This window comes from Lepisma saccharinum, chromosome 26 (genome assembly GCF_977018435.1).
Source record: "Lepisma saccharinum chromosome 26, izLepSacc3.1, whole genome shotgun sequence".
Taxonomy (NCBI): domain Eukaryota; kingdom Metazoa; phylum Arthropoda; class Insecta; order Zygentoma; family Lepismatidae; genus Lepisma; species Lepisma saccharinum.
In genome coordinates this window covers 52,294,112-52,438,290 of record NC_139254.1, presented here as the reverse complement: position 1 = coordinate 52,438,290, position 144,179 = coordinate 52,294,112, and the positions used below count along the sequence as shown (strand labels likewise).

General features: G+C 37.8%; 2 protein-coding genes across 7 annotated transcripts; one reads left to right on the top strand and one right to left on the bottom strand.

Annotated features, from left to right (window-relative positions):
- The first annotated feature begins 32,348 nt into the window (after positions 1–32,348).
- Positions 32,349–59,227, top strand: Arr1 (arrestin 1). Its single transcript, XM_083112728.1, has 8 exons — positions 32,349–32,459; positions 38,866–39,053; positions 40,326–40,504; positions 46,226–46,361; positions 49,663–49,820; positions 50,715–50,858; positions 52,246–52,375; positions 58,422–59,227. The coding sequence occupies exons 1-8, from the start codon at positions 32,351–32,353 to the stop codon at positions 58,551–58,553; spliced, it is 1,176 nt and encodes a 391-aa protein (XP_082968854.1). The 5' UTR covers positions 32,349–32,350; the 3' UTR covers positions 58,554–59,227.
- Positions 59,228–74,657: 15,430 nt separating this feature from the next.
- Positions 74,658–124,115, bottom strand: dock (SH2/SH3 adaptor protein dock). Of its 6 annotated transcripts, XM_083112291.1 has the most exons (6): positions 123,997–124,111; positions 108,412–108,522; positions 103,376–103,516; positions 90,575–90,782; positions 86,636–87,410; positions 74,658–76,612 (listed from the first exon to the last, which is right to left on the bottom strand). In XM_083112291.1, the coding sequence occupies exons 3-6, from the start codon at positions 103,383–103,385 to the stop codon at positions 76,400–76,402; spliced, it is 1,206 nt and encodes a 401-aa protein (XP_082968417.1). In that variant the 5' UTR covers positions 103,386–103,516; positions 108,412–108,522; positions 123,997–124,111; the 3' UTR covers positions 74,658–76,399. The 6 variants fall into 6 exon arrangements, with proteins under 6 accessions (XP_082968417.1, XP_082968415.1, XP_082968419.1 ...); XM_083112289.1 differs by lacking the exon at positions 103,376–103,516; XM_083112293.1 differs by lacking the exon at positions 108,412–108,522 and having other exon boundaries at positions 103,376–103,531; positions 123,997–124,079.
- Positions 124,116–144,179: the final 20,064 nt, after the last annotated feature.

The window sequence follows — 144,179 nt, the reverse complement described above, 5'->3', positions numbered from 1 at the left end:
TATACCAGTCACGGGTATACATATCTGTAAATTGAGTAGTGATGCCAAAGAGAAATACGAGATGAAGATTGTCGATCGTAATGTCTCGTGTTCTCGACATGGAATAATACTCGGTCCACGTTACGTTCCATTATTTAATGTTGTTTGGGAATGAACCTGACGGACTAGGTTTATATTTTCAATCCTTGCATTACAGTAAATTCCATATTTTACAATTATATTAATGCTTTGAACGAAAATAATGCCCAGAAAAACATCGAACACACGTTCACACCATTCTTCTCACGCACATGCACGTGAAAACAAACACACAAAGCTAAGTTTTAACTTCCAAGTGAATGTCCAAATAACAGTAAATGGAGAAGCACGATGTGCGAAACATGGGATTTTTCACAGAAAGAATGCGTCTATTTGTGACATACGTGGTTTCTATTAATAGACAATGAAACAATTATGAGAGAAATTAACATGCATTTTCGTCTTCAGGTGCTGAGGAAGGAAACAGACTGACTGGAAAAAAGAAAGCATGGTGCTATTGATAGGCTGTTGGTTAGCGTACAGAGCTTTCGTCAGTGAGGTCTAGGTTCGATCCCCACCAAGGACATTTATTTTTATTCTTTTCTATTAGTGAAGAAGTATGTAATATTGTTTTCTAGGCATTTTGACGAAAGGATACGCATCAAATTTGTTCGTTTAATCTGTATTTTCATTCTTCTAATAAGTTCTTTATCGCAATGGGATAAAGAGATTCTCTATCTAGGCGATGGATATCTTCTCAATGGTTACGTAGCTGCGATTCTCCAGTCCCTTACACCCACTTGTCTTATTTATTTACTTCATTTCATATCTAACGAAAACACACAGATATAGTTAGAACAAGAAACACACCTCGCGTCGAAGGTTCCAGACTCGAATTCTGTCTTTTTTTTGCGAGGGTGATTATTCCTGTGTGTGTTTATCATCTTTGTCAAAAAAATATTCCTCATTATTGTCGTGATTAACCTAGGGAGAGACCAAAGCGACTGAAATAACAAAAGTACAGAAAATGCAAGACACATCTGCCTAGGCATGTTATACCTTGGGAATTAGCAATCTGAAAATTAACTTGCGTTTCAGTCAACTACATGCGAAAGAGTTTCGTGTTGTCTCGTTTGGAGTGTTGGTTATCGTGTCGGACTAACATGCGGGCAACCCGAGTTCGAGCCCAGTGGAAAGCAAGTTTTTTTTTTTTTTTTGTCTAATTTCATCCAACCTTATTTATAAAACTGAGGTTTCTGCAAAACCTTTTGAATTGCATGCCACTTCGTATGTTGGTAATCTGAAAGCATCATAGATGAAAATTTGATGTTTCGAAGCGACGATGTATTTGTGTATCTGTTGAAAAAACGCAGTTATTTATTAACGAAAAACATGCAGCCACGTGATCATTGAGAACGCTTCCTAGTTGTCAGTGCTAATATGGCAGTAACTACAGTCTGTCAACACACACCAACTTTCACGTTTCCCGTAAAATGATTACCTTTCAACGTTTCAAAATCATGAGTGCTGTCTAAAGCAATACTTTGATACTTGCGTTTGCATGTTCGAATCTAAAGAAAAACGAAACTTTTTTCCCAACAAATGACATTCAAACCATTAATAACTGTTTGAAATGTGATACTGATATCATATATAGAAAGAATAAAAATGGAGAATTTCGCTTAATACAACTTATAAATAGGGAACGGAAGTTGATGAAATGTCATCTTTTTTCTGACATCTCGGACACGATGCCCATTAAATATACACAATATTACACTTCATCTAGAACCCAAAAAAGGTAATTTTAAAGTGCATTTTTTAAAATTTGTTGCCATTTGTCAGGTTTTAGTTCATTTTCACGGATTTTCGGCATTTACCCGTCATTTTTCGCAATATTCGGTATATTGTTTCATCATATTTTGTCACTTCTTTAATTTTGGTAATATTCTTGAATCTTTTCACCAAGGTATATATATCTTGCAGGATTGCAATTTACGAGCAAAAGAAATGCTGAACTGGTGACAGCCTTTGTTGTGCCGGGAGAAACCACCAGGTGCCCGTCTGGGGCAAACTCAGATTTAAGATCAGATAAGGAGAGGCTTGAAATACCATAGCTAGACCGCGTTTGCACTGAAAATCCTCGTTGCATATTTTAATTGAATGTGCATGTGCTATCATTTGGTGCCCTTTTTTTTAAAGAAAGATTGCATTTTGTTTAATTTCATTTTCATTTCAATTTTTAAACTGAAACTAACAAATTTGATGGTCATTTCTTGCATTTTACGTCATTGTTTCCCATTTTTTAGGATATTCTATAGGTCATATACCTATATTTTTTAGGTCATCAACTTCCGCTCCCTACTTATAAATATATTAAATTATGTGGATACCTGATGTGAAACGTACGATGCACGATCAGAGAGCCTGAATGTTGCATTGAAAACTGCAGAGAACAATGACTGACTTATGAACAGTGAAAGGTTTTTCCATGCTCCAATGGGATTTTATTTATAACTATAAATAAACAAGGGAGAAGGTCACAGGTGGGTATGATGAACTAAATTGTAATCTAAAAGTTTTAATTGAAGAAACAAAGTACGTTCGCGGTTAAAAATAGGGCATTCAATTTCAGGCACATTACACTAACTGAAATACTATTTTCAAAATTAATAATATTTGGATAACCGGCAAATCCAAACTTGATGTTAACCACGTAATGCACTTGATAATCAAAGAAACATAATTTTTCTTGAGCATGCCTTTTATTTTGTGTCTTGATTGTTGAAATAATACGTTGAAACGAACAGTAGTATGTTTTAGAGTGTGTTTAGAATCTCTTGTGTACTGCATGTAAATACTGAAGTCATTTTAGTATCCTAATCAAATAACAATTATTCAGTGTAATCCTTTAAAAGGAAAGCCTTTGTTTCTTTGCAGCTGTTCATGACAGAAATTCAATTGCAAGACAAGTTACCAAATTAGCAATAGTTCTCTTACATATTTGTGGTATGTGCTTGTCTGCCTTATACCGGATGATGAAGGAAGCAGATATAAAAGATAGACAATTACTGTAGCTCGTTCTGCTTTTGTCAGAAAACCTGATCAGCATTGTGAACCAAGCCATCACACGAGATACGACTTCAATAATATAATCCCGTTTCTGTGGCCAAATACCTCCAAAAAAAGGCAATAAAATTGTCAGTGTGAGGAGACGGAGAAATAATTTCCTTTTATCTTACATTATACTCTGTCTGTATGCCTAGTGTGGTTTATCTGTCAAGCTGAAGACAAACCTCTGTCTGTTGTAACGCGTGGCATGTTTTCTTCCAGTTTACAAATCACGTAAAATACCTTCGTTCACTTCAGTGTGCTGGTTCTGCAGGCTCAAGGTCATGTCGACTGATAACGAGATAGACCACGTGACTCCGGGGCCAACTGTCAGCACCGAAGACAAGCTTCAGTAACTTTTGCGAGGTTCCTTTAGTCCTTGACAGAGCGCATGCTCCGTAATTATGTGTATAAAACCCATGTTTTCTGTGTATAAAATTTACGTATGTTTGGATTGGGTGCTCAAATGTTGCAGTAAACATAACTCCGTGACACACAACAACAATTACAAGCGCTTCAAAAATTAGAAACTTAGCAAGCATTACTCATAAGACGATTAGATTGTCCGACTGACAGAAGACCAGGTGGTGGGTTGGTAGCGTGTAAGTTTGGCACGCAGGAGATACTGGGTTCGATTCCCCTTTGATTGCCTCCAATTTTTTTTCTTAACTCGAGCGACTATATATTTGAATTTATTTATTGCGAACATTCTTATTTTATTTGCTGTGCGAATTGTTGAATTTTGTTTTCCAAACGATTACGATAATTTCTTGTGAATAGTATTATATGTATTTCTGGATCATTTTCTCGAAATAAATGTATACTTTTCGCCAGGCATAACATTTTTTTGAGTATGTTTGTAAAATGATGAGATATGTGGAAAAAACTATCGTAAAAAATAATTTTCACAAATAAAATTTAAAACTGTAAAGATTTCCACCCAAAAATAAAGTAAAAATGTATTTAACTTTTACTCCAATAAATTATTAAATAAAATGCAATAATTAGTTGCTCGAGTTATTTAAAAAAATAGGGCAATAGAACGGAAAGCGAACTCAAAGCCTTCTTTACGTGAAACTTATCCGCTACAACGGGGCCACTTGACCACTTAAAAATCATGTAATAGCTTCGCCTCATCAAGGCACTTGGAACTCATCGAAACCTTCAAGCACTTTACGCACAGTAAGAAAACTGGATCTATAGTTTAAAGTGGGATTCCAACCATTTGTGCCTAAACCGCGTATCAAACTTTTCCTCGGGAATTGTTGGCTAGCGTGCGATATTACCAATACTCGGTTCGGGCATGGATGTGGGTGTTTGTCCCAATGAGAATACAAAGAATATAGAGGAAATTGACATGTGTCACAACTGAGAAAAAGGTGAAGAACGAGGATACTATTAATTATGAAATTACTCTTTCAGTTAGTGCAATGTGCCTGAAATTGAATGCCCTATTTTTAACCGCGAACGTGTTTTGTTTCTTCAATTAAAACTTTTAGATTACAATTTAGTTCATCATACCCACCTGTGTCCTTCTCCCTTGTTTATTTATAGTTATAAATAAAATCCCATTGGAGCATGGAAAAACCTTTCACTGTTCATAAGTCAGTCATTGTTCTCTGCAGTTTTCAATGCAACATTCAGGCTCTCTGATCGTGCATCGTACGTTTCACATCAGGTATCCACATAATTTAATATATTTATAAGTAGGGAGCGGAAGTTGATGACCTAAAAAATATAGGTATATGACCTATAGAATATCCTAAAAAATGGGAAACAATGACGTAAAATGCAAGAAATGACCATCAAATTTGTTAGTTTCAGTTTAAAAATTGAAATGAAAATGAAATTAAACAAAATGCAATCTTTCTTTAAAAAAAAGGGCACCAAATGATAGCACATGCACATTCAATTAAAATATGCAACGAGGATTTTCAGTGCAAACGCGGTCTAGCTATGGTATTTCAAGCCTCTCCTTATCTGATCTTAAATCTGAGTTTGCCCCAGACGGGCACCTGGTGGTTTCTCCCGGCACAACAAAGGCTGTCACCAGTTCAGCATTTCTTTTGCTCGTAAATTGCAATCCTGCAAGATATATATACCTTGGTGAAAAGATTCAAGAATATTACCAAAATTAAAGAAGTGACAAAATATGATGAAACAATATACCGAATATTGCGAAAAATGACGGGTAAATGCCGAAAATCCGTGAAAATGAACTAAAACCTGACAAATGGCAACAAATTAAAAAAAAATGCACTTTAAAATTACCTTTTTTGGGTTCTAGATGAAGTTTAATATTGTGTATATTTAATGGGCATCGTGTCCGAGATGTCAGAAAAAAGATGACATTTCATCAACTTCCGCTCCCTATTTATAAGTTGTATTAAGCGAAATTCTCCATTTATATTCTTTCCATATATGATATCAGTATCACACTTCAAACAGTTATTAATGGTTTGAATGTCATTTGTTGGGAAAAAAGTTTCGTTTTACTTTAGATTCGAACATGCAAACGCAAGTATCAAAGTATTGCTTTAGACAGCACTCATGATTTTGAAACGTGGAAAGGTAATCATTTTACGGGAAACGTGAAAGTTGGACAGACTGTAGTTACTGCCATATTAGCACTGACAACTAGGAAGCGTTCTCAATGATCACGTGGCTGCATGTTTTTCGTTAATAAATAACTGCGTTTTTTCAACACATACACAAATACATCGTCGCTTCGAAACATCAAATTTTCATCTTTGATGCTTTCAGATTACCAACATACGAAGTGGCATGCAATTCAAAAGGTTTTGCAGAAACTTCAGTTTTATAAATAAGGTTGGAAGAAATTAGACAAAAAAAAAAAAAAAAAACTTGCTTTCCACTGGGCTCGAACTCGTGTTGCCCGCATGCTAGTCCGACACGATAACCAACACTCCAAACGAGACAACACGAAACTCTTTCGCATGTAGTTGACTGAAACGCAAGTTAATTTTCAGATTGCTAATTCCCAAGGTATAACATGCCTAGGCAGATGTGTCTTGCATTTTCTGTACTTTTGTTATTTCAGTCGCTTTGGTCTCTCCCTAGGTTAATCACGGCAATAATGAGGAATATTTTTTTGACAAAGATGATAAACACACACACAAGAATAATCACCCTCGCAAAAAAAAGCCAGAACTCGAGTCTGGAACCTTCGACGCGAGGTGTGTTTCTTGTTCTAACTATATCTGTGTGTTTTCGTTAGATATGAAATGAAGTAAATAAATAAGACAAGTGGGTGTAAGGGACTGGAGAATCGCAGCTACGTAACCATTGAGAAGATATCCATCGCCTAGATAGAGAATCTCTTTATCCCATTGCGATAAAGAACTTATTAGAAGAATGAAAATACAGATTAAACGAACAAATTTGATGCGTATCCTTTCGTCAAAATGCCTAGAAAACAATATTACATACTTCTTCACTAATAGAAAAGAATAAAAATAAATGTCCTTGGTGGGGATCGAACCTAGACCTCACTGACGAAAGCTCTGTACGCTAACCAACAGCCTATCAATAGCACCATGCTTTCTTTTTTCCAGTCAGTCTGTTTCCTTCCTCAGCACCTGAAGACGAAAATGCATGTTAATTTCTCTCATAATTGTTTCATTGTCTATTAATAGAAACCACGTATGTCACAAATAGACGCATTCTTTCTGTGAAAAATCCCATGTTTCGCACATCGTGCTTCTCCATTTACTGTTATTTGGACATTCACTTGGAAGTTAAAACTTAGCTTTGTGTGTTTGTTTTCACGTGCACGTGTGTGAGAAGAATGGTGTGAACGTGTGTTCGATGTTTTTCTGGGCATTATTTTCGTTCAAAGCATTAATATAATTGTAAAATATGGAATTTACTGTAATGCAAGGATTGAAAATATAAACCTAGTCCGTCAGGTTCATTCCCAAACAACATTAAATAATGGAACGTAACGTGGACCGAGTATTATTCCATGTCGAGAACACGAGACATTACGATCGACAATCTTCATCTCGTATTTCTCTTTGGCATCACTACTAAATTTACAGAGGTGTATACCCGTGACTGGTATACAAGCCGCAAAATTGAAATGTTGTTTGGGTTGTCTAGTCACAAGGCGCTTGGTGGCCAGACATGGATGGCTTGCTTCACTGCTTCTTCAATAGGGTCGTTACAAGCCAGCTGTGTCCAAGACTGTACCTCCCAAAATTTTTGAAGGGAGGTACTGTACCCCCCTAAACCCGTAAATCGAGTTGTACCCCCTGTACCCCCTTTGGTAATTTGACAACAGACGCAAGGTACTACTGTTAAAATAACCTACTTTAAATTTGCCCAATAAAAAAGTGAATATTTTTTATAACTGATAAGCATTATCTTTACCACAGAAATTCAAACCATTGTATTGTAAACTGATTCTACTACATTGCTCTTGATACTAGTTAGTTCATTGACCTATGTTCTTGGATACCTCTTTAAGGAGACGAAAATTGTTTAAAATGTTTGTGGAACGATGGAATCAGATTTGCTCTCAGACAATCACGCTGCATACGAATGCTCCTTTGCGTATGGGGGGTACACTTTTCTAAAGAAGTGGTCACGTCGATTCGAAGATGAAATACAAATCTTCATCAGAAGAGTGTATGACTGACCCCATTTTCTTTTGAATATTTAAAATGGAATTTTCCTAAACGAAATACTTACAGAACGAGACGAGGCACGACAGACCAACTTAACTAACTAACTAACTCTCTAGCCTTCTTAAACCCGAAGGTTCATGGCTGCAGCAACACAGGCCTTCCATCTGTCCCTATCTTGAGCAAGATCTATATACTCTTTTCCATCCCTACCGATTTCCCTTAGGTCCATCTCAACGTTGTCCCTCCATCTTCGTCTTGGCCTTCCTACAGGTCTCTTACCATCAGGCTTCCCAACAAGAATCCTGTAAACTCCTCTTTCCTCTCCCATTCGTGCCACATGGCCTGCCCACCTAAGTCTTCTTGATTTAATTATTCTAATAATATCTGGACATGAATACAAATTATGTAGTTCTAAATTATGTAACCTTCTCCACTCACCTGTCTCCTCATCCCTTTTAGGTCCAAAGATTTTCCTAAGGATTTTATTTTCAAATACTCGTAATTTATGTTCCTCTTTCAATGTAAGGGACCAAGTTTCACACCCATATAACACTACAGGCAAAATTACTGTTTTGTATATTTTAACTTTAAGTTTCTTAGATATTAAACGAGAAGACAAAAGTTTATGAAGAGAGAAGTAACATGCATTTCCTGAATTAAGCCTACTTTTTATTTCCTCTTTAATATAATTTTCATTTGTTAATATTACTCCTAAGTATTTGAATTTGGAAACTGTTTCAAACGAGTTGTTATCAATAATTAGATTTTGATTATTACCTAACACTTGGTTTCGGCCTGTAAGCATATATTTAGTTTTCTCTTTGTTAACTTCCAAACCTATCTCTTTAGCAGTTTTGAAAAATATTTTAGCATTATTCTTAATTGTGTTCACATCATCCCCCAGTAAGTCTACATCATCTGCATATGCTACCAACTGAGTCACACCATTTAATTTCTTCTTTATTTTCTTTTACCTTCCTAACAGCATATTCTAAGGCAAAATTAAAGAGCAATGGAGATAATGCATCTCCTTGTTTTAACCCATCATGAATTGTAAATTTGTCAGACATATTAATACCCACACGAATTTTACTTTCTGTTTCACTGGTGCATATTTTTATCATACTAACAAGCTTCTTAGGTATTCCAAACTCTACTAATATATTATATAATTTATCTCTTTTGACAGAATCATATGCTTTTTTGAAATCAATGAATAGCTGATGGACATTTTGATTATATTCCCACTTTTTTTCAAGTGTCTGTCTGATGTGAAAAATTTGATCTGTAGTTGATCTGTTGCGTTTAAATCCACATTGATAATCACCTATAATTTCATTAGCATATGGGGTTAGTCTTGTTAAAAGAATGTTAGATAATATTTTATATGTTGTCGAGAGTAGAGAAATTCCACGGTAATTATTGCAGTTCATTTTATCACCTTTTTTAAACACAGGAACAATTATGGATTCTCAACATATATATGTTTCACGACAGACCAACTTGGGGGGTACAATACACTCCTGTACCTCACCCATATTTTTCATAACTTTGTAAGGGGGTGTTCGGAAAACTATACTTAAACTTATGTATTAAGAGATTTTTTTTGCAAAATAGAGTCCAGACTAGCGTACCTGAGCATGAAGTGAATCTAGAATATGTTCTAACAACTTCAGATTGGAATCCGAAACAAAAATAAGCACAAACAAGAATGAGAAGGACTTCACCACACAGGAGACGATATGAAGATGTATGAATACATGTATCTTGGTTCGCAATTTTCACATTTCGAACTCCTGATTTTCCGTTCCGTTAAATCCAAATAACCCCAGAACGAAGTCCAGAGCTTTATATGTTTCACAATTGTTATCAGGTTTTAAAATCTGTTAAAAAAATCTAAGAAAAACAAAGAAAAATATATTTATCTGGTACCTAGGTATCAAGGACGTATTTGGAGGGGGTCCAAGAGGTCCGGACCCACCCCCGAAAGACTTACCATGTAGTAAAAGTAAATAATCAAAATATAATTGTGTAGCATTAAATATATAATCGATGGCTATTTCCGCTCAACTTATTGGAAGGCAAGGAATTTCGCTGATACGGCTTTGAAGGGTTCCAAATATTTATGCACAATACTAATGATGATATCCATAAAATATTGATCAGCAACTTTACTTTTCGTTAATTGGATCTAACTCCTTTTTTGTTATTCAATAAATATTCAATTCTTTTTCTATTTGACATTAAATGCTTACCAAGGCAGTTATTTTTATGCAAATCTTGGCGATCTTAACTACACGAAAGCTAGATAATGAGTACGTGCTGTTATACATCTATTCTTTTACTATCTTTTACCTATTCATGTAATAATAATTAACATTAATTAATTTACATATTTAATTAATATTTTAAATTAATTATTCTAATTATGTATTATTATTGCGACACTTGGTTGGACCCCCAAAATGTATTTCTACATACGTGCAGGAGTGTGTGTGTGTGTGTGTGTGTGTGTGTGTGTGTGTGTGTGTGTGTGTGTGTGTGTGTGTGTGTGTGTGTGTGTGTATATATTTATATATATGGGAGACTGAATTTTGTACCACCCTAAATGAAAAACGTTCCTGCGCCACTGCACACATATGATGAAAATAAATCAAATCACACATCATGAATGCAGGGAAAGTTACTTGAAGGAGAGCGGAGGGGGAAGGGGGTTATTGTGCCATTGAAATGAGTCTGACTGATGACAAATATTAGCAAAAAGGTATGACCATAGAAAAGTTAGGGAATAGAAGTGGAAGCTACATTTAAACCTCGCTGCGCTTTGAAATTGCATTTCCATCGGTGGCCAGTAGATGGCGCGGCCGTCTTCTTTTGCTGTTTCCAGCACAAATTGGGGGGAGAGCTCTTTCGGTCACAGTCACGTGGGTTTCAAACGTCCTTATTGGTCAGATCTCTTGTATCCCAGTAAGGCTGTTACCAATGGCAAGGGCTTTCTTTTTCGCTGGTTCCCTTCCAAGCACCGCTGTTAGGGGTGGAGTGAAGAGATGGGATGGGTGATGCGTTTCCGCCACCGCAAAGTTCTTCGGAATCTTTTACTCGAAAGTAAGGTTGCCTTTCCTATGCAATTAACAGATCCTTTGAGTGTTTATTTGAAGGCGAAATTGGGAATGTAAAATGTAGGCATTTTCAACTGGCGCCTGAATTTTCAAATTCAGTTCTCAAAAAACTTTTTTTAAAAAAATATTTCAACTTTGATTGTGGAAATTTCCATCACCACTTTTGAAATAACGAGTACAGTGTGTGGGCCTCCCCGATGGCGCAGTGGTAGCGTCGTCGCCTTGTAATCAAGGGGTTCCGAGTTCGATACCCGGTGGAGCTACAAGTGGTTCGGATCCCACTTTAAACTGTAGGTCTAGTCCCGATTGGCCTGAGCAAAAAGAAAAAAATAATAACTCATAACTGAAGTACAAACTGGGGGCGGCGAATTCCATGCACCGGCGCAACAATCATTTCTTGACTGCAACAATCTTTACTCGACCTCGCTGCACAAGAAATGAAAATGAACTGAATAACGTGAAATTCAAATAATTTTTGTTTCACTTTGCTCGAAATAAAATCGTTTCTTTAAGGTAGGGTGACCATTCGTCTCGTTTTGACCGGGAGAGTCCCGTTTCATAGGCGTGTCCCAGTTGTCCCGTCGATATTATACAAGAAACACTATTTGTCCCGTTTTTTAAAAGTCTAGGAATTAGCTTGAAAACCAAGTCTAAATTTGAGAGATTCTTAAAAAGAATGACTTTCTGTGTCTTGGCGGAAATTCAAATGTCAAATCCCTCGTTTTGTGTTAGATATTAATATGTGATGCAACTTTTTCGGGGAGCTTTATTAACGGTTAGTAAAGAATAAAGTTGTTCTCAAGAAGATTGGTCCTTCTGCAAAATACTTCTGGCATAGTAGTCATACCGAGATTATAAAAATTAATAGCTCTTGACAACGAGAGATCATATTTTACATAGATATTGTTCATGATGTATCATTTATGTGATCCATACTATAATAAATAATAAAAAAGGTAAAGTGCTCCCCTGTGCTTTCCACCACGCCATGAAGGCGTATCTCGGCCGAAGCTTGAAGTGATGTGATCAGCACCACGCCCCTGGCCGCATTTACCTCCCAGAGTTTCCTCCAGGTATCCACTTTATACAACACTGGGCGAGCGCCGGAGCCGCATAAACAGGTGGAAAAAGTCCCGGTTCTCTCAGCCGGGATCGAACCCGGGCCTCTCGCATGGTAGTCAGACGCCATACCGACTTTTTTATATATAAAATAAAGAAATACCCCTATTCGGTGGTATCCCCCGTCATTCACACACATTTTCTCATCATTCGTACATATCAGTTTTTCTCTATATTCTCGGTTTTCTAAATTTACGGACAACACAAACATCCAAGTCCTAGCCGGGATTCGAACCCGGGACCACTATGCTAACCACTCCTCCACGGAGGCCGACCACCGACTGAGCTACAGCGGTTACTATAAATAATAATAATAATACGTTAATGACAATAATTTTATAGCTAATTAGGCCTAACCAATTTTTCAGGAGGGAGTAAAGTGACCTTTGGGTCAAAATATTATGATCACCCTACTTTAAGAGCAACATCAAATCGTACTTGACCATGTTTTTATGTTTACATTTTTGCAGCTTTTAAAAATTAAGATATACTATTGATGAAATCCTACGAGCAATATTTGTATTTTCCTCAACCACTACAAATTTTTAATTCACCATGCTCCAAAAAAATTGTAAAATTATTGCTTTTTTATTTTTTTTGAAGAGTGACAATTATCAATTCAACTTGTATGTGGAGTGAGTTGACGATATGTTCGGGGTCAGTTGACAATACTTGTAATTCTACCTTTGAAATGGTTTGGAATATTTTATTTCAAAGAATATGCTGCCTTAAAATTACAGATTACAAAAATGTGATTTAATGAACAGCATAATATGTAACATAAATGTTCCAAACCAGGGTGCGGAATCCCGGGGGGACGGGGGGAATTCCTCCCACCAACGATCTTGTCTTGAAATTCCCCCCTCCCCCCACAAAATTCTTCCAACGGGGGAAGAGTTTTTGTTTTAATAACAAATAAAACAATTAGTTTGAGATTCGAATATACATGACTGGAATAATATCGAGAACATACAAAAAGAACGGACAACAAAGAGGCTCACCTCTAAGGACACTAAACCCAGCAATCCCCAGAACACAGAAATTAGACCGACTTGTTACTTCTTCTCCATTTCTCATCGTCTTTCGTTAGCAACCACGAAGTACATAGATATATTAATAAAACACGTAATAGCATTTATATGTGAATTTTATACATGAAACTATTATCATCTTAATATATCTTATTTTTTATCCCTCCTCCCTTATGCACATCATTGTTCATCTATTTGCAATTATACATTTTGAATGAAAGACAATCGATATAATATATTGTATATTTTATAACATTAAGTAGCAAAAGAGTAGTTTGCAGAGCCGCTGGAAAGGATGGTAGAACGAAGTTACATTAAACTGTAAATCCAGTCCCAATTAGCCTATCTGTGCATAAAATAATAATAAAAAAACCAACTCAAAACTCAATGAGACACGTTCTTTCCTAATAATTAATCCCAGATTTAGTTAAAATCAAATGGTACATTCGAATGCCGGTCGACCCATGAGTGTCCCTTCATCAATTTCATCATATTACTCACCCTCGTCTTCGCGATTAGCCAAAAGTGGCAGAAAAGCGAAGTAAAATAAACTAAATCAATCAATATTACAGAACGGAAATCATGTCACCCTAAACTTTGGCTTCCTAGGAGAGAGGGACCACTTTCTTACGCATGAGAAAGAGAGAGAGCGAGAGCGAGAGAGAGAGAGAGAGAGCAGGAGCTCATTACGCCGTCGATCGTAGTTTCGCCATCTTGAATCACGTGTTCTCTCGTTGCGGGTTGTACACGCCCACATTTTGTTACGCATCATATGATTGGCCAGGCTTCTTCTTCTTCTTTTGAGTTCCTAGCGGAAAAAGAACGTGGCAGCAGACACTGCCAAAATGTAAACATAAACATTAGCGAGGTCTTGCCCGGTCCCCCCGGAACTTCCGGTTTAGGCCAGTTCCCGTTGTTGCCAGTGCAGATTCACCAAATGGGCCAGCGATGCCAACCCTAGCATAATGGTGCTAAACCTAGCATAATTTAACCTTCTTTGGCACTTAGCACCCTGTGTTTGGCATAACAGCCAAATCTAGCATAATTTGCAACCGTCGGTAAATATTTAACTCAAAGGAAAGTGCTCTGAAGAAGTAAAAACAAAAGTAACTGCAGATGTTTCCAACAAAAGAGAGTAAACCGGCCCAGGGACCCCATCCCCCACCAACCTCCTCCGCATCTTCCTGCCATAAAATCGAAGAGGGGGGGTTGGGACGGCCCACCCTCAAAAGTTTGTCCTTTCTCAGCACCGACACAAGGGGTCAGCCATTTGCGGCGCCAGCATTTTCGCGAGGAATGTTTAGTAGAAAGTTGGATTGACAAATAAAGCTCATGTGCCGCCCTCCTTTGTCGGCAAATTTTGACCATCTTTGTCTTCAGCTTGTGTTCGGTTCGGTGGGCCGGCATCTTACAATTTACTCCCAGCGAAAAAAGCGTTGTTCGTGTGTCTGATTTGAATTCTTCGTTCGTGCGTCTTTCAGTGTACTTTTGAGCGTGTGTTTGAGTGTATCTGCGAGTGTTTCTTTCCTGCTTTTTTGTTTGTAAAATATATTGGGAATTGATTTCGATTGATTTCCCGATTTGGGGACATTCATTGGCCAATTGGGAACAATTTCGAAAAATGAGTAGGAGCAAAATAAGTAACTGTGAAACTCCCGAAAGGAAAAAAAGAAGACCGTGAGGATTTAAACCAGAAATGGGAGCCGTATGCTCAGAAATATAAAAGGAATATGAAAGAGTAGTTTTTTTTCGTTCGTTTGGTGAGTACCTTTTTTTCCTTTCTTCTTTTTATTTGGAAATGTTGTTAGTTTACATAGAAAGCATTGTATGAGCATTTGAAAGTTGTAAAAAACTAGCACAAAAGTATGTGTGTGTGTGTCTTGCGGGGTGTTGTTGGGGGTGGAAATGGGTTAATACGTTCTTCCATGTAACCAGGGACGTCGTTAGGGGGGGCCTGGGGGGGCTTTGGCCCCGGCAGTTGTAACTCTGGCCCCCGCAAACAAAATTTTGATCGATTAAAAATTATCCTAAATTAATACTACATATTATTTTCTGGTAAATTTGTAGCAGAGTTGGAAACACTGTTCCGAAGAAAATCTTCGGAAGCAAATGTAGGACAGCAAAATTCCACCCTTTCCTTGCTTACCAGATTATAACCAAGGTCATAAAATCTGCCTGCTTCGATGTTATTACCCTTGCCCTAAGTTCCTGGAAACCAGAGATCCGACCCTTTTGTTGCAAATGACCCTTCCAATACAGATGGAATCAAAGACTCCGCCGTGGCCGAGCGGTCAACAGTAGGTGGTCGAGCGACATAGGCTATGGAGAGAGTTCTCCAGTACTGACATTGTTCTGAGATTTAAAATTGCTGTATGCTTCAGCTTCAGAGCCACAGATTAGCTTTGTGTTCTTGCTTGCGAGGAAGGTCTGCTATCGGGTTCCTACGGTCACTGTGTATTTGTTCGTGTGTGGGAAGAGTTCTAGCTTTGTTGTGCATTTCCATCTTGAATGGATAAATTTATCAAAACCGGATATTTTAAAACTATCTCAAAACATGTGGAAGATGACGGCAATGAAGAGGGTGTTGGTCCAAGTTCTGACTTTCCAAAGTTAGACAAAACAAGTGAATGTACTAATGTGAAAACAATTACTGATCTTGGGGTAGATAATCCTAGGCAACCACTTTTGCAAAACTATCCAAATACTACGTTCGGAAAGCGAAAGCGGTCATTTCAAAAACACTGGTTTGCATCTGCGCCGTGGCTAGAATATAGTGTGGAACTTGACACATGCTTTTGTTTTCCATGCCGTAAATTTGGCACAGATTCAAGATATGCAGAATCAAGTTTCAGTAAAATAGGGATTCGCAACTGGAAGAAACCATGTGAAAAAATTAAGGAAAACGAGGAACGTCCTATCATCTAAAATACATGGAACTGTGGGCGAATTACAAAGTGAGTACCAATCAGTTTTGTAAAACAATTATATGTGTGTGTGTGTGTGTGTGTGTTCGTAGTTCAACTTAAATAATGAAATATGTATATGTCTGTATATCGAGTGTTCAAATTGAAAAAATGCCGAGGAGAAAAGTCATATCAGCTTCCCTTTTCAAATTTTGAGATTTGTACCTAAAACATACGGACTGGTGGTTCAAAGTAAATAACACAAATTTTCCAATTAGTGTACAAGAGTTCAGTAATCACAGATGTCGTCTCAGTGGACTTTTATTTCATATCAGAATTATTTTTCTTAGAGGAAGGCAAATTAATCAGGAAATATTTTCTCATCAAATACATATTGTAATTTGCAAACAACAGTATTAATTTTAATGTAAAATTCAGTACAGAAACTGACAATTTATATGCTGATATTAATGTAATATTTACTTGAAGTTGAAAGAAATGATTACGTCAAATTCTTAGCAATAGCAAAATATGATCGAGAATATTTAACCTTCTAGCGGGCGCGTTCATAATTGCGTCACCAGCGGGCGCGTGACGCATTTTTTACGTCATTTAGTATCATTCATTATGAGCAAGGATTTTTATAATTTAAACGTAAATTTTTTTGGGTCTACATTTATTTATATCATATCTGAGGTTAATATAAATGAGACATATTGAAATACAAGTTAGAATGCTGAAACAAATAAAAAAATACAGCACGTAACTTATTACATATTTATAGCGCACCACGCTTTTCATGAGCAGGTGCGTGTCGTACTTTTACGACAGATATTCCTGCTGAAAACCTAAATGTTACAAGTGCTTTTTTTTCAGCATTCTAACTTGTATTTCAATATGTTTCATTTATATTAACATCAGATATGATATAAATAAATGTAGACCCAAAAAAATTACGTTAATATTATAAAAATCCTTGCTCATAATGAATGATACTAAATGATTCACTGTCATATCGATTGACTTCTATATATTCGTCACTTAAGTCACTATCACTGTCCAATTCATGTGATGGCCTCCCCTATGGCGCAGTGGTAGCGTCATTGCCTTGTAATCAAGGGGTCCCGGGTTCGATACCCGGTGGAGGCACAAGTGGTTCGGATCCCACTTTAAAACTGTAGGTCCAGTCCTGATTAGCCTTACTGTGCATAAAGTGGACTTAAAACACCAACTCCAACACCAACTCCAATTCATGTGATCCCTCTTCATCAGAAGAAAATTGAAGGATACGCTGAATTTCGCTCGCGTCTAGGTTTTGTCGACTCATTTTCAACAATGAGCTGACGAAAAAATTACAGAACAGGAGCAGGCGCGCAGCGCAAACTTTACGACACGGTGTTCTGATCTGAAATAAACAACAATTGACAGAGTATAACATATGGATTAGTAACAATGACTGCTAATATGCAACACAAAATACCTCTTTGAGGAATACATAAAAAGCGTAGGTCGACGAATTCAAAGGAAACACAAGAAAATTAAAGAAAATTACTTTTGGCGTAAATTTTGCGCAGGCGCGCCCGCTCGAAGGTTAAGAGGAAAATTCTTTACCTGGTCAGGAGTTAAATTAAAAATTTCAATTTGAACACTGGATGTACTTTGATTTTCGTTTCCTGATTTTACATTACTTTACTGACACTTCTGGCTAATGTCAAAGATTTGCAACGGTGATACAATAAATTAATGCATGGACAGTAACAAAAAAAGCGCCTGCCTCTCCAGGCGAGGACATCGCGTAGCGGTAATGTCGTCACCATATAATTAAGAGGTCCTGGCCTGGGTTCGATATCTAGTGGACGCACATAGTGGTTTGAATCCAACTTTAAACTGTACGTCCAGTCCCGATTGGCCTATCTGTGCATGAAGAGGACTTAATACAAAAACTCACGGACTCGAACTTAGATCAATTTGGGACAAAATCGTAATTCGGTAGCTAACGTGCTCAGCCACTGAGGCGGATAGAATTCAATAGGTTTTCATTTTGGCTATTTTACCTTTTTTCCTACCTCGTAGGTTAATTTTTACAAGTCGATGTGGATGGATGAATGATGGACGGATGGAAAGGTGATGGGAGCATAGACAAACAGAATGAGTCACCAATGGCTGGTGGAGGTTTGAACATGGGATCTCTGATTCCGTAGCCCTTTACGCTTACCACTCCGCCACGAACACTGGAATAAATGAAATAAGTTATGCCATTGTTTAGAATGGATGTCGGGGAGAGTGGAAGCCTAGCTAATAACAATGTACACTAATAATGCATTGTTGACATTGCTAGCAGATGTTAACGGTCTACTGATACCTCACACAACGGAGAAATAATATTTACCTATATTTGCATTGTTTTAAAAAATATATATGGCACTGACGAACGAAGGAACAAAGCTAATCTTTATGGTGTAGAGCAGGAATTTCCAAACTTTTTCGTTTCGCCGCGCCATTAGTGTTTCAAGATTTTTTCACGGCGTCCAAATCAGAATGTAGGCCTATCTAATACTTGCTTTGATTGATTGATTGATTGATTGAATTGATGTTTTAAGTCCATTTCATGCACAATAAGGCTAATCGGAACTGGACCTACAGTTTAAAGTGGGATCCGAACCACTATGTGCCTGCATCGGGTAACGAACCCGTGACCCCTTTATTACAAGGTGGTGACTCTAACACTACGCCACCGGGGAGGCCCTATCTAACACTTGTAACGCTCTGTTAGTGTGCATAGGTTGCTTTCCTTAAGTTAAAAAATAAACATATGAATGGCTTATTGCAGAAAGGGACCTGAGTCACATTTTTGAGGTATCGGAGTTAATTTTTTCATCTCCACTGTGTCTAGCAGCATACTGCAGGGGGGTGCATTGAGGGTTGCAAAATTAACTATTCATTATGTTGAATATTTGAGCCAACAACGGCACATTTCTTTCTTACACTATTAATATTATACGATTTTTCATTGTTTTTCTCAGAATTGTGCAAAAGTGACTCAGGTCCCTTTCTGCAATAAGCCATTCATATATTTCAAATTCCAAAACATTTTTTATGTAAAATGTTCTAAATAAGAACATGTATTTGGAACAATCATATCAATGACTGAATTTCAATGAAAATATTGGAACATCTTGCGGCGGCCCCGTACGACTACCAGGGCGCCCCAGGGCACACTTTGGGAACCACTGCTCTAGAGATTACAATTTCTGTAAAACTGAGTCCGAGGTTTGAATCCTGAAGGAGATATTATTTTCTTTCACTGTTACAATAACTGATCCCATTGTCGTCGTAATCAAAAATAGTTTAAAGTCCATTTTATGCTCAAATTGATTAATTGGAACTGGATTTATAATTTAAATTTGACTCCGACCCATTGTGCAATGCGTCTCCATCGGGACTTGAACCTGGCACTCTTTGGTTACAAGGCAACGTGGTAAACCACACCGAGGAGGACCGCCGTGGTAAACGTGACGTTATAATAAATATGCAATATAAAGCAAAAACATGAATTTATTCTTAAGAATGTTAAAAAACAACAACAAGAAACAGAACACTTGAGTCGCCAATAATATTCTGCATATTACATATCATAATTGTGATGGCGATTTGTGAGTTTTCCTTCATTAATTGCCATTCATGATCGTCAACATTGCGATTAACTAAAAGTAACAGAAAAGCGACACAACATTTAAAAAAATATAATATACGTAGAATAAAAAAAATAGGTGTGAAACTGAAAAAGAAAGGTAATAACAAGTTGATATTTACTACCTATTTTTTGTGCTTTTTGAAGTTGTCAAATTTTGTCATTTTTGGCGTCAATTTACCTGTCTATTTAGCATGCTTTGTGGCTATTATAAACCCGCTCCCTACTGATAACACGAACTCAAGACAGAAATAAACAAGTGTGAAAACACCTACTTCAGTGTCTTTGTGCATGATACTTGCACAAACCATCAACGTCGTTTTGGGAGAATGCAGGGTGCAAGTTAAGAGGTGCACAATTTTCGAAATTGCCGCAAAAAAAGTGGCACGCATCTATTTTTCCTACTACATCTCGAGGCACTGGTGTACACATGGGGGAGCTGATGCGGCTATAACTCCCCGAAATTTCTGTCTTTGAGCAACTTTTAAAAGGAAGCTTAAAAGTGGTTAATTATGAAATATGTTATACTGTCTCTCCCCCTCCCCTCTGAAAAAAAACCTGCACACGTTAGTGTCTAGAGGAGTTACAAATCACTCGCATAATTTAAAGTGCTGTTTGCGCTGGAATACTACTAAATGTGCTAGAATTTAAATTTGACAATAATTTCAATGTTAAAAGCGTCATTATCATTATTATTATTATTAATGTTTTTATAACGTCCTATTATTGTTATAATTACGTCCCTGCCTAAATTCACAGCCAGAAATAAGATTGATTGATTGATTGATTGAGTTGTTTTAAGTCCACTTTGTGCACAGTAAGGTTAATCGGGACTGGACCTACAGTTTCAAGTGGGATCCGAACCACTATGTGCCTCCACCTGCTATCGAACCCGGGACCCCTTAATTACAAGGGAACGACGGTACCACTGCGCCATCGGGAAGGCCCAGAAATTAGAATAAAACGCGATCTTCTTTCTTCAGGAAAGCAACATCTTGACAGGCGGCCCTAAGACCAGCACAAAGCTTGAATGGAGACAATACAACAAGCTTGTTCAACAAATGTTGGCGAGATGGTTGCGGACAACCAAAGGCGGCACTGCGTCCCAAATACTCTCTGAACTGCCCGTCATAAAATGTTCCTGCGAGACCTATTTCTAATCTGTGGTCGTCACTGTATGACTAGACCCCTTTGTGTCGAACCTGACAATGCAGGGAGCGGTCTTTCTTGCTTTAAGGGATTAAGGGAAGGAAATGGCATTCAAATGGCAGGGAAGACTTATCTCTGGGTTGAGTTATTGTACCCCTGCTGTTTCAGTGCACCGTTTCTGTAAGGCAATACGCAAATACGGTTAAATTTTCCCTTTCCCAGTAAACCTTTGTTTTCGATTCATTTTGTTCATTCTGGTAGATTTTGCTTCTATCCAGGGTGCCAAGTACCAGAACAGTCCAATGACCTCGCTGCCTTCGAGCAAGCAATAACTTTAGTGAGGAGGTAGGAGGGCTTGGGGGAGAGATGAGGGGCAGATGCAAGAGGACGAAGAAAATGTAGCAGTTTACTTACATGATGACTCGTGAAAGTATTTGTTATTGCCTGTTTGAAAGAATGAAAGGTATGAAATTAGTAATATTTCTCTTGTTCGCTTCGCTTTCAATATAAGCGTTTCTAATAAGTAACAAGTTATAATGGTTACCCCAAAAAACTGTGTATATGTGTGCGTGTGCGTGTATGTAATATGATTTGTTAATGATGACGTACTGGATACCAAATAATGAAAAAAGTAATGTGCTCCCCTGTGCTTTTCGCTATGCCATGAAAGCGTATAGGGGTGTGTAGTTAGGGCTCCACACTTTATTGATCACGGCCGAAGGTGGAGGTGATGTGATCAATCAGCACCACGTCCCTGGCCTTGTTTACCTGCCAGAGTTTTCTCCATGTACCCACTTCATACGTACGACGCTGGGTGGGCACCGGAGCCGCTCGAACAGGTGAAAAAAAATCCCGGTATCCTCCAGAATGAATAGGAAAGATCCTACACAGAATAATTTATCAGTTTAGCACTTCCACAGAGGATATAGTTTCGATAAAAAAGAAGAGGTTGTCATTGAGACAAGCAGAAAGTAAAATACATTAAGGAAAACTGTAAAGTAATAGTTTAATAGTAATTACATAAATTGATTTGCTTACTGAAAATTGCTGAACTCTAATTTTTATTTGACCTCCAGTATTCACATATACGTATATTATATACACTTCTTAGTAGTTTAATATACCAATGCACTATATATGTAGCAATATTATAATGTAATATAATATATATATATATATATATATATATATATATATATGTGTGTGTGTGTGTGTGTGTGTGGTGTGTATGTGTGTGTGTGTGTGTGTGTGTACATTACACACACAGAGCTTTTTACCTTTACTGTCTGGAAATATTTACATAGGAACAAATTTCAGATTTGGCCCCCCCGAACTGATCAACCTAGCTACGTCCCTGCATGTAACGCAAATAAATGCAGTAGTAGTATATGAAAGATATTTGTGAATTATACACCCCCCCCCCCCGACAGTAATTGAAAGGTAACGACGCTTAACTGTGTCATGTCATCTTCCCTCTCCCCATCTGCTAGGAAAAATATGTGAAGTATTTTTACAAATTTACTGACCCACATGCCCTAGTTCGACCCTTGGTAAGGTATGGACATGTAATTATGTTCTTTCTATCCCATAGTCCATAGACCATTTCATGAGTTCTTCACTCACCCTCATTGTCGTACTTACTCAGAGACCCTAAGGCAAAAAGAACGACTTACAATAAATAGATCTTAGGGTGGAATACAATATAACATCTGAAAATAGTAATAAAATATATTGTTAATAATAATAATAATGATGATGATGATGATGATAATACAGGGTCATCCGTTTGGGATGTCAGAAAAGTAAAACGCTATTAACTAGAAACTATGAACATTTATTGGTTGTAAACGGTACAGACATGTGTAGGAGAGTCGGGAGTTTATGTCACAGCACATTAGCACTCAACATGTCCACCATCGCGCATGCGGCACAAATCATACCGGGAATCCATAGCGCGCCACGTGGCACGCAGCATTTCTGGAGTGATTTGCTGAAAGGTAGCTGTAATCATCCTCCGTAGGTCAGCAAGATTCTGTGGTCTTTGTGCATACACGATTGACTTGAAGTAGCCCCATACAAAAAAATCTGGAGGGGTTAGGTCAGGGCTATTGGGAGGTCATGGGATAGGTCCACCACGGCCTCTATACATGCCATCTGCTGATTGCACTATGAACTACTGCTGCGTCGTCTCGCGGAAGTCATTGTTGCAAACTCCCATCTTTGCCATGTACATTACCGCAAATTGCATCGATACATATACATTAACATAAAAGCTACAGCGTTATACTTTTCTGACATCCCAAACGGATGACCCTGTAATACTGCCCTAGCACAATTGGATGGCATTCTAGCATAATTTCACAGTTCGAACAGCACTTTTCGTAGCTGTGGGGTTGGCAACGCTGAAATGGGCGCTTGTTTTCATTAGTTGTGCGACGATAGTCAAGAAAGGTATTTGTTAAAGTTCTACTATGAAGGAGTGGACGTCTAGAATCCGTCGGATGATCAACTGGATTATTAAAATATGACGTGTCTTTGTGGCCGCCAGTTGTGTAGCATACTACATACAAGTATCTCATGTACAGTGGAATCCACTAGTATTGTTTGGCAAATTGTCAATGACTATTTTCATATTTTTTCTCTTACATCCTGTGTGTTTTTTAAGCGATGGATTTTTATGTATGCGGGTGCAGAAGTTGTCAACAGCTTGTTTTGAGTTTTCTTTTAATTCATGAAGCTTTTATTGGGTCAAATAAAGTGTACAAATATGGTGATGGACAATTTGCACGGTAATACTCATGGATCCCACTGTACACGCACGACGAACTCAAAACGTACGAAAGTTTAGATATTTTCAATTATTTTGTAAATGGAAGTGAGGGAAAGAGAATTCTATAGACGATGTTAAAGGCGGAGCTACTGCGGAGCATGCGCACTCGTCTGGTCCCTCTCGAACATCCAGTTACGCTTAGGATGCTATGGACGTTAATATGAAAGGGCAAAGTGGAGATTCTTCTACAAGGAAATTGGGGGTCACCTGTGTAGCATATGGTTGCACAGTTCGATCGGGAACAAATTTATTGAGTCAAGTGTCACTTCGTAGGTTTCTGAAGGACGTAGAGAGACGAAACCTGTTGATACAAGCAGAACGAGAAAGGACTGGTACCCGGAAAGGATTTTTACGACTTACATTTTGTTAAAAACATGTTGATCGTTTATCTGCGTATTGTGTTGTGGTGAAAAGCACGCCTCTTAGTGAGGTTTCAAACCGAAGCGACACGCGACGGCAGTGGTTCGTACCGAAGTGACAAGCGACACAGGGCCATTTAGTCTATAAATAAGCATTTACCGTTCATGGGAAATCAAGTCTCAGGCGGCACAATACACGCCATTGGGAATCCGAGCGACACGTGCAGCTTGTCGTGTAGCTTCGGTCCGAAAAATTTCATTGATCACTGAGGATTCACTTTATTTTAAGTGGCACGGAGATTACACACCGAAGCGACAAGCAACAGCCCCTTTACTCTAATGGAAACAATTCACCTTGCATAGGAGTACAACCTCGAGAATAAACAATAAACAATGTCTTTACTTTTCACAATATTTCGCCAAAATATTTCCACAATAAGTAATGTATTTGCGTCCGTAACACGGCGAACTCCTTTGCTGAGAAGGAGAAACCGCGAGTTGGCCGGTCTGGTGCAGTTCCTCAGTTGTGAAACCCAACAAAACAGCTCGTGCCAGGGGTGCCCACGGCGAGCATTCATGACGCGCCTGCGTCATGGGAATTTTTGGGGGGCACAAAATTCTACAGTTAAGCTACCAGTTCTATATATCTTCACACAAATATGGAAGGGGAATCGTTTCGTTTGATTAATTTGTTATTGATTTTTAATTATGTTCATTATGTACAGTGGGATCCATGAGTATTACCGTGCAAATTGTCCATGACCATTTTCATTAATTTTTCTCGTACATCCTGTGTTTTTAAGCAATGGATTTTTATGTGTCCTGGTGCAGAACTTTTCAACAGCTTGTTTTGAGTTTTCTTTTAATTCTTGAAGCTCTTATTGGGTCAAATAAAGTGCACGAACATGGTGATGGACAATTTGCAAGGTAATACTCATGGATCCCACTATACAGTGATTTTACCAACCTGTAGGTGATGGCGAATGGCGTTGAAATGAGACATCATCTCTTATGCCTTTAGAATCGGTTTGGAAGGGCGGGGACTTACTGCGCAAAACATAATTCATTTTGAATCCGATATTTTAAAAGTGGTGCAAAATGACGAAAGTAACAATAAGTTTGCTGCAACAACTTTGCAAAGTCAGAAGTTATTATCATTTACGTAAAGTGTTTTTTTTCAATCAATGTCAAACATACATGTGAATGTCCATATTGTAAACAATACCTAAACTGACCATATATTGTTTAAATACCTATGCATTATATCGTTCTGACCAAAATAATTGAAGAATATCATTCGGCATAAAGGGAGGCGGGGGGGAATGTTCTACCTTTGGGGGGGAGTGCGTGATAGACCTTGAGGGGGATGGGCACCCCACATGGGACGACCCCCATGGAAAATGAATGTCAACCAAAATTTTATATTACACGCATATAATTTAATTTCAGTCACAGTATTTTATGGTAATTATTATAAAAGCGTTGCAGTAACTTCAGACTGAACGAGTATTTTGCCCCTCCTGGAAACAATTATCTTCCTTGCCCCTACTTGAGGACGTCCATGATTTTCCAATAAACCCCTACTTTTTTAATAAAGACACAATATTATAGTTTCAGCCCTAAATTTGTTCGCACACCCCTACTATGAAACCTTATATCTACTCCCAGATGAAAAAAAAAAACGGACAAACCTTATAATCCTTCCCCCATCCTTTTGTTTGGCGAAGGAAGTCTATTTGCGGAAACTGAATATGTGTCGCATGGCTTCAGTGAACCCCCAGGTAAATAATGCACAAACCGCGCCTGGTGTAATGCTCTGCGTAAATGAAAATTCATGAATTTTGAAGTCTTTCTTTCATGTTCTTCCTCCTCCTGCAAAGTTAAACGTCTCAAGTTACGCTGCTGTGTTTGGGTATGCTACCAACACGGCGACAATCTTGAAATCAACACTTCTTTTTTTTAACCGATACGTGGTCAAACTGACATATCACAATGGATTAGAATTTAACGAGAATCACAATGCTGTTTCAATCACAAATCAAAGTGGCTTGAATGATAATGACGTAATCATGCAACGAACAGGATCATTTCGCCACCATTAAAATTGCTTTCCTGTGCGACTTATTCATACAAACCAGAAAAGTTTACAGTTTCATTATTTATATGTAGGTTAAATATGTGCTATTTACTGTAGATTGATTTGCTTTATGTTACTTCGGTTTGTACCACTTTTGGCTAATTTGCGAAATGAGGATGAGTGATGATATGATGAAATTGATGAATGGACACTCACAAGCATCCATGCCCCCGCCGAGATTCGAACCCGGGACCCTTGGCGTCGTAGCGCGATGTGCTAACCACTCCGCAACGGGAACCGGTACTGTTTAGCGTAGAAAAACTTATGTAAGTTTGTTTTTAAGTTTGATTGATTTGTTGTTTGAAGTCCACATTATGCACAGATAGGCTAATCGGGACTGGACCTACAGTTCAAAGTGAGATCTGAACCAGTGTGCAATGTGCCTCCACAGGTATCGAACCCGGTACCCCTTAATTACAAGGCGGCTACGTTACCGCTACGCCATCGGCGAGGCTCTCTTAATAAGTTTGTTGAATACTTTTGTATTCTTTTGTATACTTTAAGGCCCCAGATGAGACCGAAACTGTTATTTGTAGCTCTAAATTTTCAACTTAAGGTCCTTCTCTTCGGCAGCTGCTGATCACTGTTGCCAGCTTCGCTCTTTTGGAGTGCTCTTTCGTGCACTCGTTTGGCTGTGAACTATGGGACCCGCCCCTGGCCCCACTATGATGCCATCACTGGTTCCGGCTTACATAGACCACTTCTGTCATAAGTATACATTTTGCACGTGACGTAATATTGTTATATTGGCTACGTCGCCCAGGAACGGTGCCAGAAATTTTCGACCGGGTGGGCAGAAGCTCCTTATTGATAGATTAGGGTGGGCAGTACAAATGTAAGACCATATATGGTATATACGTGTATGTAAGACGTATGTATCCCCCTCTCTCTCTTACACTCCCGATTTTCTTCTTACTTCTTTTCCCCCGTTCCTTTTCTTGTTTTCCTCTTTATTCTTTTCTAATCTATCCTCCGATCTTGTTCCATTTCCTTTCGCTTTGTCTCTGATGGACACAATTATTTCAAGGAAGTGTTTACCATGTGCAGCCATACGTTCTAATCACATTCTTTCATGCATGTTAATACAGTGAAATAAATGTGAATTAGGTTTAAGCTTGTGTTGCAAATACAAGGCACATACTTGATTTTATGTATTCGGCGACAGTAATAGATTGATTTAATTGATTTATTGATTTGCTTTATTTTACTTTGCTTTTTGTGCCACTTTTGGCTACTTTGCGAATATGGGGATGAGTGATGACATGATGAAATTGATGAATAAACACTCACAAACATACATGCCCAGGCCGGGATTCGAACCCAGGACCCCTGGCGTCGTAGTGCGATGTGCTATAGAAAGTGCGATGGTAGACAATCGTGAAGTTCATGACATGTTCCTGAGCATAGCCTATTTTCATCGTATGAGTTTTTGACAGAGTTTTCTTACTCCTTGGGGGTCACTTTTCTTAGCTTACAAGGTTTGTACAACTGAGAAATCTATCTGAATGTTTGTAGTAGCGGCGATAGGGTGCCAACATTTGAGGGTCAAGGACAATATACTTTTTCTTGGTAGAAAAGGCTTAGCATAAAGAGGCCATAGTGCGGGGGTAAAAAGTGGCAAAATGTGTAGGGGGAACTGCATCACCCACTTCCCACTCCTCCTAATCGCCACCACTGCATGTTTGGATTTAAATTGTCCATGAAGTATTCCTAGGCTCATGAAAGGCTATTTTGACAAAATATCACTCATATGTAATAAACAAGTAAGATTGAAAAATCTGTTCAGAATTGAATATATTATTAGCTAAGTTGCTATTCGTTTTCTGAACTGTCATGTTACTAATGCGGGAGAAGCACACACGTATGATTACATGGACATAATTTTTGAGGTAACAAAATGATTTAGGACACAAGGAATTCATCGAAGTTGATTACCGTACCAGTAATAATTCCTCTATTTTTTATAGATGACTTGGGTTGTATGGCGTGACGATTTCGAATACATTAGAATGTCAACCTGTGCAGCTTACCCTGGAAACTTTATTCTTTCAGGGTAACGAGTCCCTGGCGCCTGGAACCACTGTCAAAGTAATAATTTATTAGGGTTTGTATTTTGAGTGTCAGCGTGTGTTTGCTTTCGCCCCTTCGTTACTTTCATCTAATCACAATTGAACCTTATCGTCGCCATTATCAAAATTAGCAGAAAAATGACTTCAAATCAAACAAATCAACCACGACGTACTCTTCCAAAAATGAAGTTTCATTAGCTCGTACCTCTTAGAAAGTTGAGGTGGTAGTTTCAATTGCACAGCGTTTCATTAGTGGATCAAGGCAGCTAATTCCGTGAAAATTGACGTTGTATTCCGAAAGTCTCAATTTGTCTCAGGCAATCACCATCTTAAAATGGACGCATCTTCTGTGATGATAAAATGACACGTTTGGTGCGAGTTCTTTCTGTATATTTTTTTTCCCCCAATGACATAACGCTGTCGCATTATAATGAAGAGGTCATGTGTTGGACTCCCCCCTTCTCTGGTGGAAGCACAATGCACACTGGTTCGGACTACACGTTAAACTGTAGGTATAGTCCCGATTAGCTCATCTGAGCATAAAAGTGGGCTTAGAAGCAAACTAACAAAATCGTATTCTGGATACTTCGTGACGTAACTTTTTCTTTCTTTACTTCAGCTGCATCTACAGATTCTGACGACATTTTCGGCTGATTCGTGTGGCAAAATTTATGTCGAATGAGGATTTCTAAATATGATAAGCCAGTCATTAGCAATTGAATAATTCTGTAGCTTTTTCCATACATAACTGGTTTATTAAAATTTACTCACCTCGGTATTGTAGTGATTATTGAGATTCGTACTTACTAGTAGAACGAATATAAAGTTGATATTTCGCATACCATATTGATATTTGAAGATGGCTGGTATATAAAACTTGTAATGAAATAAAAAAAAGAACACTTCTGGAATTTCAATGCAGAGCTAATTAAAACTATACTATACTTAAACCCGAAGGTTTATGGCTGCAGCAACACAAGCCTTCCATCTGTCCCTCTCCGGGGCAAGATCAATCCAATCTTTCCCATCCTTACCGATTTATTTTAGGTTCATCTCAACGTTATCCCTCCATCTTCGTCTTGGCCTTCCTATTGGTCTCTTACCATCAGGTTTCCCAACAAGAATCCTGTAAACTATTCTTTCCTCTGCCATTCGTGTCACGTGGCCTGCCCATCTGTCTTCTTGATTTAATTATTCTAATAATAATTATTATTATTATTATTATAATAATTAAAAAGTCGAAATAATTTATTGTGTTGCTGGAGGAAGTAACGCTAAGATGATGTTTTTATTTCTTTATTTGGAGATTATTTTAACCTTTCCCAGGCCGGGATTTACATTGTACATATACGTATGTGGAGGCACGAAGACCTCACTCCAATCCCCTCTACCCAGTTTCAGTTCTTTCAGTTATAACTTCTCGCCAAGTTATATGGCGTGGTTTGTTATTATATTTTTTACCACATCCGAAGTACCTAATTTTTTCATTATGTGGTACTTTTCAAAGCAGTCTTTCCCAGTGAAGGCCTGAAGTGCAGTCCTCAAGTTCACCGTAAATTCTGATCTAATCTTGATCATACCCTGCATAATTTTGAGCCTCCTAAGCCTACTAGCTGCTTCTAATCATGGAAGTATTCATTTGATCACAGTTTTTGTTTCAATAGCTCTAGCAATTACTTTCACTTTCTAATGACAAAATTGGCTTTATATGGGAATATGTGAACATTTCTAGCATAGATAATATTCACAAGTAAAATGTACATGTTATGAACGCCAGAATACACTTATTTACTGAATCATTCATATATCCCCAAGTATATGTACTTATTGAATTTGATTGGGTGGGCAATCGGGTGGGCACAGACCAGTAGCGTACGCAGGATTTCATCAAGGGGGGTGTTATTTCGAAAACTTTCTACAAATTCACATTACCATTGTTTTATTATACTTTAATTAATTAATTATTAATAATAATAATTAATTAATAATTCTTATGATTAATTAATTAATTAGTTTAATTACTACTAATAATTACTAGTAATGCAGCTGCTATTTATGAAAGAAATAGAACAAAATTACATTTCTTTTGTTTCTTTGTTACAAAATAATTGTCTAGTCAACGGTTATTTGTATATGATAAGTGAGACATTTTAAGTGTGAAGAAAATCCATAAAAACAAGCAAATATATTGGATTTATTGAAATAATCGAAATATGAAACTCATTCAAGGAGCCGCGCTGGTCTAGTCTGACATCTTCGTGGGATATCAGGGTTCGATTCCCGGAATTGGTTGGAATTTATCCAGCCTTGTCTCCGCACCCAGCTTCATAGCAATGGGTACCTGAGAGCAACCCTGGGGGATGAAGGCTGCCGGAGCATGGTGCTGATCACATCACCTGCAAAATAGTTCGAGATCGAGAATCTTTGGGGCCCACCACACCACTATGTGTGCTTTAATGGCACGGTGCTATATGCACGGGGAAATTTACATTTATGGAACTCCCCCAGGATGATGATGAAGCGCGAGAATACGTGTTGCTAAATTCCACTGAGTATATGTTTTCGTTGAAAAGTAAGTTTATATACATTCCAACACATTTATCACTTCTAGGTGATTCACAAAGCACTTCTTCAACATTATTTAATGATGTGGATGTAGACTCAGCATCACTTGACAGTTCACAAGGGGATGTGAAATCAGTACCGGGAAGAACGTTTGCAATAAGGTCGGCACACTGCGACGAAGCAAGGTATTTTTACAATTCTCGCGAGAGTCACTGCGCGACTTTGCAAAAAAATTGCAAAATTGAACTTTGCGTCCGCTTATATTGTGTTTCGAATGTTGTGTTTTTCTTCATGCTGCATGGGAATAATAATTCAAATTATTATTATTATTACTGTCGCAGATCTTTGACTGTGATAAATTAGCCATTTTTAATTTTTTTCTACAACATTTTCCATAATATTTCAAAAGCTCAAGGGGGGGGGGGGTTTAAACCCGGTAACCCCCCCTTGCGTACGCCACTGGCACAGACATTTTTGGGTGGGCGCTTGCCCACCCGTGCCCACCCCTGTCGCCGTCCCTGACGTCGCCCCACCGCCTCTTACATCCCCAGCTACTTTTTGTTTATAGCGCCTTGGCTGACGTGAAGAGGAGTAATATTGTTATCCGGGAATAATTTATTTTCGATTTCATACGACCATCGGTGGATTATTGAAATGGGTGATGCCGCCGGATCTAGACGGTGAAAACTAAGAATAAATTGCCATCACTTTAGAGCTAACGGTAATAACAGCGCCCCCTCACCCACACCCCACTCATTTGACACCTAAAATTACCCCAGGAGGCACTTTATCCAGTTTCATAAATCAAGCTCCTTCAAAGTTTTTACTCCGTTTACGCTGAAATTTAGCTCTTTTATGTGCATCAGGTTTGGCAACACTGCCAGGATGGCCGTAGGAGGCAAGGAGAAATACATTGCTCTTATGGAAGTTTTATTCTCTTTGGAATATCAAACTTCCGCTGGCATAGAAAAATATATCAACGGAAAAAGGACAGACTGAAGTAGTAATTGACAGACGGAAATGTAGAAACTTCCATTTGATTAGCCGTAACTTTAAGTTGAAGTTGATTCCCCATAAGGAATACATGGGTTTCTGAAAATTCTATTCATCATATTTTTCAAACATCGTATCTAACTTAATAATCAACTTTTAAAAAAAAGATTTCACTTGCAGCATGTGGATAAATTCATACTCTATTGAACACCAACTTTATTCGTCAGTAGCATTGCCCATTCGGACGATATTGAAATAAATGTACAAATGGTGCGAAATTGTCCCTCATCCCCTTAAGGCGAGACCGAGACAACTATTTCATATACGAGATGAGTCTCGTCTCGTCTCATCTCGTCCTGTACTATATCTGATCGCATTGGCAACATGACATTTCCAAGATGTTGAATTACAGTCGAGTAGGATGACATTCACAAAACGAGGTCACGTTTCTTCCCCGTGTCCCTTGCGACACAGTTCATTATTGGATTAACTTTCTGTTATCCCATTATGGCTACGTTTTCCAAGTCACCCCAGAAGCCTTTGCGGTGCAACAGTACGGTTATAAGAAGAAAGGCACTCGATCCACTGTTCGCAGTACGGTAGAAAGATGGTTGTTAACTTTAAGGTGTTCAAGAAGTCTTCTCCCAATGGCAAAATCACCCTCTATCTCGGGAGGAGGGATTTCGTGGATCACATAAGTGGAGTGGACCCAGTTGGTAAGTGGGATAAAGTTGTATCATCACAGAATCTTTAACAGAGGATTCGAAATACCAGTACAGTCAAAAATAAACCGAACTTTTACAGTAACCTTTATTACACATACAATACACCCTTTTGCAGAACACCACTCTCAAAGTAATGACCTTGCGCAGTGACGCACTTCTGCCAGCTTTCATACCATTTGCCACATTCTGCCAGCTTTCGTACCATTTGCCACAACAGCACTGGAGACTGGAGGATATCTTTGGTCACCTCCTTCAGAGCGCGCGTCGCATACGTCGTGACTTCGTCAGCTGAAACGAATCTCCGCCCTTTGAGCAACTGTTTCGATTGATCGATTGATTGATTGATTTGTTGCTTTAAGTCCACTTTATGCATAGTAAGGCTAATCGGGACTGGACCTACAGTTTAAAGTGGGATCCGAACCACTATGTGCCTCCACCTGGAATCGAACCCAGCACCCCTTGATTACAAGGCGACGACGCTACCACTGCGCCATCGGGAAGGCCCACGAGCAACTGTTTCATCTTCTGAAAGAGGTAGTACAGCTGGGGCCAGATCCGGGCAATATGAAGGCTGCTGAAGCATAGGAATGTTGCGCTTTCTGAGGTATTCGTTCACCTTGAGCGACCGGTGTGCGGGGGCATTGTCGTCGTGGAGGACCCAGTTCTTGCTTTGCCACAAATGAAGCTTTTTCCGACGTACTGCATCTCGAAGACGACGAGGAATAGCAACATACGTATCCCGATTGACGGTTCGACCTTTAGGAATGAATTCTAAATGTACCAATCCTTGGATATCAAAGGAAACTTCTAGCATAATCTTTTCCTTGGCTCTGTCTGCACGAAATCTTTCTTGTCGGGGTGAGGAGGATGATTTCCATGTCGACGCCTTCCGTTTGGATTCTGGATCGTACAGGAAACGCCATGTCTCCTGTACGTTCAACTCCGTGGTGGCCAAAGTTCGGTTATTTTTGTTTGTACTGGTACATCATTAGCCATTTTACATTGGAATGTACTAACAAGAGAAAATAAGAACATAAACTAAACGTGCATGAGGTACTTAGCTGCGCGTTATTACACAACTGCCTTCTAAAACGTGCCTGATTTTCAAAAATGTCTACCTACAGTCCGGCAGAATTAACTTGAGAGAAATGGCCGCTCTGTGAGTGATGCAACTGCGCTCGAATTGGCTAGAGCGGGGGACTTCCCGCTGTAACGGGCCAACGGAAACTCTGTGAGTCCTTTCAACAGTTCCCGTTACAGCGGGAAGTCCCCCGCTCTAGGCAATTCGAGCGCAGTTGCATCACTCACAGAGCGGCCATTTCTCTAAAGTTAATTCTGCCAGACTGTAGTTCTCTAAGTTTTTGTATTGGCTGGGTAGTAGCCTATGTGAAACAAGGAACGCTGGATAAGGCAATTTATTTCTGTCGTGAGGAACGTGGATAGTTAATATTTTCAGAAGGATGGGCTTTGTAGGTATTTTCTATGTGGTGACAAACAATTGCCAAGAAGAAATTTAGAATGGTATTTAATGTATCTTAATTTGAGGGGAACGCCATGAACCAGATCGGAGAGCAGTATTCAATTTAAAGCGAGACGAAAGATTTGTAAAAAGAATTAAAAGTGCTGAGAGCAGACAAGTTGTTCACTTCGGAAAATGATAGAGTAAACCCAGCAGACGCTTAGTGAAGAGCAAGACGAGTTTGACATACGACATACGTAGTTTTAATACTGAACTACCATGTAGATGACAGTACTCAGAACGCATGTAACGTGATTTATATTTAATGTTATGATTGGTCAAGAATCAACAATGAATGATTTGATTAATTTTACTTTGCGTTTCTGCCACTGTGGCTAATTGCGAAGATGAGGTTTGTGTAAATATTATTTGCCAATATATTTAATGCATTTAAATTATTATTTCCTTTTCGTGCATTTGCATAGTTTGCGTGAGTTTGGTGCTGTCAGCTGGAGGACAAGGTGAACGGACATTTGACTGCAGTGTCGCATTAATTAATTAATGGTTCCGCGTCTTATAGCTTTAGGTGCTATTCGACGTGGACAGTAGCTCCGCAATCCCCAATATTAATAAATTTGTATTAAGAAACTCTTTAAAAATTCAGCGATATTGACTGCTTATGTAATATAAACAAACTATAATTTATTAGAAAACATTAACAAGGAGTACATCACTTATTTTCAAACGGCACGAGCTTGATAAATTGTGATGAGATGAAATGAAGGAAGGGATGATCACAAACACAAATGGATAGCATACAACACTACTGGTCATTGTTATAGACGTCAGAGCTTCGTTAGTGTGCAAAATGCAGTTCAGGGTGTGGAAGTGAGGTTGGCATTTTGGAGTCTCTTACTCTCTATTGAGTGCGAGAAAATTTGGATTTCAATAAAAATGTCTATATATTACGAGCACGCTAATTACTCATTTTATTTTGCGATCGCAATAGATTTATTGATTGATTGATTTGCTTTACTTTAGTTCTCTTTTTGTGCCACTTTTGGCTAATTTGCGAAGATGGGGATGAGTGATGATATTGATGAATAGACACTCACAAACATCCATGCCCAGGCCTGGATTCGAACCCAGGACCTCTGGCGTCATAGGGCGATGTGCTAACCACTCCGCCACGGGGTCCGGCTCGATCACAATAGACAGTTATACAAATTTAACACATATTATCCAAATTAAATTTCATAAAGTGAGTGATTTCAGGTATCGTGTCATTGTCGTTTGCAAGTAAATATCCACCGTGTATTGTTCGTTACATCCGCACCAACTGCACATTAGTTTTCAATCATGAATGCCTGTGTTATTATCTTCTGTCCGCCCGCCCGCTTGAATTCCGCACGCTTACAAGAACTGGCCTCAATCATGGCTGCTCTAAGACATAATGTTGAGTTGAGTTTATGTTTTAAGTCAACTTTATGCACAGTAAGGCTAATCGAGACTGAACCTACAGTTTAAAGTATGATCCGAACCACTCTGTGACTCCACCGGGAATTGAACCTAGGACCCCTTGATTACAAGCCGACGACGCTACCACTGCGCCATTGGGGAGACCCTCGAAGCCACAATGATACAGTTTATGATGTATAGTCCAGCAGAATTAACTTGAGAGAAATGACCGCTCTGTGAGTGATGCAACTGCGCTCGAATTGGCTAGAGCGGGGGACTTCCCACTGTAACGGGCCAACGGAAACTCTAAGTAGAGTTTGTAGAGTTTCCGTTGGCCTGTTACAGCAGGAAGTCCCCCGCTCTAGCCAATTCGAGCGCAGTTGCATCACTCACAGAGCGGTTATTTCTCTCAAGTTAATTCTGCTGGACTGTAGATGAAACACACTGATACAGGACAATAAGCGAGATTTTAAAAGGAGGAAAGGAAACGGTCCAACGGAAAAGTTCAATACAATGTAATCCAAGAAATGCCTTCCTTCCACGACTCAGTTAATTTCATATATCTAAGATGTGAAAAATTCCAATCCATCAAATTCCATGGCTTGTGACACTGTATGAGTGAGTGTAAACAAGCTCATAAGCTTATTTCATAACGTTGAACTACCATCATTAAATTTCGTAGAAATAATTTAAAAGTGAACATGCGAACGATTTATAGTACGTCCAAACGCAGAACACGAATGTAACATGCTCAAGTTCAACTCACTTAACACTAGATGAATTGTTCTAAACAAAACACAACACAACAGATGACAAATAAATTAGGCATATTAACTCATTTATAAGATCTATTAATGTAGCGAATAAACAGTTAAGAAGACAACTGACAACACTGAATACATGAATATTACTATAAATCATATTTCATTTTGTTCTATATCAAAGCAAAAAGGAGAGAAAATAGTACACGGGCTAGCTTATGGGATCTCCAAGTTTTCTTCCTCGTGACACTTTTCAAGGCCAATCAACCTTACGTTGTAGAGCAGTGGTTCTCATTTGTGAGACACAATCCCAACAATTTTACTCCTAATTATCTTTGCTGGGGGAAATACTGTATGAAAATTGTCTTGACTGAGGAATAATCTACAAAAAATGTTATTCCTTGATTTCAATAAATTAAAATGTAATAAAAAGTTTCTTGAGTTAATCAAAAATGTATGACAATCGAGAAACCCACAAGCTTTGGCACATGAAACTGATACACTTCCACTGTGGCACCAGAGGCCACTTGACAGTCACACATCTTCACCTTGCTTGGAAAGCTTCGAAATTTGAAGCATTTTCCTCTCGAAAATGGGTGGCTAGCTCATGCACCTTGGTATATCAATATATCTTTTGGGCACTCTACCACTACACAAAGTTCCATGGTAAACACAATTTCCCAAGCCTTAACATCTCCTTTTAAGTTAAAATGTGGTTCTGCTAAAGGAATTATGGTGCCAGAGAGAAATATAGAAGCAAGTGTCACCAACAGCCATGCTTAATCTACGCCCACTCCCAATGCTCAGGGGCGGCTTAAAAGCCAGGTGACTGCCGGGACACTGGCCTCCGGGAAGCACCAAACCAAGGTGTCAGGCCCGTAGCTAGAATTGATCTCCAGGGGGGGCTCACGGGTTATCAGGGGGGGGGCTTTGTAAACCAAGTCCATTTTTTAAAAAAAAAATATTAAATAAAGGTAAATTATGTGTGTGGGGGGCGCTCATTCATTTATAAATATCATATACTACACAAATACTACATTTTTCTACATCTTTTAAAACATCTCTTGAAGTGTTAATTGACTGATACTGAAATTATCCCTTACACACCCCATACTATTTTAGATGATACAGATATGTATATTTATTTATTTATTTCGTCTTCTTTTACATGGCGAAGTTAAGGCTGTGGAGCCTTTTCTTCCACTTGACCATGTTTACAAAAAAATTGAATATGAAATAATTAAAATATTGAAAAAAAGGAAGAAAAAAAATATATAAAAAATTACAGAGAAATAAAAAATACAAAGAGAAATTACATATAAGAAAGGTAATCTAACCTATAGATACGGACACACACACTCACACTCACACATACATATTTTTGCCCTTACACACGTACAAGCAAATACATAACACAACACTTACAAAAACGCACAATATTTAATCACAGTGCCTACAGTATATTTCACCCCCGGCCGAAGCAATTAAACTCCCCTTCCTTCCCAAAACTTGGGAGCTGTTGTTGACCTTTGACGCAGATGCGGAGGGAACTTGCATGATGACATCAAAGTCACAGATTTCTGTCTAAACGGGAGGTTGCAACCAGGACAGTGAAGGTGCAGATAAAGAAGCTCCCCTATGAAAGAACTTTCTGAAGTCTAGAGAATATTCTAAATACTTGCAGCTACTTCTGCTCATAAACAAAATGAGCGAATGTAATAGATACTGTTCATATTCTGTGGATTTATCCTTCAAGTTGTGAGTTGTCTACATTTTCACTCTTCACTGAAAACAAATTATGCAAAATAGTTTACCTAACGTAAAGGGGGCGATGGCAGTGCCAGGGGGGGCTGACGGCAGTTCCAGGGGGGGCTGAGCCCCCCCTGGCCCCTGCATGGCTACGGCCTGCAAGGTGTCCTTCTTGATTAGCACCAAAGCCATATTTCAGATTACATAAGCATCGCTATTGGTTGGAGTTTATTTCTAAGTCCACTTTAGGCACAGAGAGGCTAATCTGGACTGAACCTACAGTTTAAGGTAGAATCCGAACCACTATGTGCCTCCAACAAGTGTGTGGCTATTTTTGTTTTTAAAAGGTTGTATTTATTGTTGACAAGAATTAATTGAAGTTACTACTGCATAATATATTAAGTATGTTGCAAAATCATGTAGTAATTTAAGCTATGAGATTACTGTTGTTTTGATGTCATTATGTAGGTATTAAACAAATACGTACCTACCATAACCATTTTTTTTAACAGTAACACTTAAAATATATAAAAAAATGTGGCTAATATTTTTCGTTATTGAAACTGCAAATATATAACATGGTCATGTTTTTATTGGAAGAAGTGGAAAGTAGGAGTGTAGAAGCATGGGAGGGGGAGGGGGCAAGATGGGAAGTAGGAGGTGCCTAAAATCTACCTCCCCTGGATGAAAATTTTATCTTCAGCTGCCCGTGTCGATACTGTCCATATTTCTGGAGCTAACACAAAGAAATATTCGTGTCTTACACAGGATTTGAAACTAGGTCCCGTACTTTGTAGTGCATTATGCCAAACAAGTAGACAATGACAATAACATTATTGTACATGTGTTAATTTATAAGTGATTTTCAAGAATCTTGCAAATTGTTCTTAATGCTACATAATCAATAAACATAAGGAACAATTACATATTTTCTTATGTTTACAAATGTGTATTTCTCTTTCTCTATCAGATGGAGTAGTTCTCTTGGATTCCGACTACCTGAAGGATAGAAAAATATTTGGACAAGTAGTATGCTCCTTCAGATATGGCAGAGAAGAGGACGAAGTCATGGGGCTTCACTTTCAGAAAGATCTATTCCTCACTTCAGAACAAATTTACCCACCACTCAAAAAAGATGTAAACAATTCAAAGTTACAGGTAAGTTATGAATGCAGTATGTGATAAAATGCATTGTGTGCAAATATTTATAATATGATTGATGTTTTATTCCTAACCAAAACTAATGAATAAAATTTATTACTGAATTAAATGCTTATAAATTTAATAATTTATGACACGTTTGCTGTTTTACTTTCATAACTATGTTTAACAGATATTACCATGGAATAACATAAACAATGAACCACCTGAAAAAAGTTTAATCACTTGCTGATAACTATTAGATGATATCATTAGAATATTGCGAAACAAAAACCAATAAACATGACAAATACATTAATTTTAAGTGTTTATGTAATTAACAATTTATTATTTATAATCTACTTCATGCCTATGGCATGAATGGGAGAGGAAACGAGAGTTTCTTCTTGGGAAACTTGATGGTAAGAGACCTGTAGGAAGGGCAAGGTGAAGATGGAGGGATAACGTTGAGATGGACCTAAAGGAAATCGGCAAGGATGGAAAAGATTGTTTTATCTTGCCCAGGATAGGGACAGATTGAAAGCTTGTGTTGCTGCAGACATAAACCTTTGGGTTTAAGAAGGCTAAAGAGTTAGTTATTTAGTTTATAATCTATGTATTTGGCAGTTATTATTGGCACATTACTGCAGAAAAAAATGGTTTTTATTTGTTTAAAATTCTTTTCGTCAAGGCCTTCCAGGTACCTGTGGGCTTTCGATGCTTGACGGGTCAAAACCCAGGTCTACAGTTTTACTTGCCTGCTCGTCAGCCAGGCGGGCCTAGTAAGCGAATCTGCCCGATCTGCAGCTCTCTGGTCGTGATTGCAACAGTTCAGATAGGGTAATTAGAGCTGAATCTACAGGTTTTTAACTGGGTTTTGAACCACTACAAAATTTGTCTCCACCAAGAATCTAACCCAAGGCACCTTGATAACAAGGTGACAACATTAGAAAGGCAGGAAAGCCCTGCTATCAGAAAGGCCCAGAAGAAAAGCTATAATTGTTCTTAAAACTCAATCTGCATAAATTTATTTTGAGCCAGGATACTGTATTGGAGTGCTTTGTCATACAAATTCCTAAGGTAAAATGTATAGATTGTTATTTTCATTACTGTAACATTATTTTAAATTTATTTTCATAGAAATAAAAGTTAGTATTGTTCCTCTATCTGATAACTGATTCAGAAGATTTAAAATTGGCATTTAAAATGTGCAATATACAAACATTCAATGTTTGATATGGTGCACAGTAGATAAATTGAATAAAATTAAATGCATTTTGATAATTGCAGGAACGGTTAATGAAGAAACTTGGTCCCAATGCTTTCCCTTTCACATTCAATCTACCGACAACCGCTCCTCCCTCTGTCACTTTACAACCAGGCTCTGAGGATCAAGGGAAACCGTGTGGTGTTGAATACTATGTGAAACTATTCAGTGGAGACTCTGATACAGATCGTTCTCATAAAAGGTATGAACGTATTTCTGAATTTTCCATGCAATATTCATGACCAGGGCCCGGATTTTGATGACCTAAAAATGTTTTAAAAATGACCTTTAGAATGACAACAAAAATCCTGTAAAATGACCTAAAATCTTTGAAAAATTACCCAAAAATTTGTACAAAACTCAATCTGCTTATTGAAAATAGTATATATATTCCAAGACAAACAATTTAACAATTGCTTCTTCACCTTGGTGTGTTGTACGGACTGTGAATAAGAAACTCGACAATGTTGCATTTCGCGATTTTCAGACAGGCTTTGTTGCGCTGGTAAGTTAAACACAGAATAAGTACCGCAAGATAACATTCAGAGAAAACAGAAATTGTTGAACTTCTTATGTTTCAGCATGCAATAACACGAACTTGTTTAAAAAAATGATCTAAAAATGATGCAAAATGTTAAAAAATAACCTAACAATGACACAAAATTTTAAAAAATGACCAAAAAATAAAAAATGGTAAAAAATGACCAAAAAATAACATTTCTTCAACCTGAGGAGGTTGTTCAGGATTTCTGTACTAGTTAGAAATGTCTAAGTTGGACCAGTTAAAAGATGAAATGTCATCAAAATCTGGGCCCTATCATGATAGACATGCCGACCTCCATGGTGGAGTGGTTAGCACAGTGCGCTACAATGCCAGAGGTCTTGGGTTTGATTCCCGGCTAAGCATGAGTGTCCTTTGTGAGTGTCCCTTCATCAATATCATCAGATCATCACTCATCCTCATCATTGCAATTACCCAAAAGTGGCAGAGAAGCAACGCTAAATAACAAAAATAACAAATCACTGACAAACATGTGGCCTTCTGCAGATGTGTGCTCTTCTGTGCTTTGCACCATGCCATGAAGGCGTATAGGGGGTGTGGGGTTAGGGCCCCACACTTTCTTTATCTTAGCCCTTATGCAGATGGGTACTCCATTTCTCATCCTGCACCATGGCCATGCGGTCTAAGGCATCATGCTTTGGGCACCGGCTACAGGATGCGTGCAGGTTTGAGCCTCCTGAGGAAGCATAACAACTTTCTCCTGAGATTTTGGCCTCTGTAAGGGACCAGTGACTACCCACCATCATGAGGAAATTGGGGAGCTATGAATGAGTAGTACAGCCTGGTTATGGAGACCTATGACGATGACTGGGAGGTTCGTCATGCTGACCACATGTCGCCCCTCGCCTAACTGGTTGGATGATCGCCCACTTCGGGTGAGTGAGCAAGTAGGATCAGGTGGGAATGAGGCCGGCAGTCGGTACGTAGGCCCAGGCCCTCACTGGGCTGTTCCGTCACAGTCAGTTTTCCATTTCTTATAAATTTCTTTAAAATAATTCTAATATATCAGAAAATATATAGAGCTAATACCAATCTACAAATTGAATGGCATTTTGTGAGTTAATCAGTACTTGAAAGGGAGAGGTGGGGAAGATAGTATCTCCTCAGCTTGCTTCATTGTCGCCACATAACCACAGTAATATTCCCCAGCTATTCCCAAGACTAGTAAATATTCCCCAACCTGACAATTTTCACTTAAAGGTCTGGAGTTAATTGAGTCACTACGTAAGATTAAGCCAATAATCGGTAAAGTAAAATAATGATGTGATGGCTTTTTGTAGAGCGAGGCTGGCAGCATTCCAATGGATGAAAGTATTCAGCATAATTTCCCAGCGAAAGTTAATGAGCTTCTCTCATCTGAGGTGAGAAGCCATTTTATTCAGCTGTCTCCACTGGCTTATCCTGGTACAGTTCCAACCTCTGAATTGCCTGTTGTGTGCCAAACTCTTAGGCGTAACTTGGCAGGGGCAAAGAGGGGCACTTGCCCCCCCCCCCCCCCTTATTTTCAGGTTTAAAACAAGTCAAGTGTGCTTTTGTTAACCTCCTGGGACCTGAGGGGCAGAGAAAGGAAGAGAATAATAATAACAACAACAGTAATAAAATTTAATATTTGTGATTTCGCAAATAATGTGGGTTCTATTTTATGGGATGGAAAACTTTTCCGAAGTTAAGCCCCAAGTTCAATTTTGCCCACAGAAAGTTATGCCCTAAGTTACGCCCATGGCCAAACTCATGTTTGGTGTAGACATGAGACTGAACTTCCTGATGAAAGGGTTCTTTCATTCAGAGGGCAATAGCTTTACAGCTCATCATCTGAAATATCAGGTCCTCTTTCTCTGTTGCCTTCTCCTTCCCCACTGTGGCCAATGCAGCAGGTAAATGTTCAAATTCCTGTTGCAATGGAAGTAGTAAGCTCCAGTAAGTAGATAACAATGCACAGTCGATCTCCTGGGTCCCTCTTAATGGATGAGATCACCACATGATAACTGGTAGGGTCTGCTAACAGACAGAAATCATCAATGTGTTTCAACTTCACTCTTGTAAGTAACAAGGTTTATTGTTAATTTTATAAATGTTGATGGAAGTGATAACCTAATTTGAAGCATTACTATTATGTTGATTGTTACACCTAGATATTTCATGGCAAACCCTCCACTTCCACCCTAATCCACCCATACGACACAAATATCCCAACAATGCTGAGTCAACATAGAAGATGTTTGTCCACTCAGGTAATGAACCTAGGACCACATGAACAAAGGAAATACTGCTTACAATTAAGCAACATTACACCTCCCAGATTAAATAAAATAAATATTAAGCAAAAATATATTGCACTTGTTTATGATTGGGTCTTACACCTACCTGCTTCAATAACATTGACTGATTTTCATCTGGCCTACAAAGAAAAAATTTCATCATTCTCCGAAAGATAAAAGGGATAAAGCAATTATAGCGAAATTTGTTTTCAAGACCATCTAATGCAAAGATAATAAGTAATACTGAATCTATACTTTAAAATGGATAATTTTGTATTGTTCATAGATTTCTTGATTATAGAGCAATAGTCATTGGATATTACAGGAAACTGAAAGAAAACAGATTAAAATCATAAGTGTATGCTCAGAATTAATCTCAAAATTATTACTAGCACAACAAACATAACTAGGTTTTGGATATTAAAAGACAAGGTAAGAAACGGTGAAGACATTGAAAGGAAAAAATAACTTCTACAATTACTATTAGCAAGATATCATTTCTAATTTGTTTTAGCAAGGGTGTTGCATGAACCCTAGAACACTACCGTGTTCCAATATTACAGTGTAACTAGCACTACATAAATCTTACGTACATAAAGGAATTGATTTTTAAAACAACTTCTACATCATGAAAACAAAATGACAGATCTTTGTGAACATTATTTTGTTCATTTTCCTTATATTGGAGTTTTATTCTTCATTTTAAAATGTATAAACATGGTTTTATTAAAAATAGAATATTTTAAGAAGGTCTTGATTGACAAGCCTGTTCATACATTAAGAATGAAGGCGAAAAGTTCAAACAATGAAAAGCAAACAATAATAATATTCATAATGCTGTAAATAAGGAACGAATGTAATTTTAAAGTCTTATAAGAAAATAGTACATGGTTCTAAACTTTTGTTTTCAAAATCTAACTATCCAAATCGAATTTACAAATGTCAAAATTACGTGAACAAATTTTCTTCTATTACTAGCGCTACAGCGCCTTGAATAACGTAGTGTGGAAAACAACCCAAGAAACTAGTTCCCCAGACGGATGAGAAACATAGATGGCAGTGCGATCAATGTCAGTGTTAATTTAATGCGGCTTTGTTAGTTTTTGGAATATATTATGTAGATTTGTTTGTCTTGAAAGGCGGTACGTGAATTGATGGAAACAGTTATATTTGTGGAGTGATTTGCAGTCACGAAATGACATTAATTTGGAAAGAAGAGTAAAATAAAATTAATAAATAAATAGCATGTGTAACACAAGAAGAAACATCACAAAGTGATTCCAGATGTCAGGTGTTGGATTGTGCACTAGAGTTTTATTTTTCTATGTTATTAGAATATAAATAGTATCCTGAGAGATATTTCATACCGAGGTGACAAACCACAAGTGTCGCTTGGAAGCGAGCAGTCCGTAATCAATGCAGCCTTTCGAACCGTAGGGACACAAGCTCTGACTGCACCGTTTCCTCAAGGAGATTTTACACCAAAGCGACACGCGAGGATGATACAAGGATTTCACACCAAAGCAACACGGGTCCTTCGGTCCAAGGCAACTTTCACACCGAAGTGACACATGTTGCTTGGAAATGAGCCAATCAAGAGCAACATTTCACATCGTAGCGGCATGACGGGAAGCACAGGCCAGCGTTCGGTTGGTGAAATCCTCAAGCGATAAGTGTCGCGTGCCCCTTGTCGCTTTGGTGCGCAATCTCCCTAAAGCAAGACACTCATTGCATCATGCATACGCGAACAACAAACCATGGCAACATGTTGAGGAAATGACCCAGTTTGAGCGACGCACAAGTGACAAGTGTGACTTATCGTGTCGCCTAGATCTGTTGTTGTAATGTGCGGTTTTTCGTGTCGCCTATCTGTTGTTCGCACAATTAGCAGCGAACGCTTGCCAATAGACTGAAGGCACCATGTCGCTTGTCACTTAGTTGGGAACTCCCCCTGTAGCACGTCGCTTCGGTCTGAGCACCCTTCCTTTAAGGAGCTTTCCGACCGAAGTAACAAGTAGCACGCGAATACGCCATATGAACGTGTCGTTTGCTGTTTGGACCCTCATGTGCAATGAATGCTATTTTACAGTCTGGAAGTGTGTGTCACTAGTGTGACAGTGTGAACATCCTGTGTCGCTTGTCCCATTGGTTTGAAAGTTTCCTTACACTCATGTCGATGGCACTAAGAAAGTTTTGTGGGGTTCCCCTTGTCGTTTCATGGAATCATCATTATCATCATCGCCGCGATTAGTTTAAAGCAGAAGAAAAGAGATAAATATCCAAAATACAAATGCTTCAGTGTGTATATCTTTAAAAGAAATTATGATGATGATGATAATAATAATGAACCTAATTCATACACAAAAATTTAGTTGCCAAGAACATTCCACGCGTATTTTTTCTCCCGTATTATTAACGAAAGTATGACGATAACAGGACGTGGTCGACTGTCTAGAATGTTCGTTAATATCTTCGCAACCACTGTACCAAATATCATAGCAATTATCACATTCATAGAAATGCTTCATGTAAAAGAATCAGACGTTGCAGCGAAAACTCCATTTACTTCCATTATAAGCAGACGAATACCAAGCAGCGGGTTCAACACCAGCGCCTCTAGCGGATCATTTTCGAGTGGAACCAGCCAGAGTGCGCAGAACTGTGCCGTTTTCCACACTACGTTATTCAAGGTGCTGTACTAGCGCTATGTATTATTCGCGTACAGAGTCCACCATAATGAACAAACTAAAGACGTTGCATCCTCCATAACACAGCGCTGCCTCTCATCTGAGAGAATGCCCGAGGCACTGCTAGGCAGAGGGGTGAGTGGGTGCGAGGTGGGAGGCAGGGGAGGGATTTGAGCACAAAGCATACATAAATTTTACGTACGGTAGTGTTCTAGGGTTAAAAATTCATATTTGGTGTGCAAGTCCATTATGAATATCCAAATTTTTCTCATCTCTTGTGGTTTAACATCTACTGTCCTTTACTTGATAATCTTGCTTGTCATTATTCAGTTACTCCAAGTTTAAAAAGAGTGTTTGGTGTTTTCCTTCATATTGCAGTGTTTTGCAAATTAACAATAAGTATATTACTCTTGCAGGAGCACAGTGACACTTGCTATTCGTAAAGTACAGTATGCACCAAGTAAGCAAGGCAGACAACCATGCACAGTGGTAAGGAAAGATTTTATGCTTAGTCCTGGAGAACTGGAGCTGGAAGTTACTCTAGATAAGCAAGTAAGTAGTTTATTAACTTTTTGAATAAAATAATAAAAATTCTTTGTTGTTTGCAAACAAATATATTGATTTTAGTGAATCGTTGCCAGCTTCAATACTCGAAGTGGAAATTCCTAGATGGAGGGGGGGGGTCAAGTTTTGGAAGAGGTAGAGGGGTGGTTAAGCAAACAATCAAAGTTGGAACCGACTACTTTGAGCACTGCTGCAGATAATACACTGTAAATCACCAAAAACAATATGTGATGAATATACTTTTTTACAAGTAACACATAATCTGTATTATTTTATACAAAGAAGTGAATTTTCAATTATGTTTGTGCCATAGATTTAAGTAGTTTATGCTTTCAATGATTTTTAACATTACTCACAATATTTCATTTCAATTTATGTCATTCAAAACATTTTTTTTCATTACGTGTATTTCAAGGTTGGGTTTGATACTACATTATCTGTGAGTATGTAAAAACAATTGAAGGGGATAACACAAGAAGGGCCTATTCCACTCTCCAGCAAAAGTGAGATTTGTACTGAAGTTATAAGCTGATGATGTCCAATATCGTGTGTGTAAACTATAAGGTTAAGGAATAAGTATAAGAATGTTTATTCTGATATGGATGTTGGTAGACTTGATTTCTGAACACAAGAAGCATGTTCACTTTTAGTGTTCACTGCTTCAAAGAAATGTGGAATTTCTTTGAAATTCTACAAAGAATTTACTGTGAAGCTCATAAAAATAATTTAATCTATAAAATTAACTACAAAAAGCTTAAAATAAACAACCGTAAGTAAGATTCCATAAGTTCTTTGAATGAAAAAAAAATAGTGGAGCAGTTGCCAGGTTGAATAATTATCACTTATTCTAAAATTCATCTGTAGGAAAAGATCTACACTCGGAAGGAGCAAATCCACATTAATGACAATTTCAACACCGACCATTGATTAGAAAAGTTTGTGTGAAGTCCACTTTATTCACAGTTAGCCAATCAGAACTGAACCCACAGTTTAAAGCCGGATTCAATTTACTATGTGTGTCTACCAAGAATTGAACCTGAGACCCTTTCATTAGAAGGCAACACTACCAGGAAGACCCTTTCAGAGACATGCCCCTCATAGAGTTGTAGTACGATAAAGTTAGGCTCTCAGTATATAAATTTTACAAGAGTTACAGCAAAGTATAAAATGTTAAAACACTAAATTGAAAAATAACAAATATTGAATCAGTCAGGCACTTACTGTGAAACTGTAGAAAATGTTGATTTGTTAAATATAAACTCTATAATACAAAGACCCCCCCCCCCCCCCAGGGTTGTGGAAGTATAAAATATATGTTGTCATTCTTACAAGTTGTAACTCAGGAATAATAATAAGTATCTTTGTTCCATTAAAACATTAATGATGTCAGGAGACAGTTGCAGACTCTTGAATGTTTATTCACCACTCTGGCATGATCATTGCTTATGCTGGTTATAGTATTCTGTTTTATTTTTTTACTATGGGCCTGATTCAATTTCCTTGCAGAGGGAATAATGTAATAATAATAATTATAATGGTATTGCCTCCCTGTTACCTATTGTTATTTAAACACACAGAGTTTCACCAAGAACCACTGGTAACTTTCACAGTGTGTGGAGGTCATAAACAGAAACAACTTTTCTTAGTAACATTTTAAGGCCTTGTTTTTGCACTATGGGCCATCAAAAGCATAATAGTTTGATTTTTAGGTTCTTCAGCCATACCCTACATATCATCCGCTGACAATTATTCTATCTGTCATTTAACATACTAAAACATTAGTACTCTATGGGAAAATATGTGATTACAAATGGAGTGATATCAATAATTAGCTTTCTTTTCTTTCCTTTCTTGTTCGATTCTGATAATGCTTGTACTAGAAATGAGTACCATTATATTTCTGTATATATATTTCGGAAGTGCGAGATCCCTTAAAGCACATGTCCATGTATGGTGACATCATAGGCATGCACACAGGGGGGCAAGGGGGAAGGGGCAAATGCCCCCCGCCAAATCATGGATGTTCGCAATTTTTTCTACGGAGGGACAAGCAAGGTATTTTCCCATAAGCCATAATACCCCGATTATAGTGTTTCCCCCTCAAAAAACACCTCTTAAATTTGAAATTATCGCATTCCTGCATCCCCATTATAATAATTAATGTAAATTACTATGACTGATATCAAATTATATGTGTGAAAATGTACTTTGAGGTTCACATTCGATTTCAAAGGGGGAAGTCCAGACGTCCATGTCCCTATATTATTATATTTTCACCTAGAAATTTAGGATAGAGGAATCTTATCGCCGTTATTAAACGATATTATACTCTTAATGAAAATGAAGTATTTTCAAGCCGATGAAGGTTCAAAGCAAGTACAGGAGTGGCACAGCCACAGGGGGCATTTTGCATTGCCCCCAACCTTGAACGGAAATCAATTTTAGGGGGGGGGGTAAACATTGAAGTAAAGGAAAGCAAGACTAGCAGAATGTAAGAGTAGGACAAAAGAATACTCAAGATGGAATCAGTTTTCACGTCTATCTTGCATTATTTCTTCCAGGTGGCCAAGAGCACCTGAAGGGGAGCACAGAGCTCAATTGCCCCCTCAATTTCAAATTGTATACAAATGAAAATACATTTCGTAAAATTTTCTTGCTCGCTTGCTCGCAATATATGCTTTTCTTGCAGTCTTGTCAAGTTCAGAGTCATAGCTAGGGGTCGACCAGAGTTGGCCCTGGTCACCGAACAGTCTAAATGAAAAAAATTGTAAAAGAGAATGCTATGGCGCTCCATATTAAATCAATATTGTTTTCATTTTGCAAAAAATTGGATCTGAAAATTTTCTTGCTCGCTTCGCTCACAATTAACTTTCTCTACTGCATTGTATATTACCAGGCAGAAGAGTAAGAACAACTAAGTCTACTGCTAAACGGTTGGTTGGAGTGGGGGTGTATGTATACACACACACCCATCTATGCAATAAAACTAAAACAGTGAGATAGAATTAGGTTTTTCTTTGCCAACTAAACTTTCATCAATGATTTTGCCCTTCCTAATCCGAGGGTCTGCGCACGCCTATGGGTGACATATGTCGCACACCTCCAGCAACAGCCCTGAATTATATACATATAATCTCATCACATTATAAGAATTCATGTGAGAATTTCATTTGAACTACTACTTGTACATCATATTGCATTATGTTGAATCAAACCGATTTTTAATTACCATACAAAATAATGCAAGGTTCTGCAGTGATTCCATTTTGTTTTGTCTTCCATTTTCCAGCTCTATCATCATGGAGAAAAAATATCTGTGAATATTTGTGTGAGAAACCACAGCAACAAGGTAGTGAAGAAGTTAAAGGCCATGGTGCAACAAGGAGTTGATGTTGTGCTATTCCAAAATGGACAATACAAAACAACTATTGCCAGTCTTGAGACACAGTAAGTATATATTTTTATATCCTTATATCCTAAATTAAAATTTCTATTTACTATACATAAAAATGTAACCATAATGAAACTTTATATCAGTATGGTAATTGGTAAAGTACATACACACATGTGTATGGTCACTTGGTGTTAAATTTACTTTTACTCTCCCTGAAAAACAGCCACGTAGCTAGATATTTCGGCAACCTTGGCAATATTGTGGTTTGGTGCCCTCACCCCCACCGAACTTCCAAGCACCAACATTTTACGTAGGTCCGTCAATATTTTCTTCTTATGGCATGGATTGTGATATTACATCCTACAAATTTTGAAATGAGAAAACAAAAAAAAACTAATTATGTAATATAGGTCATATTTAAAGATTCGTAGTTTGCATTTCTGATTTTAAAAACAGCATATTTAAGAATATTTCAGTTATGTCTTGGTGTCTGGAGAACATCTTTAAAATGTATTATTAGTACTACTTTGGGAAACAGAAAATTCCAGCAGTGTGTTACCAGAACATACACCTGCCAAGTGTAAATTCTCCATCACAAAGAAAAGAAAACTTTGAATGGCACCCTAGAATTCAGCATCCTAGTCTACCCTTCTACAGGCCCGCTGAAAAACTTACTTAAAAAGTGGAAGAAAATTCTGGAAAACAATCTGCTGTCCAAAGAAAGTAACTGTGTACAAATAACTATCCCAAAAGATTCCTTAGAAATTTGAGAACTATTTTTGAACTGAAAGAACTTTAACTGGAATTACTGGTTTCCTTTTAGACAGCAAGAACCATATTTAGCTCCTTTTTAGGATGTTAGAACCTGAATCCAATATGTAGAAAGGTATGAATAAATGAAAAAGATTAAATCAGAAATATAACACTTGTAATTTTAATTTTGTTAGGGAGGGATGCCCAATACAGCCTGGATCCAGTTTGCAGAAGATAATGTATTTGGTGCCAACACTTCTATCAAACATAGACAGAAGAGGAATAGCATTGGATGGCCAACTGAAGCACCAGGACACTAATTTGGCTTCCTCAACCCTGTAAGTAGCCATTTTCTACTTGTAAAACCACTGCAACAGATTATTTATTTGTTACCAATGGTCAAACTAATGTACAGATTGAGTCAACATAAATCACAACTTTCAATGGAAATTGATTTGTCACTCCTGTATTTTAAATTTTACATTATTCATTGCTTTACCATAAACAAATAGAGTAAATAAATTCTGCCACTAATTAAGCAACATGTTATAAAATGTCCTCAGTTTTGCCTTTTTCATATTTTAAGTCCTTTACCCTCATCCCCTTGAAGACAGTATTTTCGAGGTACCACTGTACTGATGCCTTCTGGACTGGCAGCTGGAAAGTGATGAATCAGTCAGATCAATTGTGCTCAGTGGTCATCGTGTACTTTTGTGTGCCAAGGTGCTGAATGCCACTTGTGTCATCACACAAGAATTGAAGGTACTCTACGTTTCTTCCCCCGTGCAGTTCCAAATGCAAGGATTGCACTGTAAAGAGCCCTGTTACGAGTGGACCTCAGTGAGCACAGGGGGAAATAGTAGTGGTTGCCTCATAGTACTTCCTTTGAATGTACAAACGCAACACCAAGCAATGCTTGACAGCATTGTCTGAAGGCAACCGGTGTTGTTCTTAGAACCTTCATGTCGCAAGTGAGATTGCTACCCACTAAAGCACACATCTCCTAATGTAGAAGTAACCATGGATGTCCGCAGGATTTTTTCCAGGGAGGGGCAAGGAACGTATTTTTTTCCAGGGGGGGGGGCCAACGAAGGCAAATTTTCCCCAAAAATAGTGTTGTTCCCTAAAAAACATTGCTTAAATTTGAATTTATGGTGTTCATGCAATAATTAACACATATTATTGTGGCTAAAATGAAATTATATGTGTGAAATACATATTTTTTGGTTGGCTTTCATTTTCCAGGGGGGGGGGCCACGGCCCCCCTTCCGGACGCCCATGGAAGTAACTGCAAGTAGATCTGGCATTCAGTTTCATGTCTACATGCCGATCTCAATGGCAGAGTGGTTATCACAACAAGCTACAATGCCAGGGGTCCCAAGTTCGAATCCCAGCCTGGGCATGGATGTTATTTGTGAGTGCTGCTCCATCAACTTCATCATATCATCATTCATCCTCATCTTCACGATTAGCCAAAAATGGCAGAAAAGCCAATTAAAATAAAACAAATCAATCAAACATGTCTATATGGTAACCAGGCATAAATCCCTGTACTTCCATACTCACACATTTAATTATTTAACCTGCCACCACCAATATTAAATAACTCTTCTGACCTGAATCTTAAAATTGAAATGAAGATAAAATTTTTGTGTTTTAACTTTAGCATACAGTACATGTAGTTACAATCTAATGTCTTTACTGTTCTCTCTTTCCACCATTTAGATTGGCCAATCCAGACCATCGGGATGCTATTGGTATAATTGTGTCATACTCAGTGAAGGTGAAACTCTATCTGGGAGCTTTGGGAGGTGAATTGACAGCCGAGTTGCCTTTTGTTCTTATGCATCCAAAGGTAACTACAACCATTAGCTCAGGATATAATATAGATTCTTAAGTTATAGCAAATGTTTGATTACTTTATATGGAAGTATCACTAAGATAGTAACAGTCAGAAGCATAAATGAAACCTTTCTCAGACTAGCATTTCACTGATTGTACTGATCTCATAAGTTCACATCCTGTCCTCTGTTTTAATGTGATGAAGTTAATATCAATTAACACAAGTGATATTTGATCTGGGGGAAAAACCTGTCGACGTAGGGTGACATTGCTTGCTGCTAAATATTCTCATTTAGTAAAGAGTGGACTCCTTTTAATTCACACTCCAAGATGACATGAAAAATATTCGAATTTTGCAGAATTCAAATTAACAAAAACATGCATTATTAAAGAAAATCAATAAAGAAAACTACTGTACTACAGTATAAACAAAATAACCAAATTCAAATTCAAAATTTCTTTATTCAAGGGCAAGGTTCAGCCTGTGGCTGTTCTCCCACCTAACCCCGTTTATACATTTACCTGTTGCGCATAGACAAAATCAAATAAAAAGAGAGGAAATAAGTTTTATATACATCAATACGAGGGTCACTATTTATATTTTGAGCCTAACAATGAAAAAAACAGGAATTTGGCATTGAAAACTGCTTTATTGTTTTTCGAAGTATTCTCCTTTATGGTCAATACACTTTTGCATTCGTTCGAACCATTTGTCAAAGCAATTTTTCCAATCTTCTTGAGACACCTCCATAATATGGTTTTTGAACGCATCAACGGCATCTTCCGCCGACGAAAATCGTTGTCCACGAAATTTATTCTTGACATTCGGGAACAAGAAGAAGTCATTGGGTGCCAAATGAGGACTGTACGGCGTATGACCCATCAATTCGATTTTTTGACTGTTCATAAAGTCGGTTGTTAGACGAGATGTGTGACAGCTGGCATTGTCTTGATGAAGAATGATCCAACGGTGTTTGTTTGTTTTCCGTATTTGACCGAAGACCTCTGGCAAACAAATTGTTGTGTACCATTCAGAGTTGACCGTTCTACGTTCCTCTAAAGACACAGTTGCCACATGACCAGTTTTCCCGAAAAAACAGGCGACCATTTGTTTCGATGTGCTTCGAGTGCGAACAACTTTTGTTGGATTGGGTTCATCTTGAAACACCCATACAGTCGACTGCTGTTTAAGTTCCGGCTCATATGCATATATCCATGATTTGTCACCTGTTACAATCTTATATACGTCTTTTGAAGCACCACAATTGTATTTATTGAGCATTTGTTTGCACCAATTGACGCGAGCATCTTTTTGAGTTTTTGTCAAATTGTGTGGGATCCAACGAGAACATACCTTTCTCACAGCTAAATGATCATGTAATGTTTTATATATGCTGATGGAACTAATGCCTATGGTTGCCTCAATCTCACAGTATGTCACATGACGATCTTGCAGTATTAGGTTTTGCACAGCATCAATGTTTTCTTGAACAACAACTGATTTTGGACGACCTTCGCGAATCTCGTCGGTGAGCGAATGGCGGCCACGATTAAATTTGTTATACCAGCGTTTCACAGTGGCAAAGGATGGGGCTTCATCGCCAAATGTGGAAGTAAGTTGATCGGTCTTGATAATCCACGTCGAAAATCGTAAAAAATCATCGCACGAAAATGTTCACAAGTTAATTCCATTTTATTGTTGTCGCGCAATCTCCAAGGCAACATAAACAACACAAATCAAGCTATTGACAAAACATTTGAAGTACGTTATGGTCAATAATGCCAGACGATTCCGTGCAAACGTCAAATCGCGCCTAACTTCAATCAGTGTTGCCAAGACTCAAAATATAAATAGTGGCCCTCGTACTAAACATTTCTGAGCAGGACATTTATGCAAGGATGTTGAGATTGATGTACATGACTAGTTTTGTGAGGTAAGATAAAACAATGTATAGGCAAATATTATAATATAGTTGAAGATTTGTCAAGGACCTTACCATAAAAATTGCTGTAATTTGTGAATGGTCCTTTAGTGCAAGCAAAAAGCAATTCCTCTTACAATAGTAATTAATCTGCAAGAAAATGGAAAGCACATTTAATTAAACAAGTACACTGTATTAACATATAACTGTTAAGATCACATATGCATATATTCCATACTCTTTAGTGATGTCACTTTTTTTGCTTACACCTCTTTCCACTTCTTTTAGAACTTCCACTAATGTTAAGCTAGTACGCATCACGTTTTGACACTCCGAACAATGTACCCCAATCACAACTGACAATTGAAGACTGATAAGAATACTTTAACAAATCAATAGGTTTAAGGACTGCACAAGGGGTGGGCAATTCCACGTTATTGAGGTGAGGGTGGAGACTGCATACCAGCGAACAGAAAACTTCCTCTTCCGTACGGCTGTCTCTGGACAGCTGCCTTCAAATCCACCCCCCCAAAAAAAAAGTTCAAAAATTCGAATTACATCTGAATTTTTAACACTGATTTCAATAAGAATTTCAATGGGAATAAACTTCTATTCGAATTACCGAATAATTTAAATTATCCTAGTTTAAATTAATTGATTGAGTTGGTGTTTTAAGTTCACTTTATGCACAGTAAGGCTAATTGGGACTTGACCTACAGTTTAAGTTGGATCCGAACCACTATGTGCCTCCACCGAGTATCGAACCTGGGACCCCTTGATTACAAGGCGACGACGCTACCACTGCACCTTCGGAGAAGCCCTATAGTAGTTTAAATTAAAAAGAATCCTCTGTGTATATTTTATTTCACTGTATTCAGCAAACAAAATGTTAATGAGTATACTAATAGGACTGAAATGTTAATTATAATTTAACATATTTTTACATATTTCAACCAGTTCTACATATTTGCAGTATTCTTACATATTAGATAGTTCAAGATTTATCTAATTATATTTACCTGTAGCTATTTCTGTCATAATTTGTGGATAGTTTAAAGGTTCATTGCTATAGGGTGGCGCACGAAAAACCGAACCCTGCCACGAGCAGATACAGACAAGAAATAAAATAAATAAGACAAATAAGAAATGCAAAGGTCTTCACTCTCATCTTTCTTTCTTTCTTTCTTTCCTTCTCTGAGAGAAAGAAGGAAAGAGAGAAAGGAAGAAGAAAGAAAGAAAAAAGGAAAGAAGCTTCTTTCCTTCTTTCTTTTCTTTCTAGAGAGAGAGAGAGAGAGAGAGAGAGGTTATTTCCTTCTTTCTTTCTTTGGAAGAGAGAGAGAGAGAGAGAGACCTTTCTCTCTCTCTCTCTCTCTCTCTCTCAGGAAAGAAAGAAAGGAGAGAATGCCTTCTCCCTCTCTCTCCCCCTTTCTTTCTCTCTTTCTTTCTCTTTCCCATCCCCTCTCTCTCTTTTATTTCCTTCTTTCCTTCTTTCTTTCTTTCTAGAGAGATAAAGAGAGAGAGAGAGAGAAAGAAAAAGAGGAAGAGAAAGAGGAAGAGAAAGAATCTCATCTCTCTCTCCTCTCTCTCTGAAAGAAAGAAAAAGGAAACAAAGAACTCCCTCTTCTCTCTCTCTGTCTCTCTCTCTGTCTCTGTCTCTCTCTCTCTCTCGAAAGAAAAGACAGAAGGAAAGAGAGAAAGAAAAAGAAGGTTCTTTCCTTTTTTCTTTCTTTCTTCTTCCTCTTTCTTTCCTTCTTTCTTCTTCCTTTCTCACTTTCTTTCCTTCCTTCTTTCTCTCAGAGAAGGAAAGAAAGAAAGAAAGATAGAGTGCAGACCTTTGCATTTCTTATTTGTTTTATTTATTTTATTTCTTGTTTGTATCTGCTCGTGGCAGGGTTCAGTTTTTCGTGCGCCACCCGTTATTATGGAATATGCAACTTACAAACTAGCACTGATCCACACAAGTTTGAAATAAATATATCAAATAGTGGTCGTCCAAAATCAGTTGTTGTTCAAGAAAACATTGATGCTGTGCAAAACCTAATACTGCAAGATCGTCATGTGACATACTGTGAGATTGAGGCAACCATAGGCATTAGTTCCACCAGCATATATAAAATATTACATGATCATTTAGCTGTGAGAAAGGTATGTTCTCGTTGGATCCCACACAATTTGACAAAAACTCAAAAAGACGCTCGCGTCAATTGGTGCAAACAAATGCTCAATAAATACAATTGTGGTGCTTCAAAAGACGTATATACGATTGTAACAGGTGAGGAATCATGGATATATGCATATGAGCAGGAACGTAAACAGCAGTCGACTGTATGGATGTTTCAAGATGAACCCAATCCAACAAAAGTTGTTCGCGCTCGAAGCACATCGAAACAAATGGTCGCCTGTTTTTTCGGGAAAACTGGTCATGTGGCAACTGTGCCTTTAGAGGAACGTAGAACAGTCAACTCTGAATGGTACACAACAATTTGTTTGCCAGAGGTCTTCGGTCAAATACGGAAAACAAACAAATGCCGTCGGATCATTCTTCATCAAGACAATGCCAGCTGTCACACATCTCGTCTAACAACCGACTTTATGAACAGTCAAAAAATCGAATTGATGGGTCATCCGCTGTACATTCCTGATTTGGCACCCAATGACTTCTTCTTGTTCCCGAATGTCAAGAATAAATTGCGTGGACAACGATTTTCGTCGGCGGAAGATGCCGTTGATGCGTTCAAAAACATATTATGGAGGTGTCTCAAGAAGATTGGAAAAACTGCTTTGACAAATGGTTCGAACGAATGCAAAAGTGTATTGACCATACAGGAGAATACTTCGAAAAACAATAAAGCAGTTTTCAATGCCAAATTCCTGTTTTTTTCATTGTTAGGCTCAAAATATAAATAGTGACCCTCGTATTGATGTATATAAAACTTGAAATATTATACATATGTAAAGAGCGAACAATAGTAAACAATAACAAAAGTGTTTAGCATGCATCTTGTATGTGTGTGTGAAATTTTTGACAGGATAACTAATAAAATTCTGATGCAAAACCATTGATGTATGCAATTGTTATTTAGGAACCAAGTCAGTGTTGAACTTGCAAAATGAATTGACAGAAACTTGAACAATGAAATATCCCCCAAGTGTGTTTTCTGTTATTGCTATTGGAATTCGGGACAAGAAGTCAGATTTTTAAAGTATGACTAATAAAGATTAGGTATAATAGCTTTATTCTGCATGTGAAAAAAATTTGAAAAGGGGCGGGACAGATTAATCGGTATATATATTCGTGTATCGGTTTATTGGTAAAATTACCAATAATTTTATTAATCCGATATATATATATAAATATCTTATAATTTAGTGCAGTATTTTGCCATTTTGATATAAACATACTACTTTCTTTTCCTACTTTTTAGAAAGTAAATTTCTAAATCTGCAGCTTCTTTTTTTGTTGTTGTATTAATTTTGGAACATACATTTATTAAAGAAATGAGATTTTTAATGACCATTTGAAATTTCATACCAATTATATCAGTAGAATATCGGTTATCGGTATCGCTAAATTTTATATTCGGTTATCGGTATCGGTAAATTTTATATTGATACTTTATCAGTATCAGCCAAAATTTCGCATCTTCGCTTCTCTAACACACACACAGTAATATTTTTTTCAAAGGTAAGCAGGCAATTGCAACCATAGTAGTTAGCAAAAAATATTTACATGGGTATAAATAATTGCATATTTCATATTTAACTATTAATTATGAAGATAATATGATAGGATTTTAGATTTTTGTATAAGTCAACTTTATGGGGGTTTTAGATAAATATACTGCACAAAGTTTCTTATTTAGTTTATATGATGTGAAAGGATATCTTATTCAATTCTATCTATTGTGTGTTTCTTCACATATTCAATATGTAGACATTTTTACTATTATAACAATATGTGAGTATTAGCAACTTATTTATTATTTTCTTACATAGTACTTTTTCAGTCCAGTTCAATAGATGAATCTATCAGTCAAGATGAAAGAAACAAACATATTTACAAAAACATTAGAAACGAACATTGATAAAACGAATTAATTCAGTGTCCAATAAGTGATAAATTTATCATAATTGTAGCCTGATTGGAAGAGAGCCATCCGTGCTGACAGCCAAGCAGCCATAGAAAGCTTCCGCCAAGACACAATTGATGAGTTGGATGGCCCAAATGCTATTTCAGATGATTTTGCACGGCTTGAAATGAACAGTTAATTGGGATGACTACCTACAAATATGTGAAGCTGAAGGTCACTTCCGAACAATTTACTTGTCAATACTCTTGCTTGGAACGTAAGAACGAATATGTATAATATTTAGTCTGTATTATTATATCACAGCAGACAGATTCTTCAACATAAGATCACTTAATTTGTAAACACAATATTGTAGACAGCCATTGTACCTGCAAAAAATCCTCCACTTTTAGTCATCATAGTTAAAGTAAATATTTTACAATGTTTTCTAGTATTGCAATAATCTTTTGAGCCAGTTGAATATAAAATTCTTGAAGTTACATTCTCAAGTACTACGTATGTATGTAAAGTGAAACAACTTGAGGTGGTAAAAAATTGCTTTGAAGGCTTCTTTGTAGTGGTCATAATATAGGATAAATTTCCTTGTGCAAATATTTAATAAACCATAACAATTACATCATATGGATATTATCATGTATAACATTCATACTAATCTCGAAAATATCAGTTTCATTATATTATTTAATAAATATGAAACTTGTTATATCTTGCTGATGCATGAGACAGACTATTAAAGTATTATTTTTAGTGATATACTTACGATAAAAATGCATTATTCTGACTGATAATTGTGGTGTTAGTTGTATAGAAAGCTAATTTGTTTCCATGTTACTTCCCTACTCAGTCAAATATAAGACTATAGAATGCAAACTATTTACTTAAAAAGAAATCAATTAGTATAACCTCACAATACTGCTATATTTGTACCTGATCCACAAGTCAGTACCAGTCAAAAGATATCATTGATTATTATGTTATTTGTACCTTTAGATTAGGTGTTCTTTACTGAAACACATAGATCAAAGTTATTTTACTAGTCATCAAGTTTGTTTGTATGTAATAGCAAAATAATTTACGAAATTGCAGGAAAGTAAAACATGTGATAATGAAGCAGTCTGTTGGCATGTAATGAAACTGAAAAAGTTAATGTATTTAAAATTGTAAATGGTTGCTACATGCATATGTATCTGTAAACATGTATTTCACTGTAAATTTAGGACAAACTACTATGTAAGAAGGCAAACAAATAAAAATTAATAGCAAAGTAAGACTTTTGTTTTTATGCACACATATATAGGATGCTCATAAATTATTACCATGATTAATTTGTAAATAAAAATGTTCTTTCGATAGGGAATTTGCGACATTCATTCTGTGCTGATGCCTTTACCATTTTCCAGAGATAGGACAGATTAAATGATGCTCACTCTATCAGTATTGGGGGTATAGGCATATTGATAAAATTACTGATACAATATTTCTGTAATGTCCTATAATTTTCTTCTTTTTTTATTGTAAAGTCATGCATCCTGCTAAATGTGTTGTTCCTTTTTCCAAGGCAAATCCCGTTCATTTGTAATTTTCTTTATGGGGTTTTTAGATAAATATATTGCACAAACGTTTTTGTTTTTATTTAGTTCTTCTCATTTTACAATATCCTCCTGTGTCTTTAGGCTAATCACAATGAGGATGATAATAATGCATGAAATTGGCGAAGGGGCACTCACAGAAAAATATCTACAACCAGACTGGGACACGAAGCTGGAACCTTTGGCTGCAAGATCGTGAGTCAATATAAAAAATGAAGCAGTTTATATGAAGTGAAATGATGTCTTATTAAATCATCTTGTGAAGGCAATGGTGTATGCAGTGAATGATTTTGGGCCATCTGCGAGAACACATAGTTGTTACTTGCAATGCTATCACACCTGCTACTTTGCAAAATGTTCTGCATGTGTGGGAGAGATGCCTACAAGTGTGCATTCAAGAACAAGGACAACATATTGAGTAGGTTTTGTAAGTGTCAGATATGGTCATAACTTTCTGATTAAAAATAGGTTGAAAAAAACTTCAGCATTGCATTTCTCATGAAATTCTAGCCTGATTTGATATATCACATCAATCCCTTCCTACTTAAAAATTTTCAGTTGAATTTAATATGATGGACATCCACTTCACCAATATGACTCCTCCCTAGGTCTCACCTGTTTCTCTATGCTACATTTTACAGGGGAGTTAAGGGACTTTTGAATCACCCTATATATCACCGATTATAATGCAAAGACAGTTCAGAATGAAGTATGGACGAAAATCTTCAACAATTAAAAGCATCAAAGCATGGTGTGCAAAGTTTTGAGAATGCTGGCAGTATTTGTGATATGCCTAGAATGGGTAAGCCTGCTGTGAATGACGGGACTGTGGAAACAGTGCACACTGCCTTTAAATGCAGTCCTCACAAATCGACTCGTCATGCTTCAAAAGAACTTGGAATCTCACAGTGGGTAAAATTTTACCAAATGTCTTTCAGTTAGCGACCATGATAGAGGAGATGTTGTCTAACAGATGGAGAGAAATTCAGTATTATTTAGACATTCTCCATGCAACAAATGGCACACATGTTGAATCGCCACTTGCAACAATGCAAAATGACTCCACGAGTCTGACATTGTAACTCCACAACATTCATCTTTCTCTTTGTCATATTTTTTAAAGTAAGGTTTTGCTTAATCCAGGAAAGACTTGTGCTCACGGAGTATATTTCTGTAGAGTATTTATATATATATATATATTAAATGTGAATGTCGCACAGCCTCCCCATTCATTTTCTTTTCTGACACCATCACTGGCAGTTAGTAGGACATCTGATTACCACATAGGAGACATGAGGTTCAATTCCCAGAGTGAGCGATCCCAGAAGTGGGGAATCTTTCATGTCATATCCCCAGATAAAACAGCTCATTCAGCCCCACATAAATTGGTAGCTAAAAATGGTCAGGGTGTGGTTCTGATCACACTACCTTAAGTATCATCAAGATCAAGAATGTGTGGGCCCCTGCCGCCATTGCAATTCACGAGAGATTTACCCCCTGAATAATACCTATTCCATGCAAAAATTAATTGTTTTTAGAAATTGTATTGGTGCACTTGCTTTGCTCTTCTATCCCTTCACAGAACTGAAAACAAAGAGAGGTGAATTGTAGGAATGAGCCAGATTAAACGCTATTCAATTCGCGATTAAAATTAACCGATATGCCATCTGGTGGGATTTTCAGGAAGTACTCTAAGTAGGATACGTTGTGTTGAAGTCGTTTAAAGCATGGGGAATATGCGAGAGAGTAAAGGTCTACTCTTCAGGTTTTCTTTTGCTCTAAATCGTTTTATGGGTCAGAACAAATTCAAAGTGCTCATGTGTTTGCTCCCCGTGGAATCAACAAAATGAAATTTGTTAATAAATCAGGGAAAACTTAATTGACAGAAGATTGGTATGGGGGATATAACACTGTAATTCGGCAAGGAAATTACGAAGAATGCACGAGTCTGCTTACTTTATTTTCCGATAGATAAATATATATTACCATGAAAGTAAAGTTTCAAATTGTACTTTATAAATAAAGCTCTTTTTTTTTCAAAAAATCATGAAGCGTCTTACCCAATGCGTCCATGTATTACCGGTATTACGTATGTGTGAAATTTGGAACAGGTGCAAGTCGATTAAATGAGAAGATGAAAATAGTTTGAGAATGAATTAATGTCAAATCTAACCAGAAAAAATGTGGACATGCTAATGTTACTGTTTCATTCAGTACCATGTCCTTTTTCAGTGAGTACCTATAGCCTGGTCATGAAATCGTGAATATTATTATTAAACCAGCCTTTCTCTTTCGAAAAAGAACTGCAACGATATGTTTGCAATTTTCTCCTGTCCCAGCTTTTCAAGTACAGGTCAATTTCAATTCCTTTATTTTCAAATAATTTCCGAGAACCCCAGTTACAACATGACGTGCAGATGATACAGCACTGCTTTGGACAACCAGTGGGTATACATAGTTTCGTCTGCATTTTCCGTGTTATTTTTGCCTATCATAATTAAATGCTTCGTTCTCAGTACAGCTTCACGTTTATTACAGTACCTGGAATTCACATCACATTCGCAATATTTAAAAATAATGCGTAATTTAAACGTTTTCTACCATACCAGTCATGACAACACGCTGCTATTTTTTACTACTGCTGAATGTAAACGAAGATTTATCCTACTTAGAGCAACCATATTGGAAGCGACACTAGCGCTCAGGTGGTAATTTTAATCGCGAATAGGCAGCCTACAATATAGGCATATTAGCATATCAGTAAAATTACAGATATTTTTTCCTATTTGTAATGTAGGGGAAAATTCGGCAATTTTGACGAATATAAGCATATAATTTATATGTTCTAATTGGGGAACTCATTGTAGTCACTTACTTACAACCATTAATTCAGGATTGAAGATTAGGACACGCAAGAGATGCACTACGTAGAAATTTTCAGTGAAAAATGCAGGTTCAACCAGGACTCGAACCCAGGTCTCTGGCATACCGTGCCATTGCTCAGCTTGGTAGCTCAGTGGTTAGAGCAATGGCACGGTATGCCAGAGACCTGGGTTCGAGTCCTGGTCGAACCTGCATTTTTCGCTGAAAATTTCTATTAAGGAGGTTGAGAACAATTCATATTTCTCAAAGACACATTTATAACTTTATATTGGGTCAGTAGAATGTTGGTTATCGGTATTCGTAAATTTTATGTTGTAAGTTTATCAGTATCAGCAAATACAGGGTCCAGCAACAAAAATCGGACAGATTATAAAATAAAACTATACAGTTGTGTGAATTGCTAGAAAGTATTGTATTGTATCCTTGAATACATATATCCGTGCCATTTACAAAAGTGATAAGAGGAGATGTCAGCAAATAACATTTAGGTTCAAAAAATGATGTCATCCAAATGATGACCACCTTTGTGGATGCACTCTGCGAGTCTTATTAATGGGGCTTTGCATTGCTCGCTAAATCATTGCAAAGGGGATATGGTGTTAATTTCATGGTGAATCACTTCTTGCAGATTGACAACTTTTCGTGGTTCCTCAATGCAAACATTGATTTTGATCACTTATCACTCATCTCTCAGAAAGTTTGAGAATAGGTGCTTGGCGAGCCATTGACCACTGAGGGGTTCACTCAAGTGAAAGCCTTACAGCTTCAATATTCTCTGCCGTTCGAACACTTTTTGGTCTTCTAGTTGATGTCTGTTTTAACACTGATCCCATAGATTGAAAGTTTTGTACCCAAAAAATTGTGCTGGGTTTGAGAACTTTACCATGTCAACCAAAATTGAAATGTCTGAACCTCTGCTGAGTATTCATGACAGGGCTCGAGTAGTAGCTTACAATGCCACCACTTTGACGCCATCCACCCTCCAGCCTAAGTGCTATCGAACCAAAAACCATCACATCTTTTTGCTAGATCCTGTATTGCAAATCAATTCATTCCATGAACCAGATGAAGGCACAAAGAAATATTCATGTATTCTCCAAAATTTCAACTTAGATAATGCTTTGAGAACAGTAAACATGGTAAATATTTGGGGAGGCAATGTAGGCAAGTAGAGTATTATCACTATCAGAGAGTGCAAGGTAAAAGTATACAAAATGTTTTGTTAATAATAAAGTTTATTTTCAAAAGAATGGACACTAAGTTCCCTACTATTTGGTTCACGATGTTCCAATACATCATTTTTTGCAATGACATTTTTCTTACTGTTCAACTTTTTAAAACAAGACACTGCACAAATTCATGCAGGAATACATGGATACTGCAACACTGCAAGCAGAAAACTTTCGGCACATTGTTCACAGCGTTCAGAATTTATATAATATACATAATAAAAAAAACTTACCAAAGCACAATACATACACATCTAGCATTTCTTTTACAACACCACCGTTCACTGAACCATGTACTCATCTTTTAACATATTTAGAAGGAATGAAGAATATATCCTTACAAGTACAGAAATATATATATATATGTCAAACTTTGGCTACCAACCATACTCAGCTTGCCATTCCTCGATGACAAAGCTAAACGTTTTATGCTTGCAATGCAGACATACATGTCCATGTATATTTTGTTTCATATAATACATTCAGAACTAGGCTGTATACTGTACAATGACTACAATATTTCTACTTAAAATAATTTGATAGTAAACTGTCCAGTTTACTACATGAGCAAAACAAACAAAGTACACGATTAGTTTGAATTTTCTCCATCTTTTCATACAGTGAAATCTCTGCACACATTTTGAGCACCAATTTCTTTGTGGAAAAATGCAAAGCAAGGTTGGGTTAAATATGGCTATCATTCTTAGCTGTTCTACAGAGAACTCCCATGCCTGTTGACTTTGTTGTGGTATTCAAGTTTTCATGTTATTGGTGGCACACGTTAGCTGCTGCATCTCGTACCTTGAATTAAAGTATTGTGGATGATGGCCATCGTCCACATGTGGCAACAAATGTTGATACTTGGATTAAAGATTTGTTACTTTTTGTTCTTGCATTGGTAGTTACCAAAATTACATGATTAATTACAACGGTACTTCATTGCTTTACTTGCATTGCCTTGGTTCGCACAGAGCTGGAGGATTTATTTGGCAGGCTTGTTATGTTTTATATTTGTGGATGTAAAGTTACACTGGGAAAATGTGAACTACGGAGTGCAGGTGTGATATGTGCATAAACAGTCAAATGACCTTATTGTATCAAAAAAGAATGGTAACACCTTACTTTTTATTGTGATTAACTTGAACTCTGGGAATTCATTGTTGCAACATGAATTGGGGGTTGCTACAGATCAAATTATATGTTCAAGAAGGAAACTGGCTAATTAATGAAAACGAGTAGACATTCATGTGCATGTACGCCAGTGTTGCGCAAAATAGGTGCTCAAGCAGTAAACATACACCCTGTCAGCTTCTCATAGATGCATCAACTTCTTCAAGACCCGACAACGTACCCGTAAGTCCACACAAATGTCTGTGTGTGAAAAGCTTGTATGACATGAACAGCTACACAGACCAAAATGGAGCATTTGATTTGATACTGTGGTGCACAGAATGAATTTGTGATGTATAGTTTGATATTACTGGATACATGCCATCCAATAACACAACATTGGCACAAAAAGGCTCATGTTAATAGGGCAATTGTAGCACTGTTACTTTCCCTTCGTATTTCTAACAAGTTTATGATCTCAAGGATGCATAAATATCACCTTTTGTTAATGCCAGTTATGGAGGTTCCATAACAATAGTTCTGACAGTAGGATCACTTGATGCCAATATATTCCTCTGAACTGGACTCCAAGGTGCAACAGCCTTTGAGAGCCCAGACTTCTCAACTAGATTTTATAGAGTGATGCATGGTTATCTGTCAAGTGTTGATCACCTCTGTTATGTGGCATTAGGGAACGAAGTCTGCTGCTAGTACTCTAAACAGTGCTGGGTCAATGTCAACTTCAAAATTTTTTAAGCTACATGGAAGCTCAATACATTGCACAACTGAGTGACAATTTGGGGGAGAGGACTATCAATATGAGCTCTGTCCAAAGTGTCTGGAACATGATTATATAAATCAAGTATTACTCCTAAAATGAGTAGAATGGACACTTGCATCTTTTTTCAGAAATTATGTGTGGACCAAATTTTGTTAGCGTTGGTAGGAATCCCAATGTGGCACACATGCATATTGCAAGCAGCTTGTATCAGAGAAAATTTGGAATTACTGAAAAATAAATTTCACAATTTGTGACAGGCAACTGGGAGTCCCCTATAGTTTAGGCAGTTTTCAGACTGAAGTGACAAGCAGCATATAATAATAACCTGTGAGCGGTAGGGCTTACCAACCAATTGCCAGCTTCACTCCCACCTGTCGAGGTAAAGAGATCATCCAATCAGTAACAAGCGAGCACAGCAAACCCCCAGTAATTGTTGTAGGTTTCCATGACTGGGTTATACTACTCATTCATAGTTCCCCAATTTCCTCACAATGTTGGGAGGCCACCAGTTCCATACACAGGGTGAAATCTCAGGAGAAAAGTTGTTACGCTTCCCCCAAGAGACTCGAGCCTTTCGTGCATCCCGTAGCCAGAGCACAAAGCATGTTGCCTTAAACCATACAGCCACGGTGAGGTACAACAAATAGCGTGCCACCCACCCAACCTCAAATCTGTAAAAGAGCATTTACTGTGCATCAATGACTAACAGACGGGAGGCGATACGGTGCACACTACTAAGAAAATGCCTCGGTCCAAGTGACACGCAAGCGACAATGCAGCTTGTGAAGTCACTCTGGTATGGAAGGTTACATTTATTAATGAAGGTTCATTTCGACATGGTATGTGTTGCTTATTTGTCACCTGAGTCTGCAAGCTCCCTTAAAATCCCAAAGGGTACCAACACAAAAATGTTCATGCAAAAGAAAAGCTTCTTACAAACTATATAACAGCCACAATTCAGAACACTTCTCATATGGAAAAATATCCACAACATGTAAATTACATGGATGATAAGGTGTAAGGTTACACTTTTTTTTCTTCAAATATTTCCAAGAGCTCCGCAAACATACAAACTAATTACTTATTTGATCTAGATATAGAGAGCATTCATTTCTCAAATAACTTGCACAAAAAAGGATAAATTTATTTCATAGCCTGTGAACATGTTCCCCTTTCTTAGTTCATCTTGTGCAAGAAAAAAAACTAATTGTACTAATTTGAAAAATGATAATAATGCATACGCACCAGTGGAAGTGAATGAATGTCTTTTTACTCTTCTTTCATACTTTAAAAACTTACTTCAATGCCTCAAAAAGAGTTCGTACATACAGATCAACAGCTTGCCTTACAACATACTCTTTCTTTTAGAATTTTACCCTCACTATGGCAGTTATCTTTTACAGATAGCTGGAAATCTCGCAGATTGTAAGTATTTATATCATGCAACACAGTACCTTTAATAGTATATTTATTTCTTTTTAAGGGAGGAGTCGTTCAGGGTTAGTTACATGCAAGAAACAAAATATGTGAAATATGAACTAGAAAGAGATACACAAATAGAAAAAATACTGCCAAGTGTATTTTTACTAACCCTCTCCCCCTTACATATGACTGGTTTGTTAAAGGGTCAAAACATATATTAAGGAAACTAGGTTGATTATTGCAAAATGAATGTTGAATACAATAGGATTTACTATCTATACTCTGTAAAAGGAGTCCGTGCAGCAAGCAACCGAAAACAAGTCCTCTGCTCAATAAATTACTCAAATGGGTTGACCAGTGAATGGGAGAAGGGGTAAATGATTTGCATGGAGGGAGCAGCTACTAGCCGTTCGCAGCAGAACACACTGCTTTGCTGCTCCAACCACACCCTTTCCACTGTTATGCACGGTATTGCTGCACAGACTCCCGAGACACAGTACAGTGGAACCTCGATATTACATTTTTCAGGGGACTAAGAAGAAAAAGCTTAAAATATGGGAAAATGTAAAATCGAGGAAATTTTTATAACATTTTGCTACGTTTGGTCTAATTAGGATTGAACGTATAATGTGGGAAAATGTAAAATTTAAAACATAAAATCAGGGTTCCACTCTATAGCTCATTTGCTAAATCTGATACTCCAAGCCACAATGATGAAGATATTAATCTCCATTCTTATTCACTAGTGCATACTTTTTTCCTATTAGTGTTAATGTTAAAATAGAATGGCAAAATTGGGTTTAATAATTTTTAAGGCTGAGCCAATTTATAGCAGTTAAAAATTGTTCAAAATAAGCACTAATATGTAAGTATTCACTGCAATTATATATGCATTGATTTACCAGAGTTTTGCTTTAAATATTCAAGAATGACATCAAGCTATTAAAATACCTGTCATTTAATTTAAATCCATTTTTTTTTGCACCAGTATCTCTAGAAAAATGTCAACTGATATCTTGTTATCGGCTCAGCCCCCTAGTAATTTTATAACATCCTATGACAAATTAAAAACAAAAACTTACTAACGGAGAGGAAGAAACATAATGGAGATAAAATGGAAAGGACCGGGGGAGAAACATCTACTCAATATACTGCAATCGTTGCCTAACATGATCTCGTCAAATAATTTGAGTTGCTGCGAGAAGCATGCATAACGTGCCAGGGGCAGAACTAAAAATATACGGAAGAACATGCAACGGTAACTTCTGAATTCGTTTTTTCCATTATTTCGAGTAGAGCAAAGAAACTTGAGACGGGTGTAATAAAAAGAAAATATTAGTAGGCGACAGGATTACAAGTTACAGACGAGTCATGCTATCTTATCCCTATAACCAAAGTTAATACACCTTTCTTCTCCATCTTTCAGAAGACCACTGATTAGTGTAAAAAAACTCGGTAGGAAGTGTTTATGCATGAGAGTGAGTTGTATCAGCAGAAGTGCATGGTTCTTTACTGAAAGGTCAAGGTATAGGAAAATCCACAGACCAAACTCAGTATAGATGTGAATATCCTGTTCAAGCAAATGTAGTTTTGGTATTTACGTGGGGCAAGTTTCTGCTACATGGAAAACACTGTGTTTAGCTGCCTTTTTTAACATTATGTTAGCAAAACAAATGTACAGAAATAATACAAGCAAAACTTCTAATTTAACCATCGTTTGTAAATGGCAGTTACACAAATTGTACATTACCTTTGTTAACAAATTAAAAGAATTTATAACTTACAATCTTGTTCCAGACAAATCCAACTAAAATGGTCTTCGTTACATGCTAGCAAAATGTACATATTAACAAAAAAATCACAAAACGTATTTACATCTATCACGTTAAATTATTTATACAAAATATCTTTACATCAGCATGAAGTTATACAAAATATAATAAAAAAAATTGAATGCAATCATGAACACACGCACACAGACACACATATTCACAAAAAATACAATTTTGCCAACTGAGAGAAAAATTAAAAAGTTACATCGGAATCAATACTGAGTTCTAGTTTCCAGATACAAGACAAAGCATATTGAAAATGATAAAAGAGTGTTATTTTCTTCTTACACAAATATATAATTCAGTGCAACTTTTCCAAAAAAACAACTTTATTCACCTATCAATTTTGGTAATACACTGTTGCCATTCACAGAGGGCTCTAGACTAATAAGTTATTATTATTCCATGAATGGTGAGACAGTCACCGAAATTAATAGACAAATATAGATTTGTGAAACCACATGGAATTCGGTAAACCATGTTTGCACTATGAATTTAAATACAGTGGAACCTCAATTATTCACGGATTAAATGCGGGAAAATTTAAAATCGAGGAGAATTTTTTGTTGACACCAGCGAGATTGAATGTATAATGCGTGAAAATGTAAAATCCGGGAATGTAATTTCGGGGTTCCACTGTTACTTTATTTAACATTGCTCCAAGATGAACCCGAGTGAAATTTCTATCTCGTGGCACAATGCAAAACTGGAAAAATATACAGCCAGATTATGTGAAAGGTATTGCGCTACGTATCCACTGCATGGTCCAACTTTGTATGTTGTTTCCACAGATGTAAAGGTTAAAAATCATAATAATTTAATAAATAAGGTGAAGAAGATACATACAAATGCAGTACATCACGTGATTTGTAGAAACTGCCTTGAAAAGCATTGCAATATCTATAGAAAACTTGACTTCACATACAGTGCTGTTAATAAGTATATTTTCCATTTAGATTGTATAACTGTACAGAAACCTGCTTGGCTCACTGAACACTTGATTAATTAATTGTCACTTGTATTGATTATAGTTATATGCATAGGATAAATCTAGTATGTTCGGGCAAAGGCAGATAAGTCACAAACTGTAATTATCTGTTGCTTCTTTTTAAGTCTCACTGAATCAATTAAAGAGCATATTGTATGATAAGTATAACTTTATGTTGGGCATATGCAAAGATTCTATACAGTGATGATCCAACATATATATCATGTCTACAATGTTTGCTATTAAAAGAATGAACATAAAACACTACTTGCTGTAAAACTGCATTTTTTTACTTAAGTGCTTTTTTCCGAACACCCTAGAAATGTTCACTGATTAATTTTGCTTTGTTCAGATGTTTTATAAATACCCTTAATATTATGCTAATTATAAAAATTAATGTAAATATGTAATATTATGATTGCTCTTGCAATGGGCCCGTTCCGAAAGTTGCACAAGTTTAATGCGTTAAACGAGTTATGGTAACTGGCTGTCCCATAAGTGCTTCCATGAGGTTCATTATGCTGTCCCAAAAGTCGCATTACGTGCGTCAAGTGAAAGAACGAGATTCACCAAACGCACGGGCCAGGAGGCTGGTTTTTTCGGTTAGAATCGTTTGCTGCTTGCAGACAACGTGCGTCCATGATGGCTTCGGAAAATGTATTATAATTTTAACAGAGACCGATATGAAGCAACATGCGCAAGATGAGTGTGCCTTAACTCTTCTTACAGTGTTCGCAGTAGAGTTTATTTCTGCCAGAAGGACATGCCTTCCGCTGGACACCATGTGGAAAATTTCTCTAAACAAAATGCTGTGCCTGCGCTTTTGTCTAGAGCGTCCCGTAAGTCTGTAAAATAACTGGTTTCACCAGGTTCACGAGGCCAGTTACTTTCGTTCGTTTCGTTAAGACTTTCGGAACGCACCCAATACATGCAGAACAAAATGTATAATCTGGGCAATTGCATAAAAATGTCTACTTGTTCAAGATTACTTTAGCGAGATGCGCCAGAACTTATTTCTGAAAAAGTAGTTTTGATTTTATCTCAAAGACTCAAAGATGGATCAAGAATCATTGTAGAAAAGAGCAATTCTCAATAATAATAAAAAATAAATATAAGTTTCTTACCTAGAAACTGCACTAAATATCTTACTACCCTTGAAACTGAATATATGAAATATGATCTGCCCTAAATATCTGCCATTTTCAGATAATGTAGTAGTAATATTTCAGTGTGTGTTCATTCCTAATATGTGTGATAACTGTCTTTACTGAACTTAAAGACTTACACTGCAGTAGGTATACAAATATTATTATTTACATTCACTGTGGTGGCACAAACTTTGTTTCTTAATTCTTGGCAGTGCAAATCTTTCACTGCAGCCACACTAACTGTAGACATGCATCCAACAAATATTTAAATATTTGGAATTGTGCTACTGTTTGAAATTACAAAAAAGAAATTACCTTTCCTTATTCAGACTGTTTACATATTGTGTTTCCTCTCTCTGCCATTTATTATTAAAAAATTGCAACTTACTGGAAAACATACGACTGTGTGTATGAAATACTGAATATGTAGTATGAAGTTTTACAAGTGTTTGCAGATAAGAGGCATATCATGAATTTTGTGGATGTGTAACAAGCATATGATGTACAAGGGCTGCTCAAAAAATAAGGTATGCACGTCTTGTTACTTAAATACTGATCAGCTACTCTCTTGATTGGAAGTATTTATTTAGGGACAAAAGAATGATACATAAAGACTGTGGTAAAGGTGGGAAGAACAAATTATGAAAGAGGTTTATTTTTGTTTCCTTTAAAAGTACACTTTTGCTTAGGTAGGCTAATGCATCTAAACCTGCAGTTCTATGAAGTGCAATAGAGTACTACTTGCGACCACTTGCGCTTGCTCATGCTTGTTCAAGTCTCCCACCTTCAAGCGTGCTATGCTCGAGCATATACGAGTGTCAGTCAAAATATAAGTTGCACTTGCCCATAACATTTTGTCGGGAAGAGGCATTTTGATTAACGTGGCTGGGAACACTGCTCACAGATCCATTGAAAAGGTGGAGTAACGGTTACACAGTGTGTGTTAGGAATCGGACGTTATCAGTGATGAATGGAAGTGCCGACCAAACTGGACGTGCACGCAGCAACTTGCTTCCTGTGGGCAAGCATATGTAACCCTACAGAGATCCATCGCCAACTGCATGAAGTGTACGGTGATAAAGCAATTTCGTGCCAGGCGATTGCAAAATGGTGTGCTTAATTCGAGAATGGGCATACGGATATTGAGGACGACCACGAGCAAGAAGGCTGCCCACTGCAACGACAAGCGACAATGTTGTACGTGTTCATGAACCGATTCATAGTCCAGACCTGGCACTCTGCAATTTTCGTGTCTTTGGGTCTATGAAAGAAGAACTTGCAAAGCAACGTTATCTTTCCGATGAGGAAGTTAAAACTGGAACGTAAGAATGGTTATAGAAAGTTGGGCGGCGAATTCTTCGAACAAGGTATAGAGCAACTAGTGCCACGCTATGAGAAATGTTTAAACAGACTTTGGGATTATGTAGAAATGTCGTTTAAGTAATTTACTTTCATGTGAATACAAGAACTGTCCTCTATATTCCGTTCACTATTTCTTTCACGCTAGTTCAACTAACTTTTCGACTGCCCCTCGTACCATGGAATATCATTTTAATGTGACAATAATCATACATACATAAATGTAAAATATACATCCTGGTAGTTACAGCCCACAATCATCTATTTCGTTTTCATTTTGTATTGGTAAGATAGACCAAACTACATTTTAGCGTGGAGATGATTACTTTCTTCACTTGAGTTTCAATTTCACTGGATATTTCACTTCACAATCCATATTTTAGTGCACACTACCACAGAAAAATTACGGTTATATGCGTACTACTGGGCTTCAATTGATCTGGGCTGCTCGTTTAGTCTGTTCCGAGTGTTATTCGCTTGAGCGAAGATGCTCTCAATTTTGTATGCTATCTAGCACCGTCCGTGCAAACTATTTGGCGCTCGAGCGAAATTCTCTCACTGCAGCCCTCTAAAGTGCAAGGAAGAGAAGGGTTGGAGGGATGAGAAAATATAGAAGGCTTTATCTATGAGCTGAATGATGACGGCTATGTTATTTCAAAAAAGAATGTCATTGAAAGCACCTCCTGCAGATTTCAAGTGAAATGTTAAGTGCTGCACAATCCAAACCACAGTCTTTAAGACTCAGGTGTACCTTTGGTTAATGGCAGGGCTTTTTTTTTAATCCCCTCCTTTCGAAAAACCGCTGTGCTATCCAAAATCTGAAAAATTATGTCTATTTAGAATTCCTTCTCGAGCATTGACGTGAATTTTCGTGTGGTTCGCTTTCACTCTTGTCTAGATATTAGGGATGGGACCCATTAATCGGTACTCTATGGGTATCGGCCGATATAGGCATATTGGTGTATCGGTAAAATTACCGATCCGATATATCGATAAATTTCTTATAATTTAGTGCAAAATTCTGCCATTTTGTTGTAATTTTTATGGATAATCTCCATGCCCTACTTTCTGAAAAAGTAAATGTCTAAATATTCAAATTCTTTTGCATTGCAATCAGCTCGAAACACACATTTATTACGGAGATCAATGGAAATTTCAGGGTCCTCAAGGACCATTTCTAATTTTATATCGGATCAGTAGAATATCAGTTATCGGTATCGGTAAATTTTATATCGGTACTGTATTGGCCAAAATTTCATATCGTCCCATCCCTACTACATATTATCAATAGTCAATCAATAGTTTCATGGCTACGTAAGTCTATTGCACTATTGTGATTATTTAGACAATGCTAACCACACAAAAGTTAACATGAAAGCTCTAGAATGATTTCAAAGTATATATAGTTTTTCAGCATTTGGAATATTGTAGCGGTTTTTCGTAAGATGAAATCTTGAAAATGGCTTCACTGATGTCGACCAAAGGTCAAGGTGAGTCTAAATTGAAAGCAATTGTATCACCATTTAGTTTTAACCTCATCACATACTGGCTTCACAATCCACATAACACTTTGCTGCTAATGCAATATTATATATATAACAAAACAAGCACATGTCACATTGTTAAGAAATCCAGTGCAAATATGATAATTGCAATGAGAATTAATGTTCCTACATCAATGGAAATATATATGTACTTATATATACTGGTAATGTGCTAATTGCTCACAATCGATATATCAACTAAAGGTTAAAAGATTAAAAATCAGTAACTCACGTGTGTGAGCATGAGATTTGTCGAACTACGTTTCGACGGTTATACCACCTCCTTCTTCAGTTGTTTTCACACCTGACATTGACCTAAATCCTCAACAAACGAGGCACCATGTCAGGTGTCTGAAAACATCGCTTCAACCTGAAGAAGGAGGTAGTACAACCTTCGAAACGTAGTTCGACAAATCTCATGCTCACACACGTAAGTTACTGATTTTTAATCTTTTAACCTTTAGTTGATATATGTACTTATTTCATGATACATAGTGTGTCGATACATACTAAGTGCAATTCTAATGAACTGAAAGACTGGCATTAAATGAAACTTCTTACACATGTATGTATGTGTATACGAAATGAATGTGAAGAAAATATGTATGCCTTATTCAGGGTGATTAGGAATTAGTCAACACATTGCTCAAGATTAATATTAAGCATATAAAGATAGAGCTGGACCAAAGTATATTCCGTATGAAAGAGTCAAGTAAATACAAAACCACACACCATTATTACCACTCATGCCTACATACGTATTCTGCAAAAGTTCAAACATGTAAGTAATTTTTTAAAAAAATCTTTTGATACTAATTCCACGTTAACAAAATTTTAGTACAAATTCAAAAGTACACAGAAACTTGAGACAAAGAATACAGATTAAATGAAAATGGTTTGTACAACAGATCTGTGAACAGCAAGGCAGGAGGTTTGGTTAACACTGCTAAGACACTTCAATGAAACAACTTCCATGCTAGCGTAGGACATGCACAAACCATTCACACAACATATGAAAGAAACAAACGCTGGCCACCTATAAGGCCCAATCCACAAAACAACCATCTTAGAATAGGATCGGCCAAAATTCTTGTACATATCTTATCAAAAATCCATTTCACACTAAACTTGGCACGGTCTGTTTCACACATCTCTTACCAAGAAACGGCAAGTAAAATTTATATTAAAAGGACCTACACATATTGTTCTCTCCTTTTGAATTTCACTAAACTGACTGCCAAATTCAACAGCTGCTCTTAATACTAGTTGTAAATTAATGCAATAAGGTTGTGAATTCCTTGCATGAAAGGGACTATTTCTGGGAAACATCCAATCATATCATATCCATTATTATTATGCTACTGTCTTTATAAAATAAACTAGATTTGCAATATAAGCAGAAGTTATGCTGGGAAGAAGTTCAGTACATCAAAAAGCATATTGTTTCAACAGATAATGTGTGAACTTCAATTAAAAACTTGGAACATGCTTTTTTGTTATTAAGTCTAGCTTTCTCCGTTTCTTCAAAATTCACTTATACGAATATAAAAGTATAAAATAAGCACTATAGAGAACATCTTCCTACTTCCTTTTTTCTTATAGTTTAGTTGAATTTATTTCAGTGGAGAAAATATGCTGAAACCTACAGAATGTAACAGCCATTTGAACTTAATCATCCCGATCACTGAAGGTTTGAATATTTTGAAAATAACAGAAAAACAAGCAAATTACTGGCTGGTTCAGCAGCGTTATCACGTAATTTTTTATGTAAATTATCACAAAGCAATCACTAATCCTGCTCATGAAAAGCAGTCATGACGACATACTGAATAAACACATTGTAAATGAACTTTCCTAGTTAAAAACAACCGCACAACTTGCCAATGACAATTTTTAGCATACTTTTGTCAAAATAAACAGACACAAACAAAATTTTCTAAATAAAAGGCATACTGTTACATTAAAGAGGTAGTACGTTCTCTATATAACCTATACACACCTCCATGGCTTAATCCAGCACACAGCTGTTACCTGATCAATAGGAAAACATTCCCTACCTTGTCAAAACTTGTATGGAGTAAGCTTACAAGCATAAACATGCGTATCAGCAACTTCTTACCACTTACAAAATAAAGTCAGTTAGCAATTATTTGCAGCTTTTGGTAGAGGCCTCACCAAGTACAATTTTTCACCCTGTTTGTTCGTGTAAATAGGAGCACGCTGATAGTGATCAACCAGTTGATCCAGAGTGTGGAATTTTCGTTGCCCAATACAATATAATGCTCCTTCCACGTGAACACGGAAATGCTTGTTCCTACCTGGTGCTTTCAGAGAGACTGAATAATCTCCAAGCTGCAAAATATATAACATTCAGTCACAACAGCAAATATATGGCTCCACAATGAAACAATATAGAGTACATATTCTAAGGCTGACTGCTAGGGTGCCATGAATTTATTGAGAAAATTCCAGATACAGCACAGGTGGCCATTTTACACAGAAATTGTCAACAATGAAAATGCAATAATAATAATAAGCAAAAAGATATTAAAAAATAATAATTAAAAGTAACAAAATAACACAAAGAGAATAGCAAATTGACAAAAAAATAAGCAAAACATGGCACTATTTGATATTATTTACAAACATTTCTTCTAATAGAAGACCGAAAGGCAAACTAGGAGGAAAATATATCGATTCTTGTTGGAAGGTCATTGTATTATGTGGCAAGTCTGTAAAAGAGGGATCTTTTTTTGAATTTGTAGTCTAGGTTTCTTTGTATAAAATAATCTTGTGTTGCAAGTTGTGCGCATAGGTACTCGAAAGTGGAATTCCTCAAGGAGTGTGTTGCAGCAGATTTTCCCATTCACAATTTTGTATAAATAACTGAAATCATTCTGCAAACGTCGCTGATAAGCAGTTCGTAAGTTTAGAAAATACAAGAGATGTGCAGATGAAAAATTGCATAATGAGGGAAACCTGTATCGAACTATAGCTAGGAAGAAGTGAAAAACTGAATCGATTCTAGAAAGTTAAGTGGAACATGCCACGGACCAGAGAGGAGAGCAGTATTCTATTATTGGGGAAATGAATGACTTGAAGTATAAGGTAAGGGCTGAGATGTCAGTAATTTCAGTAAAACAATACAGTAGACCTAAGAGACGCATGACCTTTTTTGTTGTGCCTGTGAGTTTTTGGTCGAGATTTAGTCGCTACCAAATTTGCGCATCCAGCAAATGCTTGTAGAATGGATAATATTAATATATACAGGGTATACACAAATGAATGGTGCGGTTATAATAATTTTATTATAACAACATAATAATAATATAATTATATATAATAACAATTTTATTTTTCAACCTACGTGGTTGCAGCAAACACTGTTAGAGGCGTAAATGGCCAATGTAAATGTGCTACACATAAATTTTATGTCTAAATATTCTGAGAATTTTCATTAATTACATGCCCTTATTGCGTGCCAAAAATAAAACTGTTTTTTCCTTTTAATATTTTAATAATCTGATTGTCTCATATTAAGCAAATTCTGATAAGATTAACCTTTAGTGGACCGAACCTCAGATACAGGTTTAGCCACTCCAGACAGGAACTTTTCATGTATGTGCTTTTCAAAGTTGCCACAATGTACAAAAAAAAATTGTAGCTGAAGAATTAATTGTCAGAAGTGATTTTTTTTTCTTTCGGGATATCAGGGCTTTCAGAGGTGAAATTTATACACTGTACCTCCAAATAATGAAAGTTCAAGAAGGAAGAAGAATCATAATTCATTTTTTTTAAAAAAAAAATTGTATTCAGTACACCACTGTAGTCACCACAATGAACCAAAATGAATGAAAAATGTATTATGCAGCAGTGGTACATTCCTACAACCTCCAAGTGATGCATAAACTGATGCTTCTTGGATATAATATAATAGTATAAAATATAATAATGTATAAGAGCAGCAGTGTTGCCAGCATCCGGAAAATTGCTTCTATGATGCTGGATGGACCACCTTTGCAGAGAAGCATGACAAAAGGTCTACCTTTGAGGACATGTAATGCTCGTTCCCTATTTTTTTTTTCAAAAAAAAGCTGAAAATATGCAACATTTTACAAAATCATAATTTTCAGGAAATTCTGAAAATTGGACATTTCCTGCTGTACTCCTAATTGTCACACGTTGTTGTTCCTTTGCTTTCATTATTACACGTAAAAGTTAAATTTATCAGAAAAGAGTGGTGGGTGAAGAGTAAATAGCCTATTTTTAAAATTAACCCATATATTACGGAAAAAGATCAACATTTTCAAACTCTGTTTGTTAACAATAGTAACAATGGATATTGTTTTGTGATTCAAGTATGTCATGCCTTCATATGTATATAAATGGACAAAAAAGACAAAACTGAAACATCACGTGTAGTTTTGAAGAAATAATGCATTAATTTGCTGCCACATGGTGGTGAGAAATATCTACATCCCAGTCGTCCATTTGACAATACAAGCCATCTGCTAAATGTTAATATGGTATATTTAATACACTAAAAGGAAGTACTCACTTCCCTGAAAAACCTTTCCTTGTTGTTTGTGTGTGACCTTTTTAGCAATTTAGGTGGACACCACTACCATGGCCACGGTGGCTCAGTTGGTAACGTGTCTGACTACCATGCTCAAGGTCCCGGGTTCGATCCCTGGCCGGTTCAAATCCGGGAACTTTTCTAACGTTGGAAGCGGCCCCGGCACCCACCCAGTGTCGAATAACATGGGTACCTGGGGAAAACCCTGGGGGGTAAAGGCGGTCAGGGGCGTGATGCTGATCACATCACCCCCACTGACGACCGGATCAAGAAAGTGTGGGGCGTTACCCACACACCCCCTAAATGCCTTCATGGCATGGTGCTAAGCACAGGGGAGCACTTTACCTTTTTTTACCCCTACCATTCTCTCAGTGGCCATTGAAATTAATCACACACACAAAAAAAAAGTTTTGTGGATAGGCGAGTACATTCATTTTGTGTATTAATTTGCTATCACATCTTTCGTTCACCAAAACATGAATGGTACATTAATTCTAAATTTTCTGAACTTTAAATTATTGTCGTCTTCAATTAACCAGAAGCACAGTAAATTTTCCTGACATTTCCATAACTTTTCCAGGATTTCCACATTGGTAGACACTCTGATGTATACACTATATGGTCATAATTAAACTTCCCTTACTCAGAGCCCTCTGGTGCCAGTTTGAAGCATCGGATTGAGGAGAAAATTTATATAGACTATGGAGAAGTTGGGGAAGTGAATGCTGATGTAAAAAAAAAATAGTTCAAATTTTCACCAGCAGGTGGAAATGTGGCACTGAAAATCATTCTGGGAAATGCTTCGTGAGACCATCGATCAGCTGCTGGTGAAAATCTGAACTATTCTTTCCCTCGGCATATGCTTCCCTATGTTCTCCACAGTGTCTACACTAAATTTCAACGCAATCTGGTACTTCAAAAGGGCTCCAGAGGGTTCTTGAGTAGGGTATTTATATATTGCTGAATGAACTGGGAGCAAACTAGAAAGAAACAGTTTTTAGGAATCTTCCTCATATACACCCAACCTTAGAGTTATCATCTTGAATATGCACCGAATGCAGAGCCTAGCAGGTAAGAAATTTCCACATGGTTCTGCAAAGTGAGTGCATGGCCCTTGATAGTAGTGAATGCACCTCCGCAGGGGAGATTACACCTCACCACCTAGAGGTACAAAGTCCAGGGCATTTTGATTGATTCATTGATTTGCTATATTTTAGTTCGCTTCTTGTGCCACTTTTGGCTAATCTGCGAAGCTGGGTATGACTGATGATATGATGAAATTGATGAATGGACACTCACCAACATCCATGCCCAGGCCAAAATTCGAACCCGGGACCTCTGGCATCGTAGCACAATGTGCTAACCACTCCACCACGGGGGCTGGCTCCAGGGGATTTTAGATGGAATAAATACCCAAGGAAAAGAGGGATCAAGAAAAGATCATCGGGTGACACCAAGAGGCAATGGTTTCAATGATAGGCATCACACAGGCCAAGGATGACAGGCAAAAAGAGGAGTTCATAAAGTCGTTGCCGGGACAGGGAGAACTTGCCTTGAGAAAGCACAATGTCTCACAGAATCTAGCCCAGCTGACTTTGCCCGCATCTCTGTCGTGTATTGCCTGCCACCAAGGTGCAATCCCTCCGGTGCCTCCAGCCACCTTCTCCAGGACCCACTCCAAGTTGACACCACTCACTGCAGCGAGAGGCCAGAGACCACATCCAGCAAGGGGTGAGCGACAAATCCGACGACATAGCTTTCCAAATTCCTTCTCCACTCTAGCTAATCAGGGCAGAGACAGCCAGCAAGTCTCAAACTTGATTTACAGTTTCTTTCTTGAATTACCCAAAGTGTGACTCAATCCCAGTACCAAAACATGATCCCACGCTACATGGTTGGGATTGCCGGATCTACTTCATGAATTTTGCATCCCTTTTGTTCTTTCAACTTAAATTTCAACTGCACATGGCAGCCATTTCCACAATTCCTCTTCGATCTCGTTCTACCAATATTCTTTTTTCCCCTTACACTCTTCTTCCATTCATTTCACCTCCATGCAACAACTGCATAAAATGTGGTGTCTAGAATTTCATAAAAACAAAATTCCCTGAATTTTCAGACAAAGTCATTACGGAAAATGATGTATTTACATATATGTGTACGAAGGTCATTACATTTTAGATAAACTGACTGTTGGGTAGAGGCATCAAGGGTGCAATAGCTTTTACATATTTACCATATTTACTAATGGTAAACAAAGAATTCTTTTTCAATAAAAAAACATTATTCTAGTAAAGTATAGTCAGTGACGTGTACTGAGGAGTGGCTAGTCTAGCAGAGATAGATCAATCAATCTCACATCTTGTTACAAACAGTATTTGTTTTTTGTTTCCTTTTTGTGTTTGTGTATGATTCTGTATGCTTGGGTTTCTTCCATGGTTCTGTGTAGTTTAAAAGAACCAATCAGATTTGAACTTTCAGCCCTCCCTCTTGCGACGCGGGAGGAAGTATAAATATGGCCTCTGACAGAGGACGGGTGAGTGTGTTTATGAACTGGAGCAGAAGGGAGAGTGATCTTCGGTCTCCAGTGGACTCCCATGAGAAAGAGCATCCCGAGGCAGTTCTGCCGATACTTAACTTCCACTTGGCAGTTCTGCTGTGGGGTTCAAGTTAGAGGAATGTAAATAATGTAAATTAGAGAATTATTGGAAGAATCCGAGCCTTGTTTTGTTGAATTGTAAATAAATGTATAAAGCCCATTTCTGCGAGTTTTCAGCAATCACCCTGCAACATTAATTCAGTAAGTTCTTGCCTGTGATTGATTCTTTGGTTCCGAGCGCTCTGGTGAGGAACAGGATAGGAACCCATGACTAACGAGCATATTTAGTTCTTTATATGGGTTTTTCCTGCCAGAAGTGGCCTGGTAAGGGTGGAGTGTTGCAGAACAATCTGTAATTATTTTCAAATCACAATATTTATTGTCTTGTTAAAGCCACAGTTCATATGCAACACTTTTTTTTCACGCGCTACTCGTCCCTCGTTGCGATCCGAGGGGAAAACTGGCGTAGCTCGCTCTTCTTCCACCTCATGAATTCCAGGTATAGAAACGGCCGCCCAAAGGAAAATGTAAGATTTCTGCCTCTACCTCCCTTGCCCCTGCTACAATGGTTGAAAGCCCATGCTTTCAGGTCCCCCAGTCTATATCCTATTGAACAGATAGGGGATTGGTTTCCCTTCGATTTCTTTGTAAATCCTCTAAAGAACTTACAGGGAAATTTTCTGCAGTACTTATGTTCTCTGTATTTACACCACAACTTTTTACACGTTGTACAATATGTATGTATAATATGGGATGTAGTCTTATTATTTATGAAATGGGAACGTGTTATGTGCAGACAATAATGTTATGCTTTCTCTCTTTTCTTTTTTTCAAATATAGAATATATAATGATTAAATTACAAATATTTGCTCAGGCTCTATCTCGCTCTCCTTCTAGTAGTGTTTTATTTAAATATACTAATCTCTTGGCCTGTAACGGATATATTTATTTGGGCAAGAGAACGTGCATTCATATTGTTGTTGGTTTGGTTTATTTTACTTCGCTTTTCTGCCACATTTGGTTATCACAAAAATGAGGATGAGTGATGATATGATGAAATTGATGAAGGGACCTCATATGAACACTTCAGGCCGGGATTCGAACCCGTGATGAGCGCACATTCTTGTTCCTATGTGTTGTACTCTGCAGTGAATAATGCAATAATTTGGAATGAAAAATGTATCGCAGAACTCTAAAAGCCAAATGAATATTATTGAAGAAACTAGAAAAGGTGTGTTTTGTTACCTGTTTTATTTCTGTGCATAAAGTCAGCCAACCGTGGGGGCTGACACTAGGAGTTCCGGGTTCGAACCCCAACCTGGGCATGGGTGTTCTTTGTGTTTGCCCCTTCATTAATTTTATCGTATCATCTTCGCAATTAACCAAATGTGACAAAAAAGCGACGCTAAGTAACACAAATCAAATCAAATCATTGATTGATTGCTTGATTTGGTTCATTTTACTTCGCTTTTCCGCCACTTTTGGCTAATCGCGAAGATGATAAAATTGATGAAGGGACACACACAAAGAACACCCATGGCCAAGCCGAGATTCAAACCCAGGATCTCTGGCTTAGTGGTCAAATCAAATAGCCTTTTATTTTCAAGTGGGGGTGGGGGTTACATGTACTTTTTTAGTACTCATTCATCATTTTGCAATCTTTTCCTGTTATTGACATTCTATTTTTTAGGAATACTGGGATCTAAAGGGAGGGGGTATGACCCACACCAACCCCAACTCCCCCCCCCCCCCTGCACACACCACTGATGGCTACCCCAAGTGACGACGTCACCGAACATCACTGAGTTTAGTAATGTATGTATCAATCCTACTATCAACCAAACACAACCCAAAAATTACAACAAGAAAGTGGTAAATGCTAATAGCCATTTACAGTAGTAGATTTCTACTTGAAAATAGCAAAACATGACTCCTTTTCCAAGAGAATTTAATGTGCAATTTCTAATGTAACGTCAGTATATGAAACTGAAGTATAGTTTGTCCACAACAAATTTAAAATCTCTTGTCATTTTTTATTTCGTTCAAAAACCTACATTTAGTGCACTACTCCAAAATGTTGATTTTTCCAGAAAAAGAAGCACATATCCATGACTTTTCCACACTGGTAGACACCCTGACAAAACCTCCCTCACCCCATAATTCAAATGAATGATTCCCAACTTATCCTAAACAAAATTCTAACCTTATCATTCCCCCATCCTTCTCCTCCAATAACATCCAAGGCCCTTAATCCCAACTACCCTCACTTTCTAGACAGCCTCTAAACTTGGAAAATAAAGAAAACCTCCAAAACCAGTATCTCCAAATAATCACCACTACCACTAATCGTACCCAGTTCAGAATGGCAGCAAAAATTCCTCATGATCTTTACTCCGCTCCCTACTCAGGTTAAAAAAAAAACAGATCATGCAGGTTTTTTTTAAAAAAAAAATTAAGAGTATCATGGGCATGGAAGGAAATTTTAAAAATGAGAAATGTTGCACCTTATCTTGAAGACAGTGATCACTTTCTTCAACAAGCTCAAAAACCATGAGGTCTTCCACACCTTCTCTTCCTTGCAGATCAAAAAAGAAATAGTCACTTTATTCAAATGTAGTCATTTGGATAGCATGCCCATTCAGATATTATTCGAATGAAAGCAACTAATGGACAAATCCATGCACGAATATGTGCACAAAGAAAACTGTTTTCTTATGCTTGTAATAACCGTAAACTACAGGAAAATAACACGAATATGTGATTTCAAAGAAAAAATGTTCTTTAATTCTTCCGTCAAGCCATCACCCAATCCTCTTCATGTTGTGTCGGGATTAAGAAGATCCAAACATGCAAATAAATTATAGCAATTGGCAATAAACAGTTCATGGACAACAGTGCTCTCATTACTAGGGAAAGGAACTTTAGGTAAATAAATGTTTTTTCTGTGATAAGATAGAGACCCTCATTTTTGCCAAAATTCTGATCATAGCCTTATATGTCAACACAGTAAATTTTATTTTACATAAAAACACATATTTTCCAGTTTTCCGTATGTAAATACATATTTTGCGAATTTTCATTTTAAATACATAAAATCGCTCATTGACTTCATCTACCTCGAAATCCTCAAAGGAAAAATGTTTATTCTCCGCACCTCTTTCATATCGAGAGTGCTAGGTTTGTTTTGTCTTTGAACACCCTCGGTGGCAGACTTCTGGCACCTCGCCTACGATCCTATTGGGAGAAAATAGCTGTAAGTAGCTGGGGCTGGCTACATGTAACGATAGCAAGGCTTTTTAATGAAGCAATGCAGCTATTGTGGCCAGAAGGTATAAAGTTTGACAATGTTCTTCTCTTAACAGATTCTGCAGCTTACATGCAGTGGTCTTGCCGTTAGCTACCCCAAAATGGTGCACGTTACATGTGTGGCGCATGCATTGCATAGAATATGTGAAAAGATAAGATCTCTTTATCCCGATGTCGATAAACTGGTTTCAAATGGGAAGAAAGTTTTTATCAAGTCGCCTAGAAGAATAGACATTTTTAAACAAAAATTGCATCTGTTGTAAATGATCTCGACAAAGAAGAATTCTGCAAGAACTGTTGATGGAGCCCTCCTTAAAAGTCGAATTGGCATACATTTCAACAAACCTGTCCATTCTCTCTAATTCCATATGAAAGCTTGAATCGTCCGCGAACACTTTGGCAGCTTCCATTGGTGAAGTCCATATAGTAGAAACGAAACTGTAAGAACTCCCTGGATCTAAATGTCTAAATGTACAGAATTTTTGGGGAAAAACCAAGGTTTTCAAACATTGTGCCAAATTGCATGTGTTTTGAACGGAGGTGAAGTAGAGGAAGAGGAAGCTTTGGAAAACTTCGGCGTTAGTGACATTTCATGCTTCAAATATGCAAGAATTGTTTCTTGTGACGTGGAGCGATCTTTCTCACAATATAAGATGCTTTTTAGAGATAATCGTCACAGATTTACAATGAGAATTTGGAAAAAACTATGTTGATCCACAGCAACTCTTCCAAAAAATAGCTCGCTAAGAGGTAATCATTTAGAAACTAATTTCAGGTGTTTAAAATGCATGTTATAGTTTGTTTTTGTTACCAAATGTTTTTATTTTTGTCACATATTTTCCTGTTTTTATCACATATTTTCAACATTTATGACACATAAAAAATAAATATTTCTGAGTTTTTTAGCACATAAAGTTCCGTTCCCTACTCATTACGCACCTGCAGAATCAGGAAAGGCAAGACATGCTGATCCATGCAGGGTGCAATGAAGAGCATGCAGAAGTGATGAAATTAACAGATGTGCGAATTATTTGCACACTTATTTATACAACATCCTCTTCAGCTGTCCACAAGTCTAAAGCCTCAAGGCCTGCCCTAGCCTCCTCCATTGCAACCACCTATCTCCTCCCCCTATTCCCATATATGTGCGTATGTGGGAGGGGGGTGAAAACAAACTCAAGCTCATATCTGTCTGATAAAGGCTTCACAGTATCCAAGACAATAAGAGTTTTTCAGATAGGGCAGCATTGTAATGAAGTTTTTAAAGTGTAGGTAATCATTAATTACTCATTGCAAAGTTAATGAAAATTGTTCCTCATTCAGGCTTGAAACCTTAATAATATGGTTCTACATAGCTTAGATCAAAAATTATGATTAAGCCACAATTTTCACCAATTTCCAAATAAATAGTAATAATAACGCATGGTGCAACTTGAGGGCCAAGGACTACATACCGACTGCTGGCCTCACTCCCACATGCCTCAGCAGAGGTGGACAATCATCCGACCAGTTGCGGGGTGATGTGTGGTCAGCACAAAAAAAAAATTGTCATTGGTGTAGGTTTTCATGACCGGGTTAAGCCATTTATTTGTAGCTACCCAGTTTCCTCATTATGGTGAGTGGCCATTGGTCCCACACACTGGATATAATCTCAGGAGAAAGTTGTTACATTTCTCCCAGGAGACTCGAAGCAGCGTGCATCCCATAGCTGGAGCCCAAAGCCTGATGCCTTAGACCTCACAGCCACGATGCAGTACACCAAATTCTAATCAAGTTACCGGCGTAAACAAGTGTCATAAACCATTCCAGTTGAAGCAATACCCCTATTTTTTTTCTATAACACAGTATATATCACTACAATATTTTAGAATATGTAATAAATTTAATACTTACATTTGTTTCACTATCCCTAATAAGAAAATCACCATCCTGACCATGTTCATTCAATATCGCATCACACTGTGCACGAGTAATTGTCCCATAATACCAGCCCTTCCCAATAAGGTGTGGCCGGTCAACAGCGCACGCCAGGGACTGCATGCTCTGCGACATGGTCTCACAATTGGCATTGGGTGTCCTCTCGGGATTCCTGTCCAGAGAGCCATCGTGTCTGTCTCTTAGAGTCTGCCCGCGATATGGTTCGGTTAAATATTCACTAAGTTCTTGCAAGTAATTTCTCGGAACCAGTCCTATCTGACCTTGACTATTTCTAGCTTTGTACCACTCAGGATCCGACTTTGGCCTGTCCAGTATTTCCAATCTGTCTCCCTTATCGAAACTAAGTTCTTGCTCGTTTTGCGAATTAAAGGTGTATAGAGCCACCATAATGTCCAAAACATTCTCGGCCATCGCGTAAGTGTGAATCGTGTCATCGTCTGCCTCCTCCTGGGTGTAGTTGCTCGGAAACCAGCCACCGTTGTTGCCGTACTGACCTCGCCACCAGCCATCGTTGCTTTTCTCAAGTATTAGGATCCTTGTACCTTTCACTAACGATAATTCATCTGCTTGCTGTGCCTGGTAGTTGTACTTCACCACTGCCGTTCCTATCGCTTCCGAGGGATCAACTGCTACCCTCCTCGATAATGTAGGAGATTCGACTACGCGAGATGGAGAATTGGTTGATGGAAGTGTTTTTGAGCCTGATCCTTTCTTAACTTTCTTCTTTATGCTGAAAACATAAAAACACAATTATTGTATTGCACCATCGTATAATGCCACATGTTTACATATGTGTATTAATGAAATGACGCTTACTCTGACACATTCTATAAAAAAAAATTTAAAAAAGGCCTATTTACTTTAGAAGCAGCAATAGAACCAGAAAATTTTGAGCAGGAAATATTAGGCGTGAATCTTTTCATTATTACAAATGGGACTGTGCAGGATCTCAAAACATCAATACAGGAAACAGGAAAAATAATCCATGTCCCGATTCCACTTCACAGGCGGCATCCAGAGTCTGCCAGTATGAGTTAGTTATGTGTGAGCTTTCATGCAAATTCCATCACAGCAGTGGTTGTGCATGTATCTGTGGGGAGTCGAGACGAACCAGAAAACTGAGAATCCTTCCAAGTGTTCAGTGAGAGTTATGGGGAGTCAAGATGAACCAGAAAACTGAGAATCCTGCCAAGTGTTGTGAGAGCTATGGGGAGTCAAGATGAACCAGAAAACTGAGAATCCTGCCAAGTGTTCAGTGAGAGCTATGGGGAGTCAAGATGAACCAGAAAACTGAGAATCCTGCCAAGTGTTCAGTGAGAGCTATGGGGAGTCGAGATGAACCAGAAAACTAAGAATCCTGCCAAGTGTTCAGTGAGAGCTATGGGGAGTCAAGATGAACCAGAAAACTGAGAATCCTTCCAAGTGTTCAGTGAGAGCTATGGGGAGTCAAGATGAACCAGAAAACTGAGAATCCTGCCAAGTGTTCAGTGAGAGCTATGGGGAGTCAAGATGAACCAGAAAACTGAGAATCCTTCCAAGTGTTCAGTGAGAGCTATGGGGAGTCAAGATGAACCAGAAAACTGAGAATCCTTCCAAGTGTTCAGTGAGAGCTATGGGGAGTCAAGATGAACCAGAAAACTGAGAATCCTGCCAAGTGTTCAGTGAGAGCTATGGGGAGTCAAGATGAACCAGAAAACTGAGAATCCTGCCAAGTGTTCAGTGAGAGCTATGGGGAGTCAAGATGAAATAGAAAACTGAGAATCCTGCCAAGTGTTCAGTGAGAGCTATGGGGAGTCGAGATGAACCAGAAAACTGAGAATCCTGCCAAGTGTTCAGTGAGAGCTATGGAGAGTCGAGATGAACCAGAAAACTGAGAATCCTGCCAAGTGTTCAGTGAGAGCTATGGGGAGTCAAGATGAACCAGAAAACTGAGAATCCTGCCAAGTGTTCAGTGAGAGTTATCATTCAGTTCTTGCATTCCAAAAACTTTACCTTCTGAAATTCGTCAAATCATGGAGGTTTAAGGTCATAAAGTGAATGAACCAAAAGAAGATTGCATTCTCAGTGGACTGACGGCAGAAGTGTTTAAAGCGGGTATAAAATACCTTTTGTGTCCCAGTACGATACAATGCCATGGGCAATTTATGTAGTAAAATAGGCTTTGTTCAACTAACTCCTTTCTTTATTGTTTTATATTACCAAACTGGTACTACCTTCTAGACATGCTTCGTACAATAATTAGAAACCTGGAATAGATAAAAAGACAGAATATATCAAGGATTTCTTAAGCTTGTATAGGCATAAAAACTAACCAGTACTGCTTACAATCCCATGTGAATTAATCGAAACAAGATATTTTTTTCCTAATTTTCCTGATGGTTGGCAACAGCATGCTATATTTTGCTTATTGTTGCTTATTCCTAGATCCTGTGCTTTCTGTGCATTGGCCATTTTTGCATAGTTCACTTATCGATTCAATAGTACTTAGCTGCTTTGTGAGATGGCTGTTTTAAGTTTAAACGTGCATTTCTTTGCATGTGTGTTTTACTGTTGAAATTTCCTTAAGAGATTCATATCTTTCTTCACTTGATACGACTCCTAGGAAAAACAGTATAATTCTGACAGTCACATACTTCTATGATACAAAAGGAGATGGATACTCAATTTTCTGTTGGTGTAGGCACTCCAAATAGAATTATTCAGCGACACAACTGACTGGCTCCAGTTCAACCAAGAAAAAAGAAAAATTTTGCAGTTAAAAGAAAAGTACACCAACTAATTGCCACTTTCTCCTCAGAAAAAGCTTATTTAAACCTCAGGTTCAATGACATAAACTTTGTTCATGAATTAGGGGGAAAGAGGAATGAATTTGCACGTGTCTAGTGTTCAACATGGGCTGGAAGGAAAGCCTACAAACCTCGAAAAGAAGCACCTTCTAACACGAGTGTTGCGCATCTTATCTTGTGGTTAAGATGTCATCAAGATTACACAACAGAAGATTGAAAAAAAAAGTTATTTTACCTAACGAGAGAGACACTGAAGTGCACGGCAGAAGTTAAATATGTGTGCAGAGCAAAGAATAAGCAGAGTGTCTCCCCAATGGCGTAGTGGTTGTCAGTGCCTTGTAATCAAGGGGTCCAGGGTTTGATACTCGGTGGAGGCACATAGTAGTTCAGATCCCACTTTAACCTGTAGGTCCAGTCCCAATTAGCCTTACTGTGCACAAAGTGTACTTAAAACACTAACTTAACTACAAAGAATAAGCCAACAACATCTACACACTTCCAACAGATCTTAAAACACCCTGTGAAGAAGTTGTTTTGGAGATGTTTTACCCATGAAAGACTGGGACTCTTAGTGCCTGTCAATAGCAGGATGAAAAGTGACCTATATATTGAAATACTGGAAAGGAGAGTTGTTCCTGAGCTGCATATTAAAGTTTCCAGATGATGGCAGAATTTTTCAGCAAGATATGGTTCCATGCCACAATTCAAAAAACGTCAAATCATGAAATTCTTCAGTGATAACAATATTCATGTGCTAAAGTCACCAGGGAACTTTGCTGAAATTAATCCTAAGAAAACATGCGGGCTATTTGGAAAATGAGACAAAAAAAACTCCGACTGTTCCGCAAAACTACACATGATATAGTCTCTAACCCTATGGTTTTCATGATGATGAATCTATGCCAAATCGTGCAATACAAATTAAAAAACAGAAAAAAAATAATGTATTAACTACGTAAGAAAGATTACAGGTATGCAATTGATTGTTTTTGAATGATGTAATCAAAAAAATAAGTGCCTAAGTACAAAACAATGTATATAATGTGCAGTTATTCTCATGGTCTGATTAATTCAGACGGGACTGTAGAATTCATGCCACAGTACCCACCTATCAAATAATGATGGTTTCTCCTTTTTAACGTAATTACTTGGTACATATCCAGCCTGGTTCCGACAATTTTGAACTCTCCACCAATGCTTTGAGTCATCCAAAAGCAGATATCTCTCATTTTTCCTTAGATCCAATTCTTGAGCTCCTTGTGCTGAATAGTCATACTTTGCAACCACGTAACAAACATCATCTTGGCTTGATTTGCCTGAAATTGAAGAAAACATAAATTATGCATTCTGAAAGGTTACCAATCTTAAGACTGCAGAACAGAGTCTGAAGGGCAAATTAATTTTTTTTTAAATTATTTTTTCAATATCAAGGTTCTTGCTGATTTGTGCAAAACCAATTCCCTGAAGCTTATCAGGATTTCCAAGCAGGCAATTCTGTGATACTTTAACACACTAATAAACAAGTTTTAACAGTTCAACTAAACTCCACTTGTTATTGAACTTTGTTTAACATTCTTCAAAATAAAGGAACAAAAATAAACTATGAGAAAATTTTAAAGCTGGAACATTACATGACATGTTATCAGCATCATAGTAGTGATAAGTGATTATATTTATAGTGTAAAAAAGACTAAAACCTAGACACATACCCTTAAAGAAAGATACACATTCTTTAATTCACCTGTGTTCTTTACCAGAGATTGGGACAGAAATGAGTGTTACATGTGATAATTGATTGATTGATTGATTTAGTTTATTTTACTTCGCGTTTTGTGCCTCTTGGCTAATTTGGGAAGATGGGGATGAGTGATGAAATTGATGAATGGACATTCACAAACAACCAAGCCCGAGCGGGATTCGAACCCGGGACCCTTGGCGTCGCAGCGCGATGTGCTAACCACTACATACATACGAGGTTTGGCTAGAAAAAAACCGGATTGATGTTGCTATTGGCAAACAACGAATACGCGAAGGTTGAGCAATGCATGATTCTATACTACCATACCCTGCCTACAGAATGACTAATTGCCCTGGGTGCAGGCCTCTCAGTTTCGCTGTGGCACTTGGACAAAGCGGAACGTGCGTCTGTGCTCCGTCGGAAAAATGCTGAGTATTAAAATGGAACAGCGTGTCAATATGAAGTTCCTTTACAAACTGGGGAGATCCGCAACAGAAGCGTACGACATGTTAAAATCTGTGTACGGGGATGAGTGTTTATCACGCACACAAGTGTTTGAGTGGTTTAAACGGTTTAAAGAAGGACAGGAAATGATCCAAGACAACCCACGTTCAGGATGACCATGCACGTCGAAAACGGAAACAAACATTCAAAAAGTGAGTGATGTGATTCGAAAAGATCATCGATTGACCATTAGAGCAGTTGCTGAAATCACAGGAATAGACAAAGAAAGTGTTCGACAAATTTTGCACGAGAATTTGAACATGAGTAAAGTGTGTTCAAAACTCGTGCCAAGGAACCTGACATTGGAACAGAAGGAAGCTCGAGTGAACATTTGTACGGACACTTTGAAGAACATTGAAACAGACCCTACATTCTTAGAGAGAGTGATAACCTGTGATGAATCATGGTTTTTCACGTACGACCCTGCCACAAAGCGCCAATCAATGCATTGGAAGACCCCGAGTTCGCCACGTCACAAGAAAGTTCGCATGAGCAAGTCCAAATTCAAAGCCATGATGATTGTCTTTTTCGACATTCGAGGCATTGTGTACGTTCATTGGGTACCCGAGGGTCAAACTGTAAACCAACATCATTACATTAATGTGCTGAAAACCCTTCGTGAGCGAGTAAGAAGACGACGACCTGATTTGTGGCAACGGAAGTCATGGATTCTGCACCAAGACAATGCTCCTGTCCATACGACCCTGTCAGTGAAGACATTTTTGGCTAAATATGGCATCCCAGTGTTAGAACATCTGCCATATTCGCCGGACCTTGCTCCCTGTGACTTCTTTTTATTCCCCAGAGTGAAGTCCGCCCTAAAAGGAACCAGATTTGAGACAGTAGAAGCTGTGCAAAGAAAAGCGACGGATGTAATGAACATGATCTCCGAAAATGACTGGCAACACTGCTTCCAGCAATGGAAAATTCGTATGGAGCGGTGTACAGATCGTGCAGGGGAGTACTTTGAAGGAGATAAAGTTCCTGTTGTACAAAATGCCAAATAAAAGATTTCATAGCATCAGTCTGGTTTTTTTCTAGCCAAACCTCGTATGTGATAAAACAGATAAGAGGTTAAAATCGGTTAAGAATATTAAAAATTCCTTCAACGCAAGAAGTCGTTTCCTACTCTTTGGCACACACACAGGAGTCAAATTTTAGACCAGGCTCAACCAGTACTTGAACCCAGATCTCTGGCATACTGTGCCATTGTCAAGCAGTGCAACCGAATCTGTTGACTTTAAAACTATTCCATGTAGATAAAAGAGCAAGAGATATAAAATGAGATGAAACCAGGACAGGCTCTGTATCTCAGTTTGTAGAGCAATGGCACAGTATGGCTAGACCTGGGTTGGAATATTGTATTTTTCACTAAATTGTTCACAAGAAGTTATGTTCAACAGGTTCTTCCACCTCTGTCAGTAAATATGGAAGATTGCCAATACTGAACATAGACAAGTTCAAAAAAAAATTGGAATCATTGAGGTACAGGTCCACATATCTTTTTACACTGTAAAAATGTTTGCTTGTATATATACAAGGGTCGTTCAAGGTTGACCGGGACTTTTATTTCTGCAGAGGAAATAGGTAGCAGAAGAAACACCAAACTATGTCAGTTTTTCAAAGTATTCTCCGTGCGCGCCGAGGCACCGTTGCCATCGTTCTGGCAGCTCCCGAATTCCTTTGGCGTAGAAAGAACTTGGTTGTTGTCGTAGCCACTGGAGGACATCGCTCCGCAGTGCTTCATCTGTCGTGAATTTCTTCTCTCCCAAATGGTCTTTAAGGGGTGCAAACAAATGATAATCACTGGGGGCTAAATCCAGACTGTAGGGGGGATGGGGCAGAACTTCCCAGCGCATGTCGACCAGAGTTGTTGTCACATTGGCCGTGTGAGGGCGGGCATTGTCATGGAGAAGAATGACATTTCCAGACAACATCCCAGGTCTTTTCTTGCGAATGGACTTTCGTACAGCACCACTCAACAATGTGGAGTAATACTGGGCATTAATCGTGCTTCCTTTGTCCAGAAAATCCACATGGATAATGCCCTTCATGTCCCAGAAGACACTTGCCATGATCTTTCCAGCGGACGGCTGCGTTTTGCTTTTCTTGGGGGGCGGGGAACCTTTATGCCGCCACTCCATGCTGCGTCTTTTGGTCTCTGGGGTTGAATTGTGCAACCATGTTTCATCACACGTGATGATGGATTGCAACAATTCATCACCTTCTGCTCGAAACCGATTCAGAAGCTGTTCACAGACCATCCTGCATGTCCACTTCTGATCGAATGTCAGCTGGCGGGGAACCCACCTTGCACAGATTTTGCGGAAGCATAAGTGGTCGTGAATGATTGTCTCAACACTCCCGACACTGATATTCACCTCGGCAGCAATATCCCGCACTGTTACTCGCCGGTTCTCAAGAATCATTTGCTCAACACGTGCGATATTCACTGGTGTGACTGCAGTCGGGCGAATGTGTCCATGCGCTTCATTTGTCACCAGCTACCGTCCTTCGCAAAACTGCTCACACGAATTCGTACACTCTTGTCCGCGACATCGTTTGTTCACCATACTGTGCTTGCAATCGTCTGAAAATCTCAGCTGGTTTCACTTTCTCCTTCACGAGAAATTCGATTACACACCGCTGCTCCACAGCCACAGACACACTGCTTGCCGCCATGTTCGCTGCAACTGATGCGCATGTGCGAAATATGTCATGCCGGGCGCTAGTTACTCGCGAAGGAATACATTACGTCACCCGCACGTTTCATCATGATCCGGCTATTCATCGATTTTTTACGTACGAAAATCCCGGTCAACCTTGAACGACCCTTGTACAAGGGGTATTCAAGTCAATCTGAGACTTTTCATTAAAGGTTTGAAAACAAATCTAAGGGTGGATGTAGTGCATGCAGTAGGAACTGGCAACTGTGTCCTGTTACTGGTAGACGATGCTGATTGCACGAACCAGTCCAGAGACCAGTATTCAAGATGGCGGACAACAGTGTGAATGTGCACACGGAACAGTATGTGGTGATGAAGTTTTTAGTGAAGGGCGGCATAAAACCAGCTGAAAATTATAGAAGAAGCACAGTATGGTGTTGAAACACTCAGCTGCAGTAAGACATTTGAATGGTGCAAGCACATCTGTCACCGACAATCCCGGTCATGGTGGTTCCCAGCCCATAGCAGTCATTCCTGGGAACATTCAGCGCATGGAACAGCTTATCATTGACAATCATCGCATAACTTGACGTGAAATTGCTAAGGTGTGTAATGTTTCGGTAGGAACAGTAAACATGACAATTTGCTATTCCGAAAAGTTGAGTGCATGCTGGGTACCAAAACAGCTTTCTGCTTTTGACCGGCACAGAAGAGATGAAGTCTGTACTGAACTGAAGAACCGCTATGTCAGGGAAGGCTAGTATTTCCTGGATCGCATCATCACATGTGACGAAACATGGGTTCACCATTTCACTCCGGAAACAAAAAAAGCATTGAAGCAGTGGAAGCATGCGAACTCACCACCAGCTAAGAAATTTCGAACAATTGCGTCGGCAGGTAAAGTGATGGCAAGTGTTTTCTGGGACAAACATGGGATTATTCACGTGGATTTTTACCCCGTGGTGTCACTATCAACTGCGAATATTACTGTCATGTTCTGCATGTTGTGCATAAGAATCTGAGTAAGAAACGGCTTGGTTTGATCATGAAGGGTGTTCTGTTTCTGCAGGACAATACAAGACCTCATATTGCTCAACGCACTATGCAAATATTACAGGAAATTGGCTGGGAATTATTGCCACATCCACCTTACATTCTGGACTTAGCACCAAGTGATATCCACGTGTTTGGACCCTTAAAGGATTCCTCGGAGGTCAACATTTCAGTGATGACAAAGTGAAGCAGACTGTCCTAGAATGGTTCAAACATACTGACAAATCTTTCTATGCCAAAACTTTCCAGGCATTAGTTAAACGATGGAATAAGTGTATAAATGTAGCAGGGGAGTACGTCGAAAAATAAAAGCCGTTTCCACCCCTTGAACTTGTTTTTATTTTATAAACTCAAAAGTCCCGGATTGACTTGAATGCCCCTCATATATAATCTACCATCAAGAAGCTAGTTCTAGAATTTTTTACAGTTTCCCAAAACCTGTCGGGTACAAAGAAAAAAAAATAACACTGACTTTGCTAGATTCTTTTATCTATTTTCAAAATTCCCTGACCTTTTCACTTACAGGTTGTCTTCCTGGAATTATCTGGGTTTGACAGGTCAGTGACTGGGTCGGGCTGAGAAATCTTCTCGCCGCGGTGCCCTTCCAAAAAAACACATTCAATGCCTTTTTTTCTACGGCAGAAATACTGCAATCGGCCGCATTTATAGCAGTGGTCAATAAGCCTTTTCTTTTTCGTTCCCTTGTGGGCTTATAACAAGAAAGTCGGACTGAGTGCCCTGGCACCTACTGAAGAGAAACAATGACTTCGAAGGATTAGTAATAATCAGGAAAAAAATAAAATGATCGTAATTCGCACGGAGTGGACACTGCCCTATATAGGCCAGTCTATCAGAGTGCAATTGCAATAACATCCCAGTCTATCAGATAGACACTTGCTGCCATTGTGTTTACTGCTTTAACCCCAGAAGTTTTGTTCAAGTTTTATTCGCCATGAACCTACTTACCGGAGTTACGTGCTGTGTACAATATTATATTTATTTCATTTGCTGGTCTTGTGTCAGGCGAATAGAGGAAGTAAACTGTTCAGAATACGCTAGTTGTCAGTTCCATTCTGCTTGTGAAAATTTGAAGTAAGTATTTTCATGTAAAATAATGAAAATCATTTTGCAGATAAAGTATATCTCAATCTGTTAGAAAACACCTTCATGTGATGTTGAAAATGCAAAAAGAAGGGCTAACAAATTTCACTCAACTAGTGTAGTATCTGGTCTGGTCCTACAGTCTTGTCGTACTGGCCTTGTGAAAGTATTAGTGTCCTACTACACGATTATCTAAGTTTGTTTGTTTGGAAAAAATAGATGCAGTAAAAATATCCTTGCCCATCAGTCGAAACATTAAGACAATGATTTCACTAGGTCAGTGCATCTCCTTCACACGACAGAAGGCACCTTGAATGGACAACTACACAATGTTTACCTCAGCGACGGAGAAAAAATTATGAGGGCAACAAAATTTCTGAAATTCATCCATGGGTGTCAAGCAATCTCCACCCCCTTCACAGCTTTCGAGACGACAAAATAACAAATCCAAATTCCTTGACATTTGAATGATTTTTCTTGTTTCTTGGCCTTTTTTCTTCTTAACTTTAATTTATACAATGAAGTCAGAATATGAGAAGGAAATCAGTTTGCCAATCACAGAACTGGCTCTTTAAGATCTCACATACCCTTCATTTTCAGGTTGGTTCAAGATTTTTCAACTTTGTGATGGTTACTTTGATATAGAGCGACCACAAGGAAAAGAACCTTTGATGAAAAGTCTCCGCACACCTTTCTGTTCTTCTGTTCAGCTCGGGCCATAAGAAAGCATGATCTACTCTGCCATTCCCCTACACGCGGGAGTATGGTGCACATGAGTTGCGGGTCTGAACAGGTTTTTCTTGCTTGTGGTTCCACTACAGTCTATCCTTCAAACATATCAATTACAGATTTAAGCCTGGTGAAAGAGGAAGCCAAATCTATTGAAGTCTAAGAAATCAGTCCAGATACCCATTCAAGATTCCTCTATCATGTTAGCTTATGTGAGAGATTGCCAACATATTTACAGTACGTGGTTCCACTTTAATCAAACACATGTAACACGCACTTTCTCCTATCTACTCCACTTTGTTTGATTTTGTTAAACTTTTTGTTTCAGCCAAAGCACAAGCAACCATTTGTCATGTTAAGACCTCTCAGGTATGAGAAATTATTCAACACGCAAATAATTTATGTATGGGGCAAAAGTGTAGCATCATCCTGTGAAGACCCTGTATATCTCTTACTCAAAGTACATGCTAAAATTGAAAAAAAAATCAACTCGTTATTTACACCAACTGAGTCCACAATTGTGATTCTGAAGAACAGCAAATCTTGATTTTTATGGTGGTCACACACTTCTTGGTTTTAACAATCCCACTAGCTCCCACTGGGAGCGTTATAACCCATTTGTGTGTGCAACTGTACATCGATCAGATGCAGGTTTAGGTTCTATGATTTTGACATTGCAGCTATTTGGTTAAAAACTACATATTTAAATCAATTAGATTAAATAAATGACGGGATAACACAATAAAACAGTGTTCTTGTCAGGGCTCAAACCCTGAGAGATGCAGTTGGGAATCAATCCTCAAAATACTTGCTCACACACACAAAATACAGCCAATATCGGTAACTTCAAAAACTATTCACATTGAATTTCATCACTAATGCTGGCCAATACTTTACGAAGTCCAGTAACTGAACAACACTTTCAGCAAGCCCATACTAATTTTCTTTAGTTCTGCACCAATGCGAAAGGGTTCTTCTCTATTAAATAACATTTTTCAATAGTCTAGTTTTACCATATGTGAATCTATAAGCAAAACTTTGGTAGTCTAAAACGTTATAGTTAAAAATACTCTGAAAAGCTTGTAATTATATTTTAATTGAGTAATGAGAGCAGCAAGAATGGATAAAGATATCAATATTGGTTCAAAGTGGTATGAGCTAGGCCTCATTTCTTCAAAAAAATTTTGATCTGATGAGTATGACTTCTCTTTTCATTAATCAATGTTATTTTAATAAATCATCCTTTTGCTTCAGCTTTTGTTTTTTTAAGGAAAGCTGTCCTAATGAAAGAATATAACCCCTATCAATCTGTACCTCCCTACCTTTGTGACGACTAATTTCAATGCTACGATATGCACAATAATGGTGAGTACATAACTAACACAAAAGGAACATAAATTTATCTCTATTGGATTACTATGATAAATGAGAGAGCTGCAAAGTATATTGAACTACTCTTCAATCACAACAAGCAAACATGTGAAATAGATTACGTACAATGTGAAATATCTATCCTAAATCCATTAACCAATCTATGTCAGAGCAAAAGAGCCATTTGCCAAGCTGAAGCACTAAGTGCAGCAAGCTATATGCCAAAAGATTAGCAAAAAAAGAGAAAAAATAGTTTCAAAGCAAAACATTTATCAGTCTACATTAAAAATATAGAGAAAGATAGTGAAATAGATTTAAAGAAAAACAAAAAATTAATAAATGAATAACATTAGGGATAAATATCAACATGTGTGTGTGGTATGTATCAGTATTACATTTTTGCTTCTAATAAAGAATTCAAAAGCATCAAAACAACATTGGTATTTACTTATACAGATTAATTTATACCTTGATTCATTAATGATTTAACTGTTCAAGTTAGCAAGTCAGATATGTCAGATTTGCATTAACTTTTAATAAATCATGGGAAATATCCTTTAATTTATTTGCATCTTGAACTTGAGAATGATTGGTCAAATGATTATTATCATCAGCTACTAATGACAAATCAGTATATTTCTTGATAATTTTACTTATCTGATATTTCTAAAAATACAAGACTTGATCCCATATTTCTGCCCTTTGTAATTGTCTGAGTATGAAACTTAGTGTTAGAATGAGTACTGTTTTTTCCAATACACTTTCATTTTCTATGGACTGAGTTGGTATATTTTAAGTCTACTTTATGCACATTGAGGCTAATCGGGACTTGACCTACAGTCTAAAGTTGGATCCGAACCACTATGTGCCTCCACATAGGTATCAAAAAGGGACCCCTAGACTACAAGTCAATGACGGTACCACTGCACCATCGGGCAGGCCCAATATCAAAAGCTTTCATTTTCTAATAAGACCAATAGAGCTTTCAACTAAAAGGGGTAGGAATTTCATTACTGTACACATTCTTATTTTTGTATAAAAGTCTAAAATGTTTTTGAAATCTATAGAAATTCATGTTATGGGAAAACTAAATTAAGGTGCTTTGTTCTGAGTTACACACACACATATATTTAGCCATTCCAACACAACTGAACATACTTTAAATGTTTTTGTCATATTCAGCATATTTTCACTATTTGAAGGTATTTCCAAATATTTCTATTGTATCAGATGAAGTAGAAAGAAACTTATCCACGTACAAGGCCCTGTTGGTTGAGAGTATATCAGATAATAGTCTGAATGTTAGTAGCAATTGCTCTACATTAGCATTCAATGTTAATTCGACATTATGCATTGTCTAGTGATTGAAACTGTAATTATTCTAACACTACATTTCGAGAGAGCACCTCTTCTCTCATCTTCAGGCGAACAAATTTATTTTTGCCAGTGGTGGGGATTGAACCTACAAGAGACCTGTGATTTTACTACAAATATGATGAAACTAACCACTATATCATGTTGCTCCCCGAAACCCATACTACCTTTTGCTCCTCTTACGATATAATTTCTAAATTTTGAGGAGGAGAGGGGGGGGGGGGGTATTTGCTTGACTTCTACACTGGGATGACTTATAGGATTTTGGGCCATTGCTATGAACGCTGCTTCCTTGATTATCACTAGTTTCCAATTTGTGTAGTACTCTTACGTACAGTGAAAAAATAAACTTTTATTAAAGAAGTGTACAGCGAGTGGCTGGCAAATATTTTGTCAGTACTCTACATCATTAATTACGGATGGCACAAATTAATCATTAATTACTCTATTAGTATCGGTCAGTACAAGCCTATCAGCATATCAGTAAAATTTTCAACACGGGCATCGTGGAGTAGATGGTTAAAGCTGTGGATTTGTAGTAAAATCACAGGTCTTACGTACGTTCTATTCCCACCACCAGCAAAAGAAATTTCACCTGAAGAGGTCCTCTCTAAACATAGCGTTAGAACAAGTATAGTTTAAAGCACTGTACGATGGATAATGTCCAATTAAGATTCCATGCTAATACATAGAGGCACATATTTTTGGTAAGTAAAAAAGCAAAATTTCGGTACAAAAACAGTCAATTTCGGGTTCAAAAGTGATAAATAAAGTGAAGTTTCGCTGTTATAGCGGTGGAAAAGCACCATATAAAATGACATTTTTTTAAAAAAAAATTGAATTCCAAATTTGATTTAAAAACTGACTGACACAAAATAAACATATCCCTTCTAATAGCACATTAAATCATTACCAGAATATTAAATTTCTTCCTATATAAAGGAGTCGATTTTTGCTTCTCAAATATTTACAGCAGAATTAATCAATTTTCGGTGAATTGCATGACTCACAGGATACTTCAGACTTCAGAAAGTGCTGCGTCGGTACATAAACGGTAAATTTTATGTTTAAGAGTCTATTTCGCATTTTGCAGTTCATTTCGCATCATTTCGTGACAAAACAGGGTAGGAAAATGCACCTCAAATCTTCCAGAAACATGAAAAATTAACATTAGAATGTGTTATTTTCCCTTTTTGTCAAAAACGAAATATGTATGCCTCTACTAATACAGAACCATTGTCACTAACATTCAGAGAACTATAACAAATTTACCGATTCTACATTCCTATAAATAATACGACGGATAATCAGGAAAAAAAATACTAACCTACAAATTCCAGTAGGTATTTATTAGACGAATAAAATTGGACTCACGTGAAAGGACACTTGGCACACTACTTCTCAACATAGCCTCCCCGTTCAGGCATTTATCCCAGTGATAGATGAGGTTCATGATGCCTGTCTCATAGAACTCAGGGTCCTGTTGTCGGGATCCCAAACCCTTACATTCTGGCCTGGAGGGTTTTGGGTGGCATGTGCTTACTCCATCATCCACCATACTTCCAGGAGCTTGATCCGAGCAATTACCATCTCTTTGCTCCTTTGAAGAAGCCTCTCAGAGGACTCCAGTTTTACTCGGATGATGATGATGTCAAGCACGAAGTAAGGGTTTGGCTCTGTCAACAGGATCCCAAGTTCTATGAGACAGGCATCATGAACCTCATGTAGAACTGGGGTCAATGCCTGTACCGGAGAGAGGAGACTATGTTGAGAAGTTGTGTATGAAGTATCCATTCACGTGATTTCGTATGTATTCATCTAATAAATACCTACTGGAATTTGTAGGCTTTGTATTAATTTTCTCCAATCATCCCTAGTATGTAATCAAGTAGCTATTATATAATTTGGTTACTAATTCTTTTAATCCATTTTGTAGCTTCTTTCCAAGGGAAAATCCACTGGTCATACCTAACTAAGGAAGTGAATGTTTTATGTCAGTTCTTTATGCAATATTTGTAAAGTTATATCCGATTGCTTTCCGATATCAGTAAATTTAATATGTGTACATTATCCCTAATCACTGGCCATGCCTAGTGATAATGGAAAACTTTGTTAGCCTAACAAAAAGGATTGTCAAAGTTTGTTTAAGTCCACTTCATTTTCAAATAGGTTAAGTGGGACTAGACCTGGGACTTCTTGATTACAAGGCAACAGCATTAGCCACTATATTATAGAGGAGGTCACAATTTGTGCATTTTTTCATCAGTGGGAAGCATTTTTTTTTTTTTGCGTACTTGCAGGTTTTATTCCTTTGTACTAAATCATATGATTTTAATACTATAAGTTCGTTTTCATAATGTTTCTAGTGTTTTATAGTGACTATAAATGCCTTTTTTTAGGGTTAGTGCCCATTTTGCTTAATCATACTTAAAAATGCCTATTCCGCTTACTTCAGCTTTTTTTACGCACCTTTGGATTTCCCCAAAGTGAAGAAGGCAAACCTTTGTTTATGTTGAACTGACTGAAATCTGGTATTCACCATTTGAGGGTCACAAGGGATGTCAGATTCCAAATGTAGCTTAATCAGGGTATGCAAACTGGACAACTTGTTTGCAAACTTGGACAAAATAACGCCAACCCACCCCTCCGTTTTTTCCAGCTGAAAGCATGTAGGAGTAAATCAGTACTGAATTTGCTTTGTTGCGTGTGCAAGGAGGTTTATCTGTGTAGCGTGTGTTTCAAAATGCCAAAGGACAAGGTGGCCAGAAGCTGGTGTTACTACTGATGGAAACTTAATTGCTTATTCATCACTTGTGAACAATTGTGCATGCAATTACGGCATTTGTTCAAATTGGCAGAATCATTAGCACAAGTTCTTTCATTAGCATCAGCTACTTTCTATATTATTACTGGCAAACAGTGTTACAGATTGCCTTATACGCAAAAACAAAAGTTAATTTGAAGAAAGATTTCAATTACAAAAAGTCAATACTGAAAGCTAACACACTCAATAACAGTTGATTTTGGGGGGACAGGGGCAGGAGGGGATGCAATGCAAACAATTTGTTTTTTTATAGTATATTCTAGTCTATCCACTCTATAGTGCATTATAAACCAGTACACAAAACCAGTTTTATGCACAAAATAAAAAATTAATGGAACTCACAAATATTGTTCTGGTAAAGCTGCTGACACAAAACTTAAGCGATGAAATGGCAAATTACTGTAAACTGGTTGCCCAATAGAACAGCATATGCACAAAAATGGTGTTTGTGGAAACAAAATAATAATAATAAATAAGAAAAGTATAAACTAAACTACAAATAAATAAATTTAAAAAAATTAAATGAAAAGGAAAGAAGAGAATACTTGCCACTTAGCATGATATTTATCTTCCTATTTATGATGCTGAAGCTTCTTTTCAAACCTTACTCTTATAATACAGTCTAATGTACATGAAATTCATTCATTATTACTTAAACTGGCATGTGTCATCATCTATCAGCTGCCAACCCTAATAAAAATAAACCTGCTTATTACTTCAAGAAGAGGAATTGAAATAAAAAGAAAAACAAAGAAAAACATTACAAGACAATACAATAATATTCATATACAGGGGTGGAAATTCGTCACATTTCTTACTTAACTGACCAAAATTTTAAAAACTGACCACATATTTACTAGTTAATGGCAAAGAATTATGACCTATAGACAAATTAGCATCTGACATTTCATTAAAAATATTTCATGCCTGCCACGTCCCCATAGTAATAGCTTGGGACCAACTTACAGCCTGTTTTATATCATGGCTGGTTTTGTTTTCCGAATTGATTGAAAATAACAAGGATCCATTCCCTCAGAAGTCTTTATCATAGGTTTTGCTTTCACTGAGAAGTCTTCATGTATGCACCAAACTGCAGTAACAAAAAAAAAGGGGGGGGGGCAATAAACTGCAGCCACGAAGAAAAAAAATTCCAAATTACAGACTAAGATCTAAAAACTTATTTTCCCTAACTTTACTGACCATTTTCCACCCCTACATACATTAACATAACAAAAATAATAAAAACACAACAAAAAACATTAAATATAGCATACACACACAATTGTCTAAATAAAACAAATAAAAATAAATCTGTCTATCACCTCTGAGAGAGCAATTCAAACAAGAGAGAAAAAGAGAAGGGGAAAAAGCATTACAAAACATACAAAATTCAGCTATACAAGTCTGATATTCTGTCTTTCTGAAAAAAAAAGTTATAATTTGTCATTTTCTTACAGCATAAATTTCTTCTCTATTAAAAATCAATGAATAAAAATACATAACATGAACTCATGGTTTGTTTAAAGTCTTCAGAACAGAAACAATTTATGCATAACGCAAATATCATATATCAAGACCAGTACTTTTTTATGGTGACCCCCCCCCCCCCTGAGATTTCTGGAATGACATCGTACGTAGTCGAGCCTGCATGCTCTCCTACCACTACGTACGGCCCGCACGTAGCTGCTACTATTGGCCGACAAGGAAATATTCTTGCATGGTAATGGCCAAGAAAATGTATGAATGCCTCTGGTTGGGAAGGACCGAAGTCTACGTGTTGCTGTATGTCATTTGAGCACGTGACTATCGCAAGCAATGAGCAAAGCATGCTCGTTACGCCATCTGTTGCTGAAAGTACATAACCGTACTATTGAGGAGACCTGTGTGTTTGTCTTGTTGCATATTTTGTAAAACAAAAGCAGAAAAATATGGAGGTGGAGGATAGTAGTTCGTCAGATTATGTTCCGGAAGAAGAGAAGAGTGACTGTAGTGAGTCTGAATATTCAGATATATCCAATGTGGAAGACTAGGCAAAGTCTGTCGGAGATTGAACATATGTGAACGATCCTTTCAGTGATGCACGTGAGAATTCGTTGCGTGCTTTTTTTAAAAAAAGAAGAATTATATGAATAATAGAGTTAAAAAGAAATAACTAATTGAGATTTAATTTATTTTATTTAGCTTTTCTGCCATTTTTGACAAATTGCGAAGATGAGGAGGTGCGATGATATTGACGAAGATATGCTCACAAAGAACACCTATGCCCAGGTGCGACGATTGGGTTCCAAAACCAGGGGCCAAGGTGGCAAAAATAGGGGGTTGCAAAGACAGTAAGTATATTTCCCTTTGTATATAAGATTTAGGATAGTGCGGCGGAAAAGGTGGACTGCCCCCCACCCACGCCTCCCTAATAGCACCCACTGCCCAGGCAGGGATTCGAACCTGGGGCCCTCGTCATTGTAGCTTGCTGTTATAACTAATGCGCAGCGGAGATCAGCATTAAAAAGAAATAAATACTAAGTGACGATCACGTTATCCATTTCTTTAATGTGAGAAACATTTCCGAGACTGTTATAAGTATCATGGTCGTGGGATCCTGCTCTCTATCTACAGGATGGAATTCAAAGGGTTAATATAATCAAAATTTTTAAATTGTAGCGTCAAAAAATAGATGTGGAGTGCCGTGAAAGACAGCAGATTAAATGCATAAGCAAATTATCATAGTACAGAGAACGTTTTATGAGAATTCTCTTAACTGGAGAAAAGCATCATTACACCTTTCCCCCACTTTAAGCACTGCTGCTCCCCCTGAAAAAATCCTGCAGGTGGCCTTGCTTAAGTGTATACATTTTCCAATGGGACGCAACAAAATGAAACTGACCACAGAATCAAAAAGTTTTATTTGGCAGCACTGTACTTACCACATTGGGAGATTGCTCAAGAGAGAGCAGTGAATGTATTTTGGTTTTTAAAAAGAGCAAAAAAGTTATTCCATCACAAAAGCAAGGTTATTACAGAACTCACAATGGAAATGGTTCACATTCACAAAATGTTATCTCTAGTGTGGGTTTACACTGGTCAAGTAAATAAGGAAAGCAACTCTACTCGTATAAATAACTCAGGAGAGTACTATGGAGAGTACTGTCTCCTGCAGTTGGTTTTATTGAATAATTTGGTTTATTTCAATTCGCTATTCTGACATTTTTGGCTAATCGCGAAGATGAAGATGAGTGATGATATGAAATTGATGGCAGGTCGCTTAGAAAGAACACCCACGCCCAAACCGGGATTCGAACCTGGGACCCCTGGCTTCATAATGCACGGTGCGAATCACCCACCCCACTAAGAATGTTAGTTCCAATAGTTGGGATTGCCAAGCCACTGTGCAACGAGGACAGACACCCAGCCAAATACACTCAAGTACTTCTTGTGAAAATCTGGATGATATACGCTGATGCATGGATCTGTTGGGCGAGAGTTGAATCTGAGTCAGCTATTACACTCCCTTTGGGTGTTCACAAATTATTTCTATTTTCCTTCGATTCGATTTTCCTTTACTAAATGCGAGGTTCAGCCTGCAGCTGTTCTACCACCTAACCCCAAATCCTGAATGAGTCAGATGGTTCCACTAATGTATTGTTGTTTACAATTGCAAAACAAATCACATACATCTGTAATGTTAATTTTCACCATATTTCATTTACATACTCCAAATTCTTGGCCTATACTTGAACTGGGTCTCAAGATCCCCTTTATACACTAAGTGCAAAATTTAACATATATTAGGAGAGATTTTCGATTTGTCTAGATATTTGCGTATGAAAAATTAGTGTTGCACTGATACTGACGTATTGGCTGATACCAATGATATCAGTATCAGAAAGTATTGGCTGGATTTTATTTGCCAATACCAGCAAATACTTTTCTGGTATTTTGATCATTCGCAGAGTCTGCAAAAATGTCACGCAACACTTTCATGAAGCCTAATTATCTTGGAAGTTATGTAAAATTGTAAGTTTCCATTGATTTTGTACCAATATTATGTGAAAAAACTGTATTTTGTGATTACATAAAAGGTATTTTTATAGTTTGATGTATTTTTTTAATACTTTAAAGCCAAATTCTCGAAAATTGATGCTTATAAATTGGAGTGGAACATTCAGCTGCTAATATTAACAAACATGTGCATCTGGAAGGGGGAGCCAAATGGATGTTACCATGAACTTATATACGAGGGGATATCAAAAAGTAATTGAGTAAATTTTTTACAGCCAAACGGAAATGTATTCACAAAAACTGAAATATACATTTGGAAATACATGTATTTCACCACCTTTCGACAAGATGGCAGTGTGTGCACCTTGTGCACGCCGAGAGGCAGTTGTTTCAAAATTATGGGGGGAAACATTCCTTGTTGTCCCCCCTTGGAAAAAAAATACAGTGTTTTCCCCTCCCTGGAAAAATCCTGCGGACATCCATGTGAATCTCCCATAATTTCATTTAAAGAAGGACGTGTCAGTCTACAGTGCACAATTAGTGTGAGAGTCAGGTTCAAATTGTTCAATATCTACAATTTGTTTTAGTTTTATCAGTTCAGAACCATGCAGTTTACATTTATTTGAACATATTTAATGTTATTAAGTATGCAGAAGTTTTGTGTGTTCCACAGTTTAAAAAAACATACATTTAGTACTTTTCAAACTTGTCCTGAAGAACAATCATAGAAAACTATACAAACTAAATTAATTGAACAAATGAAAGAAGACTTTATTTTAGTCAATGATTGATTCAAAATGTTATTTATAAGTTTTCTTCAATACATAACTTTGTTAATGTTCTATTTGCCTAATTCAAATACTACTTGAACCTTGATGTTTTAAGTCCACTTTATGCACAGATAGGCTAATCAGGACTGGACCTACAGTTTAAAATGGGATCTGAACCACTGCGGAATGTGCCTCCAGCAGGTATTGAACCCGGGACCCCTTGATTACAAGGTGACAATGTTACAACTATGTCATCGGGGAGGCCTTCAAATAAGTTGAGTTTAAATCAAGAGGAAGATGGAAATTTTATTTTTTCATTGCCTTTTATGTTACAATCAACTAAAGAAACATACCAAACTATTGCATATCAGATTATAATGTAAAATGCTCCTGAATTCCCAACAATTCAAACAAAAATTAACAAATACAATTCAGTATATTTAAAGTAATTCTTACTGAATATTGCTATGTCACCACAACACATTTCGCTATACAACAACTTAAGTTTTGGTGTTGTTTGCTTTATTACTGAAAATAAGCAAAATGAAATCGTAATAACTACTGACTAAATAATATCAATGGAATACAAACTTTGTAATATGTTTGTTGCATTTTACTAGCCAATTTCTGATGCATTTCTAAAAAATTAAGCCTCTACTTTTATTAAACTTATATGGTAGCTACTTTTATATGTATGTGTATGTAAATACAATCATCATTAAATCAATTTAATGACATGTATTTTAAGATAAATTTTCTTTCTAAAATCACTAAGTCAATATTTAAAAGAATATTTTAAAAGCTTTTATCATCACTTACATTCTTCCTGCATTTGGATATGTGTCTAGTGTCTGCACACACTGTTCTTCAAAGAAGTTATGTAGTAGAGAACTTTAGCTTCAAAATTTAACCACCAAGATTTTCACACACCTGCAGAAGAATTTATGAATGTTCTACTTTGTTTAGATTAATATTTAAACATATATTTATAAAAAAAAAAAGCGAAAAATGCACCAAAAATAGCAAGCACAAAATAACTAATTGCATAAACTGAACTGTACATGTAGCTAGATGTAAATCAAAGATGTCTAAGGATACTGTGACAAAGTAAAAAAAAAAGAAATTATATTGTGATCTACTGTGATAATCTGCTGATTTGACATACAAATAGAATTGTTACATAATAATTTGGCACATACAAGACCAGTGCTCGAAAAATTTTCTTCAGAGCTAGGCGCCAGCTCTGAAAATCAGGTGCCAGGAAACCACCTACTAGCAATTGTGCATACTATTGTATGTTTCAAAACTTTGAAAATGTATATCATGAAAATAGTAAGAGAGATTTACACCGGGTTTTCTGCACTAAACTAATCCTGTAGGCTATCACTGGGTTCATAAATTTATGTTAGCAATTACATTATTTTAAAAAACATTGTTAATTTGCTGAAAACATCTGAGAACTGATTTTCAACAATAAATACCAACTCTTAAACAATTTGTGGGATAATTTGTTGGTGTTTGACTGGTTGTAAATCATTTGTTTTGTGAGGTACAAAAGAAACAGGGCATTTTTATTGGAAAACCCCTTGCCCATGAGTGTAATGAGTAGTAAAATACTCTTCAGCAATGCACACGCACTGCTCCAATGAATATGCCATGCTGAATCAATTTAGTGGTGAAAGTGAGCGAAGAGAATTCCATGTAACCAGGGGCAGTTTAGGATTCTCTCAAGAGTTCTATTTCGGCACAAAATCTTGATTTACGATTTTCTGTAGCATTTTGATAGTTCGTGAAGGTATTTTCTTTCGTTGTGGGATGTATTTGACCGGGAATTCATGTGTTTTTCAAGAAAAATATCTCTCCGATGCACATTTGCTTCCGTGAACTGGATGTTGCGATGACGTAACCCCCTATCAGCGTTTCCAACCATGCCGTTGTTTTGCAAGATGAAGAAACGAAATATACATTCCTGATATTACAAGGACCCAACATTTTAACAATGTTTGCCTAACCTAACCTTACCATGAATGGTTCTTGGGGCTATGCGTGAATGGTTCTTAGGGCTACACATGAAATGGTTTGTGGGGCATTTTTCGGTTACGAAGGTTGGTAACACTGCATACCCACTGATGATCCATGATGCTAGTCAAGCTGCATCTGCCATATTGTGTGTTACGGAAGCGAAAAAAGGAAGAACAATAGTTACTCGTTATGTGAAAAATTGAAATAATTTTTGTGAAGAAAGCCAAATACCACATTGAACAATCTTTCGCAATGCAGATTAGGTAAGTACGAATGTTAAAAATGACGAAATAAACGACTGAGACGTGTTGAGACTATACGGAAATAGTAATCCCACGTGTCTTCCATTAGTGCTGTTACTCTACCAACATAGGTACAGAGTTTAGCCTCATTGTTTGCTTGCACTGCTTTAACTGTGTGGAATTTTCTGTCTTAGGTAAAACAGAACAAGCCAAAAAAATCATGTAAAACCAATGCAGGCTCCTTAAGCTGAGGAATGTTACTCTTGATCAAGACTGCATTTTGTGCTTAAATTTCAAAGAAGGGATGTTACAGTGTGTTTTAAAAGTCCTCCAGGATTCTAAAAAGCTATAACTTTAAAGTCATACGTTTATATAATATTGCTTTTTTACACAGAAGAGAATTTAAAATTTTGCTCTGCCCACAATGCTGAATGACGTGTATGTAGGTGACCATGCGATCACGTGATTCCAAGATGGCATTGATGCAGGGAAAAGCTCAGTGCATGTTATGCAGTGGCATATGCTGGTTTTAACTAGTGGGTAATCTCAGACACTTGATTCATCCCCTCACTCCTGAAGTCTCCCTGCAAATTTACCTCAACATCCATACAGGATTTATGAATATATGTGTGAAAAATTTTGCCTTATTGTTGCAACCACTGTCGAATTATTGTTGTGATTGAAGTTAATCTACGTTTATAATTTCAAATAATAAAACAAGAAAGTATAATAAACCTATAAGAAAGAAACCTGTAACAAAGAATATGAAAGGAATGTAGTAGTGAAATAATAACCCTCAATATTAATTGAAGTGTAAAATTCAACTTACAACACCATTAAGCCTTGTTTCCATGATTATGAAAAAATATAAATATGCTGACCAAGGCAGTAATTTATTTTATTAAAACCATAAACTAAACGTAACGTTTCAACGTTCTAGCAAGGTCTTCATCAGACTCTGTATCAAGTACAAAAGTAACAAGATACCAAAAACAGGGCATAATGGAGGGAGTAATGTTTTGTGTATATATAATGCCCTGTTTTTGGTATCTTGTTACTTTTGTACTTGATACAGAGTCTCATGAAGACCTTGCTAGAAGGTTGAAACGTTACGTTTAGTTTATGGTTTTAATAAAATAAATTACTGCCTTGGTCAGCATATTTATATTTTTTCAAATTCAACTTACCCCCAGTACCCAGTTACTCGTGCATTCCCAATTTTTGTTTTATACATGGAAGTTTAAGTTCAAGAGCTGTGGTACAAGAGATGCTACTGGCCTACCTGCATTAACTATTTGCAATTTCTCCGGAAAAGATCCTGTTCCAAATATTTTCACATGGACACACGCGAATATTGTATTTTATCCATTAGCTTTAACTTCAGTAAACACAGCACTAGAACGAATACTAAACCACTAACAGCTAAACAAATATTAAATTTTCGAATCGCTAATAGGAACAACAGCACAAAGCCACCTACAACACGCATTCAATTAACTGCGCCAATCTTCTATTGCGGATGCTTCCTGCTTGACTCAGAATTAAATTCCCTGTGTATGCTGAAAAAATTCACTTTCCCAGCTTTATATTCCCTGCGATGTGTGAGGTTCTATAAGTTGGAATCATTGCTTTTTCTGTTTATATATTTTACATTCATACATCTTTTATGTTTATAAGATCATTATTAATCTAAAGAGGGGGGGAAAGCAACTTAAATTAACTAATATATGTGTACGTATATATATAATTTATTTCTGATAGCTTTCCCTTTTAAAAAATATTCATTTCTGTGAAAGAAGTACTCTCATTGGTTTTGAAGGCTAAAAAGAGAAAGTAATCACGCATTTTAAAATACAAAAATGAAAAAAGTAAGCATATAAATAGTGTAATTACTTCATTAATCGATTGATTAAATTGTTATTTGACGTCGCTTTTCTGCCACTTTTGGCTAATCACTACGAGTGATGATATGACATTGATGAAGGGACATTTACAAAGAACACCCATGCCCAGACTGGTATTCGAACCCTGGAGCTCTGGCGTCGTAGGGAGCTGTGATAAAACTCCGCAACGGAAGTCGGGAGTAATTTCTTGAATTTCTAGTTCAAATTTTAATTTATTTAATTACCTTCATCTTTAATATTAAAGTTGTTTTTTTTTTTTCCTTTGACAATGTCTGTTGAAATAGCAGAGATCAGGAAGACAGAAGCAAACGTAAAATGAGAATTAACATAGAATTGGTTCGCAAATGTTGTTCAGATTTCCCTGTTTCTCGCGCACTTTCAGATCTATTTTCTCTACTTCCCTTTTCAGTACGTAATTTGTGAACCCAGAATTCTGTTTCCTGAGAAATTTTGCTGTCGTAAACAACACAGCTCCTACGATACAAAGGTCATCGGGGAAGAATGGCAGAAGAGGGTGCCACTGCAAGCCGAGGGAACGGAAAAGGCTCTGGGGTGGAGAGTCCGACTGATGGACTCTCTCCAAAAGGAGGTTACCCTTGCCAAGAAATCACCGCACCTGAGAAGCATTGTTTCCTTTCCCTCCCTCCCGTCAAGGGATTTAAAGGGAGCCGGTGGAATCTCACCCTGACGTCAACAGATTCCACCAGCTGGAGAAAGTGGCTGAAAGCCTCTTGGACATTCAGAGGCAAACGGTTGAAAACATTCGCACACTGGAAGCAAAGAAATAGGTGAATCAAAGATTGGTTCGGAAGAATATTGCGAAGAAATAGAAAACAACTTTTTTTTAAATTATAGTCGGGTCATCTCTGCTGATGTTATGGCTTAATGAGTTAAAATCTTGTGTTTTGGTGCGGAGAAGCTTCCAGACCTTACGCCTTACGATTACTGAGGAGGCATTTCAAGACCCAAGTGCATGCACAGACACTGACAGATCTTGATGACCTGAAGTTCAAGATACGTGTTGTGATTCACAACATTCCCGTCGAGCACCATCAGAATGCAATTGTAGGATTCAAACGAAGAATGCAAGAGTGTTTGGACATGAACGGTCCCCAGCTGGAGATCTAGCAATGAACCAAAAAATCAAACATTAAAATGAAAGTTTCCTCTGCGTAAAAAACAATATTTCATTGTAATAAGCCTATTACTTTAAAAGTTATAGGTTTTTAGAATCCTGCAGGACTTCTAAAACACACTGTACAGCTACGTGAAACTCAATGAAGGCAGCAACATGGATGAGTGTGTGATTGTATGTGTATTTGGTTATTTTACACTGTCTTTCCACACGACTAAATTAATCGTAACACTGAGAATGAATTATAAATTGATGAAATATGTATAAAAAAATATTTAAAAAAACCACTGGAGCCCATGTCTTCATACTGTGTGGTGTAAATCACAGACTGTAATTGTTCATTATGAAATAAAAAATTTCACCAAGGGATTACACTTTCCATTTCTATTATATCGTGACAATGACGATGGATGTTGAACTGATAAAATGGATGACAGGACAAACAATGATGCATTGAACAGGGTTCAAACCTGGGACTTATGCCTTCGTATCACAATTATTTATACTTTCTTTGAAACCTAGGTATAAGTGTTTTATGTGGCCATGATCAGGAGAAATAATTATCAGAATTTGGCCTCGGAGTTTAATTCAAGTTCAAGCTGAAAAGATCAATAAAATCAATGCAACTTTTCAAACAACGAACAAGAAATTATTGAAAACTCAAAGGGATCGAGAGTGTTCTACGAAAAACACAATAATATGAGGTAACGAATTTTCACATTAGAAAGTTTCTCATACATATGCATGGTTCCTTTCCAATGCTTTCATCAGACATTTAAAAAAATTCTCTATCATTAGTATTTCCTTTCTATTTTTATTTGTAGAACTATTGCAGTTTGTAATTACTCATATTTTACTTCTTTTGCAAGTTCTTCTCGTTCTTTCAGAACGTATGTCATTGTGAAGTAAAGTTAATCTGTTACCTTAGCATGTTACTTTACTGTGAAGCAAAACAGCCCAAAGGCTTCGTGGAAGTGAATATGACCCAAAATGACTTTCCACAACAGCAGCTATAATTTTACATAGTTAGGTTAGGATTGTTAGGTTTGGTACTGATAGCTATTTTCGACGTGTTCTTTCGCTATTTTAGTGTACATACAAATAGTTTCTACTAACAAAAAGCTGCGAAAGTAATCCAAAATTGCAGGTTTTAACTTACGTGGGTCATTCATTGGGATCAAATATCGCCGTGATTTGTGCTTTCCTAATGCTGGAACCACTTTTACATTACGTAAAACCTTCAGATCTGTCAATTAAAAAAAAAATCAACATAATTCTTGAGGGGGCACAGTGAGTAAACGGCCCCGTTCGTTTCACTTCTTGATACTAGTTGTAGTGCAGGTGTATCCCAGTGTCAGGCTAGTGCAAGGAATTGACACTGAACCAAGTACATGATTTGCAGTGTTCAAGTTCAGAATATTCAACAAATACCTGTCTGCTGCTTTAAACATTCATTTCATTAGTTGTGACCAAACACTACACTGCTACAGAACGTAGTGCAAACACCAAATGCACTACTTGACTCCAAATCAATGAAGTAAACGAGTCAGTGTTGCACCATGTAACCAACTTGACGTGTGAGTGTAGAGTCAAAAAGCGCAGTAACTAGACGGGGCTTTTGTTTTATTTTACTCATAACGGATGTTATGAAAATATTTTAAAAATCAAAGTTTTTTTTATTGTATAATTTGACACAAAGACACAGTTCTTATTATACAGGGTGTCATAAAAATGGCACATCCAGACAACAGAAACTTACAGAGGACATCAAAACAAACAACTAGTCTTGCTATCATATTTGTTGGGTGTGCGGTGGGTCAGTTGGTAACGCATCTGACTACCATGCTCAAGGTCCCAGGTTCGATCCCCTGCCGGTTCAAATCCGGAAACTTTTCTAACATTGGAAGTGGCCCCGGTGCTCACCCAGCGTCGAATGACATGGGTACCTGGGGGAAACCCAGGGAGATAAAGGCGGTCAGGGGCATGATGCTGATCACATCACCCCCACTCATGACCGGATCAAGAAAGTGTGGGGCGTTACCCCCCATACCCCCATATGCCTTCATGGCATGGTGCTAAGCACAGGGGAGAACTTTACTTTTTTTTATATATATACAAAGGTTCAAAAGATGCTTTTTGAATTTAATTTTATTTTAAAATTTTTGGTGGATCAGCACCCAGTCACATTATACGGAGTCCAGCCCTTACCGTTACAAATAACAACTCTAACGTTGCATAACTAAAATCTTAAAATATTCTGACTTCCGTTAAAAGCTGAGGCTGTAAATGGGCACTCAGCACAGACAAGGACAAAAAAACAAGACAACACACAGAATTATACTAGCCATGGGGCCAGTCACCAGAGCCTCGTTTGTATGCAAAATACAGTCTAGGGTGTACTATGTGGAAGTGAGGTTGACAGTTGGGTGTACAAAGTGGAAGATCATCCCTTACACCCCTCAAAAGATGCTGTTTTACCACCAGTACACTACCAATTCATCATAAACGTTCATCACATCTGTGATATTGCTTCCAGTCATGAAATGGTATGTGTCAGTGTTGCAAGGAACACACATTCTGTGAAAAAAGACATACTACTAATCACAATGTGTGTTTGTAAAACATAGTGAGGAACATGTCCAGTAACACAACGGGGAGGAAACTAACAATACAAAAAGCAGTGAAAAACAAATAACATATCCGAAAGAAGTGGTGAACACTAAGGTGAAAGGGAAAGAAATGAAACCTTGCCTCAAGCGTGTCCAAAGGGTGTACTAGATATTGCTCGTAGGGTTGCATTGCCTCGGAGAGCCAAGTACTTGGGAGGGAGGGGGTGTAAGTCTTGTTTCCTACACCTAAAAACTGTTCATACCAGGTTTAGTCTCTTAACCTACTTTTCATTTATTTGCTTCTGTTCTGAAATATGTACCTTGATTGATTTGCTTTATTTTACTTCGCTTTTTGTGCCACTTTCGGCTAATTTGCGAAAATTGGAATGAGTGATGATATGATGAAATTGATGAAAGGACACTCGTAAACATCCATACCCAGGCCAGGATTCAAACATGGGACCTCTGGCATCATAGCACAATGTGCTAGCCACTCTGCCACTGGGGCCGGCTGAAATATGTAACTATTTTATCCAATCTAATGTTACTTTTCTCAGTAGTTGCATGTTACTGTGCTGTTTTATGATAGGAAGCAACATCACGGATATGATCAAAGGCAAGACCAACGCAGGGTTAACTGTGACTGCCCTCAGAAAATATTACCGCCACCTCTGTTCCCTCACTCATTTTTAATTAGTACCATCACTGTGGATAGTCGAAGGGAGGGGGGACAGGTACCCCAGGCTAGGGTGACCAGACACGTACATTCAAAAAGGAGGACAGGGCATGGCGAAAAAGGAGGACACAGACATAAAAAAAGAGGACACAGCAAAAAATTGCAGCACATTTGCCATTATCATTAATTTCATAAATATATAAAATGTGCTTCTTCCAACATATAACAATCTATTTCAGACCTAGATCCCTATTTTTGCAAAACAATATTGTTCCTGTTTATAGTACTACTTCTCCTTAGTATAGACTAGTGCAACTGTAGGCTGGAAGCGATTTTACGTGGGGTGAGATATCCAACTGAAATTTACCCCTACCAACTGTAACTACTGGATCCGCCACTGTTTTCAAGTTCCGGGATTCGAACCAGGGGCCTTTTGCATCGTAGGGCTGTGTGCTAACCACTCTGCCACTGAGGCTGGCATTCTGGTATTTCATAAATGTAAATATTACTTAATAATCAAATTACTCATTACACGTTTCTGTGTCGCGTATGTATGACTCGAAAAGGAACTGCAGTCTGGGACGCGTTGAAGGCTCATTTGGACAAAATGATAGTGGTTGAGCTCCCAGGTACTCAATGAGCATTGATAGAATACTTATCGCGCCTCAAGTGATATGCTTTACATATAAAATAACACCTGGTTGATCGTTATAGGTGGAAGCATTTTTCCAAAAAAGGAGGACATTTAACGATTCTTAAAACAAAAGGCCCGGACTCCGGACAGACACCTTAAAAGGAGGACATGTCCGGATAAAAGAGGACGTCTGGTCACCCTACCCCAGGCTGGAGCACAAACAGGATTTCATTTATGCTGGAGGAAAATCGCCCAACTAAAAACTAACATTTGGGGGAGGAGGGAAAGTACTCAAATAATGCTTTGCAATATATCTGTCACCATACACATCACGTGTGACTTTGTATTCATAAAATACAAAGCAATGAACAATTAATACAGCTGCATTTAGGCCTACTTTCAATTGCAACTTTTGGCCATTCAAAATTGGCTTTCTTAAAACACATTTAACACTTCCTCTGGTGTAATCTGTGCACAGTTCACCTTGTTAGCCCATTAATGCATTATTCACCCAAGCATTAATCAGTGAAGGATGGAGAAGAATCTCTCTTGAAGTAATGATAGGAAGAGTTGCAGCAGTCCATTAGACATTCAGTTAAAAAAAAACTGTTTTTTGTACTGAACAAGTATCATCACTAGAGCCCGGAAGTTCAGGCATTTATTTTCGTTAAAATAGGCAGGCAAAAAGGCATTTATAATGTGGAAAATAGGCACTAAAAATGAAAAAAAGGCAAAATAAAAAGAAAAAAGGCACATTTAGAAGTCGCTTACTTTTATCTATAATTTCTGGCAAAATGTTAAAATCTAAATTGGGAAGAGCATTTCAATTTTCTCAGTCTTGATTGCACATAAGGTGCTTTTCTTTTTTTAAGTTCTAAACATTCATTGATAGTCGTCTGTCAGAGAATGTTTTTCATAATAGAAAATGATCTTTCTACTTCGACAGAAGTTATTGGAGCATACATATAACAAGCTAATGTAGCTGGACTCATTTTGGTAACAGCATTTTCACCTTTTAGAATATCACAAATTGTTTTCAATTGTTTCAAGTCCTCATTTGCACTCACTAGCCGTTAGCACTTTTCCGCAACAGCTCACCCCTTTTCTCCTGGCACTTCCATCATCTGCTGCATAGATTCCTCGAAGATTTTCATGGATGCTATAATTGTAATTACAGCGAGGTTATTTCAGTCGTTCACCGCCAGCGTGTCGGCCGTTCGGCGGACTCTTCATGCAACAGGTCCCGGCAAATTGCATTACAGGAAGTCCGTAACAGAAACCGCTTGTTTTCTAATGTTTCCACTTTTCACAATTACAGTTACAATTACAATTGAAATAAGCACGTAACTTGTCGCAAGGATTGCAGGAAAAGGTGCCCTCGCAATTACAAATATTTCTGGCACCTTATTTCTGACATCTAATCTTAGATTAGTCATCGCTACTTTATTCTCAGTTGTCGCGACAGCGCCTGCAGCTTATCGGGGGTTGGGTGAGTTGTCAGCCGCGAGAGGGTGCTTCATACTGCACGTGTCGGCAGTGATGCCAACCGTAGGGACATGTCCCTACGCATAGGGACTTTTCACTAAATTTCGACCGCGTAGGAACGTTGGGACAGATTTTGCCAAATGAGGGAAAACGAAGGTACTTTTTTCAATCTTGGTAAATTACATTTTATGAATTAGTTTATCTGGATACTTTAGCGAGGAGGAGAAAAAAGAACTAACTAACAGATCTCCATCAGAATTTTGGAACATGTTATCGGTTACCAAAAACTTTCAAGGCAAGTTCCTTTTTGAAAACATTTCCACTCTCGCGAAAATAGTGCTAACATTGCCGCATTCTAACGCGGAAACGGAAAGAATATTTTCAATGTTAAGTGATACAAAAACAAAAAAGGGAAATAAAATGGGACCAAAATTGTTAAAGAATGCAGGAAATACAGCATCACCAACCAACATCTATCTCTTCACAGCAGCAGCATGTATGACTTCAAATAACATAATCAACAGTAAACGACTCAACGTTATTCATTAGGGGTGTGCTGGATTCTTTACTTTAAAAAGTCGTTAATTCTCGACGTTTTCTGCCTTGTAAGTTTCTGGAACTTATCGAAAGTTGTAAGTTTTTATTCTAGAAATGCAAAAACAATCACTTAAAGTGAAAATGACTTGTAAAATTCGAGATTTCCAGTGCTTCGGGAAATTTCGAACATTTCCCGTCCAGAAAATTTTCCGACTTGGTTGGGAAATTGCAAATTTTTCAGTCCCGAATGTCGGGATTTAAAAAAATTACCGTCCCGATCCCGTCCCGACCCAAAAAATTCTGTCCAGCACACCCCTATTATTCATTAAGGAAAGAATTTACAATACCGGACCCTTCTGTAATTTCTATGCTACGTCTTATACTCACGAAATAATTATTCGTGATTATTTATCTCAAGTTAACATGTTGGGGTGAGGGGGAAAAAATGTTCATTAACGTGTAGAAGTTGTAAAATAAGCTTTTCAATTCTCGCAATGATTCTCCGTATACAAGTATGGTAGCCATGTTTGTTGATATGAACAAATTAAAATTAGTTACGCTGTCTACAGCGTTGCCACACTGTTGATTTCATACTTGGAGAGCATGGATCGTGTAAGAATGGCGGAAGAGAACAGTAAAAAAGTTGTTAATGTTGTACAGATTGTTAGGTGGAGTGTGCAGGAGGATGGCTGTGGGCTAATTAATAAACTTATGGATTTCAGTATATTGCCCAAAGAACGTGCTTACATGTGACAGCGACAATCACGATGTAGAAGAACTGATTTGATTACAGGTAAATTTGGCAACAGTACATCAATCATAAAATTGCAGGATACGAAAATGGCGTCTTCGATGATGAACGTTTGCCGTTAAAGTGCTACGAAAATAATATTTTTTATCGGTTCGTAATCACAATTACCGCAAAACCATTCAGGAATAGCCCCACTGACCATTCTCGGTAAGTTTAGGTTAAGTTAGGTTAGGCAAACATAGTTAAAATTTGGGCTCGAAAAAAACATGCACGGGTAGCCCAACAAACCATTGACGGATAGCCCCACGAACCATTCAGGTACGGTTAGGTTAGGTTAGGATAGGCAAACATAGTTAAAATTTGGGGTCGTAGTAATATCAGGAATGTATATTTCGTTTTTTAAGTATTGGAAACACAAAATCTTCCGGTAAATAATAAGCAATCGTGCCGATCGCGGACTACTCAATGTCACTTATTTTGCAATTTCTACACGTGACCCCCCAAATTTTAACTTCAAATTCGTGATTAGGAGGCCTCAATTAGTGAGTATGCGAAATATTACAAAAAATCGGGGAGAGGTCCTGTATTGTAAATTCGCTCCTTCATTAATTGTGGAAGCACCGAGCAGAAAGATTTGGTAAGTAAATGTGTATATTTTATCTTCTGTTTGCATGATCATGAGGTGTTTTTTTTTTTAGTCACTTTACTTGGCGTAGGGACATTTGGTCAGTTGTAGGGACATTTTGACTACGTCTGTAGGGACATTGCCGAAAAATGGTTAGCAACACTGTCGGCTACCAGACGTCAGTGTACATTCATGTTCACTTCTGTTCATTTATCAGTACGCGTGTTGCTTATACTGTGTTATTGTAATGTGCTTACTCGTGGCCAGTGCTTTATTGTGTGTTAATTGTTATTCATTCATTACTTATGTCGTTAAACAAATATAGTCTTGAACATAGAGTTTTTATGTACGATAATTACGTGAAAACGAATTCTTGCAGAAAAGTGGTCAGGGATTACGATAGACAGGATCTCTTGAACCTAAGAAACGTGTTGTATTGCTGTTGAAGGAAGTCATTTTCAACATCTCTTATAACACAGGAGGTTAGTGATCATCATTATTATTACTTTTAAATATCATTTTACGCTTTCGGTTTGCTTTATGCGCCGGGATGCTGTCTTCCCTTTCTGTCAACTGAGGATAAAGTAGCGATGTCTAATCTAAGATTAGATGTCAGAAATAAGGTGCCGGAAATATTTGTATTTGGGAGGACACCTTTTCCTGCATCCGTGCGACAAGGTACGTGCTTATTTCAATTGTAATTGTAACTGTAATTGTGAAAAGTGGAAACATTACAAAACAAGCGGTTTCTGTTACGGACTTCCTGAACGCAATTTGCCGGGACCTGTTGCATGAAGAGCCCGTCGAACGGCCGACACGCTGGCGGTGAACGACTGAAATAATCTCCCTGTATCTCTGGCAATGCACCATAATGTGCAAAAGTAAACTTGAATAGCACAGGAGTTTTTTCACTTCACGAATTGAAGCCGCTTCATTTTCTGGAAGAGCATCGATCACCTCACTGATTTTTTGAAGGTTGTTAGCATAATATATAGATGCTGATATCCAGGTTCCCTATCTCGTCAAGACTGGTTGCTGAGGTAAACTAAGCTCAATCGCAACTTCCTGAAATTTTCGGGTTCGAGAGGGAATTTCAGAAATATTTTCTTTGTGTTCGAAATCAACCTGTCCACTTCAGCAGTCAATCATGCACAAGAAATGTTAACCGAAAGGCAATATCCTGACTCAGCATGAAATACTTTTTTCTCACACTTTTCTTCTTCAGCAATGTTGAAACATGCGTGAGTTCAATATTAAGGCGAAAATTATTCACATAATAAATGGAAGAAAAATAAATGCCAACAACGTTTTTTGGGAGAAAAATAATTTAATTAAATAATTAATTTTTTAAAAAAATTTCAAATTTCATTGAAAAAGGCAAAAAAAGGCATTATAATTAAAAATAGGCAGTGGGGTCCCAAACAGGCAAAATAGGCAAAATGAAAAGGCTTCCAAAACATTCGAAACAACATAAGAAACGTATATCCGGAAAAATTTTATCAATATATGCAGTAGATAAAAAGAGGCATTTTGCCAAACTTCCAGGCTCTAATTATCACATTATGTGGTTGCACTCGTTGCAAGTATTTTTTTTTTTTTGGTAAGAATTGACAATATAGAGAAAGTCTGTAATTTTCTTAATTTTCGGTATACTAACTAATTTTGGCCTCCTAATCACAAATCTGTTGTAAAAAACCAGGGGTCACGTCTGGAAATTGTACATTTTGAAGAAACATTGTTCATTAGCCCCAAAAACCATCCACGGGTAGCCCCAAAAATCATCCATGAGTAGCCCCACAAACCATTGACGTTAGCCCCAAAAACTATCCACGGGTAGCCTCACAAACCATTCACACGAGGTTAGGTTAGGTTCCATTAGCACTCATTTCACCCCTAAATTCATCGAAAAAATATGGTTCGTACTAAAATTGAACATCATAAATCATTTTCTTGTAAAACAATGACGTGGTTGGAAACATTGATAGGAGATTACATTTTTGTTCGTAAAACTACGCATACACACCTATATAATATTAAAAAAATTCAATCGGCTTTTTTTTTCAAATTTCCAGACGTGACCCCCGGTTTTTTTACAACAGATTCATGATTAGGAGGCCAAAATTAGTTAGTATACGGAAAATTAACAAAACTGGAGACTTTGTCTATATTGTCAATTCACTCCTTTTTTTTTCATTATTGTCACCAACCATGGGTTTATGATAAGTTGACTCACCTTTAACAAAAAAACAGTGGTTTATATTAATCTAGTTACAAAGTACAACAAAGTCACCTACTTTGTTGATCTGGTGTCAGATAGTGTATTTGGTGTTTGCACCATTTGCACTACATTCTGGAGAGGTGTATAGCGTGGTCACATGGTACATGTTAACCAAGCAAATGAATGTTGAAAGCTGCAGACAGGCATTTGTTGACTCTTCTGAACTTGGAACATTGCTTTTCTAGCGAACAGTCTCTATTTGATTGAACACAATTTTCTTGCACCCGTCTCACATGGAATGTACCTGCACTACACCGTATGTCAAAAAGTACAGCCGGCTGGGCTATTTATGTCAGTGGCCAAGAAATTGAGAGGTTGGACAGAAATGCACTGGTGCCATATATGCAAAAGGCAAGACAAAAAGATACTTAGAATTGGTGTACACAGTGTAGAAACGTACATCATGCAGGTTTCCTAGTCAAAATGTCAATCACTACCATTCAGATGTTATTGATGCCATTTTTGTATCATATATATCTCAAAGATAAACTATAAAATGAGAAAATAAATTATTGTAGACCTAAAAAAATCCAGCTGAGGACAGTTAAAGCAGTGCAAAATTATGTCAGCAAACTAATATTGTATTTCTGAGTGTAGTATAGTTTCTTATGTGGGTGTCCTAAAGAAGAAGTGTGGAACTAAAGCTTGTTTTACCCACTGAGGGAAAGTGAATCTGTGTTACACCCTGTAACATAACTGGATTTCTTCTATCAAGATATGGCCTTGTACTTGTCTTATATGGGTTAAATTTTTAAGGTTACTTACTTGTATTCTTTAGTACTTTTCTATCTAGAAAACATCAGAAAATGTTTTAACTTCATTGAAATTACCAGAAGAAATGCACTATTGATGTCAGGCCGCATGAATTGTCAGCCTATTGTCAGTCGCTCATTGGCTTCGTACTTTTGAATAAAATGTTCACTCGAAGACAAACGGTATAATATGGATAACGTAAGAAGAAAAGACAAATATGCGGGTGTTATGATATCTTATATAGATAAGGCTATTGTTAAATGGTGTTGCAACTGTAGTTTAAGGCAACTAAATTGTATACTAGAAGCATGTTGAAAACTGCAACTTCGCCAACAAACTTGCATTCATGTATTAAGAGTTTCGAATTTCTGGTAAATATGGACACACCTGTTAAATTTTCCATGACAAATTCACAAACTGGTATTCTACTTTAGTCTATAAGTGCAGAAATAAACTTCACGAACTCATTGTATTCCCTTGCCGTAGGTCTGGGTTTTTACTGTCGTACATTTGATTAATTTCCTACACTCAAGATATCAACTTTACCATATACCAAAGGACAGTAAAAATTTTCACGAAAGTTAATAAGTACCACACGAATTCTACAAGACTGTTCTGAATCATCTCAATTTGATTTTAGTTAATCATTATTTTCCTTCGACATTTCATTGAACATCCGGTCATAAATTGTTTAGAACTGGTGACGCTGAAAAGACTCTATTTCCTACAATGAATTATAATTATGCTACTTACTTAATTTCAAACTGGACATATTCTTCAAACAGGCATAGATTTAATATATATTTTCGAGAAATGCCTCTCCCACCCAAACCGGGGACCAGCGCCACTTCCCGAAAACAACTTCCAGTGTGACGATCTCGTGTTTGGCGAGATCTTGCTGCCTGGGGTAGTGATTTTTTTCCTGTTTTTTCGTCTGGTGTTATTCTAGTTATATGCTACATATAACCGCACCTAACAAATAAATAAAAATACGGAGGGAAATGAATTAAGCCTATACTTTGAAAAAATGCAATTCGCGTTGTGCTAGTATTTTTATTTGTGAAATTAATAGTTCATGTAACTTGGAGCTCTATCCTACCGTTAGTGCTTTACAAGATAGGGCTTCTGCAGGTCGCGGATGTTTAAAGACGATCAATATATTCTCATCTCAACGTTATCCATGGTGTGGCTTCACGGTTTCGAATTGTGCTATACAATCAGGTGATTCACACACGTTCTTCAATAGAAGTGGGTGTTCATCATAAATCAATGATAACGTCGATTACTATTTTTACCTTATTAGCTCGCTTCCGCTTTTCATTGTCCAATAAGTTGACAAATTGGTAATCCCGTAAGCTCTACATGAACACGCACCATGTCATTATTCTTATTATGGTGATGTAATATGGGAATGTAACAACCAACGCGCCTTTATTGTTGTTGTTGTTGTTGTTATTATTATTATTATTATTATTATTATTATTATTATTATTATTATTACATCAACATGTCTTGGCGCTTTAACTCTAGACGGGACAAGGGGCGGCGGCAGACACACCAGTGGACTTGTTTCTCTTCAATAGCATAGTGGTTAAAGCTGGCGCCTTGTAAGCCAAGGGTTCTGGGTTTGATTTCCAATGGAGGTACAGTGGGATCCATGAGTATTACCGTGCAAATTGTCCATCACCATGTTCGTGCACATTATTTGACCCAATGAGAGCTTCAAGAATTAAAAGAAAAATCAAAACAAGTTGTTGACAACTTCTGCACCAGCATGCATAAAAATTCATCGCCTAAGAACACACAGGATGTAAGAGAAAAATTAATGAAATTAGTCATGGACAATTTGCACGGTAATACTCATGGATCCCTCTGTACATTGCAGTGTGATTCGGATAAGGGGTGCCCATCGCCCTCGAAATCTATGACGCATTCTCCCCATACGATAGCACCCCCTTCTCATTGCTCTTGAGAATTATTTTTTTCAGTAGCAGTTCTTGGCGTTTTAGCGCTAGAGCGGCGTGGGGTAGACGACACACCTGTGGATCTCTTCATTCCTGACAGGGACGGCGCCAGGGGCCAGCTACAGCTACATTTCTTCTCTGCAATATGAGGAAACTTTTGAAAGTGACCACAGCGCTTACTTTTGGAGGAGATTCATAAAGACAGTCTATTACATGGAAATACGTAAATATCTTGATATCGCAGATAATAGGTATCTACGTAATATATTTCATTAGTATAGAATAAATCTAATATCCAGATAACTAAACTGAACTGGCCATGGGCGTCCGGAAGGGGGGGCAAGGGGGGCCGTGGCCCCCCCTGGAAAATGAAAGTCAACCAAAATTTATATATTTGTCACATATAATTTCATTTCAGCCACAATTATATGTCTTAATTATTGCATGAATATGATAAATTCAAATTTAAGCAATGTTTTTTGAGGGAACAACACTATTATTGGGGAAAATTTACCTTGTTTGCCCCCCCTGGAAAAAAATACCTTCCTTGCCCCTCCCTGGAAAAAATCCTGCGGACGTCCATGGAACTGGCATATATGAATATATTCTGGCTAACGGCTACGTTTTTTTAGCTGCATCGCTATTTTGGGGAGAAAGATGCTTCGTTTGCGGCAGCCCTAAAAAAAGACCTCATTTGCGCCAGCCCAGGAACAAATCCTGTTGATGTAAGAGGCAGGTAAATGTCATTAATCTCTGTGTAAAACACAACTTGCATTGCAAAAACGAGCGATCCAGTCTCCACTACAATGACAAAGCAATAGTGCCAGCAATCAATTGTTCAGCATTAATCATTGTTAGGATTTAGGATCTCACCAGCAAGAAATTATTGTTACAAGAATGATAGACATACACTTTCTGGAATTACAATAATTTTCGATATAATATTTGTTCAGATATTTTAAAATTGCAATACGTCTAGAACACTCGAGTTTACACACCACTTTCCTCAATATATTTTATGATATTGTAAAAGGTATGTACGAGATATTGACTTTTCTGCAGAAACGATATTTTTCTTTAGTTAATATACAGTTTCCAAATGTATGTATTTCTTCTATTTTTACGTAGCTTTTCTGTAACTTTTGCTAATCATGGCATTAATGACGATGAATGGTTTAATTTGTTATAATCTTATCTAGAGTCGGTTTCTGCCACTTTTGGCTAATTGTGAGAATGAAGAAGAATGGTGAATGATGATGATGAGTAGTGTGGGGAATGGAGGAGCATGAGGATCCATCCTCCCAAGTAGGTGTCTTTCCTACTTTTTGTTTTGAGTACACTTTACGCACAGAGACAAGCTAATCCAGACTGGATCTGAACCACTAGTGCCTCCGCCCAGGGGTGCCCACAGGGGGGTTTCATGACGCGCCTGCGCCATGGGAATATTTTGAGGGGGACAACATTTTATACCAATTCTATATATCTTCACACAAAAGGGGGGGGGGGTCGTATAGAGTGATTGACTTGTCATTGATTTTTAGTTTTGGTTATTATTAGGGAGACAAATTTATGGTAAATAAAAACTGAGGAAAGCTGTAAATAAAATGTTAGATCCGTGGTATATACCAGCGGTGGAAAAAAAAAATTGGCACACACTTTTTCATTTTGAGAGGAAACAACATACAAAAGAGCTATAAATTGATAAACTACTTCATTTTTATATACTGTACACATACACAAGTACTTAGGTGTCCAACCAAAAAGAAAACATCAACACAAAATTACTTCATTTCTATATTGCATATCTCAAGTGATTTATTCATTGCATGTATTTAAAGGATATCCTTTCTGTCCAACGAATAAAATAATCACAACTGCACATACACCAACACATGTTGAAAATCACATGATAACAAACAAAATTCATTCATGACTGAACACAAATGACACCATTGTTTCCCTTGATGTGTGGGAACAGACTAATCTTATCGCTGCTACAGCTAGCAAGTTCAATGAAACTGGAAGTTGAGTAGACATTCGGGGGAAGAAAGGAATGCAGCTTGACAGGGAGCGAAGTTTTCGAACTGAGATTTTGTGCATGGGAAATCCCAATTTGCAGCGTCTTCCTGATGTGATCGAAGATAAAACGTTCTTCAGCTGCAAGTGGTAGGAAACTTTAGGCAAACGTTTCGTTACAAATCGACAGTTTGCGCGCACAACCTCGATTGCCGGTTTTTGCGTGTTTTCTACTTAATTTGATGATATTTCACGGTTATTTTGCGAAAAAGCGTTCATTTCGTGGAAAAGTACATATTTCGCATTACATCGCGGATGAAACTCATGCATATTTCATCATTGGGGTGTAGTTACGTGCAGAATGTTCAAAATTACATCTTTTTTTAACATTTCGCGATTTCGCGCAACGCGAAAATTTAATGTCCCTAGTTATTATGTATAGTTCTTCTATCTACCTGTGGGCGATCGCGGAGATAGGGTTGAAAGAAAACACCACCTCTTATGCCTTTAGAATCTGTTTGGATGGAGAGGGGGTGGTATTCGTATCAATACAAGGTTAGTGTTAGTCGAGACGACAAACTGTGCAGAATAAGGTTGTGACTAACAATGGCAATGAGCCTAAAGTATCTAAAGTAAACATATATTGCTTAAATATGTCTGTATTATACAGTGACGCAACCACAGGGGGGCATGGGGGTCATAGCCTGCCAACCTTCGACAGAAGTAAATTCTAAGGAGGCAAGGGGACAAACATTGACGGCCAAAGGAACCTGCGGCGGGGCACGGAGGAGCAATTACCCCTTCGATTTAAACTTTTAAGCAGATAAAAATTCATTTTGTAAAATTTTCTTGCTTGCATCGCTCGCATTATCTGCTTTTCTCGTTTTCGTCAAGTTCAGAGATGTAGCTAGGGGCGGTGGGAGTCGGCTATGGGCGCCGAATGATCTAAAAAAAAGTTGCAAAAGAGTGAATTTCATGGCGTCCAGTGAAATTATTTGCGCAATATTAAATCAATATTGTTTTCAATTGCAAAAATTGGATTTAAAATTTTCTTACTCGCTTCGTCGGAATCTGCTTGTTTTCTGTAATTTAATGTATTTAAATAATATGTACGTTGTATATTTGTATTGAATAACCTTTGAATAAAAAAAAAAAAAAAGTGTGCTCCCCTGTGCATAGCACCACGCCATGAAGGCGTATAGGGAATGTGGGGGTAACGCCCCACACTTTCTTGATCCGGTCGTGAGTGGGGGTGATGTGATCAGCATCACGCCCCTGACCGCCTTTACCCCCAGGGTTTCCCCCAGGTACCCATGTTATTCGACGCTGGGTGGGCGCCGGGGCCGCTTCCATCGTTAGAAAAGTTCCCGGATTTGAACCGGCCGAGGATCGAACCCGGGACCTTGAGCATGGTAGTCAGACGCGTTACCGACTGAGCCACCGCGGCCACTACCTTTGAATACGTACACAATTTAGTGTTAGCTTGTTGCATATATATTTTCTATTTTATGTCGCTCCATGTTGCAGGTCTTCGAGAGGCAGAAGGAGAATTTGTGTGGAAAGAAGTTGGAATTTTAAAATTTCCTTTCGACAGTGCATTTGACTGTTTAGTGAAATCTCAATATGGTTTACACTTTTTGAGTGAAAAGTATCGGCGAGTGAATTACTGGCTCCGTACCAACAAACACGGTCTCAACTGGGAAGATGAGTGGCTCCCGTATGAGAAATTAGGAGACCTTTTATATTTTGTGGTTGTGAATCAGGAAGTGTACGTCAAAGGTACGGAGAAAGTAAAATGGTTGGAAAAATTACATGGAGAAAAACGTATGGGTAAAATATCTGTACGTAACATCGAAGAACTTGAATGTCCAAAATTTGATAGTGTGAAAAAGACTTCAGGAAACTTAAATTGCAAAGGTCAAAATGTAAAAGAAACCTGTGCAGTTCAAAATGTCTGGAAGATATACAATTTCTATAATAAGTACAGTGTAAATATTTAGTAAGGCTTCGATGAGGCCTCACCTTTTACAAAAAAACAAAAACAAAAACCGATATTGAATTGGAAACACTGCAGCGTCAATGCCGAAATTCTATCCAAGATAAGGAAAAGCTGCACAGCGGTCAGTCGTGAACACCACACAGAAGAGCAATGATAACCATGAGTCATCAATGATTTATCACAGCGTTTCTTTCTGTGGTCATTCGGCCTCGGAAGAAATATTTGTTGTTCATTTTGAGATCGCAAGAAATCAGGTTCTGAGCTGGCGATTTATTTCCTTCATGAGTGAAAATAGGTTGTTCATATTTTCGTTTCTTTTCTCTCTTTTGTCATTAGCTCTAAAACAAATATAAAAAGTAAAAAGTCGTAACTGTGCTATTATTACGACTATATTATATCCCTCTTGTTTACTTTCAACGATAAGGACGAGTGTTGGAGTCACCAGAAAAAATGAACGAACACAATAAGCTCTTAAATATTACCCAAGCTTCGAAAATAGATCTGGCCCCAGTGGCAGAGTGGTTATCACATCGCGCTATGACGCCAGGGGTCCCGCGTTCGAATCCTGGCCTGGGCATGGATTTGTGAGTGTCCATTCATCAATTTCATCATATCGTCACTCATCCCCATATATGATTGAGTTTGATTCATTGAGTTTGTGTTTGAAGTCCACTGTATGCACATTAAGGCTAATCGGGACTGGACCTACAGTTTAAAGTGGGATCCGAACCACTATGTGCCTCCACCGTGTATCGAACCCGGGAACCCTTGATCACAAGGCGACGATGCTACCACTGCACCATCGGGGAGACCTCCCCCATATTTGCAACTTAGCCAAAAGTGGCACAAGAAGCGAAGTAAAATAAAGCAAATCAATCAATCGAACATAGGTTCTCCGGTTTCATAGAGCAGTATGCAAAGCACTCGGTCATGGAAGACCCTCAAAATTGAAATAATAAGTGGGAACAAAAAACGTTATATTAGAGTATTTTAAGAGTTTAGGCAGATTAACAGTTCACCTCAAGCTGCAACAATTTCACCTGTATTGTGTGATATATGGTTCTGCCCTAATATAATTGAAGCAAATCAATCAATCGAACATAGGTTCTCCTGTTTCATAGAGCAGTATGCAAAGCACTCGGTCATGGAAGACCCTCAAAATTGAAATAATAAGTGGAACAAAAAACGTGATATTAGAGTATTTTAAGAGTTTAGGCAGATTAACAATTCACGTCAAGCTGCAACAATTTCACCTGTATTGTGTGATATATGGTTCTGCCCTAATATAATTGAACGTGCTCTTGCAATACATATTTCCTTCTTGCAACACACAACCTCGACCCGACACGATATGTGCATTTCCTTGCCACTTTTCTGTATTTTTTTTTCTATGTAGGATATATTACGTTGCCTTTTTGCCTCTTGGTTAATCCGTGGCGATGAGAATGATTGACCAATTGAGTACATGGATGTGATGGGGCAAACATGACTTAATCATGGTTCGAACTTAAGACCTCTGTCTTCAAAGCACGTTACAATCTGCCACGTGTGTCTTTTCATCTCCAGTCACCATTAATTTCAAGAGGTAGAAAACGACGTTACTTAAACAAATGGGATAAATAATTTCCATTTCCATAAACATTTGTTGCACTTGTTGACAGAAATCCATACCCTCGTAACGTTATAAGTAGAGCCCGGAAGTTCAGGCATTTATTTCCATTAAAATAGGCAGGCAAAAAGGCATTTATAATGTGGAAAATGGGCACTAAAAATGAAAAAAAGGCAAAATAAACCGACAAAAGGCACATTTGGAAGTCGCTTACTTTTATCTAAAATTTCTGGCAAAATATTAAAATCTACATTGGGAACAGCATTTCAATTTTCTCGGTCTTGATTGCACATGACTACAAGGTGTTTTTTTTTAAGTTCTCAACATTCATTGATAGTCGTCTTTTCAGAGAGAATGTTTTTCATAATAGAAAATGATCTTTCTACTTCGCGGTGGCTCAGTGTCGACCTCCGTGGCGAAGTGGTTAGCAGAGCGCGCTACAACGCCAGGGGTTCCGGGTTCGAGTCCCGGGTAAGGCATGGGTATTTGTGATTGTCTGTCCTGAAAAAATCCTGAAATAGAAATGTGAATGAAATGATATGAGTGAATGTGATGGGGGAAGTTTCCGACTAGGGGGCTTTCCTTTAAAAAAAAAAAAAAAAAAAAAAAAAAAAGTCGGTAACGCGTCTGACTACCATGCTCAAGGTCCTGGGTTCGATCCCCGGCCGGTTCAAATCCGGGAACTTTTCTAACGATGGAAGCGGCCCCGGCGCCCACCCAGCGTCGAATAACATGGGTACCTGGGGGAAACCCTAGGGGTAAAGGCGGCCAGGGGCGTGATGCTGATCACATCACCCCCACTCACGACCGGATCAAGAAAGTGTGGGGCGTTACCCCCACACCCCCTATACGCCTTTATGGCGTGGTGCTATGCACAGGGGAGCACTTCACCTTTTTTACTTCGACAGAAGTTATTGGAGCATACATAAAACAAGCTAATGTAGCCGAACTCATTTCGGTAACAGCATTTTCACCTTTAAGAATATCACAAATTGTTTTCAATTGTTTCAAGTCATCATTTGCACTCACTACCCGTTTGCACTTTTCCGCAACAGCTGACCCCTTTTCTCCTGGCACTTCCATCATCTGCTGCATAGATTCCTCGTAGATTTTCATGGATGCTATAATTGTAATTGTCTCTGGCAATGCACCATAATGTGCAAAAATAAACTTGAATTGCACACGAGTGTTTTTCACTTCACGAATTGAAGCCGCTTCATTTTCTGGAAGAGCATCGATCACCTCACTGATTTTTTCAAGGTTGTTAGCATAATATATAGCTGCTGATATCCAGGTTCCCCATCTGGTCAAGACTGGTTGCAGAGGTAAACTAAGCTCAGATGCAACTTCCTTAAATTTTCGGGTTCGAGAGGGAGATTTCAAAAATATCTTCTTTGTGTTCGAAATCAACCTGTCCACTTCAGCAGTCAATCATGCACAAGGAATGTTAACCGAAAGGCAATATCCTGACTCAGCATTAAATACTTTTCTCTCACACTTTTCTCCTTCAGCAATGTTGAAACATGCGTGAGTTCAATATTACTTAAATAAGGCGAAAATTATTCACATAATAAACGGAAGAAAAATAAATGCCAACAACGTTTTTTGGGAGAAAAATAACTTATATACACATTTTTTTAAAAAACAAATTGTCAAATTTCATTGAAAAAGGCAAAAAAAAGGCGTTATAATTAAAAATAGGCAGTGAGGTCCCAAATAGGCAAAATAGGCAAAATGAAAAGGCTTCTAAAACATCCGAAACAACATAAGAAACGTATATCCGGAAAAAAAATTTCAATATATGTAGTAGATAAAAAGGGGCATTTTGCCAAACTTCCGGGCTCTAGTTATAAGTAAACGTCGACCTAGTTGATGTCCCAGGAACCCTTCCTTGCACGGAAATCACACTGTGTCCACAGGATTTACGACTGAACGCTTACTAAAGTAATAGATGTGCATCCCCATTTCCATTAATTGTTCACTCTTCATTTATTTTGAGGTCAGCTAATTCGAACATACGACCCTAAGACAGCTACACACTGCCAAAAAATCTGCAGTGTGAACAAAGTAATTACTGTATGTTATATATTTTATTTTTGGTAATGGAATATTTTTCTCTTCAGATTCTTATTTGTGTTTGATTTGGTTTATTATACTTCGCTTTTCTGCCACTTTTGGCTAAACGCGACGAGGAGGATGAGCGATGAAATGATGAAATTGATGAAGGGACACTCCCAATGAACACCGAATGAACACAATGCCAAGGCGGTGTTTAAGCAAGCTGTGTTAACCACTCTACCACGGAGGCCGGAATGCTTTTTAGTTAGGAGAAATCGTTCTTTGACAGCGAACTGAGAACAGTTAATATGCGTCACGTCAGAGTTATAATATTTTAAATTTCTAACAATCAATTGGGATTTACTCTTAACCATTTTTTTGCCTACATAAAAACTTCCACACAGTTAAGATCGTTTACACTAAGGACAACAGCGTTAAAGTCTATGCTTTAAGGAATGATTAAGCACACTATGATGACGGAAAATAATAATTCACATGACTATAGTGATGCATTACATCGGTGAAACATTAATTTTCGATCAGGAAGAAATATTGAAAAACGCAGGGACACAATGACCAATTGATTTATTTTTTTAGCTTCGCTTTTCTTCCACTTTTGAGTAATCACATAGATAAGGATGAAAGATGTGTTAAGATGAAATTTGTGAAAGGCAATCACAAACGTAGGACACAGCCCAAACTCCACAGACCATTATACTGGCCTTGTGTCTAGACGCCAGATCCTCCTTAGTCTGCAAAATACACTCCATGGTCACAATGACGTAAGCATTCGTAGAATAAATTTGTATATCATTCTCCCCCCTTCCCAAAAAAAACATGAGCTAAACTATTGCGCATTCTGTGATATGTTCATTACTTCTCAGGAACCACTCGCGGCCTTCAACTAGTTTATCCTGAAAAAAAACCTGCTGGTTAGGATGTTAACAGATATTTCAGGGACAATATTCAAAGAATACTGTCACATACGCAGAATTCAAAACATTTATATTTTCTCATTTCTACTACAACCCTGGTGGAAAAAAAAGACGGCTGGAGCGTGGTGCTGATCGTATCCCCTCTAAAATGGACGAGCTCGAGAATATGCGGTGCCCTACTACCACATCCCATAAATGTGCCTTCATGGCACGTTGCTATACGCACGAGGATCTTTACCTAACCTTTACTACTACTAACTACTCATGCCAGGAATTTTGGTATTTTTTATACCTTTTTATTTGTCCACTGCTAACCTGGTTCATTCCCAGCCATAACAGCAATTAGTCGATGCAATAAAAATACGCCAAACTTAAAAAGAAACAGTACACACACACACACACACACATAGAGGGGGGGAGGAACATAAAATTCTTCCATAAACTGCCCAGATCATGCCTGACAAGACTCCAACAGAAAGCTTTCCGGAAACAAGTTTACGTGCGCATAGGGTAATGATATCCTTGGCTGCAACTGCCTTCCCCCACTTTCTTATCCAATACAGGAGTATCGAAGTGTTTCCAACTACTTTCCAATCTAACTAAGAGGAGGGAGACCTTTTTTTAAAGTTCGCCAGTGTACAGTGTCTCTCCAAAGTTTTAGGACAACGACATTTTAAACTAGGCAACCCAATTTAAACAAAGCGTTGGTGGGTTGCCTGTAGAGTTAGGCTCAATTTCAGGGTTGCCACATGCACAATAGATATTTATAAAATACGCGAAAGAAATAAAAACAAGTATTATTGTATAAAATTATTTAAAATACCACTATTATATCTCAAGTGACAAAATTATTTCTCAAAAAAAAAAGTTTTCTAGTATTTCATCGCTGATGCGTCTACAGAAAGGAAAAGAGGTGAGAGAAAACGAGAGGTGACAAAGGAGAGGCGAAAGAGAAAGCGAAAGGAGAAGAGGAAAAGTAGAGGAGAGAAGAAAGAGAGGATAGACGAGGAGAGGAGATGTAGTGAGGAGAATGGAAAAATATTCTAGGAGAGATGAGGAAAATGGAGCAAAGAAGAGGAGAAGAGGAGACGAGAAGAGGGGAGTGGAGAGTAAAGTAAAGGAGAGAAAAAGAGAAGAACGAAAAGAAGAGGAAAAGAGTGCAGTGGAGTCGGAAATCTAAGACAGGAGAGGATATTGGAGGAGTGGAAATGAGTGACATGGAAATAAGATGCGAGAGAAGTAGGGAAGGCGATATGAGATAAAAGCAGAGCAGAAGGAGGGGAGAGAAGAAGGAGAAGGAGAAGAGAAGAACAGAAGGGACTGAAGAGAAGAGGTAGTTGCGGAAAATATCGTCTCAGCGTCAAGAATTCATGCATTGGTCAAATTATCGACATGAAACATTGAATAACATTTTGAAATGTATTGGAGAATGAATGTATTGGATCGGTTCGAAATGCCTTTTGGCTTAGTTCAGACCAAGGTAAATTCTTCCATGTAAGATCTTTGATTTTACCTGCGATTATACCACTAAAAACATGAACGTAACTTTAATATTTATAAGAATTATCCAAATTTTGGCCACTTTTCGGTTCGTTGAAATGGAGATTTTGTAATTTAATAATTCCCCTTCCCCATCGTTAATTCCAAATAAATAAAATAAAAAATAAAGAAATAAATGAATTGACACACAAGGGATACTTTCATGTATAAGATCGTGAATTATACTACTCTAACGATAATTGTGTACTGCTTCAAAGACATTGACAAATATTAATGAAATAACTATTTATGTTCGTGGCAATTCAGGACATACTAATTTTCCCACTTTTCCCACTCTAGTTCAATGCATGGATAACTCCACAAATATCGAATGAAAAGTTCTGATCATGTGCAATTCTCCATTAAATGTTTTCGCCGAGTCGTGCTACCTTCGTTTTCTTTGTTACAAACAAGTATTGTTTGCACATTACATGTAGGAGGAGAGTTGCATCTACATTTCACATTGGTCAGCTCCTTCTACTTGCTTTCAGGAGCCAAAGCTCGTAGGGTAGTGTTTACCGTTCAGGACTGTCAATCTGATTGTCGTAGGTTCAAACCCTTCCGGTGGCAGAATATTTTCGTAAGTTTTAGAGCTATCCCATTGTGTTCATTGTTTACGCCGTGTGAAACGGAATGACTCAGTTTGGAATTAACGATGGGGAAGGGGAATTATTAAATTACAAAATCTTCATTTCAACGAACCGAGAAGTGGCCAAAATTTGGATAATTCTTATAAATATTCAAATTACATTCATGTTTTTAGTGGTATAATCGCAAGTAAAATCAAAGATCTTACACGGAAGAATTTACCTTGCTTTGAACTAAGCCAAAAGGCATTTCGAACCGATCTAATACATTCATTCTCCAATACATTTCAAAATGTTATTCAATGTTTCATGTCGATAATTTGACCAATGCATGAATTCTTGACGCTGAGACGATATTTTCCGCAACTACCTCTTCTCTTCAGTCCCTTCTGTTCATCTCTTCTCCTTCTCCTTCTTCTCTCCCCTCCTTCTGCTCTGCTTTTATCTCATATCGCCTTCCCTACTTCTCTCGCATCTTATTTCCATGTCACTCATTTCCACTCCTCCAATATCCTCTCCTGTCTTAGATTTCCGACTCCACTGCACTCTTTTCCTCTTCTTTTCGTTCTTCTCTTTTTCTCTCCTTTACTTTACTCTCCACTCCCCTCTTCTCGTCTCCTCTTCTCCTCTTCTTTGCTCCATTTTCCTCATCTCTCCTAGAATATTTTTCCATTCTCCTCACTACATCTCCTCTCCTCGTCTATCCTCTCTTTCTTCTCTCCTCTACTTTTCCTCTTCTCCTTTCGCTTTCTCTTTCGCCTCTCCTTTGTCACCTCTCGTTTTCTCTCACCTCTTTTCCTTTCTGTAGACGCATCAGCGATGAAATACTAGAAAACTTTTTTTTTGAGGAAGAATTTTGTCACTTGAGATATAATAGTGGTATTTTAAATAATTTTATACAATAATACTTGTTTTTATTTCTTTCGCGTATTTTATAAATATCTATTGTGCATGTGGCAACCCTGAAATTGAGCCTAACTCTACAGGCAACCCACCAACTCCTTGTGTAAATTGCGTTGCCTAGTATAAAGTGTCGTTGTCCTAAAACTTTTGAGATAACCTGTACATGAAAGTTAGACTTGTATCTTCGAAATGCATTTATCATTCATTTTCTGTCATTCAAGAATACAGTTTGTGTGCTTGATTTCCATTATGAGCTAATGTGAAATTGACGGTGTTGAAAAAATATTACAAATCGTTTGTTCCAAAAAAAATGCTTTAGCACAGACTTCTACCCCCTCTTTGCGTAATTTATGAGGATAATAACGTTTTTGATACTACTACTACTACTGGTAGTAGTAGCAGTAATAATAATAATAATAATAATAATAATAATGCCATTATTAATGTTATTATTATTATTTTTATTGGTACGTTTATCCTTGCACTTGGCCCCCACCCCCAGACAACAATTCGTGGTTGCACGTCTGGTATTATATTTTTCCGCAAATTTTAGTCCAACAATAACAATTTGAGTAATTAATTCGACATAAACGGGGGTGGGGCAAATGTTCTACCTTTTGGGGGAAGTGCGTCATGGGCCTTTGGGGGGGGATGGGAACCCCTGCCTCCGCCAGGTATCTAATCTGGGGCCCTTTTGATTACAAGGTGACAAAATTTCCACTGCCTTCAGGGAAGCATTCCCAACAGGAAATTTACATAAAGCATATCTCCACCTGTCGCTCATTTAGCTATACCAAAGAAGCAACCCTCCAGTAGTTATGCACCCGCGTTGAGGTCGATAAATCAATTGATTGGAAAAGATCGATCAAAGATCAATTGACGATAAAGCTGTGTGGGCAAGCAAGGGTAGGGTTTGAGTGATGACGTCATAAAATGGGTGTTGTTTATTTTGTGAGGCTTATTTTGATTGGTGTGACGTCATAAAATGGGCTGTGTTTATTTTGTGAGGAGTGTTTTGATTGGTTGTTGGGGAGGAGGAAAATCGCCTGTTTTTCTGTGGCAGTTGGGGAATTGATAAGATGTTTCGGTTTCCTGTTGTTAATGTGGAGGTGACGGTTGGTTTTCTGGGAATGGTGATATGGGTTTCCGGTGCGGTTGGGAATAAAGGGCGTAAATGACTGTTGAAAGAAAAGAAGGGGCAGGGCATAATGATATTGGTTTCCTGTTGTTAATGAGGGCTTGATAAGGGTTTCCGGTCGGGAGGTGAATGACGGTTTTTGGGTGATAAGTTTGAGATTGCAGGAAGTTTTTCCTGTTGTTAATGAGGGATTGATATGGGTTTCCGGTCGTTGATGGGATGGATGACTATTTTTGGGGAGCGTTTCCGGTTTGAGTGTTTTGATGAGTCTGAAATTCCGGTTGGTTTTCTCGGAATTGGAGTACGTGTTTCCGGTGTCGGAAAACAGATGGCGTTGATGAGTCTGAAATTCTGGGAATTGTGATACGTGGTTCCATTGTTTGAGGAGAGATGTCGTTGATGAGTCATTCTGGGGAGGAGGTAACTGTTTTTCTCGGAATTGGGGCGGTTAAAAGAGCGGAAATTGATGAGTTTGAAATTCCAGGAATTGGATGTGACAGGTTTCTGTCGCGGTTGATTTGTAAAGAGAGTAAATGTGTAAAGGGATATATGAATATATCCAAAACCTGTATTGAATATTGAATCCGAGTAATAAACAGTTTACACATACAAATTAATGTTATTGTGTTGAACTATAGTTACAAAATTCTCTCCGTCCATCGTTGTACTATAACTGGTGTACTGTTAAAGATGTTGAGGAAGAATGGAGACTTTGCAGTGATGATCAGAACATATGCACATATCACTTCCTTGTCTATGACGGAACGGATGCAACTTTTTTGTATCATTCCTGAGATAACCACAACTTCCTCTTGGAGGCGGCATGAAAGAGATAAGTTGATTCACACAACTTCCGTGTTACACTGTGCCCAGAATATCCAGCACGAAGACAGCCTTATGAATGAATATAATGCTAGACTGAACTTATTTCATTGTAAAAAACATAAGGGAAACAGAAATTGTTTATAAAATACGAGAGTATAATAGAAAAGGTGGTACCTTCTCGGGGTCCGATCGATTGATCGAGTAACGGATTGAACCGATATTGCAAATCCGTTTTATGCACGACGGTTAACCGAAACAGAAATATATGAGGGCATGGTAGAAAATGTGGTATTTTCCTGAAGGTCCAAGCGAATGACGGATTGAACCGATGCTTCAAATTTGTTTTATGCACAGAGACTAATCGGAACAGAAATATATGAGAGCATGGTAAAAATATGGTATTTTCTTGAGGGTCCGATCGAATAACAGTTTGAACCGTAGTTTCAAATCTGTTTTATACACTGAGGCTAATGGTAACAGAAAAATACGAGGACATGGTAGAAACTGTGGTACCACCTTGAGTTATTTTCACCCTAGACCCCTTCCATATACTCTATGGAAAGGTCTTGACGTACAGATTCCGAATCTACAATTGCCTTCGCTCTAGTTCAATTAGGTCCGGCTGCAGAGCCCTTTAAAATTTTCAAGAAAGGTTTTTCAAGTTTTCAAATTTACCTGCAACAACTAGCTGACAATAAACATCGCGCACGATTACTATGTAATTTTATACAATTAATTGTCATCACAGCTCGTCATGACAATGGGGGCCGACATCTTGGCCGCCAAGTTGGTTTTTTGTTATTTTGGCCGTAGACCCCCTTCCATATACTCTATGGAAAGGTCTTGACGTACAGATTCCGAATTTACAATAGCCTTCACTCTAGTTGAATTAGGCCCGGCTTTAGAGCCCTTTAAAATTTTCTGGAAAGGTTTTTCAAGTTTTCAAATTTACCTGCAACAACTAGCTGACAATAAACATCACCCACGATTACTATGTAATATTATACAACTAATTGTAATCTCAGCTCGTCATGACAATGGGGGCCGCCATGTTGATTTTTGTTATTTTGGCCGTAGAACCCTTCCATATACTCTATGGAAAGGTCTTGCGTGCAGATTCCGAATCTACAATTGCCTTCACTCTAGTTCAATTAGAGCCGGCTGGAAAGCCCTTTAAAATTTTCTGGACAGGTTTTTCAAGTTTTCAAATTTACCTGAAACAACTAGCTGACAATAAACATCACCCACGATTACTATGTAATATTATACAATTAATTGTCATCTCAGCTTGTCATCACAATGGGGGCCGCCATCTTGGCCGCCATGTTGGTTTTTGTTATTTTAGCCGTAGACCCCCACTTCCATATATTCTACTGAAAGGTCTTGTTGTGCAGATCCCGAATATACGATTACTTTCACTGTAGGTTAATTAGGATCGTCTCCTAATTAAGATAGGAGGATGGTTCAAACGCCATTTTACTCAGAAAAACATGCTCTGTCATATGAACCACGTTTCATCCTCCTAGTTCCAGCGGTTTCCTAGTTTCTTTATTTCAGGCCGGAGACCTTCGATGTTACATTCAAATGAAAGGTCTTGTCTTGCAGATTCCGAATCTGTAATTACTTTTGCTCTAGCTGAAGTATGAGCCAAGATATCGGCATTTGAAATTTCCGGGTTTTTTCTTCGAAAATGTGAAATCGTCACATCGTCGTCTCTAATTGAGATAGGAGGATGATCGATAGCATGTTGAACTCTGAATGAAGTTCTTTTTCCATTGAAATTGGTTCCATTGTTCCAGGACCAGCGGTTACCGATCATCCTTATTTCTGACCCTAGATCAGTGGTATATGGGACGCAAAGATTCCAATATGCAATTAGATTTTCTCTTTCGTCCCTATATGAACTAGAAGGATAGTTGATAGCTTGTCGGACTCGGAATGAAGTTGTTTCTCCGTTGAACTAGGATTCATCGTTGTAGAACCGGCGGTTTCCTACTTTGTTTATTTTCAATTGTAGATTCCCTTCCAACGCTCTACAGATGCAGATTCCGAATCTACAATCATTTCAAATGCATCTACAATGCTAGCTGACAATAAACATCACCGACGATTACTACGTAATATTATACAATTAATTGTCATAGCAAATGTTGTTAGTCTTTTTTTTTCACTGATAAAAACATCTGTTGAAGACTGTTAACTAGTTTCGAGAATTTTACGTAGGGTTTCATATCAGTCAGGAACAGGAAAACATCTGCTGAACACAATTAACGACTTCCACGAATTGTATATGAGCTTTCATATGTCAGGAAAACATCTGGTGAAGACGGTTAACTATTTCCGATAAGATTACATAGAAACAACAAAAATTGAATCAGTGAGTTGTATGTTAGAAATGGGTAGAGGTTAAATTATTTGAAAGGCAACATGTCAGAACATGTTTGAACATATCAGAACATGTCTGAACATGTTGTGGGTGTAGCCTTCTAGGAATTGTGACTCTTTCAAATATGTTTAACGGAAAACGTGACGTATGATACAAAAAGATAGAAATAGAAGGGACACAAGATAAGAGGATCATGTTTGAGAATGGATGTGTGCGGTACAAGACTGTCTGATAATGGCGTGAATTTCTACGAGACCAGCTACGAGGAGTTCTGGGAACTTGTTCGATTTTGCGGCGACCTGGACAACGATCGGACGGCCCTGCATCGGTTGCTGAGTTATTTCCTGTTTATGTATGTAGCGATACGTGAATCTCCCTGGTGTGGATGTTACCTATTCAACGAATTAGGAAAAGGAGTTCATTTTCATTGCGAGACGTTGAAGGGGATAGAAGAGAGAAAAAGAAGTGCGGACGAGAGAACAGGATTTCCAAGTGCGAACTACGTCGCAGGAAGGAAGAGGACAAGATCAACGAAACTTTGAAGGAGAAAGTGAAGGAGTGGCTTTTCTTGTTGGCGGACAGAAATTCCTTGAGCTGTTCTGGCTGTGATCGTCCATTGTTACGTAAATTAGAAGGACATCCGTGTTTTCCTGTGGTTCCTCCCGAAGGTTTCGGTGTTCGGAGATCACTGTTCCCCGACGATCTTGAGGATATTCTGGCTGTACCTTTATCGTCGATACCAGGGACGTCATCACCTGCAGTATCCGATTACTTTTCGTTTTGTGACATATGAGAGTGTTTACTTACCACGATTGCTTGACTCGCGCCGAGCCGCATGGTATTAATTACGTATCAGTGAATTCGAGATACAGAACGTACAGAAAGTGGCCTATAGGATTATGTCAGACTCCCGAAGAATTAGTGACTGCAGGATTTTATTATTCAGGCTTTAGCGACAGGGTATTGTGTTTTTATTGTTCGTATGGACTTTGCGATTGGACATCCAAAGATTGTCCGATTCTAGGACATTATCTGTTGATACCCCATTGTCCTTTCATATAGAGTGTTGGGGAGTTACATCGTAACTCCAAGAGTTGCAAGTATTGCGACTGTGTAGAAACCCTCAGAAAACGTCCGATAAACCTAGTGGGGATTATGTGACAGTTTGCAAAATATGTTTTGAGAATCCATGCACTGTTGTAAGTCTTCCGTGTCGACATTTTGTTTCCTGCGGATTCTGTGCTTCTCAATTGGACAAGTGTGCCGTATGCCGGGGCAGCATTGAAGATACATTGACTGTTTTCACCTGTTGAACAAAATGGATGCTTGTTTTTTGGACGTTCAAGCTCTTCGAGGAGCAGAATGAGAATTTGTGTGGAAAGAAGTTGGAATTTTAAAATTTCCTTTCGACAGTGCATTTGACTGTTTAGTGAAATCTCAATATGGTTTACACTTTTTGAGTGTAAAGTATCGGCGAGTGAATTACTGGCTTCGTACCAACAAACACGGTCTCAACTGGGAAGATGAGTGGCTCCCGTATGAGAAATTAGGAGACCTTTTATATTTTGTGGTTGTGAATCAGGAAGTGTACGTCAAAGGTACGGAGAAAGTAAAATGGTTGGAAAAATTACTTGGAGAAAAACGTATGGGTAAAATATCTGTACGTAACATCTGTACAACAGTGCATGGATTCTCAAAACATATTTTGCAAACTGTCACATAATCCCCACTAGGTTTATCGGACGTTTTCTGAGGGTTTCTACACAGTCGCAATACTTGCAACTCTTGGAGTTACGATGTAACTCCCCAACACTCTATATGAAAGGACAATGGGGTATCAACAGATAATGTCCTAGAATCGGACAATCTTTGGATGTCCAATCGCAAAGTCCATACGAACAATAAAAACACAATACCCTGTCGCTAAAGCCTGAATAATAAAATCCTGCAGTCACTAATTCTTCGGGAGTCTGACATAATCCTATAGGCCACTTTCTGTACGTTCTGTATCTCGAATTCACTGATACGTAATTAATACCATGCGGCTCGGCGCGAGTCAAGCAATCGTGGTAAGTAAACACTCTCATATGTCACAAAACGAAAAGTAATCGGATACTGCAGGTGATGACGTCCCTGGTATCGACGATAAAGGTACAGCCAGAATATCCTCAAGATCGTCGGGGAACAGTGATCTCCGAACACCGAAACCTTCGGGAGGAACCACAGGAAAACACGGATGTCCTTCTAATTTACGTAACAATGGACGATCACAGCCAGAACAGCTCAAGGAATTTCTGTCCGCCAACAAGAAAAGCCACTCCTTCACTTTCTCCTTCAAAGTTTCGTTGATCTTGTCCTCTTCCTTCCTGCGACGTAGTTCGCACTTGGAAATCCTGTTCTCTCGTCCGCACTTCTTTTTCTCTCTTCTATCCCCTTCAACGTCTCGCAATGAAAATGAACTCCTTTTCCTAATTCGTTGAATAGGTAACATCCACACCAGGGAGATTCACGTATCGCTACATACATAAACAGGAAATAACTCAGCAACCGATGCAGGGCCGTCCGATCGTTGTCCAGGTCGCCGCAAAATCGAACAAGTTCCCAGAACTCCTCGTAGCTGGTCTCGTAGAAATTCACGCCATTATCAGACAGTCTTGTACCGCACACATCCATTCTCAAACATGATCCTCTTATCTTGTGTCCCTTCTATTTCTATCTTTTTGTATCATACGTCACGTTTTCCGTTAAACATATTTGAAAGAGTCACAATTCCTAGAAGGCTACACCCACAACATGTTCAGACATGTTCTGATATGTTCAAACATGTTCTGACATGTTGCCTTTCAAATAATTTAACCTCTACCCATTTCTAACATACAACTCACTGATTCAATTTTTGTTGTTTCTATGTAATCTTATCGGAAATAGTTAACCGTCTTCACCAGATGTTTTCCTGACATATGAAAGCTCATATACA

What these genes read in the sequence shown, in the direction of transcription:
- Arr1 (XM_083112728.1), top strand. Translation starts at nt 32,351, where the DNA reads ATGGTTGTTAACTTTAAGGTGTTCAAGAAGTCTTCTCCCAATGGCAAA. An exon ending in AAGTTACTCTAGATAAGCAA is followed by an intron (nt 46,362 to 49,662) that starts GTAAGTAGTTTA and finishes TCCATTTTCCAG; the next exon opens with CTCTATCATCATGGAGAAAA. An exon ending in TTGTTCTTATGCATCCAAAG is followed by an intron (nt 52,376 to 58,421) that starts GTAACTACAACC and finishes TCATAATTGTAG; the next exon opens with CCTGATTGGAAGAGAGCCAT.
- dock (XM_083112288.1), bottom strand. An exon ending in AAACCATCATTATTTGATAG is followed by an intron (nt 87,411 to 90,574) that starts GTGGGTACTGTG and finishes TTATGTTTTCAG; the next exon opens with CATAAAGAAGAAAGTTAAGA. An exon ending in TTAGGGATAGTGAAACAAAT is followed by an intron (nt 76,613 to 86,635) that starts GTAAGTATTAAA and finishes TATATTTTGCAG; the next exon opens with CTTGGAGATTATTCAGTCTC.